The 126,205-nt window shown below is 47.3% G+C and overlaps 3 protein-coding genes across 8 annotated transcripts; all 3 read left to right on the forward strand.

Moving 5' to 3' along the window:
• Nucleotides 1-7,281: 7,281 nt before the first annotated feature.
• CNBP (CCHC-type zinc finger nucleic acid binding protein) lies at nt 7,282-22,456 on the forward strand. Of its 4 annotated transcripts, none has more exons than XM_033210855.1 (5): nt 7,282-7,502; nt 20,174-20,311; nt 20,409-20,501; nt 20,671-20,869; nt 21,374-22,456. In XM_033210855.1, exons 2-5 carry the CDS (start codon nt 20,188-20,190, stop codon nt 21,489-21,491), a joined length of 534 nt encoding a protein of 177 aa, XP_033066746.1. In that variant the 5' UTR covers nt 7,282-7,502; nt 20,174-20,187; the 3' UTR covers nt 21,492-22,456. The 4 variants fall into 4 exon arrangements, with proteins under 4 accessions (XP_033066746.1, XP_033066748.1, XP_033066745.1 ...); XM_033210857.1 differs by having other exon boundaries at nt 7,316-7,502; nt 20,174-20,290; XM_033210854.1 differs by having other exon boundaries at nt 7,359-7,502; nt 20,668-20,869.
• A 14,896-nt stretch (nt 22,457-37,352) lies between these two features.
• ISY1 (ISY1 splicing factor homolog) lies at nt 37,353-73,898 on the forward strand. Its single transcript, XM_033210858.1, has 11 exons — nt 37,353-39,181; nt 40,976-40,998; nt 41,570-41,621; nt 43,205-43,270; nt 43,448-43,490; nt 55,520-55,632; nt 61,298-61,415; nt 68,484-68,606; nt 69,245-69,366; nt 73,096-73,182; nt 73,547-73,898. Exons 1-11 carry the CDS (start codon nt 39,179-39,181, stop codon nt 73,652-73,654), a joined length of 858 nt encoding a protein of 285 aa, XP_033066749.1. The 5' UTR covers nt 37,353-39,178; the 3' UTR covers nt 73,655-73,898.
• Nucleotides 73,899-81,382: 7,484 nt separating this feature from the next.
• Nucleotides 81,383-121,145, forward strand: RAB43 (RAB43, member RAS oncogene family). 3 transcript variants are annotated; one of them, XM_033210859.1, is made up of 3 exons: nt 81,383-81,916; nt 113,885-114,068; nt 117,397-121,145. In XM_033210859.1, the coding sequence occupies exons 1-3, from the start codon at nt 81,713-81,715 to the stop codon at nt 117,645-117,647; spliced, it is 639 nt and encodes a 212-aa protein (XP_033066750.1). In that variant the 5' UTR covers nt 81,383-81,712; the 3' UTR covers nt 117,648-121,145. The 3 variants fall into 3 exon arrangements, with proteins under 3 accessions (XP_033066750.1, XP_033066751.1, XP_033066752.1); XM_033210860.1 differs by having other exon boundaries at nt 81,391-81,916; nt 113,891-114,068; nt 117,397-121,142; XM_033210861.1 differs by lacking the exon at nt 117,397-121,145 and having other exon boundaries at nt 81,713-81,902; nt 113,885-114,021.
• Nucleotides 121,146-126,205: the final 5,060 nt, after the last annotated feature.

Below are 126,205 nucleotides of genomic sequence, written 5' to 3' on the forward strand. Positions count from 1 at the left end.
ATAGATTAGGCTAAATATCTGAGATTTGACTAAATACTTTTCTGGATGTTAGATTCTAATTCACCAATTTATATAGTAGTTCTTTTTCAATTTAATCTTTACAAATTTGTTATTATTATTATTATTTTTGAGACGGAGTCTCGTTCTTGTCTCCCAGGCTGGAGTGCAATGGAGCGATCTCAGCTCACTGCAACCTCCCGCTCTGATTCTCCTGCCTTAGCCTTCTGAGTAGCTGGGATTACAGGCACCAGCCACAGCTGGCTAATTTTTTTATTTTTTTTTTATTTTTTTATTTTTTTTTTATTTATTTATTTTTTTTGTTGAGACGGAGTCTTGCTCTGTCGCCCAGGCTGGAGTGCAGTGGCCGGATCTCAGCTCACTGCAAGCTCCGCCTCCCGGGTTCACGCCATTCTCCTGCCTCAGCCTCCCGAGTAGCTGGGACTACAGGCGCCCGCCACCTCGCCCGGCTAGTTTTTTGTATTTTTAGTAGAGACGGGGTTTCACTGTGTTCGCCAGGATGGTCTCGATCTCCTGACCTCGTGATCCGCCCGTCTCGGCTAATTTTTTTATTTTTAATAGAGACGGGGTTTCACCATGTTGGCCAGGCTAGTCTCGAACTCTAGACACATAGCTAGAAAGTACTAGAATCAGGATTTCAAGAGTCTGACTCTAAACTCTTTGCAGAGGTTTTTGTTTATGTTTGTTTGTTTTTTCTTGAAACGGAGTCTTGCTCTGTTGCCCAGGCTGGAATGCAATGGCACGATCTCGTCTCGCTGTGAACTCCGCCTCGTGGGTTCAAGCAATTCTCCTGCCTCAGCCTCCCAAGTAGCTGGGATTACAGGCATGTGCTACCATGCCTGGTTCATTTTTTTTTTTTTTTTTTGGAGACAGTCTCGCTCTGTCATCCAGGCTGAAGAGCAGTGGCATGATCTTGGCTCACTGCAACCTCTGCCTCCCAGGTTCAAATGATTCTCCTGTCTCGGCCTCCCGAGTAGCTGGGACTACAGGTGTGTGCCACCACACCCAGCTAATTTTTTTGTATTTTTAGTAGCGACAGGGTTTCACCATGTTGGTTAGGTTGGTCTCAAACTCCTGACCTCATGATCCACCCGCCTCGGCCTCCCAAAGTGCTGGGATTACAGGTGTGAGCCACTGGTGCCAGGCTTTTGTTAAGAGTTAAATGAGGCTGGGCACGGTGACTTATGCCTATAATCCCAGCACTTTGGAAGGTGGAGGAGGATGGACCACTTGAGTTCAGGAGTTGAAGACCAGCCTGGCCAACATGGTGAAACCCTGTCTTTACTAAAAATACAAAAATTATGGCTGGGTGTGGTGGCTCACACCTGTAATCCCAGCACTTTGGGAGGCCAAGGTGGGCGGACCACCTGAGGTCAGGAGTTTGAGACCAGCCTGGCCAACATAGTGAAACCTCGTCTCTACTAAAAATACAAAAAAAAAAATACGTGGTGAGACCCCGTCTCTACTAAAAATACAAAAATTAGGTGGGTGTGGTGGCACATGCCTGTAATCCCAGCTACTCGGGAGGGAGGCTGAGGCAGGAGAATGGCTTGAACCCGGGAGTTAGAGGTTGCAGTGAGTCGAGATGGCACCACTGCACTCCAGCCTGGTGACAGAGTGAGACTCCATTTCAAAAATATATATATATATATACACATTATATATATATATATATACACATTATATATATATACACACACATTATATATATATTATATATATACATGAGGGTGGTGGTGTATGCCTATAATCTCAGCTACTCAGGAGGCTGAGGCAGGAGAATCACTTGAACCCGGGAGGTGGAGGTTGCAGTGAGCCAAGACTGCACCATTGCACTCCAGCCAGGGCAACATTGCGAGACCTTGTCTCAAAAAATAAAAATAAAAAAGTTAGCCAGGTGTGGTGGTGGGTGCCTGTAATCCCAGCTACTCCGGAGGCTAAGGCAGGAGAATCACTTGAGCAGGCAGCAGAGGTTGCAGTGAGCCGAGGTTGCACCAGTGCACTCCAGCCTGGGTAACAGAGCAAGACATAAATAAATATATAAATTAATTAATTAACCATACCAAAAAACTCTATTATTTTGATATCTATTACTTAGTTCCAAGTTTAATTAAATTATGTAGATACTTGATATAAAATTACTTTTTTAAAAAAATTAATGCAGCTTCTTTTCTTTTTTTCTTTTCTTTTCTTTTTTTTTGAGATGGGATCTCACTCTGTCACCCAGTTTGGAGCTCAGTGGTGCTATCTCGGCTCACTTTAACCTCCACCCTGGGCTCAGGTGATTCTCCCACCTCAGCTTCCTGAGTAGCTGGGACTACAGGCAGGCACCACCACATCTGGCTAATTTTCTGTATTTTTGGTAGAGACAGGGTTTCACTACGTTACCCAGGCTGGTCTCAAACTCCTGAGCTCAAGCAATCTACCTGCTGCAGCCTCTCAAAGTGTTGGAATTATAGGCGTGAGCCACTGCACCTGGCCAGCTATTTTTCTTTTAAGGAAAAAAAGAGGCTGCTCTGCTTATGGAGTAGTCCTTCTTTATTCCTTTCCTTTATACAAAGAAAAAGAAAAAGAATGGGTGGTTTTACTTTGAAACTTTTACTTTGAAACTTTTTTTTTTTTTTGAGATGGAGTCTCGCTCTGTAGCCCAGGTTGGAGTGCAGTGGCGCGATCTCGGCTCACTGCAAGCTCTGCCTCCTGGGTTCACGCCATTCTCCTGCCTCAGCCTCCTGAGTAGCTGGGACCACAGGCACCCGCCACCACAAGGGTCATTTTTTGTATTATTAGTAGAGACAGGGTTTCACCTTGTTAGCCAGGATGGTCTTGATCTCCTGACCTTGTGATCCGCCCGCCTCAGCCTCTCAAAGTACTGAGATTACAGGCATGAGCCATTGCGCCTGGCCTACTTTGAAACTTTTAAAACTATTTGCAAATACAATTTTTCTCTAACCAGTTAGTTTGCAGTAGAGAGTTTCAATTCAAGGTCACAGAGAAGGAAGCCAACTAACTTATAAATTGCTCACTAAATGATTTGCCAGTGTTTCATATTTTCTTTATCACCAGTTAGCATTTCCTACACCATCACTTTAGAGAGTCAATGGAATTTTATAGGAGTAGGCCTCAGTAACTACTGGGAGGCTAGTAGCACTGTTCAAGCACTTGGGCTGTGTTTGAAGCCTGACCTGTCATTTGTTCACTTTCTGACCTTGAGCAGATTACTTAAACTCTCTCTACCCGTTTCCTCATGCAGATAACACAAGTACTTCTAGGGGGTTTGTGAAAACTAATAAAGAAGTTAAAAACATTGCCTGGCATATAGTAAGCACCCAATAAATAAGAATAAGAAATAATATTTGAATGGTAATTATGCCAGAAACTGTTATAAGAGCTGTATCTACATTAACAATTAGCTATTACTAGTATTACTAATTCCTAGTTCAGGATTTAGCTTAGTAAACTTTCTGCTTCAGAAGCAAATATGAGAGGTGAAAACACCAATGTATTCTCCTCAGTCTTAATTACATACTTGCCAAGTAAAGTCACAAAGCACCATTTCCTTGCTGGCAGGGACAAGACATGGGTTTATATGATATCACCTATCCCCTCAATTTAAGAGCATGTACTAAGCAGTTGGGCGTTTAAGCGGAAATTAAGAGTTGCCAGGTATTGCTGTTCAACTGGTACCCATTTTAGGAATGATGCTGAATCATAGCATTTTAGCTGGTCTTCTCTCAGGACACTTAAGGCTAGTTTTTTGTATTTTTAGTAGAGATGGGATTTCACCATGTTAGCCAGGATGGTCTCGATCTCCTTACCTCGTGATCTGCCCGCCTTGGCCTCCCAAAGTGCTGGGATTACAGGCGTGAGACACTGTGCCCAGACTTTTTTCTTTTTTGAGATGGCGTCTCCCTCTTTCGCGCAGGCTGAAGTGCAGCGGCCCAATTTCGGCTCACTGCAACCTCCACCTCCCAGGTTCAAGTAATTCTCCTGCCTCAGCTTCTTGAGTAGCTGGGATTACAGGTGCCCACCACCACACTTGGCTAATTCTTGTGTTATTAGTAGACCTCAGGTGATCCACCTACCTCCACCTCCCAAAGTGCTGGGAAGTTTTTTTTTTTTCTTTTCTCTTTTCTTTTTTGGAGACTAAGTCTCGCTCTGTCGCCCAGGCTGGAGTGCAGTGGCACAATCTCGGCTCACTTCAAGCTCCGCCTCTCGGGTTCAAGTGATTCTCCTGCCTCAACCGCTCGAGTAGCTGGGACTACAGGTGCCCACCACCACGACCGGCTAATTTTTTGTATTTTTAGTAGAGACGGGATTTCACTGTGTTAGCCAGGATGGTCTTGATCTGCTGACCTCGTGATCTACCCACCTCGGCCTCCCAAAGTGCTGGGATTACAGCTGTGAGCCACTGCACCCGGCCAGTGCTGGGAAGTTTTTTGTATTTTTAGTAGAGACGGGGTTTCGCCGTGTTAGCCAGGATGGTCTCGATCTCCTGACCTCGTGATCCATCCGCCTCAGCCTCCCGAAGTGCTGGATTACAGGTGTGAGCCACGGAACCTGGTCAACACTTAATACTTTCTTATGGCCCTTGTTATCCTGTAAGTTCTTCAAGGGCAAACTCTGTGTCTTAACTAGTCACCTTTGTAACCCTTGCAATGCTGAGTATGAGACAACACTGGAGGAGAGGAGGGGAATAAAACATCTCCAGGGAAGAGGAATGTAATGGGAGCCTCTTCAAGTCCCACTGGCAGCTTATCTTTTGAGTGAGCTTTTTCCTATTTTCAAACATCTCTAGTAAAATAGGTGTACCAAAGGGCATATCCAGGCAATACAAGCCATTGTAGTTAAATTCCACCATACATCTTTTCTGGAGATAGTCATGGTGCCTAACGATCAGTCTGGCTCTATTAATAATAGTCATTACAGGAAGCTGCACGCCAGGTAGAAAGAGCCATTAGCTGTTAATACTCCACTGCCAAGAAGTAAAGACATTATGTTTCCAATTCTTCTACTTAAGTCTTTTAAAACCTATAGAACATTATGTCCAGTATCTCTATCTCACACTTACTTTCATTTTCTATAGCTGTTAAAATTTTTGTTTTAAATATTAGGAATATTCCATTCATGGGTTTATAATGAACAGCAAACATTTTATAGAGTACCATGGTTGGAATGGTAAACAAAAATAAGTCAGAAAATATTAATTTTTGGTCCTACAGTAATTTTAACTTGTCCTCCTGGTGTGGTGTGGACACACCCAGGTTGGACTTCATACACAGCCTCTTGCATTATATTGACTCATTGTTAGAGCTCAGGAAGTCACTACCTAAGTGTCTGATTGCTACACTACACATTACCTCAAGATACTATGAAGGTTAATCAGATTACAGAGGGGACATCTATAAAGCTGAGTAAGCCTCTTGGTAATAAAACTATATAAATACAAAATACTGTTTTTTATTGGCAGATAATATATCGTGTTTTAGCACAACACATAAGCTGCTAGGCATTTATTCAATCTGATTGGGATTTGGTTAAATTTGGTTAAAAAATTTTTTACCTTAGGTTGCTTTAATTAAAAAAATGTTTAAGGCTGGGTGCGGTAGCTCACACCTGTAATCCTAGCACTTTGGCCTAGTACCGCTTGAGGCCAGGAGTTCAAGACCAGCCTGGTCAACTCTACTAAAAATACAAAAACTAGCCAGGCGTGGTGGAGGGCGCCTGTAATTGCAGCTACTCAGGAGGCTGAGGCAGAATTGGTCGAACATGGGAGGTGAAGGTTGCAGTGAGCTGAGATCACACTCCAGCCTGGGCGACATAAGGAGACTGTCTCAAAAAATAGTAATAAATAAATTTAAAAAGTTCAGCTAGGCGCGGTGGCTCATGCCTGTAATCCCAGCAGTTAGGGAGTCTGATCACCACTTTGGGTGGGCGGACCACCTGAGGTCAGGAGTTTGAGACCAGCCTGACCAACATGGAGAAACCCCGCTTCTAATAAAAATACAAAATTAGCTGGGCGTGGTGGCGCATGCCTGTAATCCCAGCTACTTGGGAGGCTGAGGCAGGAGAATCGCTTGAATCCGGGAGGTGGAGGTTGCAGCGAGCCGAGATCGTGCCATCACACTCCTGCCTGGGTGACGGAGCGAGCCTCCGTTCTCAAAAAAAAGTTTAAAATATCATTGGTCCTTAAAGTTATGCATTCATTCTCTGATAATTGCTATGTTGAACACAACCTCCTGCTTTACAATGATTAAGCACTAATGATTTTAACCCAGGTTTAATGCCTGATTCTCAACACATGTGCTCTGCCTTCTCACGAACATGATTTCAAAAATCATAGCACTGGGATTCGGGAGTGGTGGCTCATGCCTGTAATGCCAGTGACAGAGCAAGACCCCACTCTTAAAAAAAAAAAAAAACAGAAAAAGAAATCATAGTATTGAACTGGGAGGTTTCACCGAGATTAAACTTGGGACTCTTCCCTTTTCTGTTTCGAATAAAGCCATTCTAGGATGAGACACAAAATTTTAAAATATTATAGTTTACAGTTACCAATTTAAATTGGGTTTAATCTTGACAAGAATATCTACGGCTATATACACAAATCTCTGTTGGAGAAAATACCATATCTAAACTGAAGTCTATTCCTGAATATGATAGACCAGGTCAAAAGGTTTTCCTGGCCCTCCAGGGGGATGTCACCCACAAACGTGCTAAACGTCACAGTCTGGGCCCCACTCCCTTCCATGCTCATGACCTTCCCAGGAAGGCCCCTTGCCCTTACAAGGCACTTTCATCTTGGGAAGATACATCAGTCCTGGCGGAGAAAGCAGCAAGGCCTTCCGCGGCTCACAAAATCAATACAAACCTCAGCCTACATCCCACAGCCGTGACGACCGTGACCTGGCATCCCCTTTTCTGCAAACTTAAATTTGTTATCTGGAAATCGGGCCTGGCTCTGAAAGCCAAGGGCCTGGTAGGAGCCCAAGAAGGGGGAGAAACTTTCTGCGGCCCCAAGCTAATCGCAGTCACTGCACCGAGACCCGTCCCCTGGCATCCCTTTGCTTCAGCTGACAAGACAGACCACCAAGGTCAGCCAGATTTCCACCCAGTCCGGCCGGGCCCGGACCCAGCTGGGAACGGCCCAAGAAGCATCGGAACCGGGATACCGGCGGGAAAGGCCGCGCCCGGGGCACGGCGGGAAAGGCCGCGGCGCGCAGAAGCACTCGCCCCGCCCCGCGCCGCGCTCTGGATGGGCGGCCCTCCCACGGGCGACACTGATTGGACTACCGAACCCCGCGCGCTGATTGGCCGCGTGGGCGAGGCGGAGGAGAGCCGTGCGCAGCGGCGTATGTGGGGCCGTGTGCAGACCCGCGTGTGGCGCAGGCAAGGACCCTCAAAATAAACAGCCTCTACCTTGCGAGCCGTCTTCTCCAGGCCTGCGTCCGAGTCTCCGCCGCTGCGGGTCCGCTCCGACGCGGAAGGTGAGGGCTGGGGGAGGGGGCTGGCGTTGAGGGAGCCGCAGTGCGGGCCTGGTGTGGTGCGGCCAGAGAGGGTAGGGAGCGGCGAGGCGGCGATGGCGGCCGCACTTTGGCCTGCGCCGCTGCTGCGTCAGGCGGGAAGCTCGGCTGCTGCCGCCGCCTCGGACCCGGGTTTCTGGCGCACCGCTGTCGGACGACACTCCTGTCCTTTCTTCGTCCTGGAAAGCTGGGTCGCCGAGCCTGCGGGTCTCTCGGCGTCAGGGCCGCACCCCAGGCCGCAGGCTTAGGGCAGAGGAGGCCCGCCCGTGCGCCCTTGGGGCCGAGGCCCTGACGCTTCGAGCGTGGCGGAATGAGGGGCCGAGGGTGGATTTGGCGGGAACTCACTGGAAGGAGTCCGTGTGGTGGGGAAAGGCTCCGACGAAGGGGGGATGGGGTGGGTATAGTCGTGCCGGCCATGTGCTGGGGTCGTGCGCCTGGCGGGCCATGTGCCAAGGTTTTTGGGGGCCTTAGAAAAGGATTCTTAGGCAGGACGCGGTGGCTCACGCCTGTAATCCCAGCGCTTTGGGAGGCCGAGGCGGGAGGATCACGAGGTCAGGAGTTCGAGACCAGCCTGGTCAACATGGTGAAACTCTGTCTCTACTAAAATTACAAAAATTAGCCGGGCGTGGTGGCGGGCTCCTGTAAAACCAGCTACTCGGGAGGCTGAGACGGGAAAATCGCGTGAACTTGGGAGGCAGAGGTTGTGGTGAGCTGAGATCGCACCACTACAGCCTGGGCAACAAAGCGAGACTCCGTCTTTAAAAAAAAAAAAAAAAAAGGATTCTTGAAGAAGCCCTTGTGTTTGGGGTGGCGAGACAGTGCTGGAAGACTTGGGAGCCTTTAGTGTTTATACTCCCCGTAGTTGATAGTTTCCCGGTTCTTGAATTTTTATCGTCATTTAAATACTAAGTTGCTTGTGTTACATTACCATTCGAAAAGAGGCTGATGGGGCTCACTTTCTCTGAGTCAACACGATTTAAGTTGCTGGGATCCTTTAAAAGCGCCATTACCAGAAAAAACACGAATTTGTCAAACCTCCAAAACCACAGCAGCGGGCGGTAGTCTGCATCATTTCTTGGATTAATGAAACAGATGTAATTACAAACGAGACACGAAATTCAACTAGCCCCCCTCCATCTAGATTTTTCCATATCGTGAGAACCTATTTTAGAATGGCATAATGGTCCACATTTGGGTTTAGGTGTTGATTTTATTATGGGTAAGGCTTGTGCTTGTTCCCACATGTTAACCACATGGCCTCAGCCACAGGGCACTTCCAAAGGAAGTAACTGCTTCTGGTCTTGGGGGTCTTGTGAAAAGAGAACATTGCTCAGTAATCGTCTGTGATTTCAGCTAGTGTGTTTCAGGCATTATTTCAGAAGGACTCAGAAGAGGTAAGATAAACCAAAACTGAATTTGTTTTTTGTCTTTTTCAAAGTGAAGGAGGTCTAATGAATATCCCCATCTTGCTTTTAAATTAAAATTTTAAAAGTAGATTTTTTTCCCCCTTTCCTATTGTTTGACCCACTTTTGGAGTGAAAGGTAACCAGTTACTATTTCCATTCGAATTTAAATTAGCAATTTTATGTTATTTGTTTGCTCAAGCAATATAACGAGTGTAGAGCTTTGAGGGTTTCAAAAAGATAGGAAATGTAGCCCTTATCTCCTGGGCTTCCCCCTCCCACCTCCTAAATAGTTTTAAATGCTGCTAATGAGTTACTCTGGTTAAGGATAAACACCTGTAAAGTGCCAGGATCCTGGGTACATGCTGTTTTTAGTTTGAGCAGCCTGATTCTTGTCTACAAGAGCTCTTTGTGTATTGGAATATAAAAGGAATAATTTATTACATTCCCAAGGCTAGAATTAAAGACTTAAGTTTTTCAGATTTCATCTCTTGATAACAGTTTTCCTTTAAAAATGTAACTTTTTCTGAGGAACCAAAGGTCCACTTCTTTTTCATATTGGTAACAGTAAAGGTAATGTATTTCAAACAGATGATGCAGTCTGTAAAAATTTTGAACCAAATCAGCGGAAGACCAGGGTTTTTCCTTTTTTTTTTTTTGAGATGGAGTCTCACACTGTCACCCAGGCTGAAGTGCAGTGGCACGATCTCGGCTCACTGCAACCTCCGCCTCGCGAATTCAAGCAATTCTCTTGCCTCACCCTCCCTGGTAGCTGGGATTACAGGCGCCCACCACCACGCCCAGCTAAGTTTTGTATTTTTGGTAGAGACGGGGTTTCACCATGTTGGCCAGGCTGGTCTCGAACTTCTGACCTTCTGATCCGCCTCCCTCGGCCTCCCAAAGTGCTAGGATTACAGGCGTGAGCCACCGTACCCGGCCAGGTTTTTCTTAAACTGGCATTTGAACATCTGGAACAGGCAGGGAGATGTCTTTTTTAAAGTATAAATGTGTTTTGTTATATGATTTGTGACAATTCTACTTGTCTTTTTTGAGAGAGTCTTTCTCTGTTGGCCAGGCTGTAGTGCAGTGGCACAATCTCGGCTCACTGAAACCTCCGTCTCCCGGCCTTAAGCAATTCTTCTGCCTCAGCCTCCCGAGTAGCTGGGATTACAGGCGTGTGCCACCATGCCCGGCTAATTTTTGTAGTTTTTTTTGTAGAGATGGGGTTTCACCATGTTGGCCAGGCTGGTCTCCATCTCCTGATCTCAGGTAATCCACCCGCCTTGGCCTCCCAAAGTGCTGGGATTACAAGGCCTGAGCCACCGTGCCTGGTCAACAATTCTACTTGTCTTGTAAAGTTCAATAAAAATATGTGGCATGTATATGGGATAGTACCAAACCGGTGCCTAAAAGCAATGACACCACCATTGGACTGATTGGAATAATTTGTCTATTGGCTGAAGATTTGACCACAGAGAGGTTTTGCTTTTTTTTCCTTGCAGGACTGAAAAAAAAAAAAAAAAGTTCCTTTTTTCTCTTCCTAGCCTCTTGACAGTAAGTAGAGAGCCAGAAGAATGATGCCAAGGCATCCTGACCTGCTGCGTGGAGAACGCTCTTTCTCACTTAATAGAACTCTTATTCTGGCAGTGTCAGATGCTGCTGCAGCAAGGGAATGCTGTTGAGTGATTGCAGTAAGCTATGCAGCATTTTCATGTTTAAAACTACTGGGATAATAAAGTGAGAACTTGAGGCCACCAAATTTCAAGTTGTAATTAGAAGGATTTTGTTAATTAGGAATATGAGTGCTACAGTGATCACCTGTAAATACAAATGAGGTGTTAACTAGTGAATCGAGTTGCCAGTGTTTGTGTGTTTGGTGAGACTCCTAAGTTCTGCCATGAAGTTAAAGAAAATACCTGTCTTAAGATTCAAAAAACCTGTGTGAATGAATTCAAAGTAATTATGACTGTAGATTTTTTTTTAAAGCTATCAGTTCTAGTTTTACTTTGATTTTTATCTAAAGAGAAATGCAGAATGAATAGAGCATTACAATTCAAATGTGTGATTTTTTTTAAAGTTACTAGATATATAGTAGTAATACTTCTATGTAATATTTTGAAGAAAGAAGTGAATTGGTATAATTCCCTACTTTAAAAATATTACACAATAGCATTTTTGTCATATATTATCATAGCATTTTTGTGTACTTTGCCACTTACTTTTTTTTTTTTTTTCTTGAGATGGAGTCTTGCTCTGTCACCCAGGCTGGAGTGCAATGGCAGGATCTCAGCTCACTGCAACCTCTGCCTCCTGGGTTCAAGTCATTCTCCTGCTTCAGCCTCCTGAGTAGCTAGGACTATAGGCATGTGCCACCACACCCGGCTAATTTTTGTGTTTTTAAGTTTTTTTGTGTGTTGGAGTCTCGCTCCGTCACCCACACTGGAGTGCAAATGGCATGATCTCAGCTCACTGCAACCTCCACCTCCTGGGTTCAGGTGATTCTCTTGCCTCAGTCTCCTGAATAGCTGAGATTATAGGCACGCACCACGATGGCCAGCTAATTTTTGTATTTTTAGTAGAGACAGGATTTCACCATGTTGGCTAGGCTGCCGACCTCAAGTGATCTTCTCGCCTTGGCCTCCCAGAGTGCTGGGATTACAGGCATGAGCCACTGTGCCCGGCCTCAACTCTTAACCAAAGCCTTTGCAGAGGATTTAGAGCAAGACTCTTGAAATCCTGATTGTAGTACTTTCTAGCTGTGTGGCTTTGGGTAAGTCACTTGGTGTCAGATTTTCTTATTTTTTATCTTTTTGAGACGGAGTCTCGCACTGTCGCCCAGGCAGCCTCCGCCTCCTGGGTTCACACCATTCTCCTGTCTCAGCCTCCTGAGTAGCTGGGACTACAGTCGCCCGCCACTACGCCCAGCTAATTTTTTGTATTTTTAGTAGAGATGGGGTTTCACTGTGTTAGCCAGGATAGTCTCGATCTCCTGACCTTGTGATCCGCCCGCCTCAGCCTCGCAAAGTGCTGGGATTACAGGCATGAGCCATTGCACCCAGCCAATGTCAGATCTTTAGTTTGTCATTAAAATGGAGCAAGAATACATAACTTGTAAGGTTGTAAGATTATAGATATGTTTACTAATGCCTGACTTATAGATACCCAGCTATTAATTAAAACCCTTCAGGAATTCAGGGCAGGCAGAAATGGATGTAATTAACCAAGGTCAGACAGTAAATGCAGGAACCAGGATAAAAATACAGAATGGCTCCTGGGTAAGTATTCTGTTTTCCATTATTCTGGCTAGAACGTGGGTAATACAGAATGTATATTGCTTCCTTTCATTGCTTTTTTTTTTTTTTAGGTGGAGATTTGCTTTTGTTGCAGTGTTAGCTCACTGCAACCTCTGCCTCCCGGGTTCAAGCGATTCTCCTGCTTCAGCCTCCTGAGTATCTGGGACTACAGGCACGCGCCACCACACCCAACCAATTTTGTATTTTTAGGAGAGACGGATTTCTCCGTGTTGGTCAGGCTGGTCTCCAGCTCCCAACCTCAGGTGATCCGCCCACCTCAGCCTCCCAGCACTTTGGGAGGCCAAGGCGGGTGGATCATGAGATCAGGAGATCGATACCATCCTGGCTAACACGGTGAAACCCTGTCTCTACTAAAAATACAAAAAAAAAAAAAGTAGCCAGGTGTGGTGGCGGGCACCTGTAGTCCCAACTACTGGGGAAGCTGAGGCAGGAGAATGGGGTGAACCTGGGAGGCGGAGCTTGCAGTGAGCCGAGATCACGCCACTGCACTCCAGCGTGGGCAACAGAGTGAGACTCTGTCTCAAAAAAAAAAAATCTGAGGTGTTTTAGTACCATGTTGGAACACCAAACTGACTTAATGGAGCATAATAATGCATGTATACATTCAGAGGGTAAAAGCTCCAATATGGTCTAAATGGAGTTAAGTGAACAACATGAATGAGTCAGGGATAACCCTGAGCTTGCAAAAAGTAAGGATATATACAAATGTGAATGTGTACAGCGGTGTTAGGAAAACCATATAAAGTAATAAAGATAGCCAGAATCATACCCTCCTTTGCTAGTGTCATTTTTATCTCCAACTTTCCTGTTGCTACTTTATTTTAAATGTATTTTGTAGGACAGAGTTATGATCATTCTATTTATTAGAACCCTGATTGTTAGTCTTGACCACATACTATTAGATTTTAGTAGTTTACTAGATTTGTTCTTAATATCAATAGTATGGTAAAATTACATTAAGGAAGACAAATTTAGTAACCATTTGTGGTTTCTTTAATTCCAAGATAAGTTCAAAATTTGAAAAATAGTTACACCTCTTAGTTTAGCATACATGGCTCCCCAGTGAATCGTCAGTCTTGTCAGACCCTTTTTTTTTTTTTTTTTGAGACGGAATCTCGCTCTGTCGCCCAGGCTGGAGTGCAGTGGTGTGATCTGGGCTCATTGCAAACTTTGCCTCCTGGGTTCAAACAATTCTTGTGCGTCAGCCTCCTGAGTAGCTGGGATTACAGGCACGCGCCACCACGTCCAGCTAATTTTTGTATTTTTAGTAGAGACAGGGTTTCTACCATGTTGGCCAGCTGGTCTCAAACTCCTGACCTCAGGTGATCCATCTGCCTCGGCCTCCCAGGATGCTGGGATTACAGGCGTGGGCCACCCGGCCTGGTCCAGACCTTATGTTGACTGTCTTAGTCATTTCTTCCCTTGCCTGGCATGCCCTGTGCTCCTATCACCCTTTAAATTAGTTTGTATCATAAAAATTTGATACACAAAAATTGAAACTTAGGACAAATATCTTGATGTCTGGTAGTTGAAAATGTGAACTGATTTGGAAATCACCAGTTTTTCTCCTCTTAATCTCTTTTCCATTCCATTCAGGAAATAGACTGTAAGGTGGGAAACAAGTAGAAGCAGTTAGTCTCGCTCTAAACCTGCTATGTAATAGACATTGGACTGAGTTCTGTCTACTGTCTGTAAGCAGTCAAAAGTAGAAAGAATATGTACCCAGAAGACAAAAACTTTGGTTATTAAATTGAATATATATTAAGCACAAGGTACTGTGTAACAATTCTTACCACACATCAGTTTTATTATTTCCCTTTTGCAAGTAAGACAGAGATGGGTAGTCAGATGTCTTTGAGGTAACACAGCAAGTAGTTAAACTGGGTTAAGTGATTAACCCAGGTTGAGTATGGTTCCAAAATCTCTTACAGTGTCAGGCAGGCTACATCAGTGCAGTATACATATATCAGGTTTCATGAAAAGTTTTTTCCAGAGAAAACAAACCCAAGGAACCTTTAGTAACTGGTCCGTTACATTAGTGGTTTTTAGCAAAAGGAAGAAAATAGGTGTTTTTCGGCTGCCTGACAAAAGTGAAAAACATTTTGTTTTTTATTGAAGTTAGTATGTATGTTTTGTAGCATTGCATAAAATAGTACTGAAGCCTAATTGATTATCAATTCTTGGACTTACAGAACCTGGATGACAAATTAGAGGTTCTGGTCTGGCTGCTGGCTTTTTTAGTTGTCTTGGGTGTAAATTTCTCGGCTACACGTGGGGATGGTGTTAATCTGAAAAAAATCTAATTTTCATGGTTTTATGATTCAGCAGTTTTCTTCCTTTGATATTTTCTAGTCTTTGCTTTATTATAGACTGGAATCCCAAAAATAACAATTACAAGTAGAAGATACTTCTGTTACTGGATTTGTAAAAAACTTACATTGGAAATGTCCTTTGAGTGGTTGGCCCTGATACCTGTCAGAAGCTGAAAGTTGTGGATCCTAAATTCATTTGGGCAGAATCTTACCTATGGTTTCAGAAAGCTGAGAGTTTCAGGGAGTGACTATAGTCAGTCCTTAGTGAATACAAAATTGAGAATACATCATTACTTTAAATTAATGGTGCAGTAACTCTGGTGACTGATAGCAGTAATTTAGATGCTTTGTTGTTAGTACTTGACTAGATTGGATTGGGTCAGTAGTTTCATTCACCAAATTACTAAAGACCCCTGCCCCCCCACCCCCAAAAAATTAATTAAAATACTGAGTTACATGATGGCTACTAAAAGGATAACTGTATGGGGTATTCGATGATTCAAAGGTTAATTACTTGGTCTCTACCTTCCAGGAATATGATACAAGGCAATGTGGTACTGCCATTAGACAGATACTGACAGAGTGTCCTGGTACTTAATAGGAAGGATAGTTCCAGGCTGGGAGATGTAGTCAGATTCTTTTATAGAGTTGGCATTTGAGTTGGCGCACGAAGGTTGGAAAAAGTTGTGACAGGTGGAAAAGGAGCAGGGGAGACCAGGACAGTGAAAATCCAGCCAGGGGCAGCCATAGGCAATGAGACAGACTCATGGAGCCGTGATTCTCAGCTGTTTTACCTTACCTTAGTTTTCCTAAGGAATATGGAATTCTGTAAAGACCTTTAAACTAAATACATTCATATGAGATGAGTGCTGGGATCGGGACCTGCTGCCTAATATAAGTAGTGTGAGTCTAAAACATTGTGGAAAGCAGTTAGTTTAATAACGTTGTTAAAGAGACAAGTCTATCACAAGGGACCAGTTACCAGTGAAACTGTAGACCACCTGATTCACTCTGATAGGGTTGGCCAAAGGGAGGAGAGGACAGATTGCATACATAGTACCTAAGGACACTGAAAGACCTCTTTAAAAAGCATGTCATATTGATGATGTTTGAAGGCTATTAATGTTTTTCTTCCCTTTTAAGGCTTAGTGGTTTTTTTTTTTTTTCTTTATTAGCATTAATTTACTCTAGTAAAATTATGTGTAACTAAAAGCGGCAGCCGGGCGCGGTGGCTCAAGCCTGTAAAGCACTTGGGACCGAGGCGGGCGGATCACGAGGTCACTGGAGTCGAGACCATCCTGGCTAACACGGTGAAACCCCGTCTCTACAAAAATACAAAAAAAAACTAGCCGGGCTGTGGCGGGCGCCTGTAGTCCCAGCTACTCGAGGCTGAGCGGGAGAATGGCGGGAACCCGGAGGCGGAGCTTGCAGTGAGCCGAGACGCGCCACTGCACTCCAGCCTGGCGACACAGCGAGACTCCGTCTCAAAAAAAAAAAAAAAAAAAAAAACTAAAAGCGGCAAAACAGGCTGGGCGCAGTGGCTCACACCTGTAATCCCAGCACTTCGGGAGACCAAGACAGGCAGATCACGAGGTCAGGAGGTCGAGACCATCCTGGCCAACATGGTGAAACTTGTCTCTACTAAAATACAAAAAATTAGCCGGGCATAGTAGTGCACGCCTGTAGTCCCAGCTATGCAGAGGCTGAGGCAGGGGAATTGCTTGAACCTGGGAGGTTAAGGTTGCAGTGAGCCAAGATTGTGCCACCATATTCCAGCCTGGTGACAGAGCGAGACTCCGTCACAAAAAAAAAAAAAAAAAAAGGCAAAACATGTAAAACTTCTGTTCTAGTGTGCAAAGTTCTGCCTTTGCCACTGAGGTGCATATCTTTTTTACAGAACATTTTTGTTTTTTGAGACGGAGTCTCGCTCTGTCGCCTAGGCTGGAGCGCAGTGGCCCAATCTCAGCTCACTGCAACCTCCGCCTCCCAGGTTCAGGCGATTCTCCTGCCTCAGCCTCTCTCAAGTAGCTCGGACTACAGGTGCGCACCACCACACCCGGCAAATTTTTTTATTTTAGTAGAGTTGGGGTTTCACCATGTTGGCCAGGATGGTCTTGATCTCCTGACCTCATGACCCACCTGCCTCCCAAAGTGCTGGGATTACAAGCGTGAGCCACTGCGTCTGGCCTAATTTTGTATTTTTAGTAGAGATGGAGTTTTACTGTGTTGTTCAGACTGATCTCAAACTCTTGACCTCTGGTGATCCTCTTGCCTTGGCGTCCAAAGTGCTGGGATTACAGGTGTGAGCCACTGTGCCCAGCCTTGTTTTGTTTTCTTTTTTCTTTTTTTTTTGAGATGGAGTCTTGCTGCCCAGGCTGGAGTGCAGTGGCACAATCTCGGCTCACTGCAAGCTCCGTCTCCTGGATTCACGCCATTCTCCTGCTTCAGCCTCCTGAGTAACTGGGACTACAGGCGCCAGCCACCATGCTTGGCTAATTCTGTTTTGTTTTGTTTTGTATTTTTAGTAGAGACGGAGTTTCACCGTGTTAGCCAGGATGGTCTCCATCTCCTGACCTCGTGATCCACCTGTCTCGGCCTCCCAAAGTGCTGGGAGTACAGGCGTGAGCCACCGTGCCCAGCCTGGTTTTGTATTTTAAACAAGATGTATCTTGTTTAAATATCAAATTATAAAATATTCAGGCCTTTGCATATTGTGTGGATTATACTCTAAAAGTAATCATTTATGTGTAAATAATTCCTTGAGAGCAATAGTTAAATGAGCTCAACTGGAGAAGATAGACTATTTTATATGCCTCTTTTTTTTTTGAGACAGAATTTCGCTCTTGTAGCCCAGGTTGGAGTCCAGTTGCATGATCTCGGCTCACTGCCACCTCTACCTCCTGGGTTCAAGTGATTCTCCTGCCTCAGCCTCCCGAGTAGCTGGGATTATAGGCATGCGCCACCAAGCCTGGCTAATTTTGCATTTTTAGTAGAGTTGGGGTTTCACCATGTTGGCCAGGCTGGTCTCGAACTCCCAACCTCAGGTGATCTGTCTTCCTCGGCCTCCCAAGTGCTGGGATTACAGATGTGAGCCACTGCACCCAGGCTGCCATTCATTTTTTTTTTTTTTTTTTTAATCCTGACTCTTCCCTTTGGTGGAAACCGGCAAATACTTGACATAATTTAGGATGCTTGATACTAGTATAGTTAAGAAATAATGATTACAAAGCAGATACTGTTTGAAATTCTGTAAAAATCTGTTTTTAATCTCCTTCACTGGCTGGTTTCTTCTGACTAGAAATACGTTTTGTGCATCTGAAAGCACCAATAACTCATAGCCAAATAATTTTTTTTGGTAATATGTTCATAGGTAAATGGCAAGAGTTAGTAGAAAGTTAAACAGTTACTGAAAGTGGAGAACCTTGCCATTTTTCTGACTGCCTTTTGGGTCTTTGGTGTTGTGGTTGGGTTAGCTAATTCCATTATCCATTCAGTTTCACTCAGTTGGAAATATGTTTTTCTAGATGATGATGCCTGTGCTTAGGTTTGAGAGGATATTTAAAATACGACCTTGTGTGCCATTGTTTGACAATGGAATTAAGGGTAAAAATATTGAGATATGGAAGTGTGAAAATATAGTTACATTGTTTTCATTCCATTCTATTCCATTTCATTCTATTTTAAGAATAGCCTCAATTTATTTTTAGATTATTACATAAGAAGTACAAAATCTATTTGCTTTAGTGGGAGTTTTATTTTTATTTTAAAATGATACCCAATTAAAGGAGTTTATCATGAAATTCTAAGTTGCATTGTTTAAAATGTAAAATTACAGAAACATTTGGAAAGGGGAGAATAAAAGAAAAGAAAACAAAACACAAATGTTCCCAGTGCTGTATGTGCCATTATTAGCGCTTTGGTGTAACTCATGGTCATTTTCCTAGTGTTTTTATTATACAGTCATCTCTTGGTATCTGTGGAAAAGTGGTTCCACGAACTCCCTCAGATACCAAAATCCTCCTATGTTCAAGTCCCTGATATAAAATAGTGTAGTACTTGCAATAGAACCTTTGCACATCTTTTTGTATACTTTAAAATCATCTCTAGATTACTTATAATACCTAACACAATGTAAATGCTGAATAAGTAGTTGTTAACGTATTGTTTAGGGAATAATGGCAAGAAAAGTCTGCATGTTCAATACAGATGCAACTTGTTTTTCCACTGAATATTTTTATTCCGAGGTTGGTTGAATTCATGGATGCAGAACCCATGGATATAGAGGGCCTACTGTACTTGTACTATCTAGAGATAAAATTTGTGTCTTGCATTTGTTTTAACATACCTGTTCTAAGGAATATCTCAGTCACCAGGCAAGTGCTGCAGTATTGCTAGGTACTATATCAGGTGCTAAGGTTAAGAGAGTATTTTCCTTCACTGACTCCTCACTCTGAGAATCCATTTTCTGTGTGCGTGTGTGTGTATGTATGTCTCACTTTGTCCCCTAGGCTGGAGTGCAGTGACATGATCTCTGCTCACTGCAACCTCCACCTCCCAGGTTCAAGTGATTCTTCTGCCTCAGCCTCCCGAGTAGCTGGGATTACAGGCGCATGCCACCATGCCCGGCTATTTTTTTGTATTTTTAATAGAGACGGAATTTCGCCATGTTGGCCAGGCTGGTGTCAAACTCCTGACCTCAAATGGTCCACCTGCCTCGGCCTCCCAAAGTGCTAGGATTACAGGTGTGAGCCACCGCGCCTGGCCACTACCAATTATTTGTTCTCATAATGGATTTTCACTGACCCTAACCCTGTAAATTCCATCACTTCCATCAATAACTATTAACGTGTATAATAGGTCTATAATAAGCATGTAGTTGTATGATTTTTTTTTTTTTTTTTTTTTTTTTTGAGACAGAGTCTCGCTCTGTCGCCCGGGCTGGAGTGCAGTGGCCGGATCTCAGCTCACTGCAAGCTCCGCCTCCCGAGTTTACGCCATTCTCCTGCCTCAGCCTCCCGAGTAGCTGGGACTACAGGCGCCCGCCACCTCGCCCAGCTAGATTTTTGTATTTTTAGTAGAGATGGGGTTTCACCATGTTCGCCAGGATGGTCTCGATCTCCTGACCTCGTGATCCACCCGTCTCGGTCTCCCAAAGTGCTGGGATTACAGGCTTGAGCCACCGCGCCCGGCCAATTATTTTATTTTTTTGAGACGGAGTCTCACTCTGTTGCCCTGGCTGGAATCCAATGGCACCGTCTCAGCTTACTGCAAGCTCCGCCTCCTGGTTCACTCCATTCTCCTGCCTCAGCCTCCCAAAGTAGCTGGGATTACAGGCGCCCGCCACTTTACCCGGCTACTTTTTGGATTTTTAGTAGAGATGGGGTTTCACCATGTTAGCCAAGATGGTCTCGATCTCATGATCCACCCACCTTGGCCTCCCAAAGTGCTGGGATTACAGGCGTGAGCCTCTGCACCCAGCTATTTTTTTAACTGATGTATTAGCTAGCTTTTCCCCCCATAATAGTTTTCCAAAAATACATTTAACGGAGAATAAAAGTTAAAAGAACTTTCAGTGGTTTAATATTGTTACTTTTAATATTTCAAAGATCTGTCTGCAGCCATGAGCAGCAATGAGTGCTTCAAGTGCGGACGATCTGGCCACTGGGCCCGGGAATGTCCTACTGGTGGAGGCCGTGGTCGTGGAATGAGAAGCCGTGGCAGAGGTGGTTTTACCTCGGATAGAGGTATTTTGTCGACTAGCAAAATTTGAAGTACTTCAGTATTTGTTAGTATCAAGACTGGTCTGACTAGCCGAATTCTCTTTGTTTTTGCTCAAAACAGGTTTCCAGTTTGTTTCCTCATCTCTTCCAGACATCTGTTATCGCTGTGGTGAGTCTGGTCATCTTGCCAAGGATTGTGATCTTCAGGAGGATGGTAAGTATTTAACACTTCCTTTTCATACACCTCTAGAGTTTGGAGAAGTGAGCACACACAACTGCGTATAGCATTTCCACCTTTGAGGTTTTGTATTGTATAATTTAAAACATAACACTTTGTAAAGGTTTTATAGTCTTGGTCTGTTTTCTTTTCCTTATTGTTGAAGCCTGCTATAACTGCGGTAGAGGTGGCCACATTGCCAAGGACTGCAAGGAGCCCAAGAGAGAGCGAGAGCAATGCTGCTACAACTGTGGCAAACCAGGCCATCTGGCTCGTGACTGCGACCATGCAGATGAGCAGAAGTGCTATTCTTGTGGAGAATTCGGACACATTCAAAAAGACTGCACCAAAGTGAAGTGCTATAGGTAAGGTGTCAGAATGTTGTTAGAAGAAAACTCATTGCAGAGATTCTTCCAGAGATGAATTAGCTATAAATGGAAGGGCTTTAATAAATTCAGTGAAAGTTAGCTGTGACCAGATAAGACCAATTTTCACCATACATAACTGGCAGTCTGTATATAATTTTGTATTCTACCCTGATATCCTGTGGCTTATGGTACAAGGACAGTTTTCACAACTGGATTTTTTTAATATGTAAAAATAAGAGTGTTATAGTTTGAAACTTCCAGAGACTTCATAGGAAGCTCTATAATTAATACACATAAATCTTTTATCATGTAACCAGAAATCTTTGTTCGTGACATGTAAAGTGTATAATTTGATAAATATTGTGTACATATCTGTGAAACCTTAGGGGTTAATTGCATGAAGACAAGGATCAGGCGTTTTGTTCGGCATCGTGACTGTTGCTTTGGTAGACAGTTTTGTTCTGAGGCCCATTGTGAAAAGTATTTTAATTTCTTTTTTAGGTGTGGTGAAACTGGTCATGTAGCCATCAACTGCAGCAAGACAAGTGAAGTCAACTGTTACCGCTGTGGCGAGTCAGGGCACCTTGCACGGGAATGCACAATTGAGGCTACAGCCTAATTATTTTCCTTTGTCGCCCCTCCTTTTTCTGATTGATGGTTGTATTATTTTCTCTGAATCCTCTTCACTGGCCAAAGGTTGGCAGATAGAGGCAACTCCCAGGCCAGTGAGCTTTACTTGCCGTGTAAAAGGAGGAAAGGGGTGGAAAAAACCGACTTTCTGCATTTAACTACAAAAAAAAGTTTATGTTTAGTTTGGTAGAGGTGTTATGTATAATGCTTTGTTAAAGAACCCCCTTTCCGTGCCACTGGTGAATAGGGATTGATGAATGGGAAGAGTTGAGTCAGACCAGTAAGCCCGTCCTGGGTTTGTTGAACATGTTCCCGTGTAGGAGGTAAAACCAATTCTGGAAGTGTCTATGAACTTCCATAAATAACTTTAATTTTAGTATAATGATGGCCTTGGATTGTCTGACCTCAGTAGCTATTAAATAACATCAAGTAACATCTGTATCAGGCCCTACATAGAACATACAGTTGAGTGGGAGTAAACAAAAAGATAAACGTGCGTGTTAATGGCTGTTCGAGAGAAATCGGAATAAAAGCCTAAACAGGAACAACTTCATCACAGTGTTGATGTTGGACACATAGATGGTGATGGCAAAGGTTTAGAACACATTTTTTTCAAAGACTAAATCTAAAACCCAGAGTAAACATCAATGCTCAGAGTTAGCATAATTTGGAGCTATTCAGGAATTGCAGAGAAATGCATTTTCACAGAAATCAAGATGTTATTTTTGTATACTATATCACTTAGACAACTGTGTTTCATTTGCTGTAATCAGTTTTTAAAAGTCAGATGGAAAGAGCAACTGAAGTCCTAGAAAATAGAAATGTAATTTTAAACTATTCAATAAAGCTGGAGGAGGAAGGGGAGTTTGACTAAAGTTCTTTCTTGTTTCAAATTTTCATTAATGTATATAGTGCAAAATACCATATTAAAGAGGGGAATGTGGAGGACTGAAAGCTGACAGTTTGGACTTTTCTTTTTGTACTTAAGTCATGTCTTCAATAATGAAAATTGCTGTTAAAAGGATGTATAGGATTTAGATACTTTTGCAAAGCTATAGAAAATTCTCTTTGTAATGCATTATAATAATGCCCTTGAGTTCTGTGTTCAGTCTGAACAAGTTTTTTGGTGGTGGTGGTTTTGTTTTATTTTGGATATGGAGTCTTGCTCTGTTGCCCAGGCTGGAGTACAGTGATGGGATCTCGGCTCACTGCAACCTCCACCTCCCGGGTTCAAGCAATTCTCCTGCCTCAGCCTCCTGAGTAGCTGGGATTACAGGCACCTGCCACCACGTTCCGCTAATTTTTTGTATTTTTAGTTGAGACGGAGTTTCACCATGTTGGTCGGGCTGGTCTCAAACTCCTGACCTCAGGTGATCCACCTGCCTCCCCCTCCCAAAGTGCTAGTATTACAGGCGTGAGCCACCATATCTGTCCCATTCTGAACAGTTTTAATACCATTGCTGTTTTAGTGTTTTGTGTTTTTTGAGACACAGTCTTGCTCTGTTGCCCAGGCTAGAGTGCAATGGTGCGATCTCAGCTCACTGCAGCCGCTGCCCCTGCCCCTGCTCCCCACTTCAAGTAGTTCTCCTGCCTCAGCCTCCCAAGTAGCTGGAACTACAGGCGTCTGCCACCACACCCAGCTAATTTTTGTATTTTTAGTAGAGACGGGGTTTCACCTTGTTGGTCAGGCTGGTCTCCAACTGTTGACCTCAGGTGAGCCAATGTGCCCCACCTTTTCCTGGGTTTCATAAGGATCTGAAGTGGTGGATTCCTTGTTTTTGCTAGTATGTTATTTAGAGTTGAGATGGACCTTAAAACTCACCTGTTTTAACTCACTTTGTAGATGAGTTAAATTTAATGTACTTAAGGATATACAGTTAGAGCCTGGAACCTCAACCATTCTTCACTCCCCATGCCGTTTCCCCCTCCTTTGACATTAAATGCAGTAGGCGTCATATGCTTTTTCCATTTAGTTCATTTTCCCCTTCCATGCTGCTTTGTGATTCTTCACTTGGGGTATGAGTTTTTCATCCTTCATGCAGGGTTCTGTCAGTTCATGGTATAGCGATTCAGTGTTAAAATGGTGGTGTCTCAGCTGTGCTGTGCACATTCCAACCATGTCAAATTATCTAATAGTCCAGAGCAAGCAAGAAAAAGGTAATAACATACTCATTTATTGATGAATATAAGCTTATAATATTTTTATGTGCTATTTTTACTGAGCAAATTGTATGTCTCACATGTTAATAAATATCTTGACAATTTTATTTTCTACCACATGTATGAAACAGCATAAGGAAAAACTTGTTTTCGAAGGCATCACTGTTAAATGAGGTTTGGGGGCTGGTGTGCACATGGAGTTATTTCCCCCCAAATTCTGGGCCTCATGTAGGAAAACCTAAAACATAGTAAATGGGATATGTTGTTATGGCTCTTTAGGTCAACTTAGTGTTAATAATAATTTCTCATGTGTTAATCACAGCTTTGTGTGTTGGGAAGGGAAAAAGTGAAGTGGGTTGGTAAAATTTAGAACTCCCTTTGCTTAATGCACTCATTCCTTGTGCTGAATTTGTTGCCTTTTGAGACCTTTTGAAACACATAATTAAGGACCTATTCACAGGAGACCACAAAGTGTTCCTTTATAAGATGAAAATTTATGTGCATTGACCTTGATGACTGGAAAGCAAATGCAACGCATGAAATTGTGTATTTTACAGAGAAATCCAGCTAATTAAAAGGAGTCATGCTGGGCATGGTGGCTTACACCTGTTACTCTAGCACTTTGGGAAGCCAAGATGCGTGGATCATGAGGTCAGGAGTTCGAGACCAGCCTGGCCAACATGGGGAACCCACGTCTCTTCTGAAAATACAAAAATTAGCCGGGTGTGGTGTCATGCGCCTTGATTCTCAGCTACTCAGGAGGCTGAGGCAGGAGAATACCTTGAACAGGGAGGCAGAGGTTGCAGTGAGCCAAGATTGGCACCATTGCACTCCATTCTGGGGAAGAAACAGACTCCATATCAAAAAAAAAAAGTCAGTGCAACGAACACCTATGTGTTTTCTCCCTCTGGATTTAACAATAGTCTGAAAGTAAGTTATAGACGTGACACTTCACTTTATCATGCATAAGATGTTCTTGTTACCACAATACCGTTATACTTAATGTATCTAAACATTATTCCCTAGTGTCTGATACACTATATTCAAATAGCATAATAGTAAAAAGTGTTATGTAGCTACTCTTTCCAAACCAGGATCCAGTCAGTGTTTATGAGTTGCATTAGGTTAATGTGTTTCTTTTTCTTATTTTAAGGAGTCCCTGAGTGGCATGATCTCTGCCCACTGCAACCTCCACCTCCCTGGTTCAAGCAGTTTTCGTGCCTCAGCCTCCTGAGAAGCTGAGATTACAGGTGCCCGCCACCAAGCTCAGCTAATTTTTTTAGTAGAGACAGGTTTTACCCTGTTGGCCAGGCTGGTCTCTTAACTCCTGACTCAAGTGATCTGTCCACTTCAGCCCCCACAAAGTGCTGGGATTACAGGCGTGAGCCCCTGTGCCCGGCCAGGTTAATTGGTTTCTTTAGTTTGTCTTATTTTCCTAACTTAACTGTTAGGAGGCTACAACAGTTTTTTTGAATGTCCTCTGTTTACAGGTTTCCTTACAGTATCATTTAACTTGTTTCTCTTTATCTCTTGTTTCCTGGTCTAGAGGCTAAATTATTAGGTTCAGCTTAAAGTTTTTGCCTTTTTTTTTTTCTTTGGGACAGTCTTGCTATGAGCATCCAGGCTGGAGTGCAGTGACTGAACCATAGTTCCCTGTAACCTTCAACTCCTGGGCTCAAGGGATCCAGGCGTGTGCCACCAAGCCCGGCTAATTTTTTAATTTTTTGTAGAGATGAGGTCTTGCAGCCTGGCACCATGGCTCACACTTGTAATCCCAGCACTTTGGGAGGCGGAGGCGGATAGATCTCCCGAGGTCAGGAGTTCAACACCAGTCTGGCCAACAGGGCGAAACCCCATCTCTACTGAAAATACAAAAATTAGCGGGGCGTGGTGGCAGCCACCTGTAATCCCAGCTACTCAGGAGGCTGAGGCAGAAGAATCACTTGAACCCGGGAGGTGGGGGTTGCAGTGAGCCGAGATTGCGCCACTGCACTCTAGCCTGGGGGATAGCGAGAGACTCTGCCTCCAAAAAAGAAACAGATGAGGTCTTGCTATGTTGCCTGGGTTGCTCTCAAACTACTGGCCTAAAGTGATCCTGCTGTCTTGACCTCCGAAAGTGCTGGAATTATACTCAAGAGCCACTGTGTCTAGCCTAATGTAATTCTTTAGTAGCATGCATAACTTAGTCTGTGTCTAATTTTCTTCACTTGATGAAAATTATTTTTCTAATTTGTTTCTTCGAATCTGGATCCAAATGCTCTCTATACATGTGTTTCGTAATGTCTCTTAAGTGTCTAAGTCTCTAGCAGTTTTCCTGTCTTTACTGAAGAAAACCTGAGGTTGATCCTATGACCTATATGGCTGATTATATCGTGACATTGTTTCACATGATTTTTAACCCCCGTGGTTTTTGTAAAGTGGTACATTCAGAAGGTTGATTTTACATATATATATATGTTCTTTTTTTTTTTTTTGAGACGGAGTCTGGCTCTGTCGCCCAGGCTGGAGTGTGGTGGCCAGATCTCAGCTCACTGCAAGCTCCGCCTCCCAGGTTCACGCCATTCTCCTGCCTCCGCCTCCCAAGTAGCTGGGACTACAGGCGCCCGCCTCGTCGCCTGGCTAGTTTTTTGTATTCTTTAGTAGAGACGGGGTTTCACCGTATTAGCCAGGATGGTCTCGATCTCCTGACCTTGTGATCCACCCGTCTCGGCCTCCCAAAGTGCTGGGATTACAGGCTTGAGCCACCGCGCCCGGCTTTTTGGGGTTTTTTTGAGACAGTCTTGCCCTGTTGCCCAGGTTGGAGTGCAGTGGTACTATTTCAGCTCATTACAACCTCTGATTCCCAAGTGATTCTTCCGCCTCAGCCTCCCAAGTGGCTGGGATTACAGGTTCCTTGCCACCACGGCAGGCTATTTTTTTATTTTTTTGCTTAGGAATCTCGCTCTGTTGCCAAGGCTAGAGTGCTGTGGGAGCACGATCTTGGCTCACTGCAACCTCCACCTCCCGGGTTCAAGCAATATACGTGGCTAGCTTTTGTATTTTTAGTAGAGTTGGGGTTTCCCTATGTTGGCCAGACTGGCCTCGAACCCCGGACTAAAAGTGATCCGCCTGCTTTGGCCTCCCAGAGTGCTAGGATTACAGGTGTGAGCCACTGCACTCGACCTCTTTTTCTTTCTTTTAGACAAGAATATGTCATAGGAGATGCAGTGTGCTTCCTGTTGCATCATATCAAGAGGTGCAAAATGTCAGGTTTTAGTTTCAGTGATCATAAGCATGATCAGTGTGTTCAGTGATTTTAGTTTTGTCCATTCATCATGAACTTCCTCATTAATCTTGTACTAAGTGGTTTTTACGGTTTGAGAGCCATGGATGATAGATATCTTGGATGACTTCAGTTATGAGGAACTATTAATGGAAGAATTCTAAATCCTTTAAAATGCAAGCCCAGGGGAGAAGACTCCCGGGAATTAATGTGTACTCTTTCTTTTCTTTTTTCCTTACTGTCCTTCTGTCTGTCTGTTCGTTTATCCTTCCCTCCCTCCCTCCCTTCCTTTTTTTTTTTGACAGAGTCTCACCCGTTTCCCAGGCTGGAGTGCAGTAGCACAATCTCTGCCCACGGCAACCCTCCTGCCTCAGCCCCCCTAGTAGCTGGGATTACAGGCCGAGGCAGGTGGATACCCTGAGATCAGGAGTTCGAGACCAGCCTGGCCAACAACGTGAAACCCTGTCTCTACTAAAGATCCAAAAATTAGCCAGGGATGGTGGTGCATACCTGTAGTCCCAGCTGCTCGGGAGGCTGAGGCAGGAGAATTGCTTGAACCTGGGAGGCAGCGGTTGCAGTGAGCTGAGATCGTGCCGTTGACTCCAGCGTGGGTGACAGAGTGAGATTCCTGTCAAGAAAAAGCTGGGCACTTGGCTGGGCACGGTGGCTCATGCCTGTAATCCCAGCACTTTGGGAAGCCGAAGCGGGCGGATCACAAGGTCAGGAAATCGAGACCATCTTGGCTAACACGGTGAAACCCCATCTCTACTAAAAATACAAAAAATTAGCTGAGCATGGTGGCAGGTGCCTGTAGTTCCAGTTACTTGGGAGGCTGAGGCAAGAGAACTGAGTGAACCTGGGAGGCGGAGCTTGCTGTGATTCAAGATCGTGCCACTGCACTCCAGCCTGGGTGACAGAGCAAGACTCCATCTCAAAAAAAGGAAAAAAGCTGGGCACGGTGGCTCACGCCTATAATCCCAACACTTTGGGAGGCCAAGGCGAGTGGATCATCTGAGGTCAAGCGTTTGAGACTGGCCTGACCAACACAGAGAAACCCCGCCTCTACTAAAAATACAAAAATTAGCCGGGCATGGTGGCATGTGCCTATAATCCCAGCTACCTAGGAGGCTGAGGCAGGAGAATCACTTGAACCTGGGAGGCAGAGGTTGCAGTGCACTGCACTCCAGCCTGAACCACAGAAGTGAGACTCCGTCTCAAAAAAAAACAAAAAAAAAGAAAAAAAAAAAAAGAAAACTTGTCTCCTTTAGGTAGTTTCTAATGTATGGTAGATAATTGTAATCTAACACTATGTTTTAGTCTATCAAACTACATTTGTGCCCATTTATCAGTTTCTCTTCATCTTCCTTTCCTACCTTTCCCAGCCTCAGTCTACTGTATCTTTATGAGATCCTCTTTTTAGTTCCATGAGTGACTTGTGATATTTGTGTTTCTCTGCTTGGCTTATTTCACTTAATGGCCTCTAGTTCCATCCATGTTGCTGTATATGATAGATTTTCATTCTTTTTAGTGGCTGAATAATACTCCATTGTGTACATATACCACTTTTTTTTTTTTTTTTTTGAGACAGAGTCTCGCCCTGTCGTCCAGGCTGGAGTGCAGTGGTGTGATCTCGGCTCACTGCAAGCTCCGCCTCCTGGGTTCACGCCATTCTCCTGCCTCAGCCTCCCCAGTAGCTGGGATTACAGGCGCTGGCCACCACGCCCAGCTAATTTTTTGTATTTTTAGTAGAGACAGGGTTTCACCGTGTTAGCCAGGATGGTCTCGATCTCCAGACCTCGTGATCTGCCCGCCTCAGCCTCCCAAAGTGCTGGAATTACAGGTGTAAGCCACCGTGCCCGGCCTACCACATTTTTCTTTAGCCGTTCATCTGATGGGCACTTAGGTTGATGTGTATATCGGCTATTGTTAACAGTGCTACAGTAAACATGGGGCTACAGATAACTTTTCGACATTGATTTCCTTTCTTTTGGCTATATACCCAGTAGTGGAATTGCTGGGTCATATGGTAGTTTGACTTAGTTTTTTCTACTATTATTTTTATTGAAACTCTTCCTATAGTGCCACCAGGTTCTTTGCATTTCTCTTGACACCTGAGAGGAGTACCTCAGCATATTTGGCAAAATAGAAATAGGCCTGGTTTAATTCAGGGACATGTTTAAACATATGGCCTCTAACTCAAGGTCCTTTGGGAACAAGCTGATGGTGTTAGAGATGACTGAAGTTGCTCAGGTAGGAAATAGAGGGGATGGTGGTGTCAGGAACTGGGGAAGAGGCTATGTGTATGTCCCTATAAGAGGCTCCCCTTAACTGTGGATAGTTGGGTGAAGGGAGCAGTCTATTACTTTAAGCTTTGTTTAGTACATAATTTTTATTTATTTATTTTTGAGACAGGGTCTCACTCTGTCTTCCAGGCTGGAGTGCAGTAGCCCAGTCTCAGCTCACTGCAACCTCCACCTCCCAGGTTCAAGTGATTTCCCCTGCCTCAGCCTCCCAAGTAGCTGGGATTACAGGCATGTGCCACCACACCCCGCTAATATTTATATTTTTAGTAGAGATAGGGTTTTGCCATGTTAGCCAGACTGGTCTCGAACGCCAGGCTTCAAGCAATCCACTCCCCTCGGCCTCCCAAAGTACTGGGACTACAACCATGAGCCACCATATCCGACCTAGTGCATTATTTTAAAAACCAGAGCAATAGTTTGAAAATCAGTTTTGTGAGTGGGCATTTAAAATTTTGAGGGATGGCCAGGCACAGTGCTGGGATTACGCCTGTAATCCCAGCACTTTGGGAGGGCCAGGCAGTTGTATCACTTGAGGTCAGGATTTCCAGACCAGCCTGCAAAACATGGTGAAATCCTGTCTCTACTAAAAATATAAAAATGAGCCTGATATGGCCAGGCACGGTGGCTCACACCTGTAATCCCAACACTTGGGGCCAGGCCAAGGCGGGTGGATCACCTGAGGTCAGGAGTTCGAGGCCAGCCTAACCAACATGGAGAAACCCTGTCTCTACAAAAAATACAAAATTAGCCTGGCGTGGTTGTGCATTCCTGTAATCCCAGCTACTTTGGAGGCTGAGGCAGGAGCATCACTTGAACCCAGGAGGCGGAGGTTGTGTGAGCCAAGATTGTGCCATTGAACTCCAGCCTGGGCAACAAGAGCAAAACTCCACCTCAAAACAAAAACAGAAACAAAACCCCTGACGTGGTGATGGAGTCCCAGCTACTCCCAGAGGCTGAGGTAGGAGAATCTCTTGAACCTGGGAGGTGGAGGTTGCAGTGAGCCGAGGTTGTGCCACTGCACTCCTTCCTGGACTAAGAGTGAGACTCTGTCTCAAAAACAAAACAAAACAAAAATTTTTTGAGGGGCGTCTTGATGCCAAATTTGTTTACAATTTAAAGTGACTAGAAATTTAATTTGGCTTTGAAATTTTGAAATAGAAACATCCTGCAAATACAGAGGTTATGTATCTTGTAAGTAAAGTTTTTCTTGTACCTTTGTGGTTTTTCAATGAGACATCTAAAGATTTCCATTTTAGATTACATTTTTATACTTTGGTGTTTAATACTTATTAAGCTGAAGAGAAAATGCTTTATTTTATATATTTTTTCCTTTTTTTAATTTTTATTTTTTGAGACAGAGTCTTGCTCTGTTGCCCAAGCTGGAGTGCAGTGGCACGATCTCAGCTTACTGCAACCTCTGCCTCTTGGGTTCAAGTGATTCTCCTGCCTCAGCCTCCCCAGTAGCTGGGATTACAGGCGCCCACCACCAAGCCTGGCTAATTTTTTTTTTTTTTTTGAGACGGAATCTTGCTCACTTGCCCAGGCTGGAGTGCAGTTGGTGCTATCTTGGCTCACTGCAACCTCCGCCTCCTGGGTTCAAGTGATTCTCCCACCTCAGCCTCCCAAGTAGCTGGGATTAACAGGTATGTGCCACCACACCCGGCTAATTTTTGTATTTTCAGTGGAGGCAGGGTTTCACCGTGTTAGCCAGGCTGGTCTTGAACTCCTGACCTCAGGTGATCCACCTGCTTCGGCCTTCCAAAGTGCTGGGATTACAGGCGTGAGTCACCGCGCCCAGCCTACTTTTTAAATTTTTTTTTTTTTTAAGATGGAGTTTCACTCTTGTTGCCCAGGCTGGAGTGCCATGGCATGATCTCGGCTCACTGCAACCTCCGCCTCCCGGGTTCAAGCGATTCTCTTATCTCAGCCTCCTGAGTAGCTGGGATTACAGGTGCCTGCCAGCACATCTGGCTAATTCTTATATTTTTAATAGAGACAGGGTTTCACCATGTTGGTCAGGCTGGTCTTGAACTCCTGACCTCAGGTGATCCGCCCGACTTGGCCTCCCAAAGTGCTAGGATTACAGGCATGAGCCACCTTGCCTGGCCCGCCTATTTTATATATATATATATATTTTTTTTTTTTCGAGGCAGAGTCTTGCTCTGTTGCCCAGGCTGGTCTCAAACTCCTGGGCTCAAGCAGTCCTGCCTCGGCCTCCCAAAGTGCTGGGTAGAATGCTATCTCAGATCATCGTGGCGGTAGTTTCTGGTTGTTTGGCTGCTAGGACCCTAGTTTGGGACACAGAAGCTTGTTGCCCAAAGGTATTTCAAACTTGAGCTGCTAGAAATGGGGCTGAATCCCTTTTCATAACAGTTTTCCTTAGTGCATTACTATGTGATGGATGTCTTGATCTCTTTCCAACACATTTTAAACCTACAAGCCCTTTTTCCCAGAAACAAAGTGTTTGTAAAATCTCTGGTCTGGCCGGGCGCAGCGGCTCACGCCTGTAATCCCAGCACTTTGGGAGACCAAGGCGGGCAGATCACGAGGTCAGGAGATGGAGACCATCCTGGCTAACACGGTGAAACCCCGTCCCTACTAAAAATACAAAAAATTAGCCGAGCATAGTGGCGGGCACCTGTAGTCCCAGCTACTTGGGAGGCTGAGGCAGGAGAATGGTGTGAAGCCGGGACCCAGGAGGCGGAGCTCGCAGTGAGCCAAGATGGCGCCACTGCACTCCATCCTGGGCTACAGAGTGAGACTCCGTCTCAAAAAAAAAAAAAAAAATCTCTGGTCTCTGCCTACCATGTATCATTATGACTCATTGGCTCCAATGTTAGACCCTCTATTTAATTGGTGGCATCTGACTATAGCTAACTGGCTATTAGAATATTATTTTTTAACATTAGGCCATAGGGGGTGTTCAGGCCTTTTTTTTTTTAATTTTAATTTTTTTTTGGTAGACGCAGTCTTGCTCTTGTCACCTAGGCTGCAGTTCAATGGTGCGATCTCGGCTCACTGCAACCTCTGCCTCCCACGTTCAAGTGATTCTCCCACCTCAGCCTCCTGAGTAGCTGGGATTACAGGTACCTGCCACCAAGCCCGGCTAATTTTTGTACTTTTAGTAGAGATGGAGTTTCACCATGTTGGCCAGGCTGGTCTCGAACTCATAACCTCAGGTGATCCACCCACTTTGGCCTCCCCAAGTACTGGGATTACAGGAATGAGCCACCACGCCTGGCCTATATAGTTGTTTGTTTTTGTTTTTGAGACGGAGTCTTGCTCTGTCGCCTAGGCTGGAGTGCAGTGGTGCGATCTTGGCTCACTTCATGCTCTGCCTCCTGGGTTCACACCATTCTCCTGCCTCAGCCTCCCGAGTAGCTGGGATTACAGGTGGCTGCCACCACGCCCGGCTAATTTTTGTATTTTTAGTAGAGACGGGGTTTCACCGTGTTAGCCAGGACTAGTTGTTAACTTAGCAAAATTATGAACTCATTGTCATTTACAAATTATTATTTTATGCTCAAATTGTCACATCCTTGTTTTCTGCTAAGAACAGAATGCTCCAGGATCCATTCAGACTTTTTTTCTTGCTTCAAGGAATCAACAACTGTTAGTTTCCTATTGATGTTATAATTTAGTCACATCTATAAGGTCCTTTTGCATGTACATAGGTTTGGGGGATTAGAATATTTACATCTTTGGGAGGGTACTATTCTGTCTGGCTTCTGGCCCCCAAAGTTTCACATCCATTTCACATATAAAATGCATGTATTCTATTCCAAATTACCCAAAGTATCAGCCCACTGATACTTTTGTAAAATCTTTGATAACTGGGGTGGAGGGTGTGGAGTAATATCTTATGTACATCTCATCAGCTCCACCTGAGGATATCCTCAGGCTCAAGCCTTTTCTTACATTTTGTCCTTTTTCTCATAGTCTAAGCTGGCAGTGTTTCTGCTGGTATAAAATTCTCAAGAACCTTGTGAGTCTCCTTTGTGTGTCGTGGGAATTAATTCCATTAGACAAACAGGAGGCTCCTCTACAGACAGATGGGATAATCTCATATCTGTTTCTGGTTTCTGCTGAGATGGCTGTGTCAGTTGCCTAGTCTCTTCAAAGAGCCCGCAGCATGAATGTTCTGATCTTTTGATTCTTCTGAGGCACTAGAAAAAGGTTGTACAACTGCACCCTTGGCTTTTCCTCCAGAGCACACATTCTTTGCAGTGAATCCCCTAATTTTAGCATCTTTTGCTATATGGAAGGCTGAGAATTTCCCAAATCAAGTACTGGTTCCTTTTGGCTTAATAGTTCTTCCCTCAACTTTTCTCTTTTCTTTTGCATTTTATATAAGCAGTAGGAAGAAACCAGAAAACCTCCCCAGCTAAATATCCAAGTTCATTGTTTACAAGTTCTGCTCTCCTCATAACTGTAGGACAAAATTCAGCTCAGTTTCTCCCACTATTTGAGGACTCCCTTTCCTCCTGTTTCCAGTAGCATGCTCCTCACTTCCTTCTGAGCCCTCACCAGCAGGAATATTTTTTTTTTTCCTCGAGATAGAGTCTTGCTCTTTCGCCCAGGCTGGAGTGCAATGGCACAGTCTCGGCTCACTGCCACCCCTGCCTCCTGGGTTCAAGCGATTCTCCTGCCTCAGCCTCCCGAGTAGCTGGGATTACAGGCATCCGTCACCATGCCCGGCTAATTTTTGTATTTTTAATAGAGACGGGGTTTCACCATGTTGGCCAGGCTGGGCTTGAACTCCTGACCTCGTGATCTGCCTGTCTTGGCTTCCCAAAGTGCTGGGATTATAAGTATGAGCCACAGCGCCTGGCCCCAGCAATATTTTTAATGTCCATATTTCTATTAACAGTTGTTATGATGATTTACATATTCTTTAACACTGTATGTTCTATTACATTTTCCTTTTTTTTAGACAGGGTCTCTCTAGCCCAGACTGGAGTGCAGTGGTGCAATCACAGGTCACTGCAGCCTTGACCACCTGTGCTCAAGTAACTTCCCAGTTCAGCCTCCCGAGGAGCTGGGACCACAGGCAAGCCACCATGTATGGCTAACTTTTAAATTTTTTTTGTAGCCGAGTGCAGTGGCTCACGCCTGTAATCACAGCACTTTGGGAGGCCGAGGTGAGTGGATCACGAGGTCAGGAGATCCTGGCTAACACGGAGAAACCCTGTCTCTACTAAAATACAAAAAAATTAGCTGGGTGTGGGGGCAGGCACCTGTAGTCCCAGCTACTCTTGAGGCTTAGGCAGGAGAATGGCGTGAACCCGGGAGGCAGAGTTTGCAGTGAGCTGAGATTGCACCACTGCACTCCAGCCTGGGGGACTGAGCGAGACTCTGTCTCAAAATAAATAAATAAATAAATAAATTTTTTTTTTTTTTTTTTGTAGAGATGGGGTCTTCCTATGTTGCCCAGGCTGGTCTTGAACTCCTGGGCTCAAGCCATCCTCCCACCTCAGCCACCCAAAGTGCTGGGATTACAGGTGTGAGTCATCGCGCACTTCCTCTATTGTGCTTTTCATTTCCTTCAGAGTCCTCAGTAGCAGAGTTGCTAACCCATACTTCTACTAATAATTAAGGCATTCTAGGCTTTGTCTGTCATCCTCAGAATTCTCCAGCCTCTGCCCAGTGCCCAATTCCAAAGCCACTTCAACACTGTTAGGTATTTGTTAGACAAGCATCCCACTTGGAGGTACCAAAATCCATATTTCATATTGTTGCTTTAACAACCCACCACAAACTTTGTGGTTTAGAACAGTACCAGTTCTTTATAGTTCTGGAAGTCAGAAATAGGTCTTATGGGACTAAAAGTGTCAACAGGGCTATTTTCCTTCTGGAGCTCTAGGGAAGAATCTTTTTCCTTGCATTTTCCAGCTTCCAGAGACTTTCTGGATTCTTTGGCTCATGTCCATGTCACTCCAGCATGAACTTTGGACCCCATCTTGTGTTTTTTTTTTTTTTTTTTTTGAGATGAAGTTTCGCTCTGTTGCACAGGCTGGAATGCAGTGGCGCGATCTCAGCTCACTGCAAGCTCTGCTTTCCAGGTTCACACCATTCTCCTGCCTCAGTCTCCTGAGTAACTGGGATTACAGGTGCCTGCCACTGCACCCGGCTAATTTTTGTATTTTTTGTAGAGCCAGGGTTTCATCATATTGGTCAGACTGGTCTCAAACTTCTGATCTCAGGTGATCTGCCTGCGTCAGCCTCCCAAAGTGCTGGGATTATAGGCATGAACCGCTGCGCCCGGTCTCAAATTTTTTTTTTTTTTTTTTAGGCAGTCTCACTCTGTTGCTCAGGCTGGAGTGCAATGGCGTGATCTTGGCTCACTGCAACCTCCACCTCCTGGGTTCAAGCGATTCTCCCGCCTTAGCCTCCTGAGTAGCTGGGATTACAGGCATTTACCACTGTGTCCAGCTGATTTTTATATTTTTAGTAGAGATGAGGTTTCACCATGTTGGACAGGTTGGTCTTGAACTAGTGACCTCAGGTGATCCACCCGGCTCAGTCTCCCAAAGTGCTAGGATTACAGGCATGAGCCACAGCACCGGGTCCTATCTCAAGCTTCTTAACTGCACCTGCTAAATCCCTTTTGCCATGTAAGGTAACATACTAATAGGTTTCAGAGATTAGGATGTGGACATTTTGGGGGGCTGTTTTTCTCCCTGCCATACCTGCTCTCCAGTGAATCCATGTTTAGTGGAGGACAACATTTGAGGCACTTACATGGATACTAGTGGACATATATATGAATGTTAGGCAAAAGTCCTGCCTGAAGCTGGAAAAAATCTTTTTAATATGTTTTTTTCACCCAATTTGATGTATGACATTATCCCACTTAAAACACATGAACTAATAAAACCAGATTTTTTTTCACCTGTGTGTTTGCTGTTCAGGAATGTAGGCTCAATGTTGTCTCACATCAGCATTTGTATGTGAGATTTTCTAATTTTTGTAACCTGATGTAAATCATAGCAGCTTTGCTGGCCAAATCCAGCCTGCTGGCCAGAAGTTTACAACTGCTGCTTTAGGATTAGTGATGTGATCCAATGACGGATCATAGTTGGGATTGGAATCCCAGATGTCTAAACTGTCTCAAATGGTAAGTAGGCATCAACCAGTCAGTCAAGTGGCAGGGGGATAAAGGAAGGGGTGCTACAGGGAAAAGAACCAGCACGAACAAAGGCAAGATCAGTGGGAGCAGAGAAAAGAAGGCCATTTAGCAGACTGGCAAGATAGGTCTGACTCCTATTTGTTGCAACCCTAAAGAATTTTACATAAATCTTCACATAACTAAATATTTAAGTGGGCTGGAGGCAAGGCCTTATTCTCATCCACCCAATGACGTCACCAAACACTAAATCTTGTCTCCTGAGCTCTTAAGTGGCTGACAGTTGATATTACCTTTTGTCTGACATCCAGCAGGATGTATTTTCTCCAGCATTGCAAGCAGGTCTCAAGACTCATTCTGACTAGGTCAGCTTGGGTCTTAAGTCCACCAGTCACTATGCCTAAGGAGATGGGATGGATGTAATAGCTTAATCTAGCGCTTGATCCATACTTAAAGCTGGGGATGCAGTTCCCTTCCCTACAACCAGAGGGCTCCCCAAATGGAACTGAGATAAGTGAGTAGGGGGAGCAGATGCTAGGACAACATAGGTAACACCTCTTGAATCCTGTTAATATGTGATCTCTGCATCCTAGAGTCAGGGACTTAATGGATAAAGGTAGTATGGACATGTTGAGAAGGTCTCATTTGAATGAGGAATGACCCTGCTTGTTTGAGATCAGATATTTAAGGTAAAAGTTAAGCTGCTTGGCCGAGACGGGCGGATCACGAGGTCAGGAGATCGAGATCATCCTGGCTAACATGGTGAAACCCCGTCTCTACTAAAAAAAACAAAAAACTAGCCGGGCGAGGTGGTGGGCGCCTGTAGTCCCAGCTACTCGGGAGGCTGAGGCAGGAGAATGGCGTGAACCCGGGAGGTGGAGTTTGCAGTGAGCTGAGATCCCGCCACTGCACTCCAGCCTGGGCAACAGAGCGAGACTCCGTCTCAAAAAAAAAAAAAAAAAAGTTAAGCTGCTTGAACAAAAGACCCCCAGATGCAGAGGCCTTAACAAGACATGTTTTTATTTTTCTCATTTTACAGAGCTCAGTGTTCCAGAGCTGGGAGCGGGGGACTCTGGTATCTTCACAATACTTTCATTTCTGAATTCAGGTTGGCTGATCCCATGGACACCTCTCAGTCAGCAGAGAAAGGAAAAGGGCAAGGGATGTGTACTTTCGTCATGGCTTCATCTATGACGCACATCCCTTTGACTCGATTCTCACCGGCCATTATAAATCATAAACCAGACAGGTGGGAGGATGGGGTCTGTAGTGGGGCGGTCATATGTCCACTTAAAACTTGTCACATTTCAGGCATGAGATTCTGGTGACTAAGTACTTTTCCTGTCCTGTCTGATCCCGAACCACATGTCAGCTGCTTCTCTCTTTGGCTTGTGCCTGCTGGCTGCTGCTAGGATGCCCATCACTAGTTAGGTCCCGTGGTGGAGGGAGTCCCTACAGCTGAGACACCATGCTTGAAACAGGAAAGTAGCTGTAACTGAATTTGCTGCGGGCCCTCACCTGAATTCCCCACCACAGCTCCCCTCACTGCTGACACCATGCGGGAGTAACCATCAGAACGTCTCCTACCAGGGACCTCTCCTGTCTTCCTGGTCCTTGTCTAAGGATCCTCTGGTCCCAGCAATGTTCTTAGGAAACAGTGACAGCACTTCTCCAACCACCCTCCTCCCCTAAGTGGCACTTTTTGCCTGGAACTTAAATTTTTATTTTAAAAGAGGATGACCTCAAGCATCGTCCAGCTCTGAAAGGCCCCGCGATTCCAGCAGACGAGCCAGAAATGGCCTTAAGAAGTGACACGGAAACGTGAAGGAGTTTACGAAGCCCGGCCAGCTCCAACTCCTGCAGGACGCACACTCCACTACGGGAGCTGTCCGGGCCGTAGATCCCTCGTGGCAGTCAGAGATGACGTCCAGTAATTTTCAAAAGGGGATATTTACTCTCACAGAAGAACCAAGAAGGAAGCCGGTGGGATTAGAGTAGCAGCGATAACTCAGCCTTCCACAAAACGGCACCCAGCGCCGCCTGCTCCCGCACTACCGATAGTGAACGCAAGACATTTCGCACCGCCTGTTTCGAGAGCTAAGACCCGCCGCCCAGGTTGAGTCCGAAAACCTACAGTCTCTCTGCACAAGCCCGATCCCACGTCTGCGTGTGATGGTGCCGCGTGCGGGCGCTACCGGAAGACCGCCTGCCGGAGCGCGCCGGAATTTTCTCTCCCAATCTCCGGCCGGATCTCCCTTTCACTTCCGGTCCTCCCTTTCACTTCCGGTCCCTTTCTTTTACGTTTCCGACAAAACACGAGGCTCTGTGGGCGGCTAGAATCTTCAGTTCCTGCGAGCGTCGGCTTCGTCTGGGCACGTCCCGTACTTCCGTTCACTTCCGGTCCCTTTCTTTTACGTTTCCGACAAACCATCAGGCTCTGTGGGCAGTTAGAATCTTCAGTTCCTGCCAGGTGCGGTGGCTCACGTCTGTAATCCCAGCTCTCAGGGAGGCAGAGGCGGGAGGATAGCTTGAGCCCAGGAGTTCGAGACCTGCCTGGGTAATATAGCGAGACCCCGTTCTCCACAAAAAGGAAGAAAAACAAGCAAACAAAAAAGGAATCTTCAGTTCCTGTGAGCGTCAGTTTGGTCTGGGGACGTCCAGTACTCCCTTTCACTTCCGGTCCTTTTCTTTTGCGTTTCCGACAAAACATCATTGTCTGTGGGCAGTTAGAATCTTCAGTTCCTGTGAGCGTCGGCATCTTCTGGGCCTGTGGAGTTTCTTGGACAGGGGCCGCGGGGATCCAGGACGGCGCCCTTAGCGACACCATGGTGAGTAGGGTGGGCGGGTGAGGGGGCGAGTGGATGGGCGGGCAGGCCGAGGGGGCGCCCGGTCCCCCTGGGGCGCTCGTGGCGTAGGGTCTCAGGCGTGCAATGCTGAGGGCTTCAGGTTCTTTGGTGTAACGAGGGGATTCTCTTCCTGCCTCGTTTAGCTGTCGCAAATTGAAAAACTGGAAACTGGGGAGCCGCGTTATCGTCCTGGACAGTGTCTTAATCCCGATGAAGCTCTTTAACCTGAGGGAAACAGACACAGAGAAGCGCTAGGGCCCGCTCCGAGTTACGGTGCATAGTGTGGGCCGGCTGTTTGTCCCTAAATACCACGGAGAAGATTAAGAGCAGTTGTGACTATATGTTTCTGGGATTATTTCATTTATGTCCGTTCTCAGTCTGCTCCATAATATACACACATCACGAGGGTAGGGGGTCTTTTCATTATTGCTTCCTTAATGTCTCCCACAGAGTCATTGTAGATGTTCAATAACTACTGAAGAAATGAATGGCATAGACAGGAAGTGTTTTATGAGGGTGTGCTCTCTGTGGCCTGGCGTCATTTGTTTCTTCATTTCTTCAAGAAGCATTTACGACGTGTAAATATAAGAATGCACGTAGTGCCGGTACAAAAATGTTGATTGGTTACTGTAATATTGGCTACTGTATTATTTTCATTAAGTGAAGCCCCTGTAAGAAACACGGGGCGTCATGGTTAGGTTATATGAGATATATTGGAAGCCATTGTAGATTGAGGAGCACAAGCTCCCAAGAAAAAGAGAGAAACCAGAGGAATAGAAGTAGCCGTTTCGCGGGAGGCTGAGGCAGGAGAATGGCGTGAACCCAGGAGGCAGAGTTTGCAGTGAGCCGAGATCGCGCCGCTGCACTCCAGCGTGGGCGATAGAGCGAGACTCCATCTCAGAAAAACAAAAAACAAAAAAAAGAAGAGGTAGCCATTTCTGTGAGAAGGTATGTCCCAAATTACTGCGGTGTGCGCCTGTCTACCAAGCATTTGCCAGGTTTGTTTCTGTCAGTTGAAGGGCAGAGTCTCAAAGGAGATTTAAATTGAATTCAATTTTGCTGATTGTCTATAAACTGCATGCTTGTTGTATTTATCTCATGAAGACATTGTGACACCTCTGTGAGATGAGGTATGCACTCTATTGTAAAGATGGGGAAACTTGAGTTATAGAGAGACTACTTCTCAGAGATGGTAAGTGGAAGAACTGGGAATGTAAGTCCCTGACTTAGTCGGGACTCTTTCTACCTAGACTACAACCCAGAAAACTCGGTCTCTGTCAGACACTGTGTTCAGGGATAATTGAGTTGACATTTAGTGTGACAGTACTTACATAAAGCTTACTTTATGAAAGGCAGTCTTCAGACTTATTTTCCCCAAATACTACTGGCAGGGAACAGGCAATTGTGATGCTGGGTGTTAAGTGCCATGGTAAGTATAATCCTTGATAGAGGACACCAGCCTAACTGGGAAGAAGGGGTCACAGAATAATGTTCTGGGTGGTCATGACACAAGTAAAATTTGAAGGAAGAATAATGCGAGTTAGCCACATACAAGGTGTTAGGGTCAGTGGACGAGTAAAGATTTTAAGTAGAGGGAGGCGCAGCCTTGGTCACAGGATTTGGACATATTTGATTTTTGTTTATTGTTGTTCATATAGTAGTTCAAGTGGTTTGCTTGTGACTGTATTCTTGTAAAACTTTTCACTAAAAAGTAAAGGGCAAGAAAAAAATATATTTTAAACATGGGCATTTTTCTTCTCTTTTCTCTCTTTCCAGGCCCGAAATGCAGAAAAGGCCATGTAAGTATCAACTTGGTTTTGGCTGTACATTTTTTGTAACTTAATAACCACCATGTAACTCTTTTTGTATTTCTTCTTTTTGGTATTTGAGCCTTTTGAGAAGCTGTTTCTTTCTTTATATATGTTAAAAATAGCATTCCTGTTTTTGCCCGTTTGTTTTTTCCATTAATGTGTTTTCTCACAGTTTCTAGAACTTACACTGGATGTACATTTGTTCACCTGTGGTTGGTGCAGGAGTTGTGAGAGTGACAGCTAGAGAACACCAGGATGTTAGCCTTTTAACACCTGGATGTATTGCTCGTCACAGTGGTCTGATAAGTAGAGTTTCCCACAGTCCTTATGTGTAGTGTAAGTAAAATATATTCTTGGGTGTTCAGGAATACAAATTGCCTGTTAATCCCTACTCCTGAGAACAGGAAATCCCTAACTACTCTGTGGTTTCTTAATTGCTATGTATATATATATGAATGACATTAAATATGATCATAAGCAGATCTAACCCATCCAGGAACATGGGTAATGAGAAGTCTGTGTGAACAGGATCTAATGCAGTCTTTTATATCCCTGATAGGACGGCCTTAGCAAGATTTCGCCAGGCTCAACTGGAAGAGGGAAAAGTGAAGGTTGGTGTAAATCTTCCTCATGAACTGTAAAGTATCAAGAATAAATATAGACTGGGCACAGTGGCTCATGCCTGTAATCCCAGTACTTTGGGAGGCTGAGGTGGGTGGATCACTTGAGTTTAGGAGTTTGAGACCAGTCTGGAAAACATGGCAAAATCCCTTCTATACAAAAAATACAAGATTAGCCTAGCCAGGCATGGTGGTGCCTGCCTGTAGTCCCAGCTACTGGGGAAGCTGAGGCAGGAGGATCGCTTGAATGCAGGAGTCTTACATTGCAGGGAGTCATGATCATGCCACTGCACTCCAGCCTGGGTGACACAGTGAGAACCTGTCAAAACAAAAAGCTGGGTGCAGTGGCTCACGCCTGTAATCCCAGCATAGTAGAGGCTGACAGGTGGATCATTTGAGGTCAGGAGTTTGAGACCAGCCTGGCCAACATGGTGAAACCGTGTCTCTACTAAAAATACAAAAATTAGCTGGGCGTGGTGGCAGGCACCTGTAATCCCAGCTCTTGGGAGGCTGAGGCAGGAGAATCACTTGAACCCTGCAGACGGAGGTTGCAGTGAGCCGAGAGCGTGCCGCTGCACTCCAGGTCAACAGATTCAAACTTCAAAATTTCCTATTTCTTATCTGTACCTGCTGACACTCTTGAGAGTCTGTACACTTGAATACCTCCTCATAGCTGAGGCAGGGTGATGGATCTGCCTGCTTGTTTTTCAGTTTATTCTGTATTATGATGAGTGGGCCCCCCTCTTTTTTTTTTTTTTTTTTTTGAGATGGACTGTCACTCTGTCGCCCAGGCTGGAGTGCAGTGGCGTGATCTTGGCTCACTGCAACCTCTATCTCCCTGGTTCAAGCAATTCCCCTGCCTCAGCCTCCCAAGTAGCTGGAATTACAGGCACATACCACCACGCCCAGCTAATTTTTTTGATTTTTAGTAGAGATGGGGTTTCACCATGTTGGCCAGACTGGTCTCAAACTCCAGGCCTCAGACAATCAGCCTGCCTCGACCTCCCAAAGTGGGGATAACAGGGATGAGCCACCGTGCCCGGCCTGATGATTGGGTCCTGTATTACTCCAGCTCTAATATTGAATAATAGGAACTTAGGAACTGGAGTAAGTTGTGGAGAACAGCTGTAAGCTGAAACCAGTAAATGATTTCATCTCTTAGAGACTCAGCCAAATTAGAGATAATATATACCATTCTTTGGATTTTTTTTTTTTAATTTTACATGCACATGTATATGTATACACCCATATTTATGTATGTATGTTTTAAACACTGATAGACATTGTTTCTTAAGGTACTATAAATATGCCATGAAATAGCTATAACCTAGTTTAGCTGTCTCTCTATTGCAGGACAGTTAAGTTCTTTTCAGTACTAAATACAATGCAATGAACGTTTTTCCTAAGGAGAGATTGCAGAATGAGGTTTAAGGCTTAATGAGAATCATCTGGAATGAAAACTTCAAATGTACTTAGGCCATTAGATGATTTAGACTTAAGGCCTGAATCAGTTGTGAATGCTGTATGAAACTTGTAAATAGTATAATGGAAATGTGTTATCTTTTTCTCCTTAGGAACGAAGACCCTTTCTGGCCTCAGAATGTACTGAGCTGCCCAAAGCTGAGAAGTGGAGACGACAGGTATGTTCTGGTAAATCTGATTTCAGTAGAAGTAACAAGTCTCTCATTTCTTCTTACTGTCTAAATGACTGTTAAACCAAAAGTCTAAGTATTTTTAAATACTAATTTTGAATTATAGTTTTTCTGTACTTTCTAACATATTCAAAACTCATTAAAATGTATTACTTTTTTTAATAGATCATTGGAGAGATCTCTAAAAAAGTGGCTCAGATTCAGAATGGTAAGCGAACTTGTTCCTTTAAAGTGCTTGATTCTCAAATCCACAGTTAGACTTGAGGACTTCAACACTCCTCTCACAATAATCAGTAGAACAAGTAGATAGTAAATGAGTAAGGACATAGAAGAGCCAATCAATACGATCAGTCAGTTTGATGTAGTTGAAAGTTGTAGAATACTCTTCCTCACAACACTGTACCTAACAAAAAAGAATACATGTTTTTTTTGTTTTTTGTGTGTGTTTTTTTTTGAGACAGAGTCTCAGTCTGTCGCCCAGGCTGGAATGCAGTGGTACGATCTCGTCTCAGTTCAAGCTCCGCCTCCTGGGTTCATGCCATTCTCCTGCCTCAGCCTCCCGAATAGCTGGGACTATAGGCGCCTGCCACCGTGCCCGGCTAATTTTTTTGTACTTTTAGTAGAGATAGGGTTTCACTGCTTTAGCCAGGGTGGTCTCGATCTCCTGACCTCGTGATTCGCCTGCCTCGGCCTCCCAAAGTGCTGGGATTACAGGCATGAGCCACGACGCCTGGCCTAATACATGGTCTTTTTTAAGAGCACATGGAACGTTCACCAAAATAAAACATATTCTGGGCTGCAGAACAAATGTTAACAAATTTAAAATATTTGAGGGCGGGTGCAGTAGCTCAGGCCTATAATCCCAGCACTTTGGGAGGCCAAGGAGGGAGGATCATCTGAGGGCAGGAGTTTGAGACCAGCCTGACCAACATGGAGAAATGCCATCTCTACTGAAAATACAAAATTAGCTGGGCGTGGTGGTGCATGGCTGTAATCCCAGCTACTTGGGAGGCTGAGGCAGGAGAGTCGCTTGAACCTGGTGGGCGGAGGTTACAGTGAACCGAGATCACACCATTGCACTCTGGCCTCGGCAACAAGAGTGAAACTCCATCTCAAAAAAAAAAAAATGAAATTACACAAAGTATTTTCTCTGATTATAACAATAGATTCATATCTGAAAAATTCCTAAATATTTGGAAATTAACACACTTTTAAATAATTCATGTGTCTGAGAGGAAACAGCAAAGAAATTAGAAGATATTTTGAATTTAATTAGAGTGAAAACATAATGTCAAAATTTAGGAGATGAAAAAATTTATGGGATATAGTGCTTCATTAAAAGTGTATAGCACTGGCCTGGTGCAGTGGCTCATGCCTAGAATCCCAGCAGTTTGGGAGACCGAGGTGGGTGGATCATGAGGTCAGGAGATAAGAGACTATCCTGGCCAACATGGTGAAACCCTGTTTCTACTAAAAATACAAAAATTAGCTGGGTGTGGTGGCATGTGCCTGTAATCCCAGCTACTTGGGAGGCTGAAGCAGGAGAATTGCTTGAATCCAGGAAGTGGAGGTTGTAGTGAGCCAAGATCGCGCCAATGCACTCCAGGAATCCATCTCAAAACAAACAAACAAAATATATATAGCACTGAAATAATGGAAAATTACGGAAGTTTTCAAATCAGTGATCTAAGCTTCTACCCTACGAAATTAGAAAAGAAGAGGCTGGGCGCGATGGCTCAAGCCTGTAATCCCAGCACTTTGGGAGGCCGAGACGGGCGGATCACGAGGTCAGGAGATCGAGACCATCCTGGCTAACATGGTGAAACCCCGTCTCTACTAAAAAATACAAAAAATTAGCCAGGCGAGGTGGCAGTCACCTGTAGTCCCAGCTACTCGGGAGGCTGAGGCAGAAGAATGGTGTGAACCCGGGAGGCAGAGCTTGCAGTGAGCTGAGATCCGGCCACAGCACTCTAGCCTGGGCAGCACAGCGAGACTCCGTCTCAAAAAAAAAAAAAAAGATCAATAAAATTGATAAACTTCTAAACTTCTAGTCAGACTGACCAAGAAAAAATATACACAAATTAAGAATATTAGGAACCAAATTGGGAATATTACTATAGACTCTGTAGACATTAAAAGGATAATAAGGAAATATTACAGACAATTTTATGCCCGTAAATTTGACAACTTAGATGAAATAGGTCAATTCCTTAAATTCCTTATAAGACACAAACTGCCAAAGCTCATTTAAGAGAAGTGGTTCTTTTTTTTTTTTTGAGACAGAGTCTCGCTCTCTGTCACCCAGGCTGGAGTGCAGTGGCGAATTCTCGGCTCACTGCAACCTCCACCTCCCTGGGTTCAAGCAGTTTCTCCAGCCTCAGCCTCCCGAGTAGCTGGGATTACAGGCACCCTCCATCATACCTGGCTAATTTTTGTAATTTTTTAGTAGAGACAGGGTTTCACCATGTTGGACAGGCTGGTCTTGAATTCCTGACCTCAGGTAATCCACCCTCCTCAGCCTTCCAAAGAGCTAGGATTACAGGTGTGAGCCACTGTGCTTGGCCGAGAAGTAGTTCATTTTTTTGTTGTTGTTTTGTTTTGAGACGGAGTCTCGCTCTGTTGCCCAGGCTGGAGTGCAGTGGCATGATCTTGGCTCACCACAACCTCTGCCTCCTGAGTAGCTGGGATACAGGCGCCTGCCACCACGCCCAGCTAATTTTTTGTGTGGGTTTTTTTTTTTTTTTTTTTGAGACGGAGTCTTGCTCTGCTGCCCAGGCTGGAGTGCTGTGGCCGGATCTCAGCTCACTGCAAGCTCCGCCTCCGGGGTTCACGCCATTCTCCTGCCTCAGCCTCCCGAGTAGCTGGGACTACAGGTGCCCGCCACCACACCCGGCTAATTTTTTGTATTTTTTAGTAGAGACAGGGTTTCACCGTGTTAGCCAGGATGGTCTCGATCTCCTGACCTCGTGATCCGCCCGTCTCGGCCTCCCAAAGTGCTGGGATTACAGGCTTGAGCCACCGCGCCTGGCTTTTTTGTGTTTTTAGTAGAGACGGGGTTTCATCATGTTAGCCAGGGTGGTCTCGATCTCCTGACCTCATGATCTACCTGCCTCAGCCTCCCAAAGTGCTGGGATTACAGGCGTGAGCCACCGCACCTGGCCCTGAAGAAATTTTTTATTGTTATAACTGGAAGAGTGCTACTGGCATATAATGGGTAGAGGCCAGGGATATGTTAAGCTTCCTACAGTGTCAATAATTCCACTGTTTAGAGACACAGTTCAAGAAGAAATGGTAAACCTGAGTAGTCCTGTATGTATTAAAGAAATCGAGGCTGGGCACCATGGCTCACACCTATAACCGCAGCACTTTGGGAAGCCGAGGTGGGTGGATCACCTGAGGTTAGGAGTTCAAGACCAGCCTGGCCAACATGGTGAAACACCATCTCTACGAAAAATACAAAAAGTAGCCAGGCATGGTGACATGTGTCTGTAATCCCAGCTACTTGGGAGGCTGTGGCAGGAGAATCACTTTAACCCAGGAGACAGAGGTTGCAGTGAGCCAAGATTGGGTCACTGCACTCCAGCCTGGGTGACAGAGTGACAGTCCATCTCAAAAAAAAAAAATAGAAAAAAGATGGAAAGAGGCCGGGTGCGGTGGCTCAAGCCTGTAATCCCAGCACTTTGGGAGGCCGAGACGGGCGGATCACGAGGTCAGGAGATCGAGACCATCCTGGCTAATACGGTGAAACCCTGTCTCTACTTAAAAATACAAAAAACTAGCCGGGCAATGAGGCGGGCGCCTGTAGTCCCAGCTACTCGGGAGGCTGAGGCAGGAGAATGGCATAAACCCGGGAGGCGGAGCTTGCAGTGAGCTGAGATCCGGCCACTGCACTCCAGCCTGGGTGGCAGAGCAAGACTCCGTCTCAAAAAAAAAAAAAGAAAAAAGATGGAAAGAAATTGAATTCATTTCTAAATAATTTTCTACAAAGAAAATTCCAGGCCCAGATGGGTTCACTGGTCAGTTCTACTAAATATTTAAGGAAGAAATGATACCAACTCTACATAGTTTCCTCAAGAAAATGGAAGAAGAGGGAACACTTTTCAACTCATTTTATGAATTTTAGTATTAGTATCATTAGAATTCATTTTATGAATATTTATTATCAGTATTACCCTCATGCTAAAATCAGAAAAAGATATGGGAAATAACTACTGACCAATATTTCCTATGAATATAGACAAAATCTTTAATGAAATATTAGCATATCAAACCTAGCAATGTATAAAAAGGATAATACATCACAACTAAGGATTTATTCTGGAAAACCATAGTTGATCAACATTCAAAAATAATTCACTATGTCATTCTAAAGAAGAAAAACTGTATGATGCTCTAAGTAGATGCAGAAAATGTATTTGACAAAATTAGACATTTATTCGTGGTAAGAACTCGGTAAACTGGGAATAAAAGGAAACTTTTTACCTTGATAAAGCACTTTTTTTTTCTTTTTTTTTTCTGCGATAGTGATTTGTTCTTGTCACCCATGTCGGAGCGCAGTGGTGTAATCTCAGCTCAATGTAACCTCCGCCTCTCAGGTTCAATTGATTGTCCTCCCTTAACCTGCCGAGTAGCTGGGAATACAGGCGCCAGCCACCATGCCTAGCTAATTTTTGTATTTTCAGTAGAGACAGGGTTTCACCATGTTGTCAAGGCTGGTCTCGAATTCCCGACCTCAGGTGATCCATCCACCTTGGCCTCCCTAAGTGCTGGGATTATAGGCATGAGCCACCACACCAGGCCCAGTACTAAACTTCGAATAAGAAACCCATAGTCTAAACTATTTAATGGTGAAGGATTGAATGAATAAGGCAAAGACATCCATTTTCACCACTATATTCAGCATGATACTGGAAATCCTAGCCAGTGCAGTAAAGTTAGAAAAGGAAATAAAAGCCATAAAGATTAGAAAGTAATAAATAAAACTGTCTTTATTGTAATGTAGAAAATCTTATATAATTTTCTTTGTTATTTGAGATGGAGTCTCGCTCTGTCACCCAGGCTGGAGTGTAGTGGCGTAGTCTCGGCTCACTGCAACCTCTGCCCCCCTGGGTTCAAACGATTCTCCTGCCTCAGCCTCCTTAGTAGCTGGGCCTACAGGCATGTGCCACAATGCCTGGCTCATTTTTGTATTTTTAGTAGAGACGGCGTTTCGCCATGTTGGCCAGCCTGGTCTCGAACTCCCAACCTCAGGTGATCTGCCTGCCTCTGCCTCTCAAAGTACTGGGATTATAGGCATGAGCCACCACGCCCAGCCTAAATCCTACATAATTTTGTATGTAGAAAATCCCAAGGAACCTACAGAAAGAATTCTAAAATGGATAAGCGAGTTTATCAAGTTCACAGAAAAGAAGTTCAATATACGGAATTTTATGTATATATACACACACACACACACACACACACATATATATATATAATTTTTTTTTTCCCTGAGACAGAGTCTTGCTCTGTCGCCCACGCTGGAGTGCAGTGGCCCAGTCTTGGCTCACTGCAACCTCTGCCTCCCAGGTTCAAGCTATTCTGCCTCAGCCTCTCGAGTAACTGGGACTACAGGCATCCACCACCACACCTGGCTGATTTTTGTATTTTTAGTAGAGACAGGGTTTCACCATGTTGGCTAGGCTGGTCTGGAACTTCTGGACTCGATCTGCCTGCTTCAGCCTCCCAAAGTGCTGGGATTACAGGTGTGAGCCACCATGCTCAGCTTCAAAGTTATATTTTTATATACTAACATTGAACAGCTGGAAATACAACATTTTTTAAAAGTGCTATTTACAAAAGCACCAAAACACAAGAAATAACTTAGGTATAAATCTTTTTTTTTTTTTTTTTTTTTTTTTTTTTGAGACGGAGTCTCGCTCTGTCGCCCAGGCTGGAGTGCTGTGGCCGGATCTCGGCTCACTGCAAGCTCCGCCTCCCGGGTTCACGCCATTCTCCTGCCTCAGCCTCCCGAGCAGCTGGGACTACAGGCGCCCACCACCTCGCCCGCTAGTTTTTTGTATTTTTAGTAGAGACGGGGTTTCACCGTGTTAGCCAGGATGGTCTCGATCTCCTGACCTCGTGATCCACCCGACTCGGCCTCCCAAAGTGCTGGGATTACAGGCTTGAGCCACCGCGCCCGGCCGGTATAAATCTTTTTTAAAAATTATTATTATTATTTTTTTGAGACGGAGTCTCACTCTGTCCCCCAGGCTGGAGTGCAGCTCCCTGTAAGCTCTACCTCCCAGGTTCACGCCATTCTCCTGCGTCAGCCTCTCGAGTAGCTGGGACTACAGGTGCCTGCCACCACGCCCAGCTAATTTTTTGTATTTATAATAGAGACGAGGTTTCACCATGTTAGCCAGGATGGTCTGGATCTCCTGACCTTGTGATCCACCTGCCTCGGCCTCCCAAAGTGCTGGGATTACAGGCATGAGCCACCGCACCTGGCCATACTTAGGTATAAATCTGACAAAATACAGTCAGGATCTGTATGCTGAAAACTAGGATGCAATGACTAAAGAAACCAAAGAAGACCTGAATGAATGGAGAAATATACTGTGCTCTTGTATGGGAAGACTTAACACAGTAAAGATGTTGATTCTTTCTGTCTTCAAATATATCACAATCAAAATTCTAACAGGATTTTTTGTTTACATTGATATTCTGTGTCTGAAATTTAATTGGAAAGGCGAACTACAATAGCCGAAACAATTTTGAAAAGGAACAAAATTGGAGCATTCGTTCCACCTGATTTCAAGATGTAATAGAAAGCTCCAGCTTCCAGGTAATGTGGTATTGGTGAAACGATAGGGCACATAGACCAAGGAAACAGAATTAGAAGTCCAGTAGAAGTCCAGAAATAGAGCCACACATAAATGGTCAGTTGACCTTTTTTTTTTTTTTTTTTTTTTAATAGAGACAGAGCCTTTCTCTGTCACCCAGGCTGGAGTACAGTGGTGCAATCATAGCTCACTGCAGCATCCACCTCCTGGGCTCAAGTGATCCTTTTGCCTCAACCTCTCATGTAGCTGAGACTGCAGATGCATGCCACTATGCCTGGCTAATTTTTTTCTTTCTTTTTTTTTTTGAGATGGAGTCTTGCTCTGTTGCCCAGGCTGCAGTGCAGTGGCACGATCTCTGCCTCCAGGGTTTAAGCGATTCTCCTGCCTCAGCCTCCCGAGTAGCTGGGACTACAAGTGCATGCCACCATGCATGGCTGATTTTTGTGTGTATATTATATATATATATATTTTTTTTTTTTTTTTTTTTAGTGGAGACGGGGTTTCACTGTGTTAGCCAGGATGGTCTCCATCTCCTGACCTGATCTGCACACCTTGGCCTCCCAAAGTGTTAGGATTACAGGCGTGAGCTGCTGTGGCTGGCATGCCTGGCTAATTTTTTTTTTTTGAGATGAAGTTTCGTTCTTGTTGCCCAGGCTGGAGTGCAGTGGCGTCATCTCAGCTCACTGCAACCTCCACCTCCTGGGTTCAAGTGATCCTCCTGCCTCAGCCTCCCAAGTAGCTGGGATTACAGGCTTGCGTCACCATGCCCAGCTAATTGTTTGTATTTTTAGTAGAGATAGGGTTTCTCCATGTTTGTCAGACTGGTCCTGAACTGCCAACCTCAAGTGATCTGCCCGCCTCGGCCTACCAGAGTGCTGGGATTACAGGTGTGAGCCACTGCGCCCAGCCCTGCCTGGCTAATTTTTAAATTTTTGTAAAGATGGGTTCTTGTTGCCCAGGCTGGACTTGAGCAGTCTTCCTATCTGTGTCTCCCAAAGTGTTGGGATTACAGGCATGAGCCACTATGTCTGGCTTGGTCAACTGACTTTTGACAAAGTTATGAAAACAATTCAGTGGAGAAAGGGATGACAAATAACTCTTAAAAATTCATCAATAAGAAAATATAATTTATGGCAGGGCGTGGTGGCTCACACCTGTAATCCCAGCACTTTGGGAGGCCGAGGCGGGTGGATCACAAGATCAGGAGATTGAAACCATCCTGGCTAACACTGGGAAACCCCATCTCTACTGAAAATACAAAAAAAGTTAGCCAGACTTGGTGGCGGGCGCCTGTAGTCCCAGCTACTCGGGAAGCTGAGGTGGGAAGTGGCGTGATCTCAGGAGGTGGAGCTTGCAGTGAGCAGAGATCGTGCCACTGCACTCCAGCCTGGGTGGCAGAGTGAGACTCCATCTCAAAAAAAAAAGAAAAAAGAAAATATAATTTGTTTTAAGAAGTGGGCAAAATTTTGAACAGATACTTTACCAAAGAAAATATGTAGGCTCGGCACAGTGGCTCACGCCTGTAATCCCAACACTTTGGAAGGCCAAGATGGGCGGATCACTTGAGGCCAGGAGTTTAAGACTAGCCTGGCCAAGATGGCAAAACCCCGTCTCTACTAAAAATACAAAAATTAGCTGGGTGTGGTGACTCATGTCTGTAATCCCAACTACTTGGGAGGCTGAGGTATGAGGATAGCTTGAACCTGAGAGGCAGAGGTTGCAGTGAGCTGAGATTGTACCACTGCACTCCAGCCTGGGCAATAGAGCGAGACTGTCTCAAAAAAAAAAAAAAAAAAATGTAGAGGCAAATGAGCATCTTTTCATGTATTTAACATAATAGTCATAAAGGAAATACAGGTTAAAACAACAGTGAGATACTATACACTTAGTAGAATGACTTAAAGAAATAGTGACGGCCGGGCGCCGTGGCTCAAGCCTGTAATCCCAGCACTTTGGGAGGCTGAGACGGGCAGATCACGAGGTCAGGAGATCGAGACCATCCTGGCTAACATGGTGAAACCCCGTCTCTACTAAAAAAATACAAAAAACTAGCCGGGCGAGGTGGCGGGCGCCTGTAGTCCCAGCTACTCGGGAGGCTGAGGCAGGAGAATGGCGTAAACCCGGGAGGCGGAGCTTGCAGTGAGCTGAGATCCGGCCGCTGCACTCCAGCCTGGGCGACAGAGCGAGACTCCGTCTCAAAAAAAAAAAAGAAAAGAAATAGTGACAATGCCAAGTGCTGGTGAGTATGTGAAGTAATGAACTCACATGCACTGGTAGTGAGGAGGCAAAATGGAACAGCTACTTTAAAATGGGGTTTGGTGGTTTCTTATAAAGTTAAACATACACTTAACCTATGATCCAGCAATTCCATTCCTAGGTATTTCTCCAAGAGAAATGTAATCCTTTTCTGTTACACAAAAACTCATACATAGTGTTTATAGTAGTCCCCAAACTGGAAGCAACCCAAAGGTCCTTCTGGTGAATGGATAAACAAACTGAGGTGTGTCTATACAATAAAATAATAGTAGTAAAAACAAACATATAGACTAGGCACTGTGGCTCATACCTATAATCCCCAGCACTTTGGGAGACCAAGGTGGGAGGATCGCTTTGAGCCCAGGAGTTGGGGACCAGCCTGGGCAACATAGTAAGGCCTCATCTTTGTAAATGATAATAATAATCAAAGTAAATAAATAAAATTAAAACATATGGATGAATCTCAAAAGCATGCTTTTGAGCATAATGCTGAGTGAAAGATACAAAACTCGAAATGCGGTGTAGTTTGTGATCCCATTTATATGATGTTCTGGAAGAGCAAAATTATAGGAACAAAATACATTATGTTTACCGGTGGCCAAAAGTTGGGTAAGGGGAGGGGGTAACTATAGTGGCACATAAGGGAATGTTTTGGGGGCGATGGAACTTTCTGTGTCTTAATTGTGGTGATGATTACATGATTATATGCATTTGTGAAAACTCATGTACCAAAAAGTAATGTTTTTATATGTAGATTTTGGAAAGTCAATAAAAAAACATAAAACATGTGATTCTTGTTTTCTCCAAGATGCCTTGGCTTTGCTTTGTGAGAGGCTTCTGGAATCCTCTCCCTTTGCTTTGGTTGAGGCCCTCAGATGATTGGGCAGATGATTGGGATGCTTTGAGTTCTCTGTGTCTTTAGCGCTGGAAAGTCTCACCATGGTGGTGGCAGATCTTTTTCTTTCCTAACAGAACAGAACATGGGAGTGGGAGTTTCTAAAATGTATTTTTTTTTTTAATTTTTATTTATTTATTTATTTATTTTGAGACAGTCTTGCCCTGTCGCCCAGGCTGGAGTGCAGTGGTGTGATCTTGGCTCAATGCAACCTCTGTCTCCCAGGCTCAAGCAATTCTCCTGCCTCAAGCTTCCTGAGTAGCTGGGATTACAAGCGTGCACCACCACTCCCGGCTAATTGTTGTATTTTTAGTAGAAACAAGGACGCCCCATGTTAGCCAAGGCTGGTCTCGAACTCCTGACCTCAAGTGATCTATCCTCCTGTGCCTCCCAGAAGGCTGGGATTACAGGTGTGAGCTACCGCACCCAGTTACAGTGTATTCTTTTTACTTGACTTTTTTTTTTTGAGTCAAGGTCTCACTCTGTCACCCAGGCTGGAGTGCAGTGGTGCTATCACAGCTCACTGTAGTCTCCACCTCCTGGGCTCAAGCGATTCTCCCACCTCAGTCTCCCAAGTAGCTGGAACCACAGGCATGTGCCACCACACCCAGTTAATTTTTCGTATTTTTGGTGGAGATGGGATTTCACTATTTGCCCAGGCTGGCTTGAACTCCTGAGCTCAAGCAGTCCACCCACCTCGGCTTCCCAGAGTGCTGGGATTACAGGCTTGAGCCACTGTACCGGCCTGTTTGACTTTTTTTTTTTTTTTTTTTTTTTTTTTTGAGACGGAGTCTGGCTCTGTCGCCCAGGCTGGAGTGCGGTGGCCGGATCTCAGCTCACTGCAAGCTCCGCCTCCCAGGTTCCCGCCATTCTCCTGCCTCTGCCTCCCAAGTAGCTGGGACTACAGGCGCCCGCCTCGTCGCCCGGCTAGTTTTTTGTATTCTTTAGTAGAGACGGGGTTTCACCGTATTAGCCAGGATGGTCTCAATCTCCTGACCTCGTGATCCGCCCGTTTCGGCCTCCCAAAGTGCTGGGATTACAGGCTTGAGCCACCGCGCCCGGCCTGTTTGACTTTTTTTTTGAGATGGAGTCTTGCTCGTCGCCTAGGCTGGAGTGCAATGACACGATCTCGGCTCACTGCAAGCCTCACCTCCCAGGTTCACACCATTCTCCTGTCTCAGCCTCCCGAGTAGCTGCGACTACAGGCGCCTGCCACCACGCCCTACTAATTTTTTGTATTTTTAGCAGAGACAGGGTTTCATTGTGTTAGCCAGGATGATCTCGATCTCCTGACCTTGTGATCTGCCTGCCTCGCCCTCCCAAAGTGCTGGGATTACAGGCTTGAGCCACCGCGCCTGGCCTGTTTGACTTTTTTTTAAAAAATGGACTTTATCCAGGCAAAAATTACATATAATAAAATTCCTCCATTTTTAATGTAGAGTTGGATGAATTACAGCAGATTTTTATACCCATGAAAGCCACCACGTCCACAAGCAGTATCCATCACTCCTAGAAGTCCTCTCATGCCCATCTTCTAGAGCATCGGTCTTAGCTGTAACCCAGGTGTAAGAGCCCTCCTGGACTTGCTGTTGTCATCCAGCATTACCTCATAAAGGCCTTGCTGTGTCTCCACTGTGTGCAAATTGTCCCTTCCAACAGTTATATGATGTTTCATTTCAACATATTAGGGTTCATTAATCATTTTCCCACCTTCTCTATGGTGTGATGCCCCAGCTGCACTGCAGTGAAATTTGTTGTGCACATCCCTTTCAATTAATCCCTTAGGCTTAATTCTTAGCCCTATAGTCCTTGCCAGAAATTTTTCCCATATAGCAATACATTGCTTTCCTGAAAAGACTAAACCATCATAGAATGCTGCCAGCCCTGGGTGCCCATCCCAGCCTCGTTGTGTCTTTGCTGGCCTTGGTTGCTGTTTCCCCCTCTCTCTTAAGAGCTTGTTATTTCAGTAGCTGTATAAATGGAACTGCCGGGTTGTTTCAGGTTAGTTTGTATTTTTTTGGTTGCTAGTGAGGATGAAATTATTTTCAAGGATTTTTTTTTTTCTTACGCTAGTGGAAACTCTTTACAATTCTTGTCCTTTCATTTATTTGGGTGATTTTTCTTATCAATTTAGATAACTATTTTTATGTAGTATACCTTTGTAGGTGTTGACATTGATTTTAAGGGTATGATATTGAGTGTGAGTGTTGGAGGTGTTGACGATTTTTATGGAATTACCTTGTTAACCTTTTTGTTTTCTAGCTGGTTTAGGTGAATTTCGAATTCGTGACCTGAATGATGAAATTAACAAGCTGCTAAGGGAGAAAGGACACTGGGAGGTCCGGATAAAGGAGCTGGGCGGTCCTGATTATGGAGTGAGTACATGGCAGCCCCGGTGGCAGGTCCCATCTAGTTTTCCACCCCCAGCAGTTCCCAGCTTATTCCTGCCATGGTAGTCCCTTGATACAGGAAACCTGTGAACAGGTGGGTAGGATGATGCTGGAAGACTTCACAGCACATGCATCACAGCAGACAGGGCATCTGTATGTACTAGCCAGAAGCCCTTATGTAAGCTGCTTCATCTCTGGGCCTTGTGTTTAAAATGACCGTGAGCCCGGGTGCGGTAGCTCACTCCTATAATCCCAGCACTTTGGGAGGCCGAGGTGGGCAGATCACTTGAGGTCAGGAGTTCAAGACCAGCCTGGCCAATATGGCAAAAGCCCATCTCTTCTAAAAATACAAAAATTAGCTGTGTGTGGTGGTGCGTGCCTGTAATCCCAGCTACTTGGGAGGCTGAGGCTGAGGCAGGAGAATCACTCGAACCTGGAAGACATAGGTTGCAGTGAGCCAAGATCGCCACTGCACTCCAGCCTGGGCGACAGAGTAAGATTCCTTCCCCCACCTACAAAAAAAAAAAAGAAAGAAAAGACTATGGTCCTTCACTGGGTGCAGTGGCTCACACCTGTAATCCTAGCACTTTGGGAGGCTGAGTCAGGACGACCACTTGAGCACCGTAGTTTGAGACCAGCCTAGGCAACGCTGTGGGACCCTGAATCTACAAAATATTTAAACATTAGCTAGGCATGGTAGCAGATGCTTATAGTCCCAGAAGGATGAGGTGGGAGGGTCGCTTGAGCCTGGGAGGTGGAGGCTGCAGTGAGCTGTCATCATGCCACTCACCTCAGCCTGGGTGCCAGAGCAAGATGCTGTCTGAAAAAAAAAAAAAAAAAAAAGATAAAATGACAATGGTTCCTCACATTATTTGAGCGCCTTAGGAACTGGAGACAGCCATTTGTTGGCTTTGTTATCTGAGAGCCATAGAGACACTCCATTCTGTCCTTTTTTTGGACTTCTGTAAGTGCAATACTCTAGAAACATAGCTTTCAAACTTTTAAGAACATGGCCCATTGTAAAACACACACACACACATACACACAATCACAAGCCAGCACACAACGGTGCTGAAAAAACAGTAGTATGGTATACTTTGATATTTTTTATTCTGTTCTATTTTGGTTTTTAAAAAATTGATGTTTGTGACCTGCTTAACTGATTTCATGACACACTAATGGGTCTTGGTTTTGAAAACTCCTGCCCCAGAGCCTAATTATTTCACACTTTTGTGATGAGACCTACCTCAGATCACTGGAAACAACAGTATCTAATCAATGGACTATAACATGTTATGTAAGAAACACATGTAGGCCGGGCGCGGTGGCTCAAGCCTGTAATCCCAGCACTTTGGGAGGCCGAGACGGGCGGATCACGAGGTCAGGAGATCAAGACCATCCTGGCTAACATGGTGAAACCCCGTCTCTACTAAAAAATACAAAAAACTAGCCGGGCGAGGTGGCGGGCGCCTGTAGTCCCAGCTACTCGGGAGGCTGAGGCAGGAGAATGGCGTGAACCCGGGAGGCAGAGCTTGCAGTGAGCTGAGATCCGGCCACTGCACTCCAGCCTGGGCAACAGAGTGAGACTCCGTCTCAAAAAAAAAAAAAAAAAAAAAAAAGAAACACATGTAGTTTTTCTACGTGTTGATCTTTTCACCTTTGAGAAAGTCTTAACACATAACCATAATTCTCTTTGAGAAAGTCTTAACACATAACCTAGTACATACAAATGGAGCATTCAGCCTTCCCACTGCAGAAGAGGAAAGACATTCCCATTTCTGAAGCCCCTTTTGTGTCCGGGCACTGCACTAGGAGCCTTCTCTTCTCTTGGATGTCTTACTTAACTTCTTTTTTTCTTTTCATTTATTTTATTTGTGTTGTTTCTTATTTTTATATGCCAATCTTCTCTGTATCATTCTGATTTTAGTATATGTCCTGCCAGAGTGAGCACTTGCCTGACCTCTTCAGCAGTTGTGTGGTGGTGATTTTATTTTTCCTATGAGGCTGCTTAAAAGCAGCTCATTAATCCACCTAGAAAAGTGGTCTCAGATGTATGAAAAAATTAATAAGTGAAATGTTAAGTTCCACCACCCAAATTCAACATAAATTCAATATAAATATATAAAAATTAATATTTTTATATCTTTTCTTCCAGAGACTTTTAATACTTAATAATTTTGTTTTTATTTTCTGCATATAAAAGTAATATATTATCACTAAGTTCAGAAAAGTACAAAGAAGCAGAACAACACTCAGTCACAATCCCATTACATAAGCGCAGCCACTTGAATATGCTCTTTATCTTTTTTTTCCTTCCATTGTTTTTGTATGAATGTCATAATTGAAACCATACTCACTGTATGTCCAATTTTGGTTCTAGGTTTTGTTTTTCTTTTCAAAATGGTAGCTTCGATTATATAAACAAGTACATATTTTTGTGTAGAGAAAAAATATAAATATAAAAATTATAAAATATAAACAATACATATTAGTGTATACATTATAGAAATTCATTAATATTCTCACTACGTGCTTTATTCTCTAAACTGTATAAGGAATACACGTACTTCATGTCAGATAATCATATGATCGATAAGTATATTAAATTGTTTTATTTTATTTTATTTTAGGTTTTTTTTTTTTTTTTTTGAGATGGAGTCTCGCCTCATCACCCAGGCTGGAGTGCAGTGGCGTGATCTTGGCTCACTGCAGCCTCCGCCTCCTGGGTTCAAGCAATTCTCATGCCCCAGGCTCCGGAGCAGCTGAGATTACAGGTGTGCGCCACCATGCCTGGCTAATTTTTGTACTTTAGTAGAGCTGGGGTTTGACCATGTTGGCCAGGCTGATCTCGAACTCCTGATCTCTGGTGATCTGCCCACGTTGGTCTCCCAAAGTGCTGGAATTATAAGTGTGAGCCACTGCACCCAGCCTTTTAGTTTTTGAGACAGGATCTTACTCTGTTACCCCAGGCTGGAGTGCAGTGGCACGATCATGGCTCACTTCAGCCTTGACTCCAAGTGCAAGTGATCCTTTTACCTCAGCCTCCCGAGCAGCTGAGATGACAGGTGTGTGCCACCATGCTTAGCTAATTTTTTTTTTTTTTTTTTTTTTTTTTTTTTTGTGATGGAGTCTTGCTCTGTTACCCAGGCTGGAGTGCAGGGGCGTGATTTCGGCTCACTGCAACCTCCCCCTCCTGGATTCAAACGATTCTCATGCCTCAGCCTGCAGAGTAGCTGGGATTACAGGTGCCCACCACCACGCCCAGCTAATTTTTGTATTTTTATTAGAGACAGGGTTTCACCATGTTGGCCAGGCTGGTCTCGATCTCCTGATCTCAGGTGATCCACCTGCCTTGGCCTCCCAAAGTGCTGGGATTACAGGCATGAGCCACTGTGCCTGGCCATGCCCAGCTAATTTTTAAATTTTTTGTAGAAATGGTGTCCCATTATATTGCCTAGGCTGGTCTCAAGCTCCTGGAGTTAGTCAGTCATCCTGCCTCAGCCTCCCAAAGTGCTGGGATTACAGGTGTGAGCAGCTGTGCTCAACCAAATTGTATAATTTTTAAAAATGTTTTTTAATTCAAAGAACATTGCAGAAATATACAGAACTTTTATATACCCTTGTTACAGATTTACCAGTATTTAACATTTTGCTTGTGTTTGCTTTATTTTCTTTGTGTACCTTGAGATTTATTTTTTGTGAACCATTTGAAAGGTAGGTTAAAATACATCATGCTTCTTTACTCTTTAATATATGTGTATTTCCTAAGAAGAAGAATATTCTGTTATATAACCATGGTAGAGCTATCAAGTTTAAGAAATTTAACCTGGCTACAATAATTGAATCCATGTGGCATTTCATCAGTTTTCCCAATAATGTCCTTGGTAGCATTTCCCCTGCAGTACAGGACCTGGTCCAGGGTCACATACTACATGTAGTTGTCAAATCATTTTTTTTTTTTTTGAGACTCTCACTCTGTTGTCCAGGCTGCAGTGCAGTGGTGTGTGATCTCAGCTCACTGCAACCTCTGCCTCCCAGGTTCAAGTGATTCTTGTGCTCCAGCCTCCCAAGGAGCTGGGATTACAGATGTGCACCACCACACCTTGCTAATTTTTGTATTTTTAGTAGAGATGGGGTTTTACCATGTTGGCCAGGCTGGTTTTGAACTCCTGACCTCAGGTAATCTGCCTGCCTTGGTGTCCCAAAGTGCTGGGATTACAGATGTGAGCCACCACACCCGGCAAATCATCAGTTTTAATAGATATAGAAGTATCTTCTGGATGTATTTCATTTGTTTTCTACTGATTGTCATATAGGTTGTTGGTAATCTTTTTAAAGGTTTTGTCACTTAACATCGTGTTGTTTATTTTTATTTTATTTTATGTATTTATTTTTTTTTTTGAGACAGAGTCTCGCTGTGTCACCCAGGCTGGAGTGCAGTGGTGCAATCTCGGCTCACTGCAAGCTCTGCCTCCTGGATTCATACCATTCTCCTGCCTCAGCCTCCCGAGTAGCTGGGACCGCAGGCACGCGCCACCACGCCCGGCTAATTTTTTATATTTATAGTAGAGACGGGGTTTCCCTGTGTTAGCCAGGATGGTCTCGATCTCCTGACCTCGTGATCCACCTGCCTCAGCCTCCCAAAGTGCTAGGATTACAGGTATGAGCCACCGCGCCTGGCCTATTTTTATTTAGTTTTTTTGAGACAGGGTCTTGCTCTGTCACCCAGGCTGGAATGCAGTGGCACGATATGCATATGTCACCATGCCTGGCTAGTTTTTGCATTTTTTTGTAGAGACAAGGTTTCACCACGTTGCCCAGGCTGGTCGTGAACTCCTGGCCTCAAGTGATCTTCCCGCCTCGGTCTCCCAGAGTACTGGGATTACAGGTGTGAGCCACCATACCCAGCCCATAAGTGTTTTTTATTTATTTATTCTATATTTGAGACAGAGTCTTTCTCTGTTGCCTAGGCTGGAGTGCACTGGCATGATCTTGGCTCACTGCAATCTCCACCTCCCAGGTTCAAGCAGTTCTTCCTGCCCCAGCCTCCTGAGTAGCTGGGATTACAGGCATGTATCACCACACCTAGCTAATTTTTTTATAGTAGAGACAGGGTTTTGCCATGTTGCCCAGGCTGGTCTTGAACTCCTAAGCTGAAGTGATCCGCCTACCTTGGCCTCTCAAAGTGCTAGGATTACAGGTGTGAGCCACTACATCCGGCTATTATCTTAAAATATATTTGCAAACATGGAAATAGTGGGTTTAAAGATAAGATTCGCCAGACACAGTGGCCCATGCCTGTAATTCCAGCACTTTGGGAGGCCGAGGCGGGCGGATCACTAGGTCAGGAGATCGAGACCATCCTGGCCAACATGATGAAACCCTGTCTCTACTAAAAATACAAAAATTAGCCAGGCGTGGTGGCATGCACCTGTAATCCTAGCTACTCAGGAGGCTGAGACAGGAGAATCGCTTGAACCTGGGAGGCGGAGGTTGCAGCGAGATTGTGCTACTGCACTCCAGCCTGGGCAACAGAGCGAGACTCCACCTCAAATAAGTAAATGGGCAACAGAGCGAGACTCCACCTCAAATAAATAAATAAATAATAACTAACTAACAGATCCATTTTCTCTTTTTTCTTCCCAATAAGAAAGTTGGTCCTAAAATGCTGGATCATGAAGGAAAAGAAGTCCCAGGAAACCGAGGTTACAAGTACTTTGGAGCAGCAAAGGATTTGCCTGGTGTTAGAGAGCTGTTTGAAAAAGAACGTAAGTAACTAAGTTTGTGACAGTTTTAGCCTTTCGTTGGTAATAATCATAGGAGTGGATATGCTATATGCTAATTGCTCTTACTTTTTCTTAGTTGCATAACAGCCTTATAGTGTAGAAATTATTGTTCCCAGATTTCAACTGAGAATTCTTAAGAACTAGGATGGAATCATAGGCCCATGACATACAGCTGGGGCTGGAAAGTGCACCCAGGATTGGCTGGTGCAGGATTCTGCCTTTGGCAGGTGCTAATCTGTCAGTCTGGACAAGGAGTTTCCTTTTTTTTTTTTTTTTTTTTTGAGACGGAGTCTCGCTCTGTCACCCAGGCTGGAATGTGCAGTGGCCGGATCTCAGCTCACTGCAAGCTCCGCCTCCTGGGTTTACGCCATTCTCTCGCCTCAGCCTCCCGAGTAGCTGGGACTACAGGCGCCCGCCATCTCGCCCGGCTAATTTTTTGTATTTTTTTAGTAGAGACGGGGTTTCACTGTGTTAGCCAGGATGGTCTCGATCTCCTGACCTCGTGATCCGCCCGTCTCGGCCTCCCAAAGTGCTGGGATTACAGGCTTGAGCCACCGCGCCCGGCCTGGAGTTTCCTTATTTGAAGTTTCCCAGAACGATTGGGGCAGCTTCTGAAGTTCATTGAATCCGGTTCATGTTTTAGTTACTTATTAGTTGAAAAAATGATAACCAATGAACAAATAAAATCTTGGGCCAAACCCTAACATGTAAAAATGGAGAAAAGTAAGACCGGGCACTGTGGCTCATGCCTGTAATCCCAGCACTTTGGGAGGCCGAGGTGGGCCGATCACCTGAGGTAAGGAGTTTGAGACCAGCCTGGCCAACATGGTAAAACCCCGTCTCTACTAAACTTAAAGAATTAGCTGGGCATGGTGGTGCATGCCTGTAATCCCAGCTGCTCAGGAGGCTCAGGCAGGAGAATCGCTTGAATCTGGGGGGTGGAGGTTGCGGTGAGCCAAGATCACAAAATTGCCAAAATTGCACTACAGCCTGGACAACAAGAGTGAAAGTCCATCTCAAAAAAAAAAAAAAAAGGAGAAAAGTGGAGCTGCTTTGTGTGAATCCAGTAGGGCACCTTCTCCTCTCCTCCTTTCAGCCAAACCTCCAGCATATAATTTGAAACTGTTAGTCTGGAGTTTTAGTCTGTTTAAATTTTGTGTTTTAGAAAGGTAGTCAGCACTTCATAGGAAAAAGTATGAGAGGCAGAGAAGAATGATGCCAGTATTCTCACCATTATTAGCGTTTTGTTATGTCTCCTTTTAGTTGGTTTTTCTATTTATTTTATTTTATTTTTTTTGAGACGGAGTCTCACCCAGGCTGGAGTGCAGTGGCACCATCTCGGCTCATTGCAAGCTCCGCCTCTTGGGTTCGTGCCATTCTCCTGCCTCAGCCTCCGAGTAGCTGGGACCACAGGCACGCACCACCACGCCCGGCTAATTTTTTGTATTTTTAGTAGAGACGGGGTTTCACCATGTTAGCCAGGATGGTCTCGATCTCCTGACCTCGTGATCCGCCCGCCTCGGCCTCCCAAAGTGCTGGGATTACAGGCTTGAGCCACTGCGCCCGGCTGTTTTTCTATTTTTTTTAAAAAAATACATAGTTCTACTTTTATTAAACCCTGCTTATTTTAAAATTCGTTATTCCAAAACTGGTTTTGTATAGGTCGCTACCGTCACTTAAAAATAATTCAGTTTAAATATTGTGCCATTAATTATGAAGCAATATATTTTTTATTACACAGAAGTTGTAGCCAGGTGCAGTGGCTCATGCTTCTAATCCCAGCACTTTGGGAGGCCAAGACGGGAGAATCACGAGGTCAGGAGTTCCAGACCAGCCTGGCCAGCATAGTGAAACCCTGTCTCTACTAAAAATACAAAAAAAAAATTAGCTGGGCTTAGTGGCAGGCACCTATGTAATCCCAGCTACTCAGGAGGCTGAGGCAGGAGAATCGCTTGAACCTGGGAGGCAGAGGTTGCAGTGAGCCGAGATTGTGCCACTGCACTCCAGCCTGGGCAGCAGAGGAAGACTCCATCTTAAACAAAAAAAGTAAATTATAAAATACAGAAAATCGGAAAAAGACCACTCTCATTTTCACACCTCATATGTGATGATTGTTAATACATTAGGACATTGTTCCCTCCAGTTTCTTTCTTTCTATTTATTTATTTATTTTTATTTGTTTATTTTTTTGGTGAGACGGAGTCTTGCTCTGTTGCACAGACTGGAGTGTAGTGGTGCGATCTTGGCTCACCGCAACCTCAGCCTCCCGGGTTTGTGGCCCAATCTCGGTTCACTGCAAGCTCTGCCTCCCAGGTTCACGCCATTCTCTTGCCTCAGCCTCCCGACTACAGGCATCTGACACCATGCCCAGCTAATTTTTTTTCTTTTCCTTTTTTTTTTTTTTTTTTGTATTTTTAGTAGAGAAGGGGTTTCACTGTGTTAGCCAGGATGGTCTCGATCTCCTGACCTCGTGATCCGCTCGCCTTGGCCTCCCAAAGTGCTGGGATTACAGGTGTGAGCCACCGTGCCTGGTACTAATTTGTATTTTTAATAGAGATGCGATTTCACTGTGTTGGCCAGGGTGGTCTCGAGCTCTTTTTTTTTTTTTTTTTGAGATGGAGTCTTGCTCTGTTGTCCAAGTTGGAGTGCAGTGACGCGATCTCACATCACTGCTGCAAGCTCCGCTTCCCAGGTTCACGCCATTCTCCTGCGTCAGCCTCCCGAGTAGCTGGGACTACAGGTGCCCGCCACCACACCTGGCAAAACTTTTGTATTTTTTAGTAGAGACGGGCTTTCACCATGTTAGCCAAGATGGTCTCGATCTCCTGACCTCGTGATCCACCTGCCTCGGCCTCCCAAAGTGCTGGGATTATAGGCGTGAACCACTGCTCCCAGCTGGTCTTGAACTCTTGATGTTGTGATCTGCCCACCTCGGCCTCTGTCTTGGGCTCCCAATGCGCTGGGATTACAGGAGTGAGCCACTTCACCTGGCTGTTCCTTCCAGTTTCTAAAGGCTTATACTGGGGCGGCTCCTACATTGTGATTATGCTCTATATGTTAGGTTTTTTGCATTTACATTTTTCTACATGTATTTTTGCTTATTCCAGTCATAGATTTTTGGATTTTTAAATTTATTTTTCCTTTTTTGTCATCTCTTTAAAAGATTTTTGTTTTAGAAAGAAAATACTTAAGTCAATTTTACCGGTTATAATTCAAATAGTACAGATAGAGTTAAAGTCCTCTTACCTCTACCCTCATCCTAGTGCCCCTCCTAGAGGTAACTGATAACCATTATTATCGTTTGGTATGTTCCTTTCCGGCCTTAAGAAAAAAATTTTTTTTAGGCCAGGTGCAGTGGCTCACACCTGTAATCCCAGCACTTTGGGAGGCCGAGGAGGGTGGATCACACGAGGTTAGGAGTTCAAGACCAGCCTGACCAACATGGTGAAACCACATCTCTACTGAAAATACAAAATCAGGCCGGGCATGGTGGCTACGCCTGTAATCCCAGCACTTTGGGAGGCCAAAGTAGACGGATCACAAGGTGAGGAGATCAAGACCATCCCAGCTAACACAGTGAAACCCTGTCTCTGCTAAAAAAAATATGAAAAATTAGCTGGTCATGGTGGCGGGCGCCTGTAATCCCAGCTATTCGGGAGGCTGAGGCAGGAGAGTGGCGTGAACCCAGGAGGTGGAGCTTGCAGTGAGCTGAGATCACGCCATTGCATGACTCTGTCTTTTAAAAAAAAAAAAAGAAGAAGAAGAAAATACAAAATTAGCCAGGCATGGTGGCGCATGCCTATAATCCCAGCTACTTGGGAGGCTGAGGCAGGAGAATTGCTTGAACTCCGGAGGCAAAGGTTGCAGTGAGCCGAGATTGCACCACTGCACTCCAGCCTGGGCGACAGAGCAAGAATCCGTCCTAAAAAAAAAAAAAAAAGAGAGACAGGACTTTGTTCTGTCACCCAGGCTGTGGAATACAGTGGTGCAATCATAGCTTATTGCAGCCTTGAACTCCAGGGCTCAAGGCATCCTTCTGCCTCAGCCTCTTGAGTAGCTAGGAGTACAGGCATGTATCACCACCCCTGACATTTTTAAAAATTTCTGTAGAGATGGGGGTCTCACTATGTTGTCTAGTAATTCTTGAACTCCTTGCCTCAAACAGGCCTCCTGCCTCGGGCTCCCAAAGCATTGGGATTACAAGCATGAACCCCTGCACTCAGCCTTCTTTTAGTCCCGTTTCCAGGCAGTTACATGCTTATTTCATCAGTATAAGTGACAGGTGACTTAACCCCAAGGAAATCCCAGGATAGTTTGCCTTCAGGCATGGCTGAATGTAGCTAACATTTCTTTGTGTTGCAGTTTTGACTTCCACTGTGTAAACTTCTTTTTCTGCCTGGCTTTCCACTTGTGGCAATCATCTGTCATCGACTTAGGTCTTGTTCTCTAAGCAACAGATTTTTCTCCCAAGCAGCTCAAGCAAAATTCCCAGACTGAGTGTAGTTGGTTTTGATTGGATTATAATGCCATCATCCATATACCAGCCCCTGTGGCCAGGAGGAACACAGTACTCTGAGCCAGCCAGGCTTCAACCTGCACTATCTCCTGGCTCCAGCCAGCACGATGACCACTACTTACATGACGTGGCCCAAGAGTTCCAGAGGGGTGGGCACAGTTGCTGTTACCAACAGTGGGGTGATAGATAGAGGCCTGCCAAATGACAGTGGCTCTTTCATAACTGTTGTGTTGTGATAGCCATTGGTATCCTCCCACAAATATACTTAGAACTCTGTTAGTGGATGTGAAGGATTAAAGAGTATCATGGTATGGATTAACCATACCTGACATAACAATTCCTCCATTGCAGACCTTTACTTTCCAGTTTTTTTTTTCTTTCTATTTTTTTTTTTTTTGTTGAGATGGAGTCTCACTCTGTCGCCCAGGCTGGAGTGCAGTGGCCAGATCTCAGCTCACTGCAAGCTCCGCCTCCCGGGTTTACGCCATACTCCTGCCTCAGCCTCCCGAGTAGCTGGGACTACAGGCGCCCGCCACCTCGCCCAGCTAGTTTTTTGTATTTTTTTTTTTTAGTAGAGACGGGGTTTCACCGTATTAGCCAGGATGGTCTCAATCTCCTGACCTCGTGATCCACCCGTCTTGGCCTCCCAAAGTGCTGGGATTACAGGCTTGAGCCACCGCTCCCGGCCTTTTTTTTTTTCTTTTGAGATGGACTCTCACTCTGTTGCTCTGGCTAGAGTGCAGTGGCGCGATCTCGACTCACTGTCAGTTCTGCCTCCTGGCTTGAAGTGTTTCTCCTACCTCAGCCTCCTCAGTAGCTTGGGATTATAGGCGCCTGGCAACACGCCTGGCTAATTTTTGTATTTTTAATAGAGACAGGGTTTTGCCATGTTGGTCAGTCTGGTCTTGAACTCCTGACCTCAGGTGATCTACCTGCCTTGGCCTCCCAAAATGCTGGGATTACAGGCATGAGCCACTGCACCTGGCTAGCTTTTATTCTTTGACTAATCTGGTTGGTTGTCATTTTCTTTTTCATTTTCAATAATTACTTGGCCGGGCGCAGTGGCTCACACCTATAATCTTAGCACTTTGGGAAGCCTAAGCGGGCAGATCATCTGAGGTCAGGAGTTTGAGACTTGCCTGGCCAACAAGTGAAACCCATCTCTCCTAAAAATACAAAAATTAGCTGAGTGTGGTGGTGGGTGCCTGTAATCCCAGCTACTCGGGAGGCTGAGGCAGGAGAATCACTTGAACCTGGAGGCAGAGGTTGTAGTGAGCCGAGATCATGCCATTGCACTCCAGCCTGGACAACAAGAGTGAAATTCCATCTCAAAAAAAAAAAAAAAGAATTACTTGAATATTCTGGATAATAGTCCTAGTCTGAAAATATCTTCTTTAGGGCTTTCTCATCTATCTTTTTTGGTTGTTTATAGTTTCTTTTGTCTTTTTTATTTACTCATGTTTCTTGTCATGCTTTTTCGTTAAACATTATGACAGTTCCTGTGTTATTAAAATACTTTGTGAATTAGCATTACAGGGGCTGCAGGATATCCCATCCCATACATATTCTGCAATTTACAATCCTAGGTTATTTCCAAGTTTTCTCTCTTACATAAATAATGTGATGCATACTTCTGTCCATGAAGCTTTTTGCTATCTTATGTTTGCACTGCAACCAGCCTGGAATTTCTTTTTTCTTCTTCTTTTTTTTTTTTTTTTTTTTTTTTTGAGACGGAGTCTGGCTCTGTTGCCCAGGCTGGAGTGCAGTGGCGCAGTCTTGGCTCACGGCAACCTCCGCCTCCCGGGTTCAAGTGATTCTCCTGCCTCAGCCTCCGGAGTAGCTGGGATTAAAGGGGCCCACCACCATGCCTGACTGATTTTTGTATTTTTAGTAGAGATGGGGTTTCACCATGTTGGCCATGCTGGTCTCGAACTGCTGACCTCATGATTCTCTCGCCTCGGCCTCCCAAAGTGCTGGGATTACAGGCGTGAGCCACCGCGCCAAGCTTGGTTTTGTTTTTTAATTAGGTAGGTTGCTTTTAAATGGACTAATGGGTCCCAGTACTGAATTTAAAAAGGGCTCTACCACTTAAATAATCCCATGAATAGTATAGAAAAGTGCCTATCCATGGTATTTTCTTTTTTTGTGATGGAGTCTTGCTTTGTTGTCCAGGCTAGAGTGCAGTGGTGTGATCTCGGCTCACTGCAAACTCTGCCTCCCGGGTTCAAGTGATTCTCCTGCCTCAGCCTGAGTAGCTGGGATTACAGGCGCGCACCACCACGCCTGGCGAATTTTTGTATTTTTAGTAGAGACGAGGTTTCACCATGTTGGTCAGGCTGGTCTCGAACTCCTGACCTCATGAGCTGCCTGCCTCAGCCTCCCAAAGTGCTGGGATTATAGGCGCGAGCCACCGCGCCTACGTGGTATTTTCATGAACATACGTGCCACGTGGCTGTGTAGCGTTGCATCAGGAGACAGCTTCACTGGAGTGTGATTGTGACTTGGAAACTCAGCTCTGTTTCTGTTTCTTATAGCTCTTCCTCCTCCCAGAAAGACACGTGCTGAGCTCATGAAGGCAATCGATTTTGAGTACTATGGTTACCTAGATGAAGATGATGGTGTTATTGTGCCTTTGGAACAGGAATATGAAAAGAAACGTAGGTCTCTGGGCATTTTATTTTCGAATAGATGGCATCTGTTTTCTGTTGTCTCCTTTGAAAACAGGATTTTCAATAGTGCTTTATGCCAGAAGGGAGTTTTCTTTGTTGCTAATGGTCTTCAGGTGTGATGGTCTGTTAATTCCCTGATCTCTGTGAGGCAGTCAAGGTTGTGTGGGCCAGAGATAACAGGTTGGGGAAGCCATGAGAACCAAGTCTGACCAGTCCCTGTCTGCTAGGAGATCACCATCTGGATTCGTGCTAATACCAGTGCCCATGTGACACATCAAGCCAAGACTTTGGAAGCAAGTGGTCTGGAGCTGGAGCTGATTTCTAGCATGCTCTGCCCCTGCCTTCTCTGTTTTCATGTGGACATGTTGGGAAGCCACTCAGGTTGTGGAACTGGGGAGGATTTGGGAATGTTCCCTAAAAATCTGCTTTGTAGTGACTGAAAGCCAGAGCTGTTGTAGGACTACCATGCCTCACATCCATTTCCACTCATGGGGGCAGAATGAAGGGTGTCCCTTTCTAGAGGGGATGTCTAGACTTTCCCTGCATAGTGTTGGCCTTTCCCTGCATAGTGTTGAAAGCTCATTTAGAGACTGAAATAAATAGCACCTACCCTCTCTTGTGTTCAGTCAGAGCCGAGTTAGTGGAAAAGTGGAAAGCAGAGAGAGAGGCTCGGCTGGCAAGAGGAGAAAAGGAAGAGGAGGAGGAAGAGGAGGAAGAGATCAACATCTATGCAGTCACCGAGGAGGAGGTATTGGGTTTGGTCCCCTCTGGCACTCACTGCCATCTGCTCCAAACCATGAAGTATGGCAGGGAGGGAGCTTGGCTCCAAAACACAGAGTCAGGGTTCACAGCCCAGCTTGCTCGACTGCAGGATGGCTGTGAAAACATTTGTGAGATTACAGGAGGGTTTCAGGAGGCAGCAGCCATGAGAGTGCCCTGCTGGCCATGCTTTACACAAGGGCTTCCTTCCTTCCTTCTTAGAGACAGGCCCTCCTGCATACCCTGGAATTAGATTGATAAACACAGAGGAAGCCATGAGCTTTAGCCCATGACCTCATCACTTCTGTTCACGTGGCAGTGCCAGTCGCTCTTCCGTAGTCTAACACTCCCATCTTGTTTATTTTTTTTGAGACGGAGTCTTGCTCTGTCACCCAGGCTGGAGTGCAGTGGCATGATCTTGGCTCACTGCAACCTCTGCCTTCTGGGTTCAAGCAATTCTTCTGCCTCAGCCTCCCGAGTAGCTGGGACTACAGGCGAGTGCCACCATGCCTGGCTAATTTTTATATATTTAATAGAGACAGGGTTTCACCATATTAGCCAGGCTGGTCTCGAACTCCTGACCTTGTGATCCACCCGCCTTGGCCTCCCAAAGTGCTGGGATGACAGGTGTGAACCATTGCGTCTGGCCCTAACACCCTGTCTTACAGATGGAAACAAACCCAGAGGGTCATGGTTGGGGAATCCTTGCATATTTTCAGACCTTTTGCATATTTTCTGATCTATAGGAAACACTCATTATATATCTTAGTTATTACTTTTTATTATAGCCACCATGTAAGTAATCTTGACATATCTGTCTGTGCTACACCTTTTATTTTTTCTGTGAAACATTACCAAAACTTCACTGCATTAAAGGAGATATTCTGAAACAAGGAAAAATCAGCATTTGAAATCTCTGCCTCCCATGCAGAGCTCTTCTGCAGGGCCCTCTGTTTGGAGTCCTTGCTGCCTGCACAGATCCAAGTGGATCTGATTTGCTGGACTGAGAGAAGGGAGGGGATCACCCACACATGGATCATGGCTCAGGTTCCACATAAGGAGCTTGCTGAGACACCACTGGTGAAGAAGCGGGCTCAGGTTTAGTGACTTAGTCAATGTCACACAGGATGTAACAGGCCGGATGTTCCTGCTCATGTCTAGCTGGGCCACCAGTGGAGTTCAGTGCGGGTCTGAAGCAGGATGGCAGCATGCCTTAGGAGGATTTCCTCTAGGTACAAATACTCATTTGCTCTCTCAGCAGGTGTTTAATTCATGGCTCCTGTGAGCCAGCCCCTTTCCAGGTGCAGGGGCATAGCGGTACAGAGGCCTGGTGTGTAGCTTTTAGTCCGGGGGAGGCAGTCCAGTAAGACAGACAGTGAGCAGCAGTCCCTCAATAAAACCTTGGTGCAGGAACAGCCTGCAGATGCTCTGCTGGGAAGCTAACCCCTCAGCTGAGATTAGGACGATCCAGGGAACTTAACCAAGGGAGGAGGAGATGATACGCCCCAGCAGGAGCACATCATGTGCTGAGAGATCCTGTGATGAGTATGAGAGACAAAGGACAGCCCAGTGTGCTGGAGTGCAGAGAGTGGGTGCTGGGTGTGAGTGGAGGCTGATGGGGAGCTGGCATTGTGGGGAAGAGCAGTGGAAACCCACAGCAGAATTTTTTTTTTCTTTTCAAATAATTACAGAGATACAGGAAGTTGCAAAGAGTGCAGAGAGATCTTGTGTATGCTTCACCCATTTCCCCCAATGGTTCTGTCTCATGTAGTTCTAGCACAGTAGTAAAACTGGGAGGTTGACGTTGGCATAATGAACGCGTAAAGTTCTGTGTCGTTTGTTTCCATGTGTGGAGATCCATGTGGCCATCATGACAATCCAGATACAGAACTGGCCGGGGGTGGTAGTCACGCCTATAATCCTAATACTTTGGGAGGCTGAGGTGGGAGGATTGCTTGAACTCAGGAGTTCGAGACCAGTCTTGGCAACACAATGAGGCCCTGTTTCTACCAAAAATAAAAACAATTAGCTGGGTGTGGTTGGAGATGCCTATAGTCCCAGCTCCTCAGGAGGCTGAGGTGTGAGAATTGCTTGAGCTCAGGGGGTTGAGATTGCAGTGAGCTGTAATTACACCACCGCACTCCAGCCTGGGAACTGTCCCCTTACCACAAAGATCCCTGGTGCCACCCCTTCACAGTTCACACCTCCCTGTCCTCACCATCTCTTGACCTAGCTGAACCCTAACCATCTCTGATTTTGTCATTTCAGAATGTTTTATAAATGGGATCATGCTGTGGGTCACCTTTCGAGATGGCCTTGACACTCAGCATGATTCCCTTGCCATCCCTCTGGTTGTTGAGTTCAATAGTTCATTCCTTTTCACTGCTGAATGTTCCGTATACAGAAAAGTACACACCTGCTAAATGTGTAGGTCACTGGATTTTCATAGGTTGAACACACACACATAGCAAATACCAGTGAAGAAACAGAACAGGACCACAACGCCAGAAGCTCACTAGTGCCTCAAGGGTCACCCTCCTGACCTTTCGTGACCCATATGTTTTACTTGTGTCTGAACTTTACATATGTGGAGTCATGTGTACTCTTTTGTGTCTGATGTTTGTAGGTATTTGTGTTGTGTCCAGCTTGGGGTTTTGGCAGATAGGGTTGCTGGGAATTTTCTTGTTCCCGTGCAGTGTTTCTCTTGAGTACATGTTGAGGAGTGGAACCACCAGATCAGGGTAGGTGTGTGTTTAGTGTTAGATACAACCAGTTTCTCCAAGTGCCAGCAATGGATGAGAGGTTCCTCAAGAGGCTTTTCAAGCCACCCCCACTGGGAACCAGTCAGGGAACGGGTCGTGCACGGTGTCTGGCAGAGCCCAGCAAACAGTGGACTTCCGACTTGCCACAAGACCCTTTCTCTCTTTCCAAGTTCATGTTGTTTTCTTTGTTATTAGAAATTTGTATTGACTCATAGGCAACCTCTGAGTTGATTATTTTTCTATACATGGTGCATTATTTTACATTTCAATTTTTAAAAATAGTGATAACAGGCTGGGCGCGGTGGCTCAAGCCTGTAATCCCAGCACTTTGGGAGGCTGATACGGGCGGATCACGAGGTCAGGAGATCGAGACCATCCTGGCTAACATGGTGAAACCCCGTCTCTACTAAAAAATACAAAAAACTAGCCGGGCAAGGTGGCAGGCGCCTGTAGTCCCAGCTACTCCGGAGGCTGAGGCAGGAGAATGGCATAAACCCGGGAGGCGGAGCTTGCAGTGAGCTGAGATCCGGCCACTGCACTCCAGCCTGGGCGACAGAGTGAGACTCCATCCCAAAAAAAAAAAAAAAAAAAAAATAGTGATAACATTCACAAGGTTCAAAAGTGAAATAGTATATAAAGATATTCCATGAAGATTCTCTTTTCTCTCCCTGTTCCTTATCTACCTTGTTCTCACTGCTGTCAGTAGTTTCTATTCTTATTTCCTCCTTAGACAAAAGGTAGCGTAATGTACACCGTGTTCTGTGGTTTTTTTAACTTAATCTTGTGGCTCAGGTGTCTTTCTGTAAGTATAGAACTTTCTTATTTTTTTTCTTTTAAATAGTTGCAGTTTTTTCTTTTAAATAGTTTTTTTTCTTTTAAATAGTGTGTTTTATAGAGTTGCCAGCATTTATCTAGCTGGACGCCTACTGATGGACTTTCGCTTGTTCTGTTTGTAGTCGGATGAGGAAGGCAGCCAGGAGAAAGGAGGGGATGATGGCCAGCAGAAGTTCATTGCTCACGTCCCTGTTCCCTCGCAGCAAGAGGTAGGACCACAGCTAAGAGCTGCCTGGGCGCCAGGGGCTTCTTCTCCAAAGCAGACTACACAGAGCACTGCAGTGGGTTTTCGTTGTCCTTCCTACCCATCAGGGCAGCTCAGGGTCCTGACCACATGACACCTGTCATTGTGCTCAGGGTGTGGGGTCCAAAAAAGGCAGGACCCTCTGCCCTAGGCCATTCTGTTGTTCAAATGTTTCCAATGGGAGGGACTTAACGACTCTTGGAGACTATTCTGGGTATTTAAATCAGTCTCCTCATGGACTTCTTCCTCGGGAACTTCCTCCTGACTGGGTCTGGCAAGGGTTGGAGGGCTTTGCTGAGGAGTGAGCCCTGCACTCTTAATTTCCACAGATTGAGGAGGCACTGGTGCGAAGAAAGAAAATGGAACTCCTCCAGAAGTATGCAAGCGAGACTCTGCAGGCCCAAAGTGAAGAAGCCAGAAGGCTCCTGGGGTATTAGGACCCAGCTGGGGCTCTCCTTGAAGTTCTTCCATCCCCCAGTGGTACCTCAGGACCCAGGGCTGCAGACAGGCAGGCTAGTGCTGAGCCCCATTCTCAGCCTTCCTTCCCTCTCCTTATCTTGTGCTGACTCGACGGTAGGGGTCTGTCCCTGGTCTTCCTGGTAGGTTTTGTACACATATTTTGCTACTGTGTGGATCCATTTATTTTTATTGTGGAGTATATACAGCAGGTTGCGAACTGGCTGCCTGTATCTGATTTTGCCTTGCACTGTGATTTTGAGGAGAGAAGAATCAATTAGTGGCAAACATTTAAAAATGCAATATTTTGCAGACCAAAGTATACTTTTTAAAAAATGCAAATTTTTGGCCGGGCGCGGTGGCTCAAGCCTGTAATCCCAGTACTTTGGGAGGCCGAGACGGGCGGATCATGAGGTCAGGAGATCGAGACCATCCTGGCTAACACTGTGAAACCCCGTCTCTACTAAAAAATACAAAAAACTAGCCGGGCGAGGTGGCGGGCGCCTGTAGTCCCAGCTACTCCGGAGGCTGAGGCAGGAGAATGGTGTAAACCCTGGAGGCAGAGCTTGCAGTGAGCTGAGCCGGCCACTATACTCCAGCCCCGGCGACAGAGCGAGACTCCGTCTCAAAAAAAAACAAAAAATTTTCTAAAAGACAAATTTTCTCTTGAAAAATGAGATGATGTGGCCAAGTGTGGTGGCTCACTCCTGTAATCCCAGCACTTTGGGAGGCCGAGGCAGGCGGATCATGAGGTCAAAAGATCGAGACCACCCTAGCCAACGTGGTGAAACCCCATCTCTACTAAAAATACAAAAAAATTATTCTAATGCTGGGCGTGGTGGCGGGCGCCTGTGGTCCCAGCTACTTGGGAGGCTGAGGCAGGAGAATCGCTTGAATGCAAGAGGTAGAGGTTGAAGTGAGCTGAGATCGTGCCACTGCATTCTAGCCTGGTGACAGAGTAAGACTCTGTCCCAAAAAAAAAAAAAAAAGGAGATGATATGTCAGACCTGAACATGCACCCCACGGGTCAATGACCAGGTCCCTCTGTGTCGGGCGCTGCTCTGGCCTCTCCGTGAGCCCCGCTCCACCTGCTCCACTCGCTCCTGCCTGGGTGGCAGGAATTGAGTTTGCTACTCCTGTTTTATAACCTGTTCTGCAGAAACCTATTTTTATTAAAGATTTTTATAAGAAAGGGAAACCTCCATGTCTTCAGCTTATTCCCTTGGCCAACTGCTCTGAGGTGACAGTGGCATTAGGATGTGTAGCCAGTCACTGAGGGGCACTGCCTTCCCGCAGGGGAGTCCCTGAAGCCCCAGTCCCAAGTGTGGCAAGGACAGGACCAGATCCCAGGAGCCTCGGTGGGAGTGAGCTGACCCACTGTGGCATCTGCGGCCACAGCTGTAGACAGGGCTTCTTGCAGTGGGCTGCACTGTGGCCTGCTGAGAGCACACAGTGGACACGAACTGAGTCCAGAGCTTCCTCTGAACTGGGACTAAGCTCTCCAGTGGGGAATCATGGTCAGCAGCTGCAGCCCCTGGGCAAGATGGGGCCTGGCCTCCTGCCCTCTGCAGGGTCACGGGAGTGTCTAGGAGCTCAGGGTCAGGGCCAGATGGCTGTTCCTGGAGCCTGGGGCTCCAGCTCAGGCTGTTTGGGAATAGAAACTCTTGGCTTGGAGAAGCCCATCACACAGCAGAAGGCCTGGGATGGTCAGTCTACGGGGAGCAGCTCAGTCTGAGGGTGGCAGAGCCTCGTGTGGCTGTGTGTGGCTGAGTCGGGAGAGTGGCCAGTGCTGGGCCCTCTCTAAGGAGCCCGAGGGCCACAAGGACCGTGGAAAGGGTCCGAGCGAGGGAGTTGGGACCTAGTGACTAGGAGACGTGCTTGAGGACGCTCTCTGCGGCCACAAGGAGAGGCCCAGGTATTACCAAGTCAGGAGGAGGCTGGGGCAGAGGCCCTGGCAGGTGGGTGGGCTGGGTGGGGATGGGAGTAGCCAGGATGTAGATGAAGACAGGGAAGGGCCCCTGTGCCTCCTGGCTTCCCTGAGGGCGGGGCTGCCCAATCCCAGCCCTCAGTTGAGCCCAGAGGCAAATACGTGCAGGGAAGAGGGGTCCAGGTTGGAGCTTTGGGAGCCCTTGGAGGGAGCAAGGCAGACTCACCTCTGGGACCCAGCACCCAGCTTGGGTCTGCAGGTGGGGGCTCAGGAGTGAACATCATGGGGGCTTTGAGCAAGACCCTCTGGGCCCCAGGCTCAGCTTTTATACTTTGAAGTCAAGGAGTGACCTGTGCTGTCCGAGTTTGCTCTGGGGTCTGGGCAGTCCTGTGGTTTGGGCAGAGGCCTCAGAGGGCCTTAGGGACAGACTGATCCTGGTCTGAGCCTCTGGGGAGCATGGGGGTGGCCAGGCTCGGACAGACCTGGTTATGGGTTTGTCTTCCAAGGGGCACACATGCAGTCAGTTGCTTCCTGGCATTCAGAAGAGAATGAGGAATTCAGACATCAGGCCTTCTCCCTGGGAAGGATGACAGGTGCTTGGAACCAGGCCTGTCTTGAAAGCCTGGGCTCTGGGCCTTCCTCCTCCAGTCCCCTGTTCCAGGCCTTCAGTGTACAAAGCACTCCCCTCCTGGGATCTCTTCTCGGCTCCCCGAGATGCAAACTGGCCGGGGTTAGGATTCCACATTTGAGGAAACAGGCTGAGAGTGGAGAAGCACCCAGCTGGACATCCTCTAAGTATTCCTGGCAGAAACCCTTGCTACTTGTCTGTGCCCAAAGGCCTTAGAGGGTCCTAGATGTAGGACAAGGTCTCAGCAGGGCTCCAGTTCTAGGCCTGGAAACAGCTGGGGGTGGGGGAAGCTGGCTGGGTGGGTGTGGTCCTCTTTTCCCAGTTTGTGGCCCGTCTCAGGAGGCTTTGTTTGGTTAATAAAATCTGCTGAATGGTTTATATTAGCTTTGATTCTGCCTGTGGTTTCCCGAAAAGCTACTTTTTCGTAGTCACGTTTCCATTAACTTCCTTCTTCCCTCACACTGCGTGTCTTCCGTTGTCTAAAACACACACCTCCCTCCTGTTTTGCTTTAAGACTAGTCACAGCATCCTCACCCAGGCCTCCTGGACCTCCTCCCGCTACATCCCCAACCGACTGACCCCACTTGCCCTTGGGCAATTTATAAACAAGGAAGAAATGAAAACCTTTCTCCTATTGCCCTGCGTTCGCCCTGCCTGCACATGCCCACCCCATTCCCTGAAACACTGGCGGGTTCTGGAGCCAAGCTGAGGGTCCTCACCCTGCTCACTGCGCAGCACTGAAAGCAGGAACACACCTGGATGGACATCAGGCCTTGTCCAACACCCAGCTGACTAGCAAGCAGAGGGATCCACGGGGGTGGGCAGTGGCACCCAACCCCTTCTGGTATCTCCACACTTGCTGCCCACCTGCTCCACCCAAAAGGATGCAGAGGGCAGTGTCCATGGAGGGCTGGCCTGGTGCTCTTAGTTCTGCTTCTCTGCCGCAACTCCTAGGGCTTTTAGCAAGTCATGCAGTCCCTGAGCCTGGGTTTCTTTTCCAACAAAATGAGCCGTAAAAAGGGCAGAGTTGTTCACAGTTCTCTCTAGCTGGACCAGGGTAGAAGTCTGTAAAAAATGTGTGTTTGAGGGGCTGGGAAATCAGGTGAGGGGCTGAGGGGAGGAGATGATGTTGGGAGAAGTGGAACCTTAAACGTGTGCACGTTCCTGAGGGTCTGGGACTTGGCACTGAACTTGCTTGAGCAGGGGATGCCTTTGTAAGATCCCTTCCAGCAGCAGATGGGGTGAGGGTAGGGGTTGTGCTGGGGGACTTGAAACAGTCGAGGGAGGAAGCCAATCTGATCCTCTAGGGGATGGCTGGGTCTGGTTGGGGGCTAGCAGTAGAGGTGTGAGCTGGGGTGCTGAGGCGCTAACCCCTGTATTTTGAGTCAGGTCTTCAAGTGTGAGACCAGTGCTATCAACAGAAGCAGTAAGAGTGGAGGTGCTCATTTGCCCGTGTTTATGACATTTTGGGATTCTGGGAGGAGAGAGAGTGGATGCCTGTGTTTTCTCTGGTCACCAGGTGAGTGCAGAGAGCTGTCTATGGAGGAGTCTTTCCAGCCAGCAGTCAGCACCAGCCAGAGCACTGAAGTTTATGACTGCTGTAGCCGATTTCTGCTTTATTCCTACTTTTAATTTTCAGAGTCCAGAGTGCTCACCATTACACCACGGAACCTCACAATCCTACTTTTAATTTTGTAATATTTTGTAGCAAGCACCTCTGTATGAAAGACACAGGGTATTGTGGTTGGCGTCTGGCCTTCATGGTGTTTTTTCACTTGGGGGCACATTTTCAGCACTAGCCTTGGCATCACCACATAAATAAAATTTGGGGCTGGGTGTGGTGGTGCACACCTGTAATCCCAGCACTTTGGGAGGCCAAGGCAAGAGTATCATTTGCCTGAGTCCAGGAATTCAAGACCAGCCTGAGCAACATAATACGACCTCTACAAAAAAATTAAAAAATTAGCTGTATGTAGTAACGCACGCCTGTGGTCCCAGGCCTGTGGTCGAGTACAAGAGGCTGAGTTGGGAGTATGGCTTGAGCCCTGGAGATATAAGGCAGTGGTGAGCCATGATTGTACCACTGCACTGCAGCCTAGGCAACAGAGGAAGATGCTGTCTCCCCCACCCCCTCCCCCCAAAAAAGAAGAAAACTTGTTTGATAGTGTTGTAGGTTTATATTTTAATAATGGCAAGTGTAGAAAGAAAAAGATGACAGGAGAGCGAGACTCTGTCTAAAAAAAAAAAGAATGTTAACTTCTCGGCCGGGCGCGGTGGCTCACGCCTGGCCAACACAGTGAAACCCTGTCTGTACTAAAAATACAAAAATTAGTCAGGTGTGGTGGCACACGCCTGTAATCCCAGTTATTCCGGAGGCTGAGGCAGGAGAATTGCTTTAACTCAGGAGGCGGAGGTTGCAGTGAGCCAAAATTGCGCCATTGCACTCCAGCCTGGGCAACAAGAGTGTTCTCAAAAATAAAAAAAGTTCTTGATATATATATATATATATGTATTTTTTTTTTTTTGAGACAGAGTCTCGCTCTGTTACCCAGGCAGTGGCACAATATCTGGGCTCACTGCAAGCTCCATCTCCTGGGTTCACACCATTCTCCTGCCTCAGCCTCCCGAGTAGCTGGGACTACAGGTGCCCGCCAACATACCCGGCTAATTTTTTGTATTTTTAGTAGAAACGGGGTTTCACCATGTTAGCCAGGATGGTCTCGATCTTCTGACCTTGTGATCGGCCCGTCTCAGCCTCCCAAAGTGCTGGGATTACAGGCGTGAGTCACCACGCCCGGCAACTAAATTCTTGACCTATTTTTAAAATTTTGCAATATACATTTTTTCAAATTTGATGTATTAAATGAAACAAATATTTTTAATTGCTGCATTTCAAATTAGCATGATTCCATTTTTAATAAAATGCCACTGTGCTACTCAGGAATTTACCACCAAAAGAGATATTTGCAGATATTAGACAGCTGTATTGAGGTATAATTTATATACCATAAAACCCACCCTTTTTAAGTTTACATTTTAATGATTTCGATAAACTTCTGGAATTGTGCTTCCCTTACCACAGTCCAATTTTAGAATCACCCCACAAAGGCAAGGGAGTGGTGGCTGGGTTTTCTGACAAAATCTGTACTCAGACCAACATGTCCCCCGCCCCAGCCCAACCAGTTCCAGGCTAGAGCAGTGTAAAGGCCAGTTAGCTATCCAACCACTAGCTACCCCCAGGCTTCATCCTGGCTCCTGGATTCCACACCATTTTGTGTTGTGGTAGCTGCTCTGAGCTGGGGGCAGGCCTTGTTTTCTGGAGTTCTGTACTTTGATCTGAGCTAGCCACAGCATGCAGAAATCTTCCCATCTACCCTGGAGTGGAGGTTATTTCTGCCGCTGTAGCTGCCTGCTCCCATCAGGTGTACCAAAGCGGGGCTCTCAATTGCTTTTCAGTGGCACTTTGGGGTTTCCTGATTCTGTTGAGTATTTCCCATGGGAGTGGAGTTCAAACTTTCAGAAGAAACAAACAACTCTTCTACCTTCTCCATGGGGTCTGCCTTTGCAGACTGCTTATTCAGTCCCTTCCCATCTTGACCTGAAAGGTTGGCTTGGGTCCTCACAGTAGCACTGGGGGACTTACTCTCTGAAGTCTCCTTCAGCTTCTGGAAGACCCTCCCCTTTTCTCCTGGATTTTTGTCTGCTTTGTCCACAGGTGCATTACAAGGCCCCAGGACAGTGCCCGCCTGTGGCAGGCATTCATTAAATGTGTTGAATACCTGGAATTGGAGTGCCACAAGGGAGCTGTCTAGAGGGGTAAGGGGTGCTGTCAATTCCTTCCCATCTTGGGAGCTGGGAAGCCCAATCCTATTGGATCTAGTATAAGCTTCTTACAGATGTTTGGGTCTCCTTTCTTTGATGGGCCCTGGTTCACTGGGCCAACTCAGGAGCTGGTCTCCCCTTCCTCAGAGTCCCCCACAAGTTTCTCTGTTCCTGTTCCTAGACTGGTGCTTTTTGGCTGGGCCAGTTTCCCAAATGGGCCTGTAGCTGCTCTGAGCTGGGTCATCCAGCCGTTTGGCAGCTGCTTCAGCCACTGCTAGGCTGCGTTTTGGAGATGAGAGCTCCCAGCTCCTCCTTCTGGCCCAGCTTCCCATGAAATGGGGGCCTGGGTCCTCTCCCCACCAGGATTTTTGCCTGCTCCGCAGTTTTGTAGCCAGCCTGGATTTTGGCCTTCTGCAGCCTGCTCCCTCCCTTCCCTTCCGCCCCTGGGAAGAGTGACCCCCGCCACTCTCAGGGACTCTGCACTGCCCGCCTGTCAGAGTGGGCACTCAGGTGCTGTGGTCGTCCCTTCCCCCGTGATCCATTCCGGAGGGGGTCATTCTAAGTCTAGGCCTGCAGGCCCCGAGCTCCTGCCATGGCCTCCGTCTGTTCCTGACCGGGGGTCTGGGAAGCAGCAGGTAGGGGATCCCGGGCAGGCGTACCAGGCCTGGGTGGGGGGCGGGCAGGAGGCGCGGGACAGCACCTGCGGTCCCAGCTGAGGAAGGGTCGGGATGGGCAGTGGTTTGGGGTCCAGACGGATCCGCGGTGTGGGCGCGCCGGGGTGTTGATGGAGGAGGGGCCGAGGGTGCTAAGGGCGGGGTCGGCCTGGGGGCAGGACTGAAGGCGGAGTCGGGTTGGGCGGAGTCAAGAGCTGAGGAGAGCCTGGGGGCGGGGTCGGGGCGGGCTGAGATGGGACTGTGGGCGGAGTCGGGTCTGAGCTGGGGGCGGAGTCGAGTTCGGGCTGAGGGCGGAGTCGGGGCGGGCTGAGGCGGGCCTGAGGGCGGAGTCGAGGTCGGAGCTGGCCACGGAGTCGGGGCGGGCTGAGGTGGGCCTGAGGACGGAGTCGAGTTCGGGTTGAGGGCGGAGTCGGGGCGGGCTGAAGTGGGCCTGTGGGCGGAGTCGAGGTCGGGCTGAGGGCAGAGTCGGGTCGGAGACCGGGCGCGCTGAAGTGGGCCTGGGGACGGAGTCGATGTCGGAGCTGAGGGCGGGGTCGGGGGCGGGGACGTAGGCGGAACCGGGGGGGTCGGGCTGAGGTGGGCCTGAGGATAGGGCTGGGGGCGGAGCCCGGGTGGGGCGGAGTCGGGGCGGGCTGGGGCGGGCCTACAGGCCGGACTGGCCTGGCTCGGAGTTGAGGACCGGCCAGAGCTTTGCGGAGGGCCGGGCTTGGCGGATCCGGGGCGGAGCGGAACCCGCGGGGCTCCGAGTCCGGGCGGGGCCGAGCCGGGCAGGGGCGGGACCCAGCCAGGGTGGGGCGGGACTGAGCCAGGGTGGGGCGGGGCCGAGGCCGAGGCAGGCGGTCGGCAGTGCTGGGGGTTCAGGTGTTGCGGCCGCTCCACGTAGCCAGGCAGCCCGCGGGCTGGAGCGGGCGGAGCTCGGCCCGCGGCTTGCGTGAGCTCAGGCCGGTCCCAGCGTCCAGAGCGCCGGCCCTTCAGCTCCCTCTAGGCCATGGCGGGGCCGGGCCCGGGCCCGGGGGACCCGGACGAGCAGTACGATTTCCTGTTCAAGCTGGTGCTGGTGGGCGACGCAAGCGTGGGCAAGACGTGCGTGGTGCAGCGCTTCAAGACCGGCGCCTTCTCGGAGCGCCAGGGAAGCACCATCGGCGTCGACTTCACCATGAAGACGCTGGAGATCCAGGGCAAGCGGGTCAAGGTGGGAGGCCGGCCAGGGCCCCTGGAAGGCGCTCCCTCGGCGGGCGGGGCGGGGGCAGCGGAGCCCCTGGCCACGGCCAGCGAACCCCGCGGCCGTCTGAAATTTCCTTTGGCTTCCCCTTTTTCCTTCCTCGGGTCGGAGCAGGCCTGGGCCCCGGGGTCTGGGCCGGGTTCAAGTCCTCAAAGCGTCGGCCATGGGTTGCGAGGAGGGGCGAGGGAGTGTGGAGGAGGCGGCCCTGCCCTCCGGAGCTCACACCCTGGGGGGGACTGTGCTCCAAAATAACTTTAGCCATTGGGAGGCAGGGGGTTAGAATCCCCTGTTCCAGGTACTAGCGGAGCGCCTCGGAGTACGGAGATCAAACCCCCCACCTCCATCCACCGCGGTGGCAGCCCCCAGCTCGGCCCACCGGCGGGGCACTCAGCCAGAGAACTGCACCCCCACCCCAGGAGTAGGAGCGATCAGGAAGTAGTTGCTTCTAGGACCGGAGGGCAAAACTTTTTGTCAGAATTTCCGGCCTGGCCACGCCTCCCTGCAGTCTCTTTGTGGACCTAGTGGTGGAACTTTACTCGACTAGGGCCAGCCCCGGTTCCCTCCCCCAGCTGGAGTTTGATAGAAACTGAAAACTTCACAGATACCGGAAGGTGGGGGAGAGGACCACACTTTGGCAATGGCTCCGAATAAAAACAGCAGGATGTGGTTGCCACAATGTCCTGGCAGTGGTTTGATAAATATTTGCGATGAATGAAATCAGATTTACTTAACCTAGGTGTTAGGTAGTCCCTATTCAACCGGGAGACCCCGGGCTGAAGGCGCTCAGTAACTTTTCTGAACCGCACTGTACAGAAATCTTTGCTTGCTTTCATGGTTTCCAGTCCCCATGATCTTCAGGACACCTCTCAGAGCACAGGGCTGGGACGATCTCTGCCAGGGATATGGGAGTCACTGGAGCCTTGCTGCTGCTGGGCTCTGCCTCTCGGGGTGGCTCTAGGCCTGCTCCTTGTTGCCTTTGGCTAGGATACGTAGCTCTTTGTCTTTGTTTCTGTAAAATTGGGATAATTTCTGGGTGTTGCCTCCCTCCTGTCCCACGGTGGAGAAAAAAGTCAACAGTCTTTATGTGACCACAGTTCCTCTCAGTAGATGTGACGGGGAAGCAGAAACTCCTGCCTGAGGGTTTTTTTATTTTTATTTTTTAATCGTCTTCTGGGGTCTGTGTTTTGGGCTCCGTGGATGGAAAAGAGCAAGGTGCAGAAGGCAGCTTTGAGTCACTCGGGACCACCCTTTTGGAGCAGGTAGCCAGGGAAGAGCTGGAGTGGGTGGAGTGTCCATTAATGAGTGTGTATCCAGTGATGATGCCAGCAGCTGCAGGGAAAGGGGAGTGTGAAAATACAGGCTAAAGAGCAGTGGTGTCCTCCTCATGAGCTATCAGTCTGCTCCTGGAGTGTCTGTGGTGGCCTGGTGCTGACTGTGGTCAGGGAGGGGGCAGGGTTCCTGTTTACCTGTTGAGATAACAGCCTGTGCCCTAGCAGAGCTCCTGGTTTATTGTGCACAGGTTATGCAATGCAGGGCCGGCCAGTTCGTTATTTCCTTTCCTTATGGTTGCCTCCAGATTGTCCTTCCTAGGAAGCAGCCTGGGGCCTGGGGAGTATAAGAGCTGTGTAGCTGTGGTAAAACCTTTCCAAGTTATAGCTGCTGCCCTTGAGAGGCTGTTGGGAATCAGCTGGGTTACAGGTGCATTCTCTGCTGACTGGAGGGAATTCTTACCCCCACTCACACAGGATGGAGCCTGGGCGCAGAGCTAAGAAGTGATAGAAGTGGGAATATTTTTCCCAGTTTTTCTGACTCCAAAGCAGATTTTTCCTCCATGGCGGACAGCTTTTCAGAATCCCATTGTCTGTGGTGGGGAAGCCTCTGGCAATTGTTTACCACCTCGTTTTGCAGTCAGGAAAACCTAAAGTCTGACTCACTGCAGGGGCTCCAAATTAAAACTGGGCAGCTGTGAACTTGAGGGAACACTGTCAAGATTCCTGGGGTCCGCTGCCTCAGCAGGAGCAAGCCGTTTTCCCTCCTCCATCTGTAAAGTGCCTCTGAGTGAGTAGTCTTTTGGCAATGTGATTTTAAGTCAAGTTTTTTGAGGTCTAATTTACACACAGTAAACCTTCACCACTTGAGGTGCACAGATCTATGAACTTGACAAACGTACACAGACAAGCAGCCACACCACAATCAAGATCGAGAATTTTTCCACCAACCCAGAAAGTTCCTTTTGTTCCTCTGTAGTCAGTTCCTTTCACTCCATCCTCTGGCAACCCCCAATCAGTTTTTTGTCTCTGTAGTTTCAGCAGTGTGATTTTAACTGAAACCCTTGATAAACCAGAACTTGTTATTTTTTCTGTGGAAAGCACATCAGGGATTCAGTGTAAAACCTTCCCGGGGCTGTGCACGGTGGCTCATGCTTGTAATCCCAGCACTTTGGGAGGCCGAGGTAGGAAGATTGCTTGATGCCAAGAGTTCGAGATGAGCCTGGCCAGCATAGTGAGACGTGTATCTATTTAAGATAAAATAAAATAAACCTTCTCAGGGCCTGTCTTGGGAAGCCTGGGATGCTTGTCCAGCAAGCATCCATTCTTATCTCCTAAAGCTTTCCCTGTGATTCTTTACAATGATGCTGGGTTTTATTAGAGCTGAGGAAGCTTAGAGATGGATCACCTGGTGGTTTTCCAGCTCCTGTAAGCTTGGAGGTACTGAAAGGTGAGGAGAAAGGCCAAGAGGGCAGAGAGAAGGTCAGAAGGGCTTTAACTAGTTTCCCAGCCAGTCAGAGCAATACCTTTATCTAGTTGTATGTTGAAGTTCTTCTTGTTATTTGACTAAAGAGTTCTGCTGCTAAAAAAAAAAAAAAAAAAAAAAATTGAGAGTCACAGATTTAATCAAATTATTTATTTCTGTAGCCACTTCCCATTACAACCAGAATAACCTCCAGACACCTTCCCCAAAGAGATGGACCTCTGGAAAGAGATGAAGTTGGAGAGGCAGACAGAGGCCCATCTCTACCCTTTACTGCCTGCTCTCCAGCTTCACTAGCCCTTCAACATGGCAGGCTCACCCCTGCCTTGGGACCTTTACCTCTCTTCCCCTGCCTGTCATACTCTGCCTCTAGATCCCCTTGTAACTGCTACTTCGTCATTCAGGTCCCAACACAAATGCCACATCTTCAGAGAGGCCTTGCCTGACCTCCCAGGTCCTCTATTCTGTAACTCTATTGTATCTGGTCATAACACTTACCAGAGCATCAAATTAACTGTTTTTTGTTTTGTTTTGTTTTGTTTTGTTTTGTTTTTTGTCATCTTCCCCTATAGAAGTTAAGCTCCTTGAAGACACAGGGATCCAGTGGGCCAGTGTCAAATACATAGTGTCCAATATGTGCCTGTTAATTGGTTCCTCTATAGAGAGAAAGCTGAGGCTAGGTCACTTACAAGTCTGTGGCAAAACCAAGGGTTTGCCTGGCTCCTAAGCCCAGTCCTCATTTTTACTTGACCATCCTTCTGATTTGCTCTGAGTTCATAAAGATGACCCTGAGATTCTGAAAGTGAATGGATCTAATAAAAATGCGGTTGTGGCCATTGCATTCCTTGAGAGAAGAATGTGGAATGGGGCATTTTAGAAAAATTGGGGTTGACAGTTAAAGAGTTTAAGGGTATTTATCAATTATTATCAATATTTATCAATTATTAACCAGAGCATGTAGATATACCCAAACAGCTCAGAGACACTGCTGTATGAGTCAGTAAGGCTTTGTATGTGGTGGTCATTTCCAGTGTTCTTGTGGATGCATTTGGGTGTAGCTATGAGAACTGGACTTATAAAGTGAATCTGAGGTGCTGCTTGTCTTGTATACTGTGGAGTCTCTGACAGAGCACTGGACTAGGAGTCTGAAGTTCTGGGTCTTGCTTCAACCTTGCCACAGACTTGGGCAATTCATTTTTTTTCTCCTTGGAGCTTCAGGCATCCTCATCTGTGAAATGGGACTAATGGTCTTTGCTCTGCCTCTTTCTTAGGGTTGTCAGAAAACTTTGAACATGCTTAAAAGAGTTTAAAGTTTCCATGACTTACTTTTGAATAGATTTCAAAATTTTAAAAACTTTAAAGGGTGTATAGTGAAAAGTCTTCCATGTTTGTCCCGTAAGCTACCCAGTGTCCTCTGAGAAGCCATCAGTGTTACTCATTTCTTATTTAAAAACAAGGATTTATAAATATAAATAAATATATATCATATTAGTGCTGCAGTTACTGTTTTCCTCCCTAGATGAGACAGATTAGGTCTGAATTTGCCCCTCCCTCACCCTCCCTCCTCCCCACCTCAGTGTCCTCAGGAAATCTCAGCTGGCTCTAAATCCTTAAAACATTCTGAAGCTCCTCCACTCACTCTTATCTGGGACAACACAAAGGCCTGTTATGTAAACTCGTTTTTGCAGATCACTAGGTTCACGGGCCTCAAGTCCAGTGCAGAGGTCAGTCTTGTGGAACTGTACCCGTCTATTCATCTCTCTCTCAGGCTGGTTGTCTGCTCGCTAGGGATGCTGCCAGATCTCTCCTTCATAGAGGTAAAGTCTGTGCCCTTGGGCCTGGACCTTCAGATTTCAGGACCTTTGGCCTTGACTCAAGCTTCCCCTGGCCCTAGGAGTCATCTTTGTTTTTGTAGCTGCTCCTGGCACTTCAAAAAGAGGGGGCAGGGCGGGATAAGGGGAAATGATTTCTGGTTAAAGTTTGCATTCTCAGTCCTTCCAATCCAGAGTCTAGTTCTGCTCATCTTTTTTTTTTTTCCTATTTGGATAAAGTCTGTTTGACTTTTTCAGCTTTCATTAGAAATAGCAAAAGGACTGTTAGATAAGAAAGAAGTTCTAGGTCATGCTGATTTTCTGAAGAAATCTGTTCTTGATACCAGGGACAACCATCCTAATTGCAAAATAAACCTTGCCTCTTGAGGTTTCTTAGAATCCTGAGACAGCGTGTCTGGTGGAGAGATAGTGGAAAGCGGGCCAGCTTTAGAATTGCACAGCACCAGGTTAACTCTTACCCTGAATGGATACATATGTTCCAAGACCCCCAGTGGGTGCCTGAAACCTCAGATGGTACTGAACACTATATAGACTATGTTTTGTCTTATACATACATCCCTGTGATAAAGTTTAATTTATGAATTAGGCACAGTAAGAGATTAACAGTAATTAATAACAAAATAGAACAGTTATAACAATATGCCAGCATTGCTACTCCTGCGCTTTGGGGCCATTATTAAATAAAATAAGGATTCTTTGAACACAAGCACTGTGATACAGTACACGCTGGACAAAGGACATCCCAGGTGGGATGGAGCAGGGTGGTGTGAGATTTCATCATGCTACTCAGAATGATGTGCAATTGAAACTTATGCATTCTTTCTAGAATCTACCGTTTAATATTATTATTTGTCAGGCCGGGCGCGGTGGCTCACGCCTGTAATCCCAGCACTTTGGGAGGCGGAGGCGGGCGGATCACGAGGTCAGGAGATCGAGACCATCCTGGCTAACATGGTGAAACCCCGTCTCTACTAAAAAAAAAAAAATACAAAAAACTAGCCGGGTGAGGTGGCGGGCGCCTGTAGTCCCAGCTACTCAGGAGGCTGAGGCAGGAGAATGGCATAAGCCCGGGAGGCGGAGCTTGCAGTGAGCTGAGATCCGGCCACTACACTCCAGCCCGGGCGACAGAGCGAGACTCCGTCTCCAAAAAAAAAATATATGTATATATATTTTATTTTTTTTTTTTTTGTCTTTTTGAGACAGAATCTCGCTCTGTTGTCCAGGCGGGAGTAGAGTGGTATGATTTCGGCTCACTGGAACCTCTGCCTCCCAGGTTCAAGCGATTCTCCTGCCTCAGCCTCCCAAGTAGCTGGGATTATAGGCACCCACCACCACACCCGGCTAATTTTTGTATTTTTTGGTAGAGATGGGGTTTCACCATGTTGGCCAGGCTGGTCTCAAACTCCTGACCTCAAGTGATCCACCCACCTGGGTCTCCCAAAGTGCTGTGATTACAGGCGTGAGCCACTGCACCTGGCCTACTTAATATTTTTATTTTTTATTTTTTATTTATTTTTTATATTTTGAGACGGGGTTTCACTCTTGTTGCCGAGGCTAGAGTGCAATGGCATGACCTCGAGTCGCTGCAACCTCCGTCTCCTGGGCTCAAATGATTCTCCTGCCTCAGCCTCCCTAGTAGCTGGGATTATAGGCATGAACCACTATGCCTGGCTAATTTTGTGTTTTGTTTTTTTTTTTTTTTTTTTTTTAGTAGAGACAGTCTTTTACCATGTTGGCCAGGCTGGTCTCGAACTCCTGACCTCAGGTGATCTATCTGCTTCAGCCTCCCAAAGTGCTGGGATTACAAGCATGAACCACCATGCCCTGGCCGTACTTAATATATTTAGAGCAAGGTTGATGGCAGGTAGCTGAAACCTTGGAAAGTGAAACCATGGATGAGCGGGGGATACTGTACCACAGGCATGTGACTTCACTTCTTCAAATCTGTCTTCACCTGCAGAACCCCTGCCCTTAAGGACCTGACCTGTAGTGGATCATTCACAGATGGGAACTGATGTTGGTGCGTAACCACCTGAGAAGAGAGAGTGGATTGTCGGGGGAGGGGTCAGGAAGCTTGGATTCTCAGCCTAGTTGCCTGGCTGACCGTAAGCAAGTCACTTCATTGACCTGTTGTCCTATCAGTAAAGTGAAGACGATAATACCTGTCTTATTGGCCCATGTGGGATTTCTATAAAGGCAAGAGACTGACCCCTGTGGCTATGCTAATACTGGAAATGGAGTTATACAGTGACCCCAAACTGATCAGGGATGGCAGGAAGTAGAGGCACACAAGGCCTTTACCACCTTTTGTCTCCATGCGGTGACTCAGGATGTCCACATGTCTGCTTTCCTTGCTTTCCTCTCATTGGTTGTTTAGCCCTTGTAGGTTTCTTTTTTTTTTTTTTTTTTTTTTTTTGAGATGGAGTCTCGCCCTGTCACTCAAGCTGGAGTGCAGTGGCCGGATCTCAACTCACTGCAAGCTCCGCCTCCCGGGTTTACGCCATTCTCCTGCCTCAGCCTCCCAAGTAGCTGGGACTACAGGCGCCCGCCACCTCGCCCGGCTAGTTTTTTGTGTTTTTTAGTAGAGACGGGGTTTCACCGTGTTAGCCAGGATGGTCTTGATCTCCTGACCTTGTGATCCGCCCGTCTCAGCCTCCCAAAGTGCTGGGATTACAGGCTTGAGCCACCGCGCCCGGCCCCCTTGTAGGTTTTTTTACCTTGCACTGGCTTTTGTGTAGTGCTGAGGCTGTGATTGGCCTTTGCTGAGGCCTCATGCTAGGTGGTTTTCCTGGGTGCTTTGGGTATGAGGAATTCTCAGAGTTCAGTAATAAGAGGAGCAACTCTCCCTCAAATGTGCATGCGTTTTATCAGTTTCCATTGCTTTTCTCATGAGTTGTTGCATTTGATCCTCATAGCCACCGTGTGGGAGACTATCCCCATCTTACAGAAGAGGAAATGAAAGCCCATTTGTGGCAAAGTGCGAACCACAGCTGAGCTTTTCAGCTCCTAGTCTGGTACTTTTCTCCTCATTGCAGTGTTGTGCCCTCTCCTACTACCGCAAACACAAACAAACCCACAAATGAAAAAGGTTGGGACTGATTTAAAATCTAGGCCATCCTGTATTGCTTGCATTTTACACATTGATTAGCGGTATCATGTCAACATTCTAATGCCCGGTACTTATTAAATAAATGCTTATTAATTCAGATGAACTGTGAGTAGTGTTCGGAGTGGCCAGTGTGAATGACAGGAAAATCCCACTTTCTAGACTGGCCTGCGAAGTGCTGTTTTATTGTTGATGTGGCAGCAGAAGCCAACCAAATGCTGTTACATATCGAATCTTTCTTTTTTTTTCTTTCGAGACAGAGTCTTGCTCTGTCACCAGGCCGGAGTGCAGTGGCACAAGGCGTGATCCTGGCTCACTGCAACCTCTACCTCCCTGATTCAAGCAGTTCTCCTGCCTCAGCCTCCCAAGTAGCGGGGACTACAGGCACACACCACCACGCCCAGCTGATTTTTGTATTTTTAGTAGAGACAGGGTGTCACCATGTTGGCCAGGATGGTCTGGATCCCTTGACCTCATGATCCGCCTGCCTTGGCCTCCCAAAGTGCTGGGATTACAGGCATGAGCCACTGTGCCCGGCCACATGTCGGGTTTTTCTAACCTGCTTTGGGTTCGTGAATAAGGACTGTTTGCCATTCATACCTCCTATCCAGATACCATTAAAATCAGCTCTCCTCTACTTGCACCAGTTTGCCTTCCAAATCTCCCTTTTCTGGATTGGAAAAAGGTAAACTTAATCCCAAAAACAGTGTGTGAGCATCACTTGTTAGAGGTTTTCACCTGTACTCGTGAATGACCACTCTGACATCCCAAAAACAGTGTGGCTAGAGAGTAATGTGACTGGCGTTTAAAAATAACCTAGGGCCGGATGTAGTGGCTCATGCCTGTAATCCCAGCGCTTTGGGAGGCCGAGGCAGGTAGATCATGAGGTCAAGAGTTCAAGACCAGCCTGGCCAACATGGTGAAACCCCGCCTCTACTAAGAATACAAAAATTAGACAGGCGTGGTGGCGTGTGCCTGTAATCCCAGCTACTCGGGAGGCTGAGGAAGGAGAATCGCTTGAACCCGGGAGGCGGAGATTGCAGTGAGCCGAGATTGTGCCACTGCACTCCAGCCTGGGCGACAGAGCAATACTCCATCTCAAAAAAATAAAATAAAAATAATAAAAATTAAAATAACCTAAAACTCAAACGTGTATATGGGTGCTATCCCTTTCAGAGTCATCTCTTTCGGTAATTGTATATGCATTTCCCAAAGGTTTCATCTGCTGTGATGCTGTGTTCAGAAACTTCTCTAGAACCCACACCTGCTTTGGTGGGTGTTCCAGGGGTGGGTTTGATGCATAAAAACAGTCAAAAGAAGCCTGGACAACATAGGGAGACCTCATCTCTATAAAAAAATTAAAAATTAGCCAGGTGTGGTGATGCATGTCTGTAGTCCCAGCTACTGAGGAGGCTGAGGCAGGAGGATTGCTTAAGTCCCAGAGGTCAAGGCTGCAGGTAACTATAACCATACCACTGCACTCCAGCCTGGGTGACAGAGTGAGACCTTGTCTCAAAAAAAAAAAAACAAAACAAGACACCAACAAAAACCAGCCTGCCTACCATAATGTTAGCAGTTCTTCTGTCCAAAATGAGGTCTGGCTATAAAATAATTCTGGTTCATGTTAGGCAATTCCTGTATGCGCTGGGCAGTGGCAGCTGTTGGAGTAAGTGTACTGCCTTCTGAGGTGACGTCTCTTAAAGGGGACAAGATGCATTTTGGTTTGAGAGACCTAAAAGCCTGGCCTTCGGCTAACAGCACGAGGGCTGGGAGTCATTTCTCCTCCTTGCTGCATCAGTTTCCTCACTGTTGCGTGTCGAAGTGGGACTGGGTGATCTCAGAAGCCTCTCTAGGCTCTGTTATTCTTTGAAAAAAGGCCCTTGTCATTTCAAGCCAGATAACCTCCATGCCCACCATTTTTATGGATATGGAGTATAACAATTGGGTGTGTTTTTTTTGTTTTTTATTTATTTATTTATTTATTTTGAGACGGAGTCTCGCTCTGTCGCCCAGGCTGGAGTGCAGTGGCCGGATCTCAGCTCACTACAAGCTCCGCCTCCTGGGTTTACGCCATTCTTCTGCCTCAGCCTCCCGAGTAGCCGGAACTACAGGCACCCGCCACCTCGCCCGGCTAGATTTTTGTATTTTTTAGTAGAGACGGGGTTTCACCGTGTTAGCCAGGATGGTCTCGATCTCCTGACCTCGTGATCCGCCCGTCTCGGCCTCCCAAAGTGCTGGGATTACAGGCTTGAGCCACTGCGCCCGGCCGGGTGTTTTTAAAATTAAAAAAATTCTGTTTACAATTTCTAATTAAAAACTTTGATTTTGGGTTTTTTTTTTTATTTTTGTCTTTTTTGTTTGGAAACAGGGTCTCAGGATCTCACTCTGGTTGCCCAGGCTGGAGTGCACTGGCATGATCTCAGCTCACCGCAACCTCTGCCTCTTGGGCTCAGGTGATTATCCCACCTCAGCCTCCTGAGTAGCTGGAACTACAGGGCATAGGCCACTATGCCTGGCTAATTTTTTGTATTTTTAGTAGAGATGGAATTTCGCACTGTTGTCCAGGCTGATCTCAAACTCCTGGACTCACGCAATCCATCTGCCTTAGCCTCCCAAAGTGCTAGGATTGCAGACGTTAGCCACCACGCCTGGCCTTATTCTTGGCTTTTAACTGTGTGTGGATCCATAAATAGTGGGTGATTTCGTGACCAAAAAAATGGATCTTAGTGTCAGAGTAAACTTCAGTTTGCTAGTTAGGAATTGTTAATGTCTGTTATGTTTATATTATTTTTTTCAATACTCCCAATAAGAATTGGCTCTAATGTTTATATAGAACAGAATCAATTTTATGAAATACATGAAAATTCTATGAAATATGTAGAAAAATCTCTTAGAAAAAAATCATTTTTATCATTGAAATCTCAAGGCCAATACTTCAGTGTAAACTCTGACCATCCAGTTTTCTTTGGGTTTCTTCCCCAGAATAAGCCGTCAACATGTGTTGGCTGCATGAGTGGGAGAGTGAGGAGCAGGATCAACATCTGATGGGTGGGTGCCGCTGGATCCCACAGCTGGCAGCACAGATCTCTCTCCGTGGTTTTTTTTTTTGATTTTTGTTTGTTTGTTTGTTTGTTTGTTTGTTTGTTTTTTTGAGATGGAGTCTCTATCACCAGGTGGAGTGCAGTGGTGCCATTTCAGCTCATTGCAACTTCGGCCTCCTAGGTTCAAGCGATTCTCCTGCCTCAGCCTCCTGAGGTGCACACCACTATACCTGGCTAATTTTTATATTTTTAGTAGAGATAAGGTTTCGCCATGTTGGCCAAGCTGGTCTCAAACTCCTGACCTTAAGTGATCTGCCCACCTCGGCCTCAGGCATGAGCCATTGCGCCCAGCCATGGACTCTAGAAGCTCTACTAGAAGAGTCCAAGAAAGGGCTGGAGGGCACCCTCCATGTTTTAACAGAACACATGGGAGGAGAAATGCATGTGAAGTGAAAAAAGGAGACCTCCTAGGAATTTGCGGAGTCCCCTGCCCTTGGGAAGGCACATGGTAATGGAAGGTGGGGTGTGTCCAGATAGGCTTGGGGCCAGTTTGCTGTACATTGGTGGTACAAGTGCATATGTCTACAGATTGATATTTTGCTTTCCCTGAATTATCTTACCTGACTGTCCTGTCTAAAGTAGCACTCTCCCAAGTTCCTTAAAAAAAAAAAAAAAAAACTTTGTTGATACAATCCACATACTATAAAAATTCTCCCTTAAAGTGTGCAATTCAGTGTTTTGTTTGTTTGTTTGTTTTTTAATGTACTCAGAGAGTTGTGCAGTCATCACCACAGTTGATTTTCGGATATTTTCGTCACCACAAAAGAAACCTCATCCCCATAAGCAGCCACTCTCACTTCTTGATCCCCACCAGCCCCTGGCAACCACTCAGCTACTTTCTCTCACTGTAGGTTTGCCTATTCTAGATGTTATACATAAGTGGGACTGTGCAGAATGTTTTCTTTTTTTTTTGTTTTTTTTTGAGACGGCGTCTCGCTCTGTTGCCCAGGCTGGAGTGCAGTGGCATGATCTCGGCTCACTTAGCTCTGCCTCTCGGGTTCACGCCATTCTCCTGCCTCAGCCTCCCGAGTAGCTGGGACTACAGGCACCCACCCCCACGCCCAGCTAATTTTTTGTATTTTTAGTAGAGACAGAGTTTCACTGTGTTAGCCAGGATGGTCCAATCTCCTGACCTTGTGATCCACCGCCTTGGCCTCCCAAAGTGCTAGGATTACAGGCGTGAACCACGCCTAGCTGCAGAATGTTTTCAACATTATGCCCTTACTTGCCTCGTTTTGTTTTTTACTTTGCATTGCCCCGAGTCATACTTCACTTGTTTGTTACTGTTTGCTTCCTTCCACCCTTAGGCACTCAGCGCTTCTGGGCATGGACTTTGTCTTAGGTAACAAAGCACTTGGCACAGTGTACTTTATCTTTTGGTTGTTGAATGAATGAAGGAAGGCAGGAAGGAAGCACACTCTTTCTCCATTTATCTAGCTACCTCTTGGCTTGCTTTTGTTGAATTGATCAGTTGTCTTCCATGTTACTTTCTAGTAAGTTGGAAATATAGTGCTGTTTCTATCCATTTTATGAAGTTTTAAATTCATGTTTAAATTTATCTACCAGGATTTGTTTTTTTTCACCTAAAGAAGACAAGAACCACCATAATCCCAAACACTTTGGGAGGCAGAGGCAGGCGGATTGCTATAGCCCAGGAGTTTGAGATTAGCCTGGGCAACATAGGGAGACCCCATCTCTACAAAAAATTTTTAAAAATTAGCCAGGTATGGTGTTGTATGTCTGTAGTCCCAGCTACTCAGGAGACTGAGGTGGGAGGATCACTTGAGCCCAGGAGGTGGAGGCTGCAGTGAGCCAGGATCGCACCATTGCACTCCATCCTAAGTGACAGAGTGAAACACTGTCTCACCAAAAAAAAAAAAGCAAACAAAAAAACAAAACCAAGCACACTTTTATTTTCTCCTCATTGCCCATTCCAAATTTTTTTTTACATTATGTACCAACAGTTAGACTTAAATCTAACTTTTATCATTATTATTATTATAGACGGAATCTCGCACTGTCGCCCGGGCTGGAGTGCAATGGTGCGATCTCGGCTCACTGCAACCTCTGCTTCCCAGATTCAAGCACTTTTCCTTGCCTCAGTCTCCCAAGGAGCTGGGATTACAGGCGCCTGCCACCACACCTGGCTAATTTTTTTGTATTTTTAGTAGAGACGGGGTTTCACTGTGTTGGCCAGGCTGCTCTTGAACTCCTGACCTTGTGATCCACAAGCCTCAACCTTCCAAAGTGCTAGGATTATGGGCTTGAGCCACCCTGCCTGGCCGAAGTTTTATTATTTTTAAACGTACTATTCTTTATTTCTTTGATTCATTTTAGTTTTGTCTGAATTTTTCTCAAATGATTTTTTTTTTTTTTGAGGCGGAGTCTCCCTCTTGTCACCCAGGCTGGAGTGCAGTGGCGCAATCTCGGCTCACTGCAAGCTCTGCCTCGTGGGTTCACACCACTCTCCTGCCTCAGCCTCCTGAGTAGCTGCGACTACAGGCACCCGCCACCATGCCCAACTAATTTATTTTGTATTTTTATTAGAGACAGGGTATCACCGTGTTAACCAGTTGGTCTCCATCTCCTGACCTTGTGATCCACCCGCCTCGGCCTCCCATAGTGCTAGGATTATAGGTGTGAGCCACCGTGCCCAGCCTCTCAAATGATTCTTACAGAAAAAGTCTGTAGTTGATAAACTTTCAGTAATCACATAACCAAAATTATTTTCCCCTCACTTAAATGTTAGCTTGCTTAGATATAGAAATGTAAGTACAAAATAATCTTCCTGAGAACTTAAGATACTGAACTACAGTTGTGTTTTGCTTAAAGACGGGGATATGTTCTGAGAAGTGTGTCATTAGGCGAGTCCATCATGTGCCCATTGTAGAGTGTCCTTACACACCTTGGATGGCATTGCCTCCTACACACCTAGGCTATATGGTGTGGCCTGTTGCTCCTAAGCTACAAACCTGTACTGAACACCATAGACCGTTATAACGCCATAGCAGGTGTTTGTGGATCTAAAGTAAACATAGCTAAACATAGAAAAGAGGCAGTAAAAAGACAGTATAAAAGATAAAAATCGGAATATTTGTATAGGACCCTAACTATGAATGGAGCATGCAGGACTGGAAGTTGCTCTGGGTGAGTGACTGTGAAGGCCTAGGGCATGACTGCTCTACCGTAGACTTCATACACACTGGACACTTAGGCTATACTAAGTTTGCTTAAGTTTTTTTTCTTCGATAATAAATTAACCTTAGCTTACAGTAGCTTTGTTTTGCTTTATAAACTTTTTTTTTCTTTTTTCTTTCTTTTTTTTATTTTTGAGATGGAGTCTTGCTCTTGTTGCCCAGGCTGGAGTGCAATAGTACAATCTCGGCTCACCGCAACCTCTGCCTCCTGGGTTCAAAGAATTCTCCTGCCCGAGCCTCCCAAGTAGCTGGGATTACAGGGACTCGCCATTACTCTCGGCTCATTTTTGTATTTTTAGTAGAGACGGGGTTTCACCATATCAGCCGGGCTGGTCTTGAACTCCTGACCTCAGGCAATCTGCCTGCCTCAGCCTCCCAAAGTACTGGGATTACAAGTGTGAGCCCTTGCACCCAGGCCTTTTTTCTTTTTCTTTTTTTTTTTTGAGACAGAGTCTCACTCTGTCGCCCAGGCTGGAGTACAGTGGTGTGATCTCGGCTCACTGCAAGCTCCGCCTCCCGGGTTCACACCCTTCTCCTGCGTTAGCCTCCCCAGTAGCTGGGACTACAGGCGCCCGCCACCACGCCTGGCTAATTTTTTGTATTTTTAGTAGAGACGGGGTTTAACCGTGTTAGCCAGGATGGTCTCAATCTCCTGACCTTGTGATCCACCCACCTTGGTGTCCCAAAGTGCTAGGATTACAGGCGTGAGCCACTGCGCCTGGCCCCTTTTTTCTTTATAAACTGTTAAATCAGGGATGTCCAATCTTTTGGTTTCCCTGGGCTACATCAGAAGAAGAGTTGTCTTGGGCCACACATAAAATACACTAACGAGGCCCGGCGCGGTGGCTCAAGCCTGTAATCCCAGCACTTTGGGAGGCCGAGACGGGTGGATCATGAGGTCAGGAGATCGAGACCATCCTGGTCTACACGGTGAAACCCCGTCTCTACTAAAAAATACAAAAAACTAGCCAGGCGAGATGGCGGGCGCCTGTAGTCCCGGCTACTCGGGAGGCTGAGGCAGGAGAATGGCGTAAACCCGGGAGGCGGAGCTTGCAGTGAGCCGAGATTGCGCCACTGCACTCCAGCCTGGGCGACAGAGCTAGACTCCGTCTCAAAAAAAAAAAAAAATACACTAACGATAGCTGATGAGCTTAAAAAAAAAATCTCACAATGTTTTAAGAAAGTTTATGAATTTGTGTTTTGCTGCATTCAAAGCTGTCCTGGGCCACATGTGGCCCGTGGGCCATGGGTTGGACAAGCTTGTGTTAAACTGGCTTTTAATTTTTTTCACAGTCACCAATGTTTTTAACTTTTGACTCTTTTGTAGTAACACTTGATTAAAACACAAACACATTGTACAGCCGTATAAAAATGTTTTTTTACATTCTATTCTATAAGTTTTTTTCTGTTTTAAAAATATTTATTTATTTTACTTTTTTATTAAAAACTAAGACACACACACATTAGCCTAGGCCTACACAGGGTCAGGATGCTCAGTATCACTGTTTTCCTCCTCCACATCCTGTCCCACTGAAAGGTCTACAGGGGCAGTCACCTGCATGGAGCTGTGGCCTCCTGTGATGACAGTACCCTCATCTGGATGCTTCCTGAAGGGCCTGCCTGAGGCTCTTGTTGAGGAGGAGGCCTGTTTCTTTTTTTTTTTTTGAGACGGAGTCTTGGTCTGTTGCCCAGGCTGGAATGCAGTGGTGCGATCTTGGCTCACCGCAAGCTCCGCCTCCCGGGTTCACGCCATTCTCCTGCCTCAGCCTCCTGAGTAGCTGGGAATACAGGTGCCAGCCACCACGCCCAGCTAATTTTTTGTATTTTTAGTAGAGATGGGGTTTCACCATGTTAGCCAGGATGGTCTTGATCTCCTGACCTTGTGATCCGCCTGCCTCAGCCTCCCAAAGTGCTGGGATTACAGGCATGAGCCACCGCACCCAGCCTGGGAGGAGGCTTGTTTCTACCAGCATCACCAAAAGTACGTGAGTAATATGTTGGGAGCCACCAACACGTTATCAGCCTAATGCTGCAGCTGATATGAAGTCTGATAGTAGTTGAATTATTGTTTGCTGGTTGTTAACTCATATTTTACTTTTGGAAATATATAGGCTTTTTAAAAAATTACTTCTGGTGTTTTGAAGTCTTACCACAGTCTGTTTACATGTGGGATTTTTTTCATTCATCCTGCTCTGAACTTGGTAGGTATAGCCAATGTGAAAATTCCTGTGTTTCTAGCCCTCTTGAGAATTTTCTTTTATTTCTTTGATTAACTCCTTGTCATCTCTCTATTCTCTTTTCTGGAGGTTGTACAGGATAGGAGCTAAAATTTAAGGTCTGTCTTCCAGGTCTCTTGTCTTCTCCTGTTTTTTTTTTTTTTTTTTTTAGATGGAGCCTCGCTCTGTCACCCAGACTGGAGTACAGTGGCACTATCTTGGCTCACTGCAACTTCCGCCTCCCAGGTTCAAGCGATTCTCCTGCCACAGCCTTTCAAGAGTAGCTGGGATTACAGGTGCACGCCACCACATCTGGCTAATTTTTGTATTTTTAGTAAAGGTGGTGTTTTGCTGTGTTGGTCAGGCTGGTCTCGAACTCCTGACCTCAGGTGACCCGCCGGCCTCAGCCTCCGAAAGTATTGGGATTATAGGTGTGAGCCACCATACCCGGCCATAATATACGTTTTTAAAAAAATTTTAAAGTAAGTTGTAAACATCATACTTCACACCTGAATACGTTAACATGCAACTGTGTTTTTTTTTTTTTTAGATGGAGTTTCGCTCTTGTTGACCAGGCTGGAGTACAATGGCACGATCTTGGCTCACTGCAACCTCCGCCTCCCGGGTTCAAGCAGTTCTCCTGCCTTAGCCTCCCGAGTAGCTGGGATTACAGGCATGTGCCACCACGCCCAGCTAATTTTGTATTTTTAGTAAAGACAGGGTTTCTCTATGTTGGTCAGGCTGGTCTCGAAACTCCCGACCTCAAGTGATCTGCCTACCTTGGCCTCCCAAAGTGTTGGAATTACAGGCATGAGCCACCGCGCCTGACTACATGCAACTCAGAGTAGCGCTCTGTCGCCCAGGCTGGAGTGCAGTGGCACGATCTTTGCTCACTGCAAGCACTGCCTCCTGGGTTCACACCATTCTCCTACCTCAGCCTCCCAAGTAGCTGGGACTACAGGCATCCGCCACCACACCCAGCAAATTTGTTTGTATTTTTAGTAGAGATGGGATTTTACCGTGTTAGCCAGGATGGTCTTGATCTCCTGACCTCGTGATCCATCCACCTTGGCCTCCCAAAGTGCTGGGATTACAGGCGTGAGCCACCACACCCAGCCAAATGACACTTATTTTTAAAAATTAATTTACAGATGAGTATATGCCATGATTTTTTGTTGTTGTTAGAGTCACCTTTTAGTTTTTTCTCATAGTTTCCTTATGTTGTCTTTTCACTTGTTTCTTTATTCCTTATATTTCCTGTAAGCTGGAAGTGTGAGGACTCAGTGAGCCTCAAGTTAAACCATTCTGGCAAGAATGTATCCTAGGGGATGTTGTAGGCTTCATCCTGCAGCACGGGAGGCAGCCCCTGGTGCCAGGTTCCCCACTAGTAATGGGGCCTGTTTGATCACCTGGTTAGGGTGGTGTTTACCAGCTTTCTCCATTTCTGTTGATTTCTAAAGATTTCTCTGTTCTTTTGACTTGTGTTTCTTGATCACTTAAGAGCCACGGCCTTCCATCTGGAGCACCAGACAAGTTGAAATGGGGCTAAAAGGGAAGAACCCTTGAAACCTGGAAGGTGGTGCTCTGTCGAGTTTAGTTATGGTTGTTGGCTGGGAATTACCCATCTGACACCCTGTATGTAAATTACATAGCATGGCGACTTGTGCATGGTTTATTTGTTCATTCATTCCTTAGGTACCTGCTCTCTCCCAGGCACTGTTCTAGGCACCAGAGAGAGAAAGGTAAATAAGAGGCAGTCTCTGTTTGAGGACTCACCTCTGGTGGAGAAAATATATGTAGACAGATAATTAGCATACAATGCTATTAATGCTGTGGCTGTGGTAACTGAGACTTCTGAAGCAAGAGTTCAGAAGTGGCCTGACAAGTATTCATCTTTCATCTCCACACGTTGTGGCAACAGCCGGCCAAACATGGACAGTCAGGGCTGTTCCTGGAAGGCAGGGCCATGTGGCTGCCGTAGCTGTCCTAGAGAGGCGTGCTTGAGTTCTGCGGAGCTTGGTTGGGGGGCTTTAATCCACACTTCTCAGGGCCACAGAGGCGTGAAAGGGAGGGAGGCCCTGGAAGATTTCGTGAGAGATTCCTAGGGAAGTGAGATGGACAGGGCTTTGAATGCCATAGCCGCCTCTGTGCAGAGCTGTGGCCTTGGGAGGGAGGAGTGTGATGTTTGTCCAAGCTACGTGCAGCTGGAGAATGGGGCAGATGAGAGCATGGCAAGTATGAGGGCCAGCCTGGTGGCACTGGCAGGTCGTGGGCCTGGGGGCCATAGGCAGTGAAACGGCCAACTGTGCCTGGGAGCCCGGGGAGGAGGGTTTGCTCTAGAGAGTTGGTGAGGCAACCGAATGGTGTGGAGGGTGAGGGTGATGGACACGTGAGGCCAGTCTGGGATATCGCTGATGACCAAAGTAGTAGGAAACTGGAGGGATGGTTTGAGGGTTGGTGTTGTTCAGTGTGGGCCACAGGACATCTGAATCCCTTGTGCCTGGACCCTTGCAGCTGAGGAATTTGGGGAAAAGAGGTGTGGGGTTTACGGGAATTCTTGTGGAGGCTGCGAGGGCTCCAGGAGGCTGTCTACCAAGGACACTGGTGCTTGCAGCCCTGACTCTGAGGATGCTGTCAATGCTTGCTGAAAGCCCTTCCTGATGGGCCTCCCGGCTGAGCGGTGCCCACTGCAAGCTCCTGCATGCTGCCTTGGTTTCCTCATTACCAAATGTTTCCCTGGTGCCGCAAGGAGCCTGCAAGCAAGCAAGGTGTTTGGGTGGCAGCAGGCTAGTCATAGATGCCCTTAGCTTCCTGCGAGGAAGAGGAATACCTGGAAGAGGTGGCACTTGGCAAGCAGAAGAGGCAGGACTTGTTGGCCAGAGGCCAGGATCGTTTCCCACAGTGCACCTTTTTCCCATCCAAGCTGTTCTGGAAAGGGTTTGATTCCTACAGGAGGTGCCAGTGGCAGTGAGATTTCTTGGAAGCAGTTTCTATGTGCTTGTGGAGGAGCCATGTCCACAGTAAAGGACACCAGGCTTCAGAGTCAGAATCGCTGATACTTCATTCCTGTGACCCCTCAGACATAAGGAGTAATGAGACTGACCTTCTAGGGTTGTCACGGTAAGAAATGGCCTGACACACAGGGAGCACTGACAGATAGTGCCAGGCGCCCACAGAACTCTGCCTTCTGACTTTCAGGGCCTCTGGCCTCTTGCTTTCACCGGCTCCACAAAACATGGTGGGTTACTGTGCTTCCTGGGTGACTGGGGAGGAAACTCGAACTGCGAGAAGCCGAAGGGGCCGTCCCTCATCTTGTGCTGGTGGAGCACAGGAACAGGAACGCACATCCTGGATATTTTTTCACTCAGTGTCGCCACCAAGCCTCCCAAAGAAAGCCATTTCTCATGCTGGGCCTTGAGGCACTCATGTTTAAGAGGCGGGAGGAATTTTGGGCACGAGAGTCTGTCCTGGTCCTCTACTCCCCTACTGCAAAGGAGAATTTGTGCCCCCTGACACCAGACTGCATGCATGGCAGTCTGCTCTGCCTGCCGCCAGCCTGTGTTGCTGGTACAGCCTAGTCTTACCTTTCTTGTCCTCACTTTGGTCTCTCTCCACCTGTCTGGCCAGATGGTGGCAGGCTGTGTCCTTAGCCGGTTAATATGCTAGAGGTTTTGCTGTCTTACCGTGGCACTTCACAGTGCTTCACTCCCTGGCTTGTGGCCTGCTTGCGAGCCCAGGGCCAAACCCTTCTCTGGAGGACCGCAGCACGGTGGGAGGAGGGACAGTGGCAGTCAGGAGCTGGCATGGCCCACAAACTCCATCTCCTGGTTTGACTCACCACATCCCAAGACACAATGAAAAATAGCTCAAGAACTTGTATTTGGGTCAGTCTGACCAGTTTTCAGAGTTTGTCTTGAGAACTAACTTTTCCAAGGTCCTTCTCTAATATGAAGAAGCAAGGAACTTCCCACCGCCTGCTTCGTTACTCAGGAGAAAGTCTCGTCAAATAAAACCTTCCTCGGGCCGGGCGCGGTGGCTCAAGCCTGTAATCCCTGCACTTTGGGAGGCCGAGACGGGTGGATCACGAGGTCACGAGATCGAGACCATCCTGGCTAACACGGTGAAACCCCGTCTCTACTAAAAAATACAAAAAACTAGCCGGGCGAGGTGGCGGGCGCCTGTAGTCCCAGCTACCCGGGAGGCTGAGGCAGGAGAATGGCGTGAGCCCGGGAGGCGGAGCTTGCAGTGAGCTGAGATCCGGCCACTGCACTCCAGCCCGGGCGGCAGAGCGAGACTCCGTCTCAAAAAAAAAAAAAAAAAAAAAAAACCTTCCTGTTTCCGTTGGGAGGGACAGATGCTGGACACAGGTCCCAGAGCCGAGCTTCAGTAGTGCTTTTAACCTAGTAGGCAGGATTGATTTCCCACTGGGGCACATCTGAATTCCCTCAGTGGGAACGTGAACCAGGAATCCCTGGAAAGCAGCTTTCAGCCCCACTGCATGGGCCTGACTACTGGGACCTGCCCACAGCGGACTGCTGATGTGTTGAGGCCCTTCTCTGCAGGCACTGTGCAAGTATTGATGGTGTCAAGAGGAATAAGACAGGGTCTTTCTCCTTAGGGAATCCATTCCTGATGGCAAGAGATGGACATAGGAACCAGGAGCCAAGCAGTAGCCCGAGGTCAGTTTCCACTACAAAGCCCGCTTTTTGTTTGTTTTTTTAATGTTAACTTTTTTTTTTTTTTGAGATGGAGTTTCACTCTTGTTGCCCAGGCTAGAGTGCAATGGCGTGGCCTCGACTCACTGCATCCTCCGCCTCCCGGCTTCAAGTGATTCTCCTGCCTCAGCCTCCTCGATGCGATTATAGCCATCCACCACCATGCACAGCTAATTTTTGTATTTTTGGTAGAGACAGCGTTTCACCATGTTGGCCAGGCTACTCTTGAACTCTTGACCTCAGGTGATTCACCTGCCTTGCCTCCCAAAGTGCTGGGATTACAGGCATGAGCCACTGCGCCTAGCCCCGTTTTTTTTGTGGTTTTTTTTGTTTGTTTTTTGAGATGGAGTTTCACTCTGTTGCCCAGGCTGGAGTGCAGTGGCACGATCTCAGCTCACTGCAACCTCCACCTCCCAGGTTCAAGCAGTTCTCGTGCTTCAGCCTCCCAAGTAACCAGGATGACAGACATGTACCATCTTGCCCAACTAATTTTTGTATTTTTAGTAGAGACAAGGTTTTGTCACGTTGGCCAGGCTGGTCTTGAACTGCTGGCCTGAGGTGATTTGCCCACCTCAGCCTCCCAAAGTGAGCAACCACACCTAGCCTAAAGCCCATTTTGTTTGGCCAGCAGAAGGGTAGTTGCCTGGTTTGTTATTATTGAACTTGTTTTAGATAGCATATCCTTTTCTAATTGCCAGCAGGTCCCACTATTGAACTTGTTTTAGATAGCATATCCTTTTCTAATTGCCAGACAGGTCCCACCTGTCTTCTTACTGCCTTTTATGTTCCTCATCTGGCCCCAAAGCCCAATAGTGTGGGACATTTGACTTAGGTGGATAACCCACTCTGTGATGTGTGTTGCTGTAGGGGCAAGAGTAAACAGTTATGGGAACATGAAGGAAAGAAGAGTTAATTCTGCTCAGGGTTGGGCCACGGGCCCATGGTGTCAGGGAAAATGAGAGACTTTTGAACTGGGGTCCTGAAGGGTAGGTAGGAGGGCACCAAAAGGTTAAGATGAATGCAGTTTATCCCAGAAAAGATAACGGTGAGAACAGCACTGCTTTGTCATGAGTATGGAGACTCAGAGGGAGTCTGAGTATACTATAGTATAAGCTGGGAGTTATGTTTGGAGCTTAGAAAAGGAAAGAAGCCTCATCCTTCACCCAACACGTGCTTCCCCACTGAGGCAGTGATTGGCAGGACTGAGCCCTTCTGTCACTAAGGTGACAGAAGGTCCCGAAGCCCAGGACTGAAACCCTTGCAGCCTTGAAATCCCCACCCCTTATGAAACTTACCTGCCAACCCTTGCTGAGTGGGAGAGGAGGGGGAGTGCTGCTTTTCTGAGCATACACACTCTGGTAGCCCTTTTCTTTCCTAATTAGGCCCTACCCATACCCTCTGGGTCCAGCAGATGCTTCTGGACTTCACCCTTCCCTGAAGGTCAATTATAAGACAAGCCTACTAGGAAAAGTTCAAATAGTTGGCGATGTGCTAGGTGAGAAGGCTTGGAGCTTATTCACAGTTTAGAGTCCCTGATAGCTGGTCAGATTAGTGGCTGGTCAGGGGAGTGTGCAGGAGGAGGGCTTGGGTGTGGGGAGTAGAGAAAGTGGGGTTCCCATTCTCAACTTGGCAGATGTTTTCAGCGGTTTAAGGCCATTTATGTCCTCTGGGCAGTGAAAAACACTCTTAGCCATAACAGTGTGCAGCTCATTCAACTGGCAGTGTAAAAGGCTTCCCAGGCAAAATGGTCCTCAGTACTGATTCCTCCAGATTATGTTTCTGTCAGGCACCTTCTACATGCCAGGCACTGTGCTAGGTGCTGTGCAGATTGCAGAAAACTAGACTGATGCGGCCTGTGCCCTTGTGGAACTCATGAGGCACAGAGAGTAAACATTTAAAAAGTGTGTGTGCGTGTGTGTGTGCATGTCAGGCAGTGAAGAGGCACTAAAGAAAAATAAATTGGGGTTGGGACAGGATGGGACTGCTCTTTTAAGAAAGGCCTCTTGGTCAGGTGCGGTGGCTCATGCCTGTAATCCCAGCGCTTTGGGAGGCCAAGGCGGGCGGATCACCAAGGTCAGGAGTTCAAGACCAGCCTGATAAACATGGTGAAACCCTGTCTCTACTAAAAATATAAGAATTAGCTGGGCATGGTGGCAAACACCTGTAATCTCAGTTACTTGGGAGGCTGAGGCAGCAGAATCACTTTAACCTGGGAGGCGGAGGTTGCAGCGAGCCGAGATCTTACCACTGCATTCCAGCCTGGGTGACAGAGTGAGACTTCATCTTAAAAAAAAAAAAAAAAAGCATAGATGGGAATGAATGAGGAGGCCAGTCACATGGGCGTCTGGGAGAGCTTTTCAGACAGGGAACACCAAGGGCAATGTCCTTGATGCAGAGGCCTTGCAATACTCTAGGAATGGCAAGCAGGCAGCTAGAGGCAGATCCTGGGGTTGCTTCCCAAGGGTTGAGGGCAGAGGAGTTACAAGATCCTAGCACTGTTTCAGAAGCTGCCCTGTGCTATGTGCCGAAGATGGACTGGGTGAAGTGGAGGTGTGGAGACAGACCTGAGGCCGTTTGTGTAGACCCTGGTAAGAGGCTGGAGTAGCAGTAGGGAGGTGGGGATAAGTGGGCAGGAGGACGGCACAGCTAGGGCAGATGCAGTGGGGACTCAGAGCCCATGTGTCCCTGCTAGTCCCAGCCTCTCCCAAGGCAGAGAGACAGCCAGCCTGGAGTCCAGGACTCTGCGTTGGGATGCCTTGGCTGAGTCCTGGCACCCCTCAGAGCCTCCCTCTTTCCTCTATAATGTCGGCTCCTGGTCTCTGCCTACAGGCAGTGGCAAGGACAAGTGAGATGGCCAGGACCCCCACAAGTCCACAGGGTGGGTCTGCTTGCCTTCTGAGACACTGAGCCTAGGCCTGGCCTCTCCAATAGATGGTATGATGGTTCCTGGTTGCTGTGTCTTGTCACCTGCCTGTTTCTCAAGTAGTGTAGCTAAAGTGGCAGATCAGAGGCATTCAGCTCTCATCCAGCCTCCTTTGGGTGCTGCCTAATGCCAGCTGGCTTGGTTGGAGTGAAGAGGGGTCTGGTCTGGGGAAGGGGCTCTCCAGGCTTGGCTTCTCCCTCCTCTTTTGGAATATAGTAGGCATGGGTGAAGTGATCAAGCTGCCTGTTACACTAAACCCTCTCTGTGATCCCATGACAGGACTGTTCTCCACCCAGTGACCTGAGTGATTATTATTATTATTTTTTTGAGATGGAGTCTTGCTCTGTCGCCCAGGCCTGGAATGCAGTGGTGCGAGCTCAGTTCACTGCAAGCTCCGCCTCCTGGGTTCACGCCATTCTTCTGCCTCAGCCTCCTGAGTAACTGGGACTACAGGCAACCGCCAGCACGCCCAGCTAATTTTTTGTATTTTTAGTAGAGACGGGATTTCACTGTGTTAGCCAGGACGGTCTCGATCTCCTGACCTCATGTTCCACCTGCCTCGGCCTCCCAAAGTGCTGGGACTACAGGCGTGAGCCACTGTGCCTGGCCATGACATTTAAAAAAAAAAACCAGAGCACATCTTGTCTTAGTCTGGGCTTCCCCTGGAAAACAGAGCCCAAGAGAAGGGCTCACATGCTTGGCTTTTGCTTTGGAGACTGGCCTGGGGAAGGAGGGAAGGCGCTTTTGCTTTGGAGACTGGCCTGGGGAAGGAGGCAAGGCTTAGATAGAGCTGCATCTTTCAGTTAGCTGCCATGGGTAGTGGTCTTGACCCTGAGGACTTTGCAAGGTGCATGAGGAAGTGTCTCACAGTGGTCCCTCTGAGAGGTGGGAGAGGAGAGCTTTATCCCTGTTTCCGTTAGTCACGGGTGATCCCTAGGTTGGGGAGGCCCCTCTCTTCTGGGTCATGGAGGCATGAGCACATGGTGGTTTCCGACAGGACTCCCTGGCCAGACTCAGAGATGCTCCCAGGCAGGGAGTGAGGGGTGCGGTGCAGGCAGGCCTTTGTGTGTGTGCAAAGCTGGTTGTTGCAGCTGTGGCTGGAGTGTAGGGTGCACTGATAAGATATGTGAGTGGGAGAAAAGAGGAGACTGGCTCATATTTCCCTGCCTGAGACAATCTCCAGTGACTTCACATTGCAAGAAAAATGAGATCCACAATCTTGACTTTGGCCTGCAAGATCCTATATGCTGTGGCTCTGGCCCATGTCTCTGAACATGTCTCCTCCCAGTTTCCTTCTTCATGTCCATCTGGCCACACTGACCTTTCTATGTCTCTAGCACAGTAAGCACCCTCCTGCCTCTGAGCCTTCGCCCTTTTCCCCCGCCTAAACACCGTCCCTGTGGTTGGCTCTTCATCACTCAGGCCTCAGCTCAGTTTCTCAGATCGTCAAGTAGGCTGGCACCCACCTCTGAGGCTCTCTCCCTGACTTTCACGTTCTGTAGCATGCTCATGATCACCTTTTAAAAAGATCTGTGGCACATTCTGTCTCCTCTTACTAGAATGGAGCTGGTTTTGCTCCATTCTCTGCTATATCCCCAGTTATCAGAGCAGAGACTGGGACAAGGCAGGAGCTCACCACATGTTGAATGAAAAATGAACGACTCATGTACACAGCCCAATATATTTTTCTTTTGGTACTTTATATATTCTCCTTTGCATTAAAGTTCTTTTGTGTATATTAAAAACGTTTGCCACAAAATTATAATAGCTCAATAAATATTGTTAAACGGATGCATTTATCAGCACCTTCTCCATGCTAGCACTTGGGCATAAGGGTTTGGTAATTTGACTCTGACAGCACCTTTTGGTATGGATGAAAAACAGAATGGCTGGGCACGGCGGCTCATGCCTGCAATCCCAGCACTTTGGGAAGCCGAGGTGGGTGGATCACCTGAGTTCGAGACCAGCCAGGCCAACATGGCGAAACTCCATTTCTACTAAAAATACAAAAATTAGCCCGGTGTGGTGGCACACGCCTGTAATCCCAGCTACTCGGGAGGCTGAGGCAGGAGAATTGCTTCAACCTGGGAGACGGAAGTTGCAGTGAGCAGAGATCACGCTACTGCACTCCAGCCTGGGTAACAGAACGAGACTCCGTCTCAAAAAAAAAAAGAAAAACAGAATGAAGTTTTAGCCTAGAGACACAAAGCTGGTGACAGAGCATCAGGTCATGAGCTCAGGCTTGTTGGCCGCAGAGTACCACTGCTGCCCTGTATCCTTCCCTTCCTCTAATTTGGGGGAATAGGATGGGAATACTACCAGCCATAGGAAGGGTCTACTTTCCCGAAATATCTTCTCCATTACTGCCCACAGTTCACCAGCCGATTGACCTACATACCTTAATCAGTAGTTATTTTGTTGGTTTTTCATTTAGTTTTTATTTTAAGCAAACTTACACTTGCGTATGGGTTGAGGAGTCATTTGGTTCTACAAGGATTGATAGCAGAAGGTTTTAGGATACTGCCAACCCCCTGCCCTACAGCAGCCACTTCCAGCTCTTCTTTTGAAATAGGGTCTCAGTCTGTTGCTCAGGCTGGAGTGCGGTGGTACCATCTGGCATTTCTTGCAGGGCAGCTTTTTTCCTCTCTACTTCCATTTATCTGAAAATGTCTTGATTTTACCGTCTTATGAGGGAAAATTTTGTTTGACAAAGACTTCAGCGTTGAGAGTTTTTTCTTTCCGCACTTGTTTTTTTCTTTTTAGCACTTGTCAGCATTGTCTTCTAGCCTCCATTATTCTGAGAAGTGGTTATTTGTCATTTGTATTGTTCCCATGTATGGAATATGTCTTTTATGAGACCGTTTTTTGTATTTCCCCTTTATTCTTGTTTTCTGTCAGTCTGACTGTGATCTGCTTTGGTGTATTTTGTATTTTTTCTGCTTGGGGTTTGCTGAGCTTCTTGGATCATTAAGCCAGGTGTGTTTCATCAGATTTGGAGATTTTTCAGCCACTAACATTAGCTCTTTGAGTATTTTTCTCCCATTATCACTATCTTTTCCTGGAACTGCAATTATGTGAGTATGAGACAGTTTGGTATTATGTCACATATCCTTGCAATTTTATTCATTTTCTTCCCCTTCCTCATATTAACTCTTTACTGATTTTTCTTCAGGTTCACTGGTTTTTTTTTTTTTTTTTTCTGCCATCTGTAATCTGCTATTAAGCTCATCCAGTGAATTTTCCACTTACTATAAGTTGTTTTTTTTTTTTTTTTTTTTTGGAGACGAAGTCTCGGTCTGTTGCCCAGGTGGGAGTGCAGTGGCATGATCTCAGCTAACTGCAAGCTCCGGCCTCCCGGGTTCATGCCATTCTCCTGCCTCAGCCTCCCGAGTAGCTGGAACCACAGGCACCTGCCACCACGCCTGGCTAATTTTTTGTACTTTTAGTAGAGATGGGGTTTCACCGTGTTAGCCAGGATGGTCTTGATCTCCTGACCCTGTGATCCGCCCACCTTGGCCTCCCAAAGTGCTGGGATTACAGGCGTGAGCCACTGCACCCAGCCTCACTTATTATAATTTTTAGTTCTCGAATTTCCACTCATTTAAAAATTAAGTTTAGGCCAGGCGCAATGGCTCATGCCTGTAATCCCAGCACTTTGGGAGGCCAAGGCGAGTGGATCACCTGAGGTCGGGAGTTTGAGACCAGCCTGACCAACATGGAGAAACCCCGTCTCTACCAAAAATACAAAATTAGCCGGGTGTGATGGCGCATGCCCAGAATCCCAGCTACTCAGGAGACTGAGGCAGGAGAATCACTTGAACCCAGGAGGAGGAGGTGGCGGTGAGCCGAGACCGTGCCATTGCACTCCAGCCTGGGCAACAGAGCAAAACTCCGTCTCAAAACAAAAATTAAGGCCAAGCACTGTGGCTCATGCCTATAATCCCAGCACTTTGGGATGCTGAGGTGGGCAGATCACGAAGTCAGGAGATCGAGACCACCCTGGCTAACACAGTGAAACCCCGTCTCTACTAAAAATACAAAAAATTAGCCGGGCGTGGTGGTGGACACCTGTAGTCCCAGCTACTTGGGAGGCTGAGGCAGGAGAATGGCATGAACCCAGGAAGCAGAGGTTGCAGTGGGCCAAGACCGCGCCACTGCACTCCAGCCTGGGCGACAGAGCAAGACTCCATCTCAAAAACAAAAAACAATTAAGTTTAACATCTATATTTTTGTTTGAGACAGTCTTGCTCTGTTGTCCAGGCTGGAGTGCAGTAGTGTGATCTGGGCTCACTGCAACCTCTGCCTCCAAGGTTCAAGGGATTCTCGTGCCTCAGCCTCCCAAGTAGCTGGGATTACAGGAGCATACAACAACGCCTAGCTAATTTTTGTATTTTTAGTAGAGATGGAGTTTTACCATGTTGGCCAGGCTGGTCTTCAACTCCTGACCTCAGGTGATCCACCTGCCTTGGCCTCCCAAAGTGCTGGGATTATGGGCGTGCAGCACTGCACCCAGCCAGTAATTTTAATAACAATAAATAGTTTAATAAAACATTTTTTAATGTTTTAAGAAATAATTTTCATTTATTTCCTTAAATCGCCTATTCGTCCACTTATTATGATGATATTTTTCTTTAATTCTTTAAACATACTTTCCGTGTAATTTTCTGAACATATTTAAAATCACTGCTTTAAAGTCTCCCTACTAAATGCAATATCTGGACCATTTTGGCATCAGTGTCAGTAGATTGCTTTTTCCCTATCTGTGGTTCATATTTTCCTGTTTCTTTACATGTTTAGCAGTTTTCAATAGTATATGGGAATTATGATTGATAACTTAACGAGACTCTGGATTCTGTTATCTTCTTTAGAAGAGTGTTGATTCTTGTCCTAGTAGTCAGTTCAGTTACTGGCAGATCACCTTGAAGTTGTTTGTTTAGGCTTTTTTTTTTTCATGTTTTGTTAGGGTAGATATGTGGAAAGACTAAGGTGTTTCTGAGCCTCTCTAATTTGGCAGAACTCAACCTCCAAACCCAAGGCTTATGTTGGTTAGGGCAGGTCTATGGAGGCCTTTCTTTAGGCATGGTCCTCACCCATAGTGACATTCTGATATCTCAGCTCATATATGGGGCACTGATGAGGCACTAATGAGGCCTCTTCACTGTGTCTGGCTTGGAACTTCAGCATCCCCTGACACTCCTGAACCTCTATCTCTGGTCTGTTCTCAACTCTGGAAGGGGCACTCTCTGGTCAAGGCTCACTGGGACACCTCACATAGACTTTTGGGCTCCCCCTACGTATGTCTTCTCATTTCATCACATAATCTGCTCCAGACCCTGATCTCTGCCTCCTTAGCTCAGTGGGACCACTGTGCTCTGCTTGGATTCTAGCCCCATGGTCAGGAAACTCCCAGGTAGAGCATCACGATGATGATGAGGTGCCTTTCATGAGTTTTTCCTCTTTTAGGGGTTATGGTCTCATGCTGCTTGTTGTCTACATTTCAAAAATGACAGCCTCATGTATTTTCTCCAGTCCTGTGGTGTGCATGGAGGGAGGGCTACTCTGCCACCAGTGATGCTGCCATGGTTGGAAGCTGCTCCAGGAGCCCTCTGACCGGCTCCAGGTTGGCTGATGTCTAGGCTGCTACTCAGGTATTATCCTGGGATCTATCTCTCTTTCCATCATCCTGGCATCTCCCTTTGCCCCCCTTTCAGTTGAACTTTCTGTTTTCTGGATCCCACATTTTCTTGTTTTTTGTTGACTTCTTTAGGTAGAGGAACTTTCAGTCACTCCCTGAGGAAGGGTGACAGGAAGGTGAATTTTTCGAGGACTGTATGTCTGGGAATGCCTTTATTAAACCCTCACTCTTGACTACTGGTTGGTTGGGTAGAGAATTCTAGGTTGGAAATAATTTTTCTCCTCATTTTAAGGCATTGTTTCATTGGCTGTCTAATGCCACATGGGTCTTTTGTATTCTTTCTTCTTGCCTGTTGTTCTGGAATTTCCGCCCATGGATGCAGTGTGGTCTGCTCTGCTCCATTGTGTGTTTGCCTGGTGGGCCCCAGTCAATTCTGGATACTTTTCTTGAAATACTTGATTTCCTCTCCTTGATTTTATTGTTCTATTTTTCTGAAATTCTGATTATCCTGCTCTCCAAGCCTGGTTCTTAATTTTCTTTTTTGTTTTTGAGACGGTCTCACTTACTCTGTCATCCAGGCTGGTGTGCAGTGGCGCCATCTTGGCTTACTGGAACCTCTGACTCCCAGGTTCAAGCAGTTCTCCTGCCTCAGCACTCCCGAGCTGGGATTACAGGCGTGCACCACCACACCCGGTTAACTTTTTTATTTTTAGTAGAGATGGGGTTTCACCATGTTGGCCAGGCTGGTCTCGAACTCTTGATCTCAGGTGATCCTTCTGTCTCAGCCTCCCAAAGTGCTGGGATTACAGGCGTGAGCCACCGCGCCTGGCTCACAATTTTATTTTCTTTCTTTTCCATTTCTTGGTATTTTTTCTCTACTTTGGAGGGATTTCTTCAACTTTGTCTTCCAACCCTGATCCTGCATTTTTCATGTATGTTATCATATTTTTAATTGAGCTCTTTTTTCTTTCTGAATGCCCCTCGCCAAAAAAGATAGTATTCTTTTCTTGTTCCATGAATCTTTCCCTATTTCTGAAACACTGATGATTGTTTGAGGACTTTGCCTCTGTGTTGTTTCTTCTGTGTTGCGTTTTTGCTGTTGTTTGGCTGGTGTCTTTCGTGTTATGTGTGGAGACGAGTTATCTCCACACCAGAGGTTATCTGAATCCCAGACTTGTGTGGTGCACACATAAACCTTGCACGTCACCCCATATTGCCATGTGTGAGCTGCTAGACGCATGAACTATGGAACATAGGCCTGGTTTTCTTGGAGCCATTTACTGAGGAGTAAATGGGACAACTCAGAAAAGAGGGGTCGTATTTGGCACATTGTGGCCCAGAGCTTTCACTCTCAGACTTCTCTGTGTTGGGGCTGGGGAAATGGTGGTCACCTCCACAGTGGCCCTGCCTTCAGGAACTGTCTGGGCCTCTGTGGCCTTTCCCCACCCCAGACAGACCTTGAGAGGAAGACCTTTCTCACATACCTTGAGAACTAGGTAAAGAGGCACCCTGAGTGTTTGTGCCTGCAAAGGGGGCTGATGGACCTGCAGCTCGGCACACGCCACAAGCTGGGTGTCTGTCTTCAGAGAGCCACGAGAACCTGTGATTGGTGGGGCAGAGAAGGCACGGGCAGTCTCTGAGGCGTTTGGTCACCGAGAGCCCTGGTATATGCGCCTTGGCTGGCGATCTCTGCCCGGAGTAGCCCCACACAGACCTCTGCCCCTGCCCAGCCTGGTATCCATCCTGCCAGACTCTGCTTCTAAAAGATGCTAGGGAAGCTCCTCCCGCCCACGGGCACCTCTCCTCCACAGCCCACGTCTGGTGGGAGGTGGGGCAGAGTAGGTGTTAAATGAAGACATGGGTGGAAAAAGCCCCCAAGCTCCTTGCTTTGGCCAAGCTGGGTCAGCTGATGGGAACTGCCTTGTACTCAAAGGCCCCATGGGAGGACTCTGCCCATTGCCACCACCAGTCACCTTTCCCACAGCCCTCATCACCAGGCTGTAGAGTCCTGAGGGAACCCTAATGCTGGAGGAGCCTCACACATAGCTGGGTACATGATGCTCTTGCAGGGGAGGGGACCTGGCCTTGTGCCCTGCTGGCCGCGCAGTACACCTGGAGCCAGCTTTCCAGCCGCCGGTGGTTCTGTGTTCCCAGCAGTGGGCCCAGTGCTGAGGGGAGAGGGGCACACGGAGGGGCACACAAAGGACCTGGGCCAGCTCAGAATATACCCCTTCCTCCACTATTCCCCAGGGACCCTAGAGGGCCAGGACAGGGGCTGCTCACCTTCCCTTTGCTTCCCCAGTTTTCCAACAAGGTTGAGCCACTGAGTTGCTTTCTAAGGGCTCAGAAGGCCACCTAGCCCAGTGGAACCACAGCTCTGGGTGTGGGTCTGTGGGGTCACTCTGCCTGTCCCCATGTTCAGACTGTGCCACTGGGTTCACTGAGGAACCCTATTTCTTTAGCTGCAGATCTGGGACACAGCTGGCCAGGAGCGGTTCCGCACCATCACCCAGAGCTACTACCGCAGTGCCAATGGGGCCATCCTTGCCTACGACATCACCAAGAGGAGCTCCTTCCTGTCAGTGCCTCACTGGATTGAGGATGTGAGGAAGTACGCCGGCTCCAACATTGTACAGCTACTGATCGGTGAGTGGGGGGTTCCTTGGAACCACAAATCCCATCACTCTGCCTGTCCCTGCCTCCCTCTGCTTTTTTTTTTTTTTTTTTTTTTTTTTAGGCAGAGTCTCGCTCTGTCGCCCGGACTGGAGTGCAGTGGCCGGATCTCAGCTAACTGCAAGCTCCGCCTCCCGGGTTTACGCCATTCTCCTGCCTCAGCCTCCCAAGTAGCTGGGACTACAGGCACCTCGCCCGGCTAGTTTTTGTATTTTTAGTAGAGACGGGGTTTCACCGTGTTAGCCAGGATGGTCTCGATCTCCTGACCTCGTGATCTGCCCGTCTCGGCCTCCCAAAGTGCTGGGATTACAGGCTTGAGCCACCGCGCCCGGCCATCCCTCTGCTTTTTAAACACAGGGTAACCCTGAGTCCAGAGGGAGTCCCAGCCAGAGTTTGAGCCATGGTTTTGCAAATCCTGATCCCGCTAATCACTTAGAAAGTTATATTCAAGGCTGGGCGTGGTGGCTCACACCTGTAATCCCAGCACTTTGGGAGGCCAAGGCAGGCAGATCACGAAGTCAGGAGATCAAGACCATCCTGACTAACATGGTGAAACCCGTCTCAACTAAAAAATTAGCCAGGCGTGGCGGCAGACGCCTGTAGTCCCAGCTGCTGGGGAGGCTGAGGCAGGAGAATGGCGTGAACCTGGGAGACGGAGCTTGCAGTGAGCCGAGATAGTGCCACTGCACTCCAGTCTGGGCGACAGAGCGAGACTCTGTCTCAAAAAAAAAAAAAAAAGAAAGTTATATTCAACATTGGAATGAGAGGAAAGAAGAAAGGGAGCTGAAGTTTGCCCCACAGTTCTTCACGTGTGTCAAGGTTTAGCTCTTGTACCCTGGCTTCTCCTTATTTGACAGGGCCTGGGGCGAGGCTCAGAAAAGTGGAGTGATTTATCCGGGTCCGCTGTGAGCATACACATGTAGGCTTTGAGTTTGCTTCTGCTGACCTCAAGCTTCTGACTTTCTGTGTTGTGCCACACACAGAGCAGGAGCACCTGATGGCTTCTGTGCTTCAGAATCCCACAGAAGCCTTCTTCAAGTGCAGCTGCAGGGCCTCACCTCCAGAGCATCTGATCCAGGCGGGCTGGTTGAGGCCCATGAATGTGTATTTCTAACAAATTCCCAGGTGACACCCACCTTGCTGGTCCAAGGATCCCACTTTGAGAACTACTGCTGTGAAGGATGCTGTTTACCTTTGTTTTCCTTCTATATAACCTTCCCAGACCTGGACTGGAGAAGCTCTTTAGCTCTTATGTTATCCCTGGGGTCCTTACCCCAACAGGTTGATTCTTTTTTTTTGAGATAGAATCTCACTCAGTGACCCAGGTGGAGTGCTGTGGTGTGATCTTGGTTCTGCAAGATCTGCAAAGCCACTGCAACCTCCGCAAAGCCACTGCAACCTCTGTCTCCCCGGTTCAAGCGGTTCTCCTGCTTCAGCCTCCCAAGTAGCTGGGCCAACAGGTTGATTCTTCTGACTCAGATGTACAGACAGGGCCTGGACCTGACTCTAGCTGGGAAGAGGGTGGTGCCTGGTTCCATGTGGCCTGCCTTCTGGGACATGGAGCGCTTGGCAGGAACAGAGTTTTCCCCACCTGGCCTAACCATTTTCCTGCCTTTTTTTTTGCCAGGGGTGGGGGATGGAGTCTCGCTCTGATGCCAGGCTGGAGTGCAGTGGCATGATCTTGGCTCACTGCAACTTCCACCTCCCGGGTTCAAGCAATTCTCCTGCCTCAGCCTCCTGAGTAGCTGGGACTGTAGGCACGCACCACCACACCTGGCTACCAATTCCCTTTTATCCAGGATATTTCTGAAAAACATTCCTGCCTGGCATGGAAATTTTATATTTTTAGTAGAGATGGTGTTTCACCATGTTGACCAGGATGGTCTTGATCTCCTGACCTCATGATCTGCCCACCTCAGCCTCCCAAAGTGCTGGGATTACAGGCATAAGCCGCCATGCCTGGCCTATAGAACATTTTATACAGCTACGAAAATAGTATTTTTTGTATTTATTTATACATACATATATACATACATATATTTTTAGAGATGCAGTCCTGCTATGTTGCCCAGGCTGATCTTGAACTCCTGGCCTCAAGCAATCCTCCTGTCTCAACCTCCAAGTAGTTGGAATTACAGGTGTCAGCCACTATATCTGGCTTAGAATAGAATAATAATGAGCCCCCAGGTACCCATTACCCTGCTTCAGCAATTAGCAACTCAAGTCCAACCTCCTCTCATCTATACAATGTCACCTCCCCTCCCTCGTGTTGAGACAAATTCACATTAAACTATTTCACCTGGCAGTATTCCAGCATGAACCTACAAAATATGTAAACACTTAAAAAAAACCAGCAATATTATTTTCTCATCTAAAAATACTGACATTTCCTTAATAATATCAAATAGCCAGTCTGTATTCAGATTGATAATTGCTCATAAAAATCATATGCATTTTATTTTTTCCAGTTTGTTGAGATCAGGATCCAAATAAGTTTCACACTTTGAAACTGGTTGCTATATCAATTAAGGTTGCCAAGGAAATTTTAGATCTTTACAGACTCCTTTTTTCTTTTGAGACGGAGTTTTGCTCTTATTGCCCAGGCTGGAGTACAGTGGCACAATCTCGGCTCACTGCAACCTCCATCTGCCCAGTTCAAGTGATTCCCCTGCCTCAGGCACCCAAGTAGCTGGGATTACAGGCCCTCGCCAACCATGCCTGGCTAATTTTTTCTATTTTTTTTAAGTAGAGAAGGGGTTTCATCTTGTTGGCCAGACTGGTCTTGAACTTCCAACCTCAGGTGATCCACCCACCTCGGCCTTCCCAAATGCTAGGATCACAGGTGTGAGCCACTGCCCCTGGCCCAGACTCTTTTTTTTTTTGTCTTCCTTATAACTACATTACAAAAGTCAGCCATGTAGAGACTTCTAAAAAGTTATTCTAGAAATAGGGTCAAGGAACAATTTAACAACTTATTTGGAACATAATGAAGTCATCTCATACCTTCTAGGAGGAGCTGGGTAAATTGAGATGGGGTCTCACTGTGTTGCCCAGGCTGGTCTTGAATTCCTGGGCTCAAGCAATCCCCCTGCCTTAGCTTCCCAAAGTGTTGGGATTACAGGCGTGAGCCACTGCACCCGGACTAAAAAAGGTTTTTTAAAGAAAGGTAGATGACCATGCCAGGGTGTCCATTTGTAGTGGTGGAGGGGAGTGGCATGGGGCTGCCAGCATGGCCCTCCCAGGTGGGACTAGGCTTGCCCAGCCCCCATGGCCTCATGCTGCCCCTGGCTTTCCTCTGCAGGGAACAAGTCAGACCTCAGCGAGCTTCGGGAGGTCTCCCTGGCCGAGGCACAGAGCCTGGCTGAGCACTATGACATCCTGTGTGCCATTGAGACATCTGCCAAGGACTCGAGCAACGTGGAGGAGGCCTTCCTGAGGGTGGCCACGGAGCTCATCATGCGGCATGGAGGCCCGCTGTTCAGCGAGAAGAGCCCCGACCACATCCAGCTGAACAGCAAGGACATTGGAGAAGGCTGGGGCTGCGGGTGCTGACCGGGGGCCGGGCCGGCAGGCTGGGGGCTCCCCACCTCCTTGCTCTCCCCGGCCTGCCAAGCCCAGCCCTCCAGAGCCAGCCCTCCTGGGCACCGGCAACTAGAGCAGCCGGGTGAAGCTCTGGAGCTCCGCATCCTGTGGCCTGGCTGTGGGATGGAGGCTCTCCTTGAGGAAGGGGAAGCAGGATACCCTCACGGGCCACCCTGCCAGCCAGCAGCTGGCCCTCCACAATCTTCACATTCCAGGACTGGCCTGAACCCGTCAGTGTGGGCCACAGTAGGAGGGGCTGGTGGTCCTCCCTGTCCCACGCCTGGTGGCTCTGACCGTTTCCTCTCATGGGTTTGCTTAACCTGTGGCAGCAGGTTGCTGCTTTCCAGGGATGTGCCCAGTGCCCTGGGTTCTTCCCAGTCATCCTGGGGCTCTGCGCAGAGCAGCAGAGCAAGAGCCATGAGACCCACAGACTCAGTGCCTGAGCACAGCTCCAGGGAAGCCCCAGCCCCTTCCAGGTGGGGAACCTGCTTCCTGCCTTCACTGCCCCTGCAGCACTCACAGACATCTCCCTGCGGCCTGGCTCACTGCCTCATCAGGACCTCATCAGGACCCCTGGGTTTTCTGGCTTTCTGTGTAGCTTCTCATTTTCATCGGGACAGCATGGGGTCATGGCCCACAGCTAGGTGGGGACTGTCTGCTGGCTCGGGGCCCAGTGTTTTGCCACTCAGGTTGCAAAATTAGCGAATCCTTCAGTGCCAGCACTCAAAAGTTTGGCAGGTGGGGGAATGATATGGGAAAGTGGACATTTAAGGTCCAAGTAGAAGCTTGCATGCTTGCATCCTTGAGGCTCAGGGATGAGAGGGTACTGCAAGGCACCCAGCCTTACCCCACAAGCAGAAATCCTGCCAGCTGAGCGTAGGTCCCAGTCTAGTTTATAGAATCGAGTCTCCTAGACAAGAAAGGAGAGGGGCTGGCGGTCCTTATCCTGGCCCATTTTATTCCCTGGGCCCTTAACTGCCTCTTCCTGAGCTGGGCGCCAAGGTTAGAAGGCAAAAGGGGGGTGGCGGGATCTGGGAAGCAGCATTGTCCTCTGTGGCTCAGAGGTATCATTGACAAGAGAGCCAGGGCTAGGACTGGAGGGGCCAGGTGATCTTCCCTAGCCAATCCCAGTCTGTCTGTGTCAGCCCAGCTCTGCCTCACAGCCTCCTCAGCATGGGTGCCCCCAGAAATAAGCAGCTCTTGGACCCACGAGCAGGGCTGTGTCGTGGCGTGGTCTAGCTCCCAGGCCAGGCAGGGCTCAGGGTAGTCCCTGGGCCAGTGAGAGGCCTCCCCCATGCTTCCCTGCCCTCTGCACTACACACTTTCCCAGCAGGCCTGGCTGAGGGCAAGAGTAGGCCTTACAGCAGTGCCACGGTGACCCAAGAGGCAGGGTTGGGACCCGGACGGGTTCCCCCGCTGAGACTGAGACAAGCAAGGGCTTGATGGTGGTGGTGGAGCCAGCATCTCACCTGCCAGGCTTCCTTTTGGGCAGGGAGGCTACCTGTGGAATGCTGAGCCTGGTTCTGCAAGGGAGGAAGGCTGCCAGGAGCTGGGGGGCTGGCACCTGCACCGAGGGGAGTCTGGGTATATCAGATTGGGGGACACCAGAGGCGAGGCTGCCTGGCTTCCTTCCTCAGCAGCTTTGCTTGTGGCAGGGGCGAGAGTGGAGCTGAGTGGGGTCTGGGCTCTGCCCCTGCACCTCCTCTGCAGTGCCTGGGCTCTGCTTGCAGGGCAGAGAGTTCCTGGCACTGAGGGGTGCCCTGAGGCCCCACTGGGACTAGATGTGTCGTGGGAAGTGCCTTCCTCCAGCCCCACAACCTTTCTGCTAGGGTGGATGTTTCTGGGGTCATATGGTCAGGAGGGGCTGAGCTGGTCTTTCACCACAGGCCCACACTAGAAGAGAAGTCCCATGAAGCCTGTCCTTGCAGAGCCGCTCTGTTTTTGGGGGAACAGGGAGCATGCATGGGGTCTTGGGAGCAAAGGCCTGAGACTCCCTGTCTGAATTTCAGCCTCAGTTCCAGGGCAAGTCCCAGCCACCCGAGCATAGTTACTGGTACTGCCCACCACCACCCACTGCCCACCTCTGAAAAGCCCAGCTCTCCGACTCTGCTTCCAGGCCACGGCCTCACAGGTGGGGCTGTTACCTTCCTCAGGGCTTAGGGAGGAGGGGAGGGAGGACATGGACAGGGCCCTCCACCCTGGCTCCTTCACAGGGATGGTAGCTGACTGGTGATGGGTTCATTTGTCACCTTGGGACTGTGAGCCACCTCCATTTCTCACCCCCCAGGCAGGAGCAGCCTCACTCCAAGGGCTTGGCCTGGAAAGGCAGGCTCACCTGGGACTCCACATTCCTTCCCCTGCTGCCACTGTGCCCCCTGTCCCTCCACCCCAGAAGCCCTGACCTCTCATTTGGGCACCTTGCTGTCCTCTGGGCTTCTCTGCCCAGGTCACCCTGTGGCAGGCCTGGGCACTCAGGATGTTTCAAGGGCCCCACAGCTCTGCCTGGCTTCACTCGAGCATCCTGTCCCTGGAGCACCTCTGTCCTGTCTGGGCCAACCTGGTCTCCCTGCCCCATGCCCTCCCCTGGCTCTTACCAACCTGCCCTTTTATTCATGCCATTTGGGGTCACAGATGGCTTAGCTAGACATAGCTCCTAGAACTGGCCCCACCCTGGGGCCTTGCCCCTAGTACCCCCTGGCAGCAGCAACCCACCCCATAGTCGAGGTTCCCCTACCCCTGGGTTCTGGGCTTAAAGCCATTTCCTACCTAGAAGCGTTCCCACCCTCTCAGGCACAAAAGCTGGTCAGGGGCTCAGGGCCTGTACCTGGGGTTGCAGGGGCTCGTGCCCCGCTGTATCCCACCGGGAGGGGGCCCCACTGCCCTTCCGGTCCTTAAAACAGCTGGGAGAGAAGATGGGGAAGTGTGTGAGACAAAACAAACTGGCTTGTTTCCTCCCCTTGGCAGGCTAAGCTCTCCCAGCAGCCCAGGCTCTGGGGCGGGAGAACAGTGTCATCTCTTCCTTTGTTGATAAATTGCCAAAGAGTGGGAGCAGGTAGGGTCAGGGGCCGGAGTGCAGGGGAGGGGGCAAGGGTGGAGGTGACTGTGGGGGGAAGCAGAGGAAGGTGGGCTGAGGCCTGGGTGGGGTCAGTGTGATGCTGGCTTAAGGAGCTGGAGGGTTCCTAATAGGCATTGCATTCAGTTTATCTTCCCTAAGAGGCTGTTGGACTTGGGGCCTCCTCCAGCAGGGACCCTCTGACCCCTGCAGGGCCTGGACTTGGAGTGAACAGGGCTTCAGGCAGCCCAAGTATTCTATTTGCATTTGGTAATTTTTCATGTCACCTATTTATGAATATATAAATCTTTATACCAAATCTATTTTTTAAAACATGGAAAAGTTGCCTTTATGGAAACTTGGCAGAGCCAGTGTACACATTCCTAAACCATTAAACAGATTTCTATAACAAGCCACTGCGCCCAGGACTGGTTCTCTCATCTTTGAGCCCAGAGGCGGCCCAGGTGGCCATGTGCCTCAACTAGTCTCCAGGCCCAGGGTGGCAGACATGCTGCCCCTTGCCAGTCTGCTGCCCAGAGCCCTGTGAGACCTTCCCTCTGTCCCTAAACCCCTAGGGGACCCCCTGAGCAAGAAGCAGTCGGTGCCTGAGGGGCAGAGAAAGTTTGGGCTGGTTCCCTTCTCTGCCAGGGACACCCCAGGTTCCTCCCATTGGGTTTGTGTTGGAGAGGGCTCTTTGATGATTGGCAGGGCACCCTCACCCTGACCTCCCCATGAGGGAAGCGTCACTATGAGGAGTCCCTTGCTCGGGCCTTGTAGCCATATTGATCCCACAATGGCAGGAACAACCACCCCATGGTCGATGTTCCCCCCACCCCTGGATCCTGGGCTGAAGACATTTCCTACAGAGAAGTGTTCCCACCCCCTCTCAGACACAAAACCCAGTGTCCAGGGGCTTAGGGCCTAGGCCTGGGGGTTGGGGGTCTCTGACCTGTTGTTATTCCGAGTTAGGACCTAAGAACACTCCTGTGATGTGACCAGCGCAGAGATGTTACCAGGCACACAGTAGATGCTCAGGTTAGGTAAGTGCCTGAAGCAGGTCTCTGGCACCGGGAAGCCCGTGAAATCCATAGCCCACCCACCAGTATAATCAGGGGTCTATTCCTGGTCACTCAAATAAGGGGTTCTCTGTTGAAAGGGACTCTCAAACAGCAGGGCTGCTGGTTGGTCACCCTGAGGAAGAAGAGGGGGGCCTGGCAGTGCTGCACCTCCTTGCCAAGCCTGACTCTGAGACAAACTGACATGATGGGGCTCAGAGCAGTCTGCCATTGAAACCCAGGTGTGCCCTGACCTGTGGCACTGGGCAGGTCATTTCCCCTCTCTGGGCCTTGGTTTCCTCAAATGTGGGATCTGATTCCCTGTCCCATTTGCATCCCGGGGAACCCTGAAGAGACCCCAGGAGGGCAGTGCTTTCTGCACTGAAGACCTGAAACGGGACTGGAGGAGGAAGGCCCAGAGCTCTGGCTCTCAAGACAGGCCTGGCTCCAGGCAACTGCCATCCTTCCCAGGGAGAAGGAAGGCCTGATGTCTGAATTCCCTATTCTCTTCTGAATGCCAGGAAGCACTAGAGTGCACATGTGCCCCTTGGAAGACAAACCCATAACCAGGCCTGTCCAAGCCCGGTCACCCCCACACTCCGCAGAGGCTCAGACCAGGGTCAGTCTGTCCCTAGGGCCCTCTGAGGCCTCTGCCCAAACCACAGGACTGCCCAGACCCCAGAGCAAACTCAGACAGCACAAGTCACTCCTTGACTTCAAAGTATAGAAGCTGAGTCTGGGGTCCAGAGGGTTTTGCTCAAAGCCCCCATGATGTTCACTCCTGAGCCCCCACCTGCAGACCCAAGCTGGGTGCTGGGTCCCAGAGGCGAGTCTGCCTTGCTCCCTCCAAGGGCTGCCAAAGCTCCAACCTGGACCCCTCTCCTCCCTGCACACATTTGCCTCTGGGCTCAACTGAGGGCTGGGATTGGGCAGCCCCGCCCTCAGGGATACCAGGAGGCAGGGGGGCCCTTCCCTGTCCTCACCTACACCCTGGCTACTCCCATCCCCACCCAGCCCACCCACCTGCCAGGGCCTCTGCCCCAGCCTCCTCCTGACCTAGTCCTGCCTTGGCCTCTCCTTGTGGCCACAGAGCGTCCTCAAGCACGTCTCCTAGCCACTAGGTCCCAACTCCCTCGCTCGGACCCTTTCCACGGTCCTTGTGGCCCTCGGGCTCCTTAGAGAGGGCCCAGCACTGGCCACTCTCCCGACTCAGCCACACACAGCCACACGAGGCTCTGCCACCCTCAGACTGAGCTGCTCCCCGTAGACTGACCATCCCAGGCCTTGTGCTGTGTGATGGGCTTCTCCAAGCCAAGAGTTCCTATTCCCAAACAGCCTGAGCTGGAGCCCCAGGCTCCAGGAACAGCCATCTGGCCCTGACCCTGAGCTCCTAGACACTCCCATGACCCTGCAGAGGGCAGGAGGCCAGGCCCCATCTTGCCCAGGGGCTGCAGCTGCTGACCATGGTTCCCCACTGGAGAGCTTAGTCCCAGTTCAGAGGAAGCTCTGGACTCAGTTCGTGTCCACTGTGTGCTCTCAGCAGGCCACGGTGCGGCCCACTGCAAGAAGCCCTGTCTACAGCTGTGGCCACAGATGCCACAGTGGGATCTGGTCCTGTCCTTGCTGCACTTGGGACTGGGGCTTCAGGGACTCCCCTGCAGGAGGGCAGTGCCCCTCAGTGACTGGCCACACAAAATGCCACTGTCACCTCAGAGCAATCGGTCCAGGGAACAAGCTGCAGACATGGAGGTTTCCCTTTCATATCACATTTTAAAAGATTTGTTTCTTAGCACAACAATTGTATCTGCTGTATTCTGGCCCTTCACTCTGCCAGGAAGCTCCACACTCTCTGCTGGTTGGAGGGAAGCAGGAGAGGTGTGGCTCATTGAGAAGGTAGCACATGGCAGAGGAGGCCGGGAGAGGGGAGAGTGTGGCCAGGTGGCCCCGAGGGAGCTCCCTGGAGCCGGGTGAGTGGGGCCTGCCTGCTCCTGCCTTGCTCCACTTGTGGTCTGTGGGCCAGCGGCGTGGGCATCATCCAGGAGCCTATACAAAAATGCAGAACCTCAACCTCTACCCCAGACCTCCTGAGTCAGAATCGGAATTTCAAGAGGATCCCCAGGGGGGGCTCCTCATTGTGTTCACATGACTGAGGAACTCTGGTCAACACAGCCTGCTCACTGCACAAGCATGGCCCAGGGTCAGACTCTGACATCCTAGAATTTTCAGGTTCTTCCATTCGCCTGAAGGATCTTATCCATTTATGTCTTGGTCAAGTGTCTTTTCCTTCCTTCCTACAAGTGCCAACTTCATCTGCAGACTTCAAGGTCAAAGGGCTCACAGCAGCCGGACGTGGTGGCTCACACCTGTAATCCCAGCACTTTGGGAGGTCAAGGCGGGCAGATCATGAGGTTAGGAGATCGAGACCATCCTGGCTAACACAGTGAAACCCCTTCTCTACTAAAAAAAAAAACACAAAAAAATTAGCCAGGCCTGGTGGCGGGCACCTGTAGTCCCAGCTACTTGGGAGACTGAGGCAGGAGAATGGCGTAAATCTGGGGGACAGAGCTTGCAGTGAGCCGAGATCGCACCACTGCACTCCAGCCTGGGCAACAGAGCGAGATTCCGTCTCAAAAACAAAACAAAACAAAACAAAACAAAAACGCTCATGGCTCGCTCCTCAGCAAGGCTCAGACTCCATCCCACAGCCAGAGACAGCACCATGAATGGAGTCAGCAGGACCCCTGCATCACCCTGACACCCAGACACTCTCCCCAGGGCACTTTCATCATCCAAATGCTACTCTGCCTGGAAACATGCAAGCTTGTCATCCCTAATGGTGTTTTGTTGTGGTGGTGGTGGTGGTGGTGGTGGTTTTTTATTTTCTTCATGTTACCTTGTCTAAGACCTAATATGGTCCTTGATCTCTTCTTGATCCTTGACCAACTTGACGCTGTAAACTCTTTGGGCAGAAAAGACATAAATTCACATATAGATGCCAAATATGGTGTTTTGTCAGATGTGAGTAGATGTTTGGCTGAAGGCTGCTCAATTTCCATGTCTAGAATCTTCAGACTTCTATTAGATCGGTGGCTACAGCCACCCAAGGTGATGGGTGCTGGTATTTATTGCGAGGTTGCTGCAAACTTGTATTGTTCTCAGCATTGTACAAGAATTTGTAAGACAGTTTAGGTGCTTTGCCTCAAATTGCACATCTAGTCAGTGGCAGAGGTAAGATTTGAACCCTGTGCATCTGCGCTCCAGGGACTGGGCCTTAACCCTGGAAATCCTGAGAGTGGACGTTGGGTATTTGAGGGTGAGATGGTGGATGCAGCAACAGCTACCACATAATCAGGATTAGATTCAACAACATGGACACAATTCTAAATGAACATTTCTGAAAATAACACCCCTTAGAGGGATCTCCCTGAAGGATTATTTTTATTTTGAAACAGGGTCTAGCTCTGTCACCCAAGCTGGAGTGCAGTGGCACCATCTCAGCTCACTGCCACCTCTGCCTCCCGGGACCAAACCATCCTCCCACCTCAGCCTCCCAAGTAGCTGGGGCCACAGGTGTGCACCACCACACCTGGCTAATTTTTATATTTTTTGTAGAGATGGGGTCTCGCTATGTTGCCCAGCCTGGTCTTGAACTCAGGGCTCAAGTGATCCTTTTCAGTCTCCCATAGTGCTAGGTTCCAGCCATGAGCCACTGGATCTGGTCTAAACTTTACAGTTTTCTGTAAGAGGTATATATTATGTTAACTCTGAAAGAAAGAAACTCTGAAAGAGTCATGAAAACAATATAACATTTAAAAATGCTTACAATGCAGTATTCACTGAATGACTCAGAACACCAAAATATAGAAATTTGAAATGTTATGACTGACGCAAAAACTAGAGTCTGGGCCTGGCACGGTGGCTCACGCCTGTAATCCCAGCACTTTTTGGGGCTGAGGCAGGCAGATCACCTGAGGTCAGGAGTTTGAGACCAGTCTGACCAACATGGTGAAACCCCATCTCTACTAAAAATATAAAATTAGCTGGTATGGTGGAGGGTGCCTAAAATCCCCACTACTTGGGAGGCTGAGGCAGGAGAATTGCTTGAATCTGGGAGGCAGAGTTTGCAGTGAGCCTAAATCATGCCACTGCACTCCAGCCTGGGCAACAGAGTGAGACTCTATTTCAAAAAACAAAAACAAAAACAAACTAGAGTCTGGATATGAAAAGGTTAAAGGTCTCTCAAGCTGGTTAGGGTAAGGAGGATTTAAACCCCAACAGGCAGAAACTTTCTTGCCTTTCCTCTTCCTCTCCTCTTCCTCTTCCTCCTCTCTTTTCTTCTCCCTCCTCCCACCTTCCTCCTTCCTGGGCGGGGTGTGGGTCATCGTGGCTTTCTACATGTCCCCTGAAGCTGTTATCTGTGT

Source organism: Trachypithecus francoisi, unplaced genomic scaffold (genome assembly GCF_009764315.1).
Source record: "Trachypithecus francoisi isolate TF-2019V2 unplaced genomic scaffold, Tfra_2.0 Lachesis_group0, whole genome shotgun sequence".
Classification (NCBI taxonomy): domain Eukaryota; kingdom Metazoa; phylum Chordata; class Mammalia; order Primates; family Cercopithecidae; genus Trachypithecus; species Trachypithecus francoisi.

Coding starts and splice junctions, on each gene's coding strand:
- CNBP (XM_033210854.1), top strand. CDS start 20,188: ATGAGCAGCAATGAGTGCTTCAAGTGCGGACGATCTGGCCACTGGGCC. Junction 20,502..20,667: donor TTGTGATCTTCAGGAGGATG/GTAAGTATTTAA, acceptor TCCTTATTGTTG/AAGCCTGCTATAACTGCGGT. Junction 20,870..21,373: donor ACCAAAGTGAAGTGCTATAG/GTAAGGTGTCAG, acceptor TTTCTTTTTTAG/GTGTGGTGAAACTGGTCATG.
- ISY1 (XM_033210858.1), top strand. Junction 41,622..43,204: donor TGGAAGAGGGAAAAGTGAAG/GTTGGTGTAAAT, acceptor TTTTCTCCTTAG/GAACGAAGACCCTTTCTGGC. Junction 68,607..69,244: donor ACAGGAATATGAAAAGAAAC/GTAGGTCTCTGG, acceptor TCTTGTGTTCAG/TCAGAGCCGAGTTAGTGGAA.
- RAB43 (XM_033210859.1), top strand. CDS start 81,713: ATGGCGGGGCCGGGCCCGGGCCCGGGGGACCCGGACGAGCAGTACGAT. Junction 81,917..113,884: donor TCCAGGGCAAGCGGGTCAAG/GTGGGAGGCCGG, acceptor CTATTTCTTTAG/CTGCAGATCTGGGACACAGC. Junction 114,069..117,396: donor CATTGTACAGCTACTGATCG/GTGAGTGGGGGG, acceptor TTTCCTCTGCAG/GGAACAAGTCAGACCTCAGC.